This window comes from Loxodonta africana, chromosome 9 (genome assembly GCF_030014295.1).
Source record: "Loxodonta africana isolate mLoxAfr1 chromosome 9, mLoxAfr1.hap2, whole genome shotgun sequence".
In the NCBI taxonomy this organism is placed as follows: domain Eukaryota; kingdom Metazoa; phylum Chordata; class Mammalia; order Proboscidea; family Elephantidae; genus Loxodonta; species Loxodonta africana.
Window position 1 is genome coordinate 79,158,046 of NC_087350.1, and position 144,179 is coordinate 79,302,224.

The following is a 144,179-nucleotide window of genomic DNA, read 5'->3' on the forward strand; positions in this document are numbered from 1 at the left end:
CCTGAGGGGGGCCTTTCAAACAGAAGCTGAGGACCCTGGGCAGTGGTGCGCGCAGGAAGGCAGGACACCTTCTCGGAGATGGATGCTAAGGGGCTGCGTGAAGCTCGGAAAAGCGTCCTGGACTAGGAGGCTAGAGGCCTGGCAGCTAGTCCTAGCTTAGTCCAGAGTGGCCTTAAGACAAACTGCGTCTCTCTGGGACTCGTTTCCCTCTCTAAAATTGGGGGATGGGTGTATCTCTGGAAGATTGACTTATTACATCTTCCAGAGATACATCCATCCCCCCAAAATCCAAACCTGTTGCCACTGAGTCAATCTGACTCATGGCGACCCCATTTGTTACATACAAGGCAGAACTGTGCTCCACAGGATTTTCTTGGCTGTAATCTTTAAAAAAAAAAAAAAAAAAAAAAATTTTTTTTTTAATCTTTATGGAAACAGATCTCCAAGTCTTTCATTGGTGGAACTGCCAGGTGGTTTCCAACCACCAGCCTTTAGGTTAGCAAGCAGCCTATAGCAAATTGCTTTTGCCACCCAGGTTCCAACTGATTACCAGGGGCCTCCTAAGTCATAAAATTCTAAATCTAACTAGAGAAGAACCCAGAATTGCAAGGAAAGACAACACGACTAGAAAGGGAAACTTTTCATTTTAAGATCATAATGCCTAGAAATTACGAGGGAGCCAGTTTTTACACTGATAAACATTTTTATTCTAATATTACAGTAATAATTCAAGAGCAATTTTCTTTGAAAAGCCAACTCTGTTAAAACAAAACTTGTTATTAAATATCTTTCATTAAACATAAGCATATTCTCTTCAATCCCCCACAAACAAGCATCAGAGCCATACAGCGGAGATAAGATTTTTTTTAAGCCTACTACATTTCGTTATTGCTAAAAAAATCTGAATTAGTTGTTAAGCTCTCAGAAAGCAGCGCTTAATTAACTTTTGAAAGCTCTACCAGATACTCTGACATGAAGTCGTGAATCCAGATATCAGTGTCTGGCAGCGATGTGTCCACTAAATAGACCACGACTTTCCGGTCCCAAGGGTTAGTGTTTTCAATAACCGTCTGCACCAGTGCCACCAGAGGTTTCTTCTCCACGTGATTTCGAAATACCATCGAAGCCTCCTCAGACCACTGGCTGCACTTCACTCCTGAGAGAAAGACAGGGAGTACAAGAGAGGGGTCAGACAAGCCTTTCTCAGATCTGTTATGCTGGAAAACTACTTGTGTTAATTGCTAAACAATCTTCCAACAGTCCAGCTTGTAGTTTATCTACTCTGAATGGAGTCGCTTCTGTAAACATTTACCTACAGATACAAGTTTCATTTGAGATTTAATGCTGTGTTATAAAATGGAAATAAAATTTCCATTATGGTCAGGATGATTTCTGTGGTGTGGGGAGGGGGGAAGAATTCTTAACAGATCAATGGTTCAGCACTGGCTTAGCATCCAGGACAGCATGACAGCGTGAGTTCAGACTCCACAGAAATTACCTGCGAGCTGAGCTGTGACTGCTTGGAAGGGCAGCTTTCGGAATATGTCCACTAGGGGCTGTACTTTTCTTATGTTGACTAATTCGTGCTTGCCGTAGTCCAGCTCATAAACGGATACCAGTCCATTGGTCAAGACTCCTTTTAAAAGCACTCTGTGCCACCTAGATGTGTATTGAATTAAAAAGGAAAACAAAACACACACAGTTAATACCTGCCTTAAGGCTAAGTAACATTTTATGATAAAAAGAATAGTTAATGCGAATGATGATTATCAAAACATAAAACTATACTGTTAGAGAAGTTTTTAATGAGATTGCTACTTCTTTTTTTCAAAGGTTACTACTCTCTCCTTTGCCGCTGGTTCATTTGATGGGATTTGTTCACTCAATAGACTTTCATGGGTCTCATGGAGCTAGTGAAGGAGTCTGACACATAAACTACCAAACACACAGTAAAGAGAATGAAACATGTCATTGAAGACAATCAGGACAAAGCCAGGAGACTTGACCTGGGAGACAGAAAATGGCTACGTGTTTGGCACATGGCTCATGTTGGAAGATGGAAAGAGGTGGGCAAACAGGACCAGGCCAGACTGAAGAACTACATGAGAAAAAAAGCACGTAAGACTGGAAAGGCTTGGCGTTTTAGAACCCAGCAAACACTCCGGGACACCTGAAAGGCAGAATGTATGGAGGAATGGAAGAGAAAGCCAGACTGGGAAAGCAGACTGGGGAGAGATTACAAAAGGTTGTGAACGCAAAGTTGACCATTTTAATTATGCCAAGGACATCAGAAAGCAAAATAAAGTGCAAAATCTAACCCACCACCTAAAATAAAGAACGTGGAAAGGGTAGAGGAATATGGGGGAAAGGCGAGTAGGGGGAGAGAAAGGAGCATGATTTCAGATCCAGAGCTCAAGATGCCACAAAGAAATTCACACGAATATAATTTTCCCCTCGGGGCCTACATCAACATCATCAAAATAAGAAAAGCCTAGACTTCAAAGGTAAGATATGAAGGGCTATTTTAAAGTCCTACAGCCTTGATTACATTGTTAAAGAATGTTATCACACTAAGGCAAGAAGATTGTTCACACTGTCTGAAAGCAATGTGGCTATGGAGGCAGTGTCTGCTCCTGAATGGTGGGAGTCCAGCTCTACCACAGTGGCAGGCCCAGCTACCTTGAAACAGGTTTATCAGCCCCAAGCCCAGCGCCATACTAAACAGCAGGCCTCTTACTGCAACACGTCATTGGGTGAAGGTTGCCCAGACTGGACCAATTCTGCAGCCAGCGCACACCTAGCAGAGAACGGGTACAGGAAACTCGCACAGCTGCTGTAGGGTGAACCCAGTGAGAAATCTACCAAGAGGCTAACTTTAAAAGTTGTATGTGATTGGGGGCTTCTGGGGAACTCCAGAAGCCTTCAAATATGCCACAGGTGCAGCAAGCAATTAGCTATGAAGATACAGCAACAAACCCACTGCCGTCGAGTAGATTCCGACTCATAGCGACCCTGTAGGACTGAGTAGAACTGCCCCATAGAGTTTCCAAGGAGCACCTGGTGGATTCAAACTGCCAACCATTTGGTTAGCAGCTGTAGCTCTTAACCACTATGCAACCAGGGTTTCCAAAGACACAGCAAGGCACATAAAAAGTATATGAGCTTTTCGGGTCAAGAGTCCCACCTGAGCCATTTTTCAGCTGTGTCACCCTAGGCTCTTTATTTAACCTCTCTGTGCCTCAGGTACCTTGTGTGTAATATTTAATATTAATTTACCCGCTGAAATAATGTAGAAAAGTGCCTAGCACATTACTTGGCATGTAACAGGCACTTGGCAAATGGGAGCTATTATTATTAGTATTAAAATGAAGATAAGCTGTGCAAATAAGAACTTCAGACCAAACTGAAGAGAAATTTTCCTATGTGAAAATGCCAGTTTGGTGCAAGTTGCTAATTTGTGTAAGTGCGAAAGGAGATGAAAACCTTTGGTTTCCACTGATAGCGTCACCATTAAACTGTACAGGGCAAAACAATGGTAGTCTGTGCTTTTAGTCCATACATAAGAGGCACAGATCAACGAGGAGACAGCCATCAGAGGACTTATGTGTTGTACTTCAATGTTGCTTTCAACTTTCAAAAATAATAGCTTAAATAAAGTCTTTAGTTTTGACTTAATTATAATTTCAGTGGAAAGCTGCCTGTGAATCACCTGGTGAGTGTTAAAAACAGTTTCCAGGGCTCTACCCAGAGATCCAGCCTCAGGATGTCCAAGTGAAGACTGGGAATCTGTATTTGTAGTAGGTTTTCCAGGTTAGTCTTATGCTAAGATAGGGCTGGAAACCACTGTAATAAAAAATGCATCTGAAATTCCTAAATCTTAATTTATCATACTGGGGGACAAGGTTTATGTAAAGTTTAGGAAATACTCCTGAGTCTTAAGCAAGACAGAAGCTCTAAACACTTATATTGATTCAGCTCATGAACTTTAAAAAAAGAAAAAAAGAACAAACCATTCTTAGTATATAAGACATCCCTCGATTATCTGGGTACAAATTAACTGGGGCGGAGCTGTTCAAGTCCATGGAGGGTGGAGCAGGAGTCTGAAGCTCCAGACTCCAGGCCTCTAGTTTATGGGTTTTCTTTCCAAACATAACTTCTCCCTGCTTCCTCCAGGTATGACTTCCCCAGGCCCTGCTGGATTAATCTCATTTATCTGCCCCCAGATAATAAAGTTAACTTTAGTTTGGTTTTAACTGATTAAATTATCCTACAAATAGCTCTGATTGAGGCAAATTTAATACAAATAATGTTCCCATATTGAATTAAAACTATGCCTAAGGTTGTAAATAACATGACATAGCAAAAAAAAAATTTTTTTTTAATGAGACGCTTACAACATACAAGTTGAATGTTTTGCAAAATGAGAAAGTTATACTATACTTTCCATATTTCAGAGTTAAAAGTTAGATATTTTCTCCCATGAAACTGACAAAATTTTTAAGTGCCTGTTTGCTATCTGAAGCAAGAATTAAAACATTTTATATACAAATAAGCAGTTTTACCCTTTAAACTGAGATTGGGAGGGAGAGAGGGAGGGAAGAAGGGAGGGAGAGAGAGGGAGAGAAAGGGAGGGAGGGAGAGAGGGAGGGAAGAAGGAAAGGAGGGAGGGAGGGAAGGAAGGAGGGATGGAGAGAGGGAAGGAGGGAGAGAAGGAGAAAGAGAGAGAGGGAGAGACAGTGTGTGTGGGGCGGGGGGAGAGGACAGAGAGGGACAATTCTTTGTGTTCAGCATCAACGAAATAAGCCTGTTCATTTCCCCTAAGAAAGCTGGCAAAAAGGACAGGATGGGGAAAGTTGTGCCATCTTTTGAGTTTTCGTGGCCTGAGTGTAGAGCGGATTGCTGAGGGCTTGGCTTCCCTGGGATGGAAACACCACACACTGAGAGGGGCTCTAGGGAGCAGAGGCGGGGGATCCAAAAGTGAAAAAATGAAAAACAGGCTCATGTGCTAAACAGATGTAAGGAATACGGTCCTCCCTGTCCAGAGGCCAAAGGGCAGTGACATATGCATTGTTGCACCTTATAAATGGTAACACAAGTGCTCAGGGAGGCAACTGACAACATGTATCATGAATTGTGTAACCTTAAACAAGTACTTTCTCTCCTTGGAATCTATCCCATAAGTAAATAATCAGAGGTGCAAATATTTATGTTCAACATTATTTATAATAGTGAAAAATGTGGGGAAAAAACCCTAAAGAACAAGAGAGAATGATATGTAAGTTATGATTTCTCCATATGATGGAATATTAGGCATTAAAAATGCTTATGAAGAAATTTTATCGCTGGAAAAATGTTCACAGTATAACATTACGTGAAAAAAGCAGGTACAAAATTATATATAATAATTATATCCCAATTATATAAATATGCACAGAAAAAACTGAAATACATTTAACAAGTTATGTCTGACTGCTGATTTTAATTTTCTTTCTTATACTTTTCTGTACTTTCTATTTTCTACAATAAACATCTTATTTTTAAAACAAAGTCATTAAAAAATTTTAAAAGCCTGATTATTTTCTGAATAAAAATATTTTTCTAATATTTTCTAATAGAGAAGTAGAAAAAATTTAAAACTTCAGTTTAGGTAAAATTAGGTTTTCACAGGGTAATTACTAGATTTTTAGATAAATGACATAATTTTAAAAATTAAGAAAACTGGACAATTCATTGGTCAGTTTCACATTGAAAATTCCCATGTGTGTAGTTCAAAGTCCCCCTGCGAGGATTAAGGACTCTTGGTATCATCATTCTACACATTTTTCTTAGGAGTAGAATAAAATGCTTTCTCCGAGGACCTACTTATTTTCCACTTTGGCAGCATACACTTGGTCTTTTTCCAGGGCTACGTGGCGTTCTTCAGACACACTGTAATATAGAATCATCTCCTCCATCAGAACTTCCAACTTATGTATCTCTTGCCAAGGCTGGATGACAAAGTACCCTGGGTGACAGGCCACAGGCACGTACACATCCATGTGTTCCCCTGGTTTCGACAACTGGACAGGAGGTGGCAGTTCTTCCTCGGAGGAAGGGCTGGGCTGGTCCACCACGGACTTTTTGATGGTATCACTGAGGCTCTTTCTGAAACCCTCTCCAGTACTGCCTGACACAGGGGTGTTGCCATTTTTGCTGTTGGGAGAGCCCGCTCCACTGGATATGGCACTCAGAAACACATCCTTCTGATGCTTCCACAAGTCTGCGTTCGTAATCTGGCGATTAATACTGCGGTGAGGATCAGGGAAATTCTTAGGGGTAAATAAATAAATATATGTAATCCCTTTGATTTCATCCACTTTTGTAACCTTTGGAAAACAAAAACAATTTAAGAAATCCAAGTTATAAAATTAATCTTACATATAAATCTTCACTATTAAAATACAGTAATTTGAAGAAAGCCTAAAATTCATTTAAGGTAAGATGAATTATCAACCATAGCTTTAGGCAATGAATAAGTTTTTAAGTCAAAGTAGTCTAGAAAACAGCAGCAACCTTACAGAAATGAAACAAGTACTAACCTTTAAAACTCTGAGAATACCTAGTAACTGTCTCTTGTTAGAGGCCATTATCACTGAGAAAATGATTCTATGTATCAGGATTAAAAAAAACACTGATGACATTTTAAACCTCAAGGTAAAAGAAGAGTATAATGAACACCCATGTGCTTATCACCCAACCTCAACAATGAAAAATAATCATAGTAATGGCAGAATGTGTGTCAACAGTTCTGTTTAGGGCTGGTGTGCCCACAGACTGGGAAGGAAAGTAAAAAGCCTTGACATCCACCACATGGTTGGGACCTCTGGTCCAATTTCCCTGTTCAGTCCTAGTATCTCTCCTCACCCCACACCTCCCCTTCCCAATTTCACAGGGGAAGAGAGGCCTGGGGAGAAAAAAGAGAAAGAGAGCTCCTTTACAGCTCTGCCCCCTTTACCCAGGAGACCTTTTGACTACCTAGCTACCTCTGCTGTTTCTACAGAGGGGTGAGTGTTTGTATGAGAAGACCATACATTGAATAAAGGAAGATACGGGCAATTAGGATTGCACTTTAGAACTGCTGTGTCCCAAGGGGTTAGGTGACTTAATTCTTCTCATCAGCTCTTCTGGTTTATCTTAGGAATGTCAAAAGTGAGACACTTCTAGCCACATCTTTTATCATATAGGGCTAGAAGTGAAAGGCAGGAACACAGGCATGAAGAGGGGGAGACACCAGCAAGGCAACCCATCCGCAATCATTTACTTCATTTCTTCCCAGTAAGATGAATCTATTCAAACTTATCCTTCGAATTGGCAATGAAATACTGTTGTTGTTGTTAGATGCCGTCAAGTCGGTTCGAACTCATAGCGGCCCTATGCACAACAGAAGAAAGTGCTGCCCAGTCCTGTGCCATCCTCACAATCATTGTTATGCTTGAGCCCACTGTTGCAGCCACTGTGTCAATCCATCTCATCGAAGGTCTTCCTCTCTTTCACTGACCCTCTACCTTACCAAGTATGAAATCCTTCTCCAAGGACTGATCCCTCGAAAGTATGTGAAATGTAGTCCCTGCCATCCTTGCTTCTAAGGAGCATTCTGGCTATACTTCTTCCAAGACAGATTTGTTTGTTCTTTTGGCAGTCCATAGTATATTCAATATTCTTCACCAACACCATAATTCAAAGGCATCGATTCTTCTTTGGTCCTCCGTATTCACTGGCCAGCTTTCACATGCATATGAGGAATTGAAAATACCATGGCCTAGATCAGGCGCACCTTAGTCTTCAAGGTGACATCTTTGCTTTTCAACACTTTAAAGAGGTCTTTTGCAGCAGATTTGCCCAATGCAACACATCTTTTGAAATACTGGCCGTTAATTTTGATATTTATGATACAGGAGTACGATTTAAAAAATCAACCAGTTAAAAAGTATTTTTATTGAGAACCCAATACCCTGGCTTTAGGAGCTTAAAAAGTAGGTGAGAAAACAATATTATCATAGGACAATGGAACAATAATATAAAATGGTACATATAATTAAGTGTGTAATTATACATGATAAACTCTAGAAGAGAATGAAGACAGGAAAATCAATGTGAACTTGAATAATTTAAAGATCCTCAGGAAGATCCTTCTCAAGGATATCTCATTGTTAAAAGCTTATATAAAGTGGTAACACCATTTGCATCTGTTAACAACAGACAAAACAGCTTGTTACATTCTATTCTTGAAAATATGAACGTCTTTGAGATGAAGATGCAGAAATGCAGAAAAAGAAACAGAATCCAGCAAAATAAGTAAAGCAGTTTAAATAAACTTAAAAAAAAACAAGCAAAAGCCAAGATCAGAAACTCACTAGTTTACAATCCATTCTACTTCAGAAAAAAAAAAAAAAAAAATAGAGGGGTTATTTAAATAATTTTTAAAAATATTTATCAGGAGATATGTGACCCCTCTGTACAGACAGGAGTAGAAGACATTTCTGCTTCCTTTTAATAATGGAAAAAAAAATACACATATAAAGGGATTAAAGATAATACTGGAGAAACAAGATAACTTCTTAAATAAAAAACAATTAAGCCATGAAATATAACTATACATCTATCCAATCTCTTGACTATAAAAACGTTACAGATGTGAAAGCCTCAGTTTATAACAGGAAAAAATTCTTTCACAAAAACCAAATGAGCCCTTCTGGCTGCCAGCTCCCGTTCTACATGTATCAGAATCAGTAAAATAACTAACCTTTATGCTACAGTCCGAGCAATTCAAAACAGAGTCTCTTAGCCAAAGCACAGCATCTGGTGTCCACATGCCAATAGACTGTGGAAGATCTGCTAAACAGCACTTTATAGCCTGAAAAGAAAACATAATGGAAGGCAAAAACATACCATCTTAAAATAAGTACTTATGAGTAATGTCAACATTATTTTTTTTTCCAAGTTGGATGTTGCCAAGACAGAGAACAAACAAGAGAAGTAGCTAATAACAACAATCACAGCCCTCAGATTTGAGCATCTGCTGTGTTCCTGGCCCTATTTATATTACTGCTATTATCTTTACTTCACATAGTTCATACTATTATGAACTAGGACTTGTACCAGGTACTTCATGTACTTCTTGCCCTACAACACTTTTGCAAGACGGTGTTCTAATCCCATTTTATGGATGGTGAAACAGACTCAGACTAACTGATGTAAGATCACAGAGTTGCAAAGTGACAGGGCTGAGCTGAGTTCTGGGTCTCCCCTCTAAGCCAAACTCAAAACAATGAAATGTCATTTGGATCACACTTGACTCCTGCTGTAAAAATCTTGTTGGAGGCTTAATCAGCATTTCCTGAGCACCCTGTGGGTATCAGGCATCATGCTCACATTTGGAAGGAGGCTGTAATGAATTAAGAAAGGTAAACCAAAAAACCCATCACTGTCGAACTGATTCTGACTCACTGTGACCTTATAAGACAGGGCTGAACTGCTCCATAGGGTTTCCAAGGCTGTAAATCTTTAGGGAAGCTGACCGCCAAATCTTTCTCCCAAGGAGTGGCTGGTGGGTTCAAACTGCCAACCTTTCAGTTAGCAGTCTACTGCTTTAACCACTGTGCCACCAGCGCTCCAAGAAAGGTAAGAAAAACTAAAATCCACAGATACCCAAAAACCCGATTTTCTCCCATCCAACCATCACTGCACAAGCTCTTGGTGGAATGGCGAGAGCAGAGACTGAAAGATGACCTCAGGGACTCCCCTCACCCTCACGTTAGCCTTTATAATTGATGGAGGCAATTTTGTGAAGGAGATAAAATCTACTTCCAGGATTCCTCCTTTCCCCTCTGAGCCCCTTCTGTGAACTCCCTCTGTGAACTCTCCTCCTTCAGGGGCTCCAGGTCTCCACTACGATCCCTGGATATGGCACCTTTCTCGGTGGGAAAGAGGTCACTTAGAAAAGAGAGAGCCCACTAATACCTGCAGGGGCCAGGCAGGCAATACCTCAGAGGCCAGGAAGGTAATGGACGGAGTGAGGTGGGCCAGATGGGGCCAGCACACTGGAGTGTATAGGCCCTGTAGACAGCCATTTCCAAAGCTCCTGTGGAGCGGTCTTTGCCCATTGGAAGAGTACTACATAAGATCACATCTTCTAATTTGTCAAGAGAAGCTAGAAGTAGGAATTTTGGTGTGAAGTTTTCTGATTTTTAAATTTTGGCAACTAATTCACATTTTTAAAACACTGTGAGAACCAAAAACCAATACCTATGAGTCAGTTTGAGTCTATGGCCCATCACTTTGATACTTCTGACTTAGACCTCTTGGCAGGGAGGTTGTCAGCCAAAGGACTGGGCTAGCTGGCTGTTAGGGTTCCCCAAGAGTCCTCGCATCTATCAAGTAACAAATCTAGATGAGATTAATAATTTCTTCATGGCTTTTTATGCCGTAGCACAAGGAAGGTACTATTCGGTGAATTTCAGGCAGTCCGAAGCAGCGGAAAAGGTCCCCTCTTCCTCCCCGGCCCAGAGAGCCCTTTCTAGGCACGGCTGGCCTGGGTAGGTGTTCTAACAAGGGGACACAAAGGCCAACGGTGTAATTCAGTCTGAGTGACACATGGGGTCACCACGAGTCAGAGACAACTCAACAGCAACTGACAACAACAACAGCACTTAAGGGTCTATCCATTCTCAGTGTTGTGGCTGATCAACAACGAAGTAAGGATGACTTTAAAAATGTGCTTGAGCACAAGTTAAACAGCTGTTCTGTGACAGTCACTGTTTGAAAAGGCAAGCGGAAACGGAGTGAGAGAAATTATAAAAGCCACGGTAATTATGATCAACTACTTTTTTTCTCACTGACTTTTAATGGCATAAAATGCCTTCTGGCAAATATAAGCCAGGGGGCCTCTTGAAACTAAAGAATAATAAGCAATTTTATTTTTTTAAAAAGGTATTAATTTCTGTACAAAATCTACTTCTCCTAAACATGGGAAGCAGGTCTTACAATTCTGATTGACTCAAAATAATTCAAAGTTACTAAAATCAGAGAAAAAAAAAACCCAGTGCTGTCGAGCCCACTAAATCTGCAATTAGTATTGCAGGCATACTGAATTTTTTTTTACTATCTTTTATCTGTGGGGATAGAATCATAAAAGAAAATGATTAAATAAAAACAGATTTCCAAAGGGATGGTTACCTAATTGAAATAAGAACTCTGGAAGTAAATATTTACATACAATACATTGGAACTGTGTAGGAATCAGTATTGTCATCTAATTATTAAAACAGAACCTCTAGCTAAAACATAGTGTAACTGCTTGAAAACAAACATTTATCAAACAATATTCTGTACTCTTGGCTGTCTTACTACATCAGCCAACTTCCACTTCTGAAAACCAGTGAACAACCGCATTTAGACAGTTTCTGATTTTCTTAAAAACTAGGATTCCAATCACTAATGAGAACAAAACTCCGGGGGCATCTCACAAAACGATTACAGATGCATCCAAATCTCTCCCAGCAGATCTGCTAACCTAGCCTTGTGCCATTAAGTACCTGCGGTGGTATGGCAATCATTTCTTGGAGGAACCGCGGTGGGATTTCCCGGAGCTCTGACACCTTCACAGATGTTACGGTACCAGAGTCCAGGAACTGAACATCGAGAGCCCGGCTACTGTGAACGTTTGTGATCTGAAACAAGACAAGCGCTGGCTAATTTATTAGCATCTCCAAAAGACCAAACACTTCTGTGCAATTACATTTTGTACAACTCTAAATTGCATATAAAGAGTAACAAAGACTATTAGCGTTAAGGTTTCCCTAATTTTAAGATAGATTTGTTTACTGGAAAGATATTCTTTTAAGAGTAGAACTGATTTCAACATCTAGTTGTTAATTCACTTAATCAGTAATAATCAGTAATAAACTAATAACAATAATAAATAAAACTCATATATATAGCAGTACTATTTCCTTAACTCTAGAATACTATTAGTAAAAAATTAACACGTTTTTACATATTCCTGATTAGAAGATAAAGCTTGTTCTTCAAAATATTAAAATGTGAGAAAAAACTATTGTCTTAGCAATGAGGAGATAAAGAACAGAGGTAATTTAGAGACAGATTTTACTTGTAGATAGATACTGCATTTTGGTATGCTATAGCTTCATTAGAAAACCTAATGATAATTTCATCGCTTGTCTTAATTGAAAGAAACGAAACTCAGAAAGTTATACGGAGGTAAAATAAGTCCAAATTAACAGTCTGAAAATGGGAAACTGACACACTGAGTCAGAGCAGTAATTACCTACCTGTAATAAAATGATTTACATCCATGATGACAACATCACAATACAAGACTCTAGGTGTACGTTTAAGTGTCCATAACTTCCCTTAATGAGTCACTGTGATATCTGCCATCACTGAATGTGATTACACTGGCCAAATACAGCCCCATCGAATCGGTCATTTGTAAGAGGGTTTTAAACCTACAACTGCATTAAATGCCACCACAAGAACGGTGGTGTCTTCAAGACAGGGACTGTCAAGATGGACTGGGTCAGTCTAGGCACGGAAGTCATATACAGCAAAAAAAAAAAAAGCCACTTCCTACTGCCCCATGGAGCCCTGGTGGCAAAGTGGTTAAGAGCTACAGCTGCTAACCAAAAGGTCAGCAGTTCAAATCCACCAGCCGCTCCTTGGAAACCCTATGGGGCACTTTTACGTATATTCATTTATCTATTTATTCCTTTACTATATGTCATTATATGCATATTAGTAGTTCTCTTAGGGGTTGGTGGCAGAAGAAAGGAGATGCAAGCAGGGAGCCTCAACCATATGAGTCATGTTTTATTTCTTAAACCAGTGATGAGCATGTGGGGACTTATTCCATTTTTTAAAAACCTTGTATGTTTGTCTGAAATATTTTATAATAAGTTTAAAAAAATAAAGTTAAATGATTTATTTTACCTCTACTCGTGACCATTTTCCTTTGCAATGGAAGAGGCAGATTTTCCCACAGAAGGGTAATGAAATGAAGTATTCGGAGGTCATGTGCTACAACACAGAAATGCATGATATTTTTATTACTCTTAGCAAAGAGCGTATTGCTAGACCATTAAAAAACACACAGGTAGCTGTAGCACAAGCAGACTGTTTAAGCAGAATGTTACAGAACTTCCAGGCAAGCCTCTTCCCTCCAAGAAGAGCGCCAACAAATGGCGGCTGTAGGTCTTCATCCTCTTCTGCTGGGGACCTGCTCATGGTTGCACAAGTGCAGGGTGAGGAGCACTACTCTCCCCACAGGCCACAGCTCAACGCGGGTTACCTGCACCAGGAAATATCAAGAGGCTTTTCACCACCACAGGCTGTAAGGACATCCATGCAAATGAGTCACTGGAGTCAGCCTCTCTTGGACATCTCAGATTTCTCCAAGATAAATAAATTAGACTTAAGTAATGACCGTGGAACACATATATGACATCTGTAATGCAGACAGCGGCAAAGCCATAGATCCAATGCCTCAACTCCAGACGATGGTCTGTCTGAATACAGAATTAACTTGATTTGCCCAATAAATTTAAATACTCTTTCTATGTAACACACTAGATTAGGTACTGTAAGAGATATAAAAATTGGTAAGACACAGTTCCTGCCCTCACGAAGCCTACACTCTAGTGAGGGAAGTATCCAAACAGCTAAAGTACAAAGCTGAACAGCAATGCCAAGAGGTGCCAATGTACTTTGTAGGTTAAAGGGAAAATCTCACTTCCAAGGATGAGAGGGTGGGGGTTGAAGGAGCATTAGACTTTCGCCACTGGGGGAAATCAAGATATATTCTAGATTACGACTGTAATGTCCTAACGGAGGTAAAGGAAACCACCTTAGAATTTAAAATAAAGCAAACCCTTACAGATACCGATTCAGAAAATAATAGTAGAATTAAGGGGTAAAGAAATTATTAATTCAATGTAAACTGCAGAAGCACATTTACCAAGGTGGCAGGTTTTCAGGGACCATAAAGAACTTGGGGAGTGAAGCCTGAGAAGATGAGGGCAGAATTAAGAATGGCTTTCTCCTTCTCGTAAGTTCCAGGGTTTCTCCTTTGCTGAGGCAGAAGGGCCAGCTGGCTTGCAGGCTCATCAGATGCTTGCAGATTTACCAATTGCTGAGCACTTACTTTGTGCCAGGCACTGGGCTAAGCAATCTTACAACAAACCCTCACAATCACCGTATGAGTACACACTATTATTATCCTCCTTTTACAGTGCAAAAACCGAGGCCACAGAGCTAGTAAGACTCAGAGCTCAAAGAAGGATTTTTTTTTTCCTTAAGCTTTGACGTTTGATGTTCTTACCTGGTATTCCAGAAAGGCTACCTCAAACTATATAAAAATTACTCATATTTATGCAATTTAGTGAACCACTCTAGTTTGCAATCTTAGAGCTAATGTTAGAGGTAGATGATGCCCCGTCACACCTTACAATGGAAGTAGTCCTCTATCTTATGTAGAAGGTCGTTGAGTTTGTTCAGACCCTTACAAGGCACCTGGCAGTACAGTGTTCCATCAGAGCAAATATTGGTCACTTTGACACTTGTGTACATGGCATCCACCTGGAACAAACAAGGGATACACTGGTAAAGTTAAAGACAGCGAAAATGTTTGGGAAGAGAATGGAGTGCTCACCTACCTAAGATATTTTAAGAGGAATGGCCACATTTTTTTTTTAACCTTGAATGACTACGTCCTCCCATTTCTCTCAAAATATCTTACCAGGTAGATCTCAATATATTTTACTTCAAAATCTCTCACCCTTCCAAAAAGTCCAATGAGGTTCTTTTCATTACAAGATTTGCATTTTAACACATGCAAGTTGGAGGATAAAAATCAGCTACCATCGAGTTGATTCCAACTTAGGGCACACCCACGTGTATCAGAGTAGAACTGCGCTTCTCAGGGATTTCAACGGCTGATCTGTCAGAAGTAGACTGCCAGGCCTTTCTTCTGAATGAGTTCAAACTGCCAACCTTGTCAGTTAGCAGCTTAACGAGTTAACTATTTACAGCACCCAGGAACTCATTGTTGGAGGACAGATAAGATAGAATGAAATTCATAACTTAAATCTAAAGAACTGATCTGGATCCCTCTCTTTCCAAAAGGAATATCTGCTATTATCTGTCAGGCACAAAACAGACATGTTGCATGTATTAATGTATTACCATATCCCCATTATCTGAAAGGCTAAGAGCAGCTTTAACTTTGGTTTATTTTTTCTCCACTTATTAAAATACATTATTATGTAAACCATATCTTTGCAGCATTAACAGAATCAATCGGTCTATTATAGGTCCATAAGCCACATGAGTTTTAGTAATTTTTTAAAAATTGTAACCACAGTAAATGTTTAATTTTAGCCATTCTGGTTCAAATCGTAATATAAAGACAACTCAGCGTTGTTCTACTTATTAAAGAAAATATTTTCTCAGTGTTGTGTAAGTCTTTAAAATGATCATTTTCATGTTTCATCCTCTTCTGTAGAGTGCACGCTCTGTAATTTATTCAAAGGTTTCCCTCTTTGGGGGCATCTGTATTCTTGATACTTAAAAATTTTTAAGCTAATACAGTATAAACATCTTTATGGATTTAATTTTCCTATTTTTTATATTACCCTCTCCTATTATTCTTGCAGCTCTCGTGGCACAGTGGTTAAGCGCTCGGCTGCTAACCAAAAGGTCAGTGGTTGGAACCCTCCAACCGCTCCACAGCAGAGACGACCTGGGGACCTACTCCTGTAAAGATTACAGCCTAGGAAACCCTCTGGGGCAGTCCTACCCTGTCCTATAAGGTTGCTATGAGTCGGAATTGACTCAGCGACACACAACAGCAGCAACATTGTCCTTGCAAAGAAATTCCACATAAAATGAATATATGCTTAATGTAGGGCATATACCAGGAATTCTTAATAAATAATTCCTAATAATTTCCTAATAAACAATTACTATTAATGTTTTGGTGTTTTTTCCCTTCCTAGCCTCCCCCCCACCCCCGCTTTTTTTCTCAATACAAAAGCAATCCATCTAAAATGTTTAGCATACACATTTTTTTTCCACATTTCTATTTCCTTGGGAAAGATGCCTAGCAAAGACATTGCTGGGTAAAAGATAAAGCGCATTTTAAAGCTGCTTCATCCGTACTGCCACACTGTCTACCAGAAAGATCTGCATTAACTTATACCTCCACTGCGGAGCCCTGGTGGTGCAGCCGGTAAGTGTTCAGCTGTTAACCAAAAACTCGGCTGCCGGAACCTACGAGCTGCTCCACTGGAGAGACGTGGTAGTCTGTTTCTGTAAAGACTTACGGCCTTGGAAACCCTGTGGTACAGTTCTACGCAGTCCTACAGGGTTGCTATCAGTTGGAATCAGCTCGACAGCAATGAGTTTGGTTTTGGTTATACTTTCACTAGTAATGCTCCCTTATTAGGACAGATTACCATATTATAAACCTTGGCTAATTTGGTGGGCAAAAAGGTATATCACATTTCCTCAATGACTAATGAGGTTGGAATGTTTTTCCATATACTAATTACCAATTTATGATTGATTGCTTGCTTAGTTCTTTTGCAATTTTTTAAATTAAGGTTTTTAGTGCTTATATATGTCATTTATAACGTATCATGATTGAGTACATTTTCATACACATTTCACATATTTACTGGCTATCTGTACCATATTCTTTTGTGAGCTGCCTCTTTATATCCTTTGCTCATTTTTCTATTACAGTCGTTCTCAAACATCTTAGGACCCCTTTACATTCTTAAAAATTATTAAGAAACCTGGAGAGCTTTTGTTTATGTGAAATATGTCTATCAATACTTACCACATTTGAAATTAAGAGAAAAATTTTAAATATTTATAAATTTATTTAAAATAAAAATAAACCTATTACATGTTAACAGTCTATTGTTTAAAATAACTTTAAAAAAAAGTGAGAAGAGTGTCATTGTTTTACATTTTTGGAAATATCTTTAATGCCTAACTTAATAGAAGGCAAGTAGATTCTCATATCTGCTTCTGCAGATATTCAGTCTGTTGCGATGTCATATGTCACGCAGCCTCTGGAAACCGCCCTTGTACACTCATGAGACAGTGAGAAAAGGCAAATAATGTGGCCCCTGGACTACACTTGGAGAACCACTGTCCCGCTGACCTATTCACAGTTTTATTATTGAGCTGAAAGAACTCTTTACATATTAAGGAAAACCATCCTCTGTTATATGTGTTACAAATCTTTTTCAAAACAACAGCTTTGAATTTTTTGCTTATGGTGTTCTTTGCTTTGCTTTAGACAAGGTGCACTTCCATACAATCAAATATATCGCTTTCCCTTTACGTCTTTTTGATTCCAGGTCATACTCAGAACACTCTTTGCGTGCCTAAGAATATAATGCTCTACACCTATGCTTTCTTTGATAGTTTCATATTTAAGTATTTGATCCACCTAGAATTTATTCTTGGTATAAATAAAAATTATTTTTCCCAAATGGCTAGCCAGTTGTTCTAACACTATTTGTTGAAAAAAATTTGTTGAATAACCCCTAAATTCTCTACTTAACCTGTTACACCATCTTTAGCATACACTATGCTCACTCCTTACTTATTGACACAGTTAGGTTCCAAAGACCTGGCCATTGTGTGAAAATCAGTGTTATGTAAAAATGGAGTTTTTTTTTTTTTTTTTTCTGTTTTGAGACCATCCATTTGTCTGCTTTTTTTTACTTAGAAAATATGATTACAGAAATAATAACAGCTAAGATTTACTGATGTGCTTGTCACTGTGATGAGTCATCCAGTTATGGATTATTTTTCTGCAGAAAAGGAGGCTTGGAGAAGACAAAGCTGGATATAGCTGGGCTGTGTGACTGGAGGGCCCACGGCTCAACCACTTTACCTTCCTCCTGTGCTGGGCCAGAGCTTCCCTTGAGGAGCCACCTCCAGGGCTCCACTCCTACCCCTGCTAGCTCTGCGTTCACGATCCAGGACCCTGCTCTGCCCTCCCAGACTGATCAGTCACTGAGGCTTGGGGCTTCCTATGAGGGTGAGGGTGCTGGGAGCCAGGTCCGGTTTGGCTCACTTTAGGATGTCATTAAGTTTGCACACATTTCTTCCAAACACCCTCTCTGGTGCCTCTTTCCTTCCTTCCTTCTACCCTACAGCAATTTTGAGCTGCAGGACCTCAGGCTACATAGGAGCTGGGAACCCAGAACAGGTGTGGCCTGCATGTCTGCCCAGAGGCCATGGCCACAGGGAGGGCAGGTGGACGTGGCACCCCCACTGGCAGGATGGAGTGGAGGACACAGGGCAGTGTGGCCTAGCTTCCCAGAGGCCCCCAGAGACCCTCCTCAAGGAACGGGACACTTTGCAGCCATCGTGGCCATGTCTGCCGCCTCATTAGTGTGCAAATTATAGTCAGATAGTAAATTTTTTACTGCTGTCTGAAATGGGCAATGTTGGATAATGAGACAGTCGATAAGTGAAGAGTGCGTGTATATGTTCTACATCTGAAACATTTCTAAACTATTCTGTTTCATTAATACCTCTTTCTATTCCTGGGCTTCTTCCATATTGTTTTAACTACTGATGCTTTATTCCATATTTTAATTTTTAGTTAAGACTGGTTTCCTTTCAATACTTTAGTTTTTCAAAGTTTTTCGGCAGCCTTTGTATACTTACATTGTTCTTTCAGAAGAATTTTAGAATCATTTCGTCAAATTCCAAAAAAAACCCCCAAAATTCGGAGTTTCATGATCATAATTAAATTGATTGATTAATTTGGGAAAGAATTTGTATTTGTATTCAGCTGAAAACTAGATGTTTTTCTATTTATTCAAATTTGTTTTGGTGTGTCTAAGTTTTAAAATTTTCTAAGTACATTCTTATTTCTAGATATTTTATGTTTGCAATTATTGCCCATGAGATTTTTTTCCTCAAGTGTATGTTCTAATTGGTTACTATCTGCATAAAAAAAAATTGTTGTTTTATGAATATTAGTTTTGTAACCTCACTGTCTTTTAAGTTCAGAATTTATTATAAATATAAGGATAACTTCAAACCCAATAACATAAGATATACATTTTTTAGTTAAGACACTGTACAATTGTTAGTCTAAGGTTTATAACATTCTTTTCTGATGGCTATCCTTCATACAATATGTGCAACAGATGCTGATAATGATCACGGTGGTACCTGAAGGTGAACTTCTAGCGACTTGTCACATATGGCCTTTAGGCAGGTGGCATTGATATTGATATCATCTTCTCCTGAGGTATCATACAGAACAACAAGTGGAATGTCACCTTTGTCGAGTATTTCCACTGCAAAGATCTTTCCACAAGTTAAAGATTCAACCACCTTCACTAAGTCAGGGTCATCACTTAGAACTTCCAATCCTGAAAAATATTAAGTATTTTAATTTCTAAAGAAATCATTTTCAGATGGATAAACTGATTTTTCTGTTTTGACTCTTCATTATACAATTAGGAATCGACTACAAAAGTTTTCGATTTGAAATGGAAGCTTTGTTTCATAATCTTCCTTACATTGTCTACCCTTCCCCAAACCAAACCCACTGCTGTTGATTCCCACTCACAGCAACCCTACAGGACAGAGTAGAGCTGCCCCACAGAGTTTCCAAGGCTGTAAATCGTTATGGAAGCAGACTGCTACGTCTTCTTCCCATGGAGCAGCTGGTAGGTTCAAACCACCGACCTTTCAGTTAGCAGTTGGGCACTTTAACCACTGTACCACCAGGGCTCCCTTAGGTTTAAAAAAAACTTTTTGAATGACTGCACTAAAGCAGGTGATTCCAAACAAGAAGAAAAGTTGGTGATCAATCAGAAATTCCACCCCAGGAGAAGCAGCCTTTATTTTATATACACACATACATATTTAAAACAAAAGACTAATATGTATAAAAAGCTATCAATCAGTTATATCTGCCAGTCACATATTTGTCTTTTTCTTCCTAAAATCCAAGAGCCTATCCTTGACTTTTTTCATTTTCCAATATCTACAACTGTGTTTTTCTTATAAAATGAACATTTATTGGAAATTGAGATATACACTTTTTTCTTTCTTTCCTTTTTTAAAAGTACAGAATGATGACCTTGAGGACACCAAATAACGTTCCAATTTATCAAAGAAAGATTAAATGTTTAACGTGATACAAGTATTAAATGAATTTTATTCTAGTTCAAGTACTATTTAAAATTCTTTGAAAATTACTCTGTTAATCTACTAAGCTGATTAGAACTAGTTCATCATTTCCCCAATGGTACTAAAATGCCTGTTTCTGTATTTTTCTCCTTTAAATCCACAAGCTAAAATTCACACTTTGTAAGCTACTCTTCTCTTGTTCTGTTCTCCAGACATGCAACTTTATAGCTTTTCTCAAACCTTTCGTTTCAACCCCCTAAATCTCATCCTGTGCTCTTGATATGTTCTTTTCAAAACCAACTCCTATGCGTTCCTAAAAGGCTTATAAAATTACTTGAGATTTATCTTACAGATGGAGACAAACCCAGCTCCTCCAACATAAGGACTCATCATCCTTGCTGGGAAGGAGGAATTCCTTCACAGGGCTACTTTTCAAGAAAGAATGATGGCCATTTGCTGAGTTTAGCTCAAGCTCTCCTGGTATGATGCATATTCCAATGCCTTTTCTCATTAACAAGACCACTGTGTCCCGTTATCCCTATAATGTCATTCTCACACATGTGCATTCCTCTATTCTTCCTTAAGGAAGAAAAAAAAAGAACGGTGATATATCAACTGTGGCAGAAACTGCACATGACCTACAGCTGAACTTGAGCTTGGGTGCATCAGGTATGCTACTTGTAAGCACTGCCCACAGAGTCCATCTCAGTAGAAAGGCAGCTGAGAGCCACCTCACGACACAATCAAACAAATGATTCAAACTGGTCAAATCCCATGATACAGGGCCTTTATCAGCCAGAACTAAGAAAAACTTTTAAGATGTCCAATAGGACCACGTTTTTATAATAATGACATTTTGTAATTCATTAAACATGTATTTATACCTAGTTCATTTTAGTATTTAGCCATCCAAAGTACAATGCTCATAACTTATCAAGGCAGAGAAAGCTTTAAAAAAATTCCTCTTACCTGCTAGCTTGCACTTTGTAGCCTGAAATGGGAGTGAACAGAACTTAGGATTCAATCTGTATGCTTTGCTCTTTTCAATATTTTCACTAAAACCATAGTCAACATAGCATACCTAATGATAAAAAAACAATGTTTAGGTTCAAATAAATTTTTCTATCTTCACTTCTTTATAAAAAATACTATTTGATATATTTAATTGATTCCATTGTATTCCATAATCAGCATTTTAAAGTGGGACCACTGCTTTTTTCCCAAGTGTAGGGCACCACAGCTCCCTGGAAAATGCCAAGAGAGGTGAACCCTACTTAACCCAGAAATGAAAGGCTGGGGCTGGGTCACAGGAAACCAGGACCCTTGACTTGTGGGGTCCATTCCTCTACTGCATCCCTTTGCCCATAGGAAGAACAAGGGTAAGACTGTGCTCAACTGTGATGCCCTGTCAATGCCAGTTTCTCACAGGCACACTGTTTGGTTCTGCCAGCCCTGACCACCCCACCTTCATTAATATCACGCCTGCATCATTTTACTCTTTCTTGGTTTCACGCTTCCAGCCATTCCTTGCGCAGCAGTATTTGTTTCTGGAGGAGGCATCACTCTGGTGGTATTTATCAGATTCTAAATCCCCCAAAGCAGCATTTGTGATGGCCTCCTCTAAGCTAGGCCAAGGGTCTGGTACTAAACACACAAACAAAAACTCTAAGGACACAAGAAGAGACAGAGAGACCATCAACTGCCTTTGTGAACAGAGCATTAGTCTAAAAAGAAGGCACATTTGATAAGAGGGTCTGTGAGGCCTGCATATCCATGTTGGAAAAGACCATTTCCTACAGTTCACACCTTGACTCAAGACTCCTGCAGGGCCCGGGTCCTCATGCCAGGCAGCCAGCCATTCAAGCACACAAGCCCATTTCTCTCTCCCAAATTGACACCTGCTGTTTTCACAGGCCTCAAGAGTCAGGCAGCTTTTGTTTCCTTTAATAGCTATCACCACCTGCAGCTCGGATTCTACTCTTCCCAAACACAAAATGCGGATACATGGTTTGATAAAGGACATAATATGTGGAACCATGACTCCCGGGAAATTCAGAAGGTATTCTTAGCATAACAAGGACTAAAGAATAACTGCTCCAAAATCCTCAAAGGGTTTCTGTAATGTTTGTCGCTTTTTTCCCTTTTCTTTCCTTCTTTTTAATCACTGCATCACATATTTGTTAGGCAGCTAAACACTTCCAGGTGGATTTCCCAGTGTGACTCTCATCACACTCCACCCTGTGCCTTTCACTCTGTGAGGACTCAGTACAGCTTCTCTCACTAATGCTGAGATCAGCACAAGCTGACTCACAACCTAGCGGCTGGTCCCAGTCCATTCCTGGTTCTCTGGTGCCATCAAGTGGCCGTAAGTCTCCCAGTACCATCTGAGAATACCCAGCAGACATCCCTAGGATACAGAGCTGGGTCAGGCCAACAGGCACCAACATCAGGGAATGACAACATGTTTGTCAGGGATCCTTTTCCTGTTTCCCATACTCACCGAGGATCTGACAAGTAGAAAACAGGGTGGAAATCTTTTACTTTTGCCAGGCATAGCACAATTCAAGAGAAACTAAACCATTGCTAAGAGGCTGGGGTTTCTCCAAATAAAGGGAGGAATAATCTGTCAGCTTCATGGGTTACTTCAAGATCAAGGCCAGAAGAACTGCTACAGATACTGTTGTCTTACAAGCTCACTACCATACAAGATACCGAGCTATCTTCTTAATTTCTAATAACCACCCTACAACTCTCTGCAGCAATGACACAGCGGTCTGCTCCCTCCTGTGTGAGACATTGCTTCTGGGTTCCCTGACATCACCCACTTGGCTTTCCTTCTTCTTCAGCCACTCTTGCAGTCTGCTTTGCTCCTCCTTTGCCCAAGACATAAATGCTGAAGTGTTCCAGGGCTTCATCCTGGGCCCTCTTCTCTTCTCCATCTGTATTTTTTTCCCTAGGTGATCATATCTAGTCCCATGATTTCAAACAGCACCTATATGCTGATACCTCCCAGCCCGATGTATCCCCAGTACTGACTTCTTCCTGAGCTCCAAACTCATCATGTGGAATCTGATATTCTCCAACCTAACAGGTTCTACTAAATTCGATTCACTCCCATACCTATTCTTCTCAACTTCCTAATTTCAACACTCAGTTGTTCAAGCCCAAATCCAGCAGCCATTTTGAGTCTTCTCTTTTGCTTACCCCCCACATCCAATGTATATCCTGGATCTACCCCATTATCTCCATATCCTGAATCTGCCCCCATTAGCTCCATCTCCACTACTGACACCCTGATTCAGTCTACAGGAAACCGGCTATTGCAATAGCCAACTAACTGATCTTACTTTCCTTCTTTGCCCTACTATAATCCATTCTGCACACAGCTACTAGACTGATCTTTAAAACATATAAAGGCGATGACATTGCCTTGCCGGCTCCTTCCTTCCAAGGTATTTGCTATCACAACACCCTGGTTATTTCCTTTTTTGTACATAAGTTGTCTGTTTATTGGTCACTAGTTTATTACCTGTCTCTTCTCACTAGAATATAAGCATCTTGAGAACAATGACTTGTCTGTCTTGTCCTCTGCCCTAGAACAGTGAAAAATGAAGACAGAAACCATTTCCACCATCCCAGAATGTTCCCTCTTGCCCCTCTGTAATTAACCCCCCTCCAGCTCCTGTCCCAGGCAACCACTGATCTGATTACTATTACTACAGATGAATTTTTGCCTGTTCTTAAGATGTCATTTAAATGGAAGGACACAGTATGCTGGCTTCTTTCACTCCACATAGTCTGTGAGATTTATCCATGTCATTACATATATCAGCAGTTCTTTTTTTTTTTGCTGAACAGTATTCCATTATGTAGAGAAACCATAATTTCTTCATATTTTTACCTGTTGGTGAACATCTGGGTTGTTTCCAGTTTGAGCAATTAATAAGGCTGCTACAAACACATGTGTACAAGTCTTTTTTGTGGACAGTCTTCATTTGCCAGGGTAACTACTTAGGGGTCATATGACAAGGGTTTAAATTTATAAACTACCAAACTCTTTGCAAGTTTTTGATTTTTAAAGTCCTGTCAAATTGCTTACAAGTTGTATCTCTATACATTTGGTTAATGAATTTCTGAAATTCCTTTGTGAATGGCTAAGGGCAGCTGGGTAGATGAGGTGGGCTCACTTCTTGGCAGGGCAGGGGGAGTAGTCAAGGCCTCTCCTACAGAAAAAACTGGTTAAGGAACAGCAGCATTGCATCCTTTTTTGATCTCCCTAAATTGTGCTTGAGGGCAGGGGTTTCAATGGACCGTAACTGATGAAGTTAAGCCTGGGCTCAGGGACTAGTTAGTTTGGCTAGGGGCTGAGGCTGGCACATTGAATAGAATAGGGTTTAGTCCTACAGAACAGAGGCTGCAGAAATAGAAGTGGATTTCCCTGCAGGCAAAATCTAGAGGAAACGCCAAGACATGTTTCCCTTCTGTGTAAGTGGGGAGAGACTAAAACTGGGCAACGAGGGACACCCTTCTCCTATACAGTGTCTTTCCTATCAAGACGGGTGGAAATGAGCCAAACTCTTGTAGCACATTTTCCTTTGGGGAAGGGCAGACATCTTCATCAAGACACCTTCCCCTGCAAAATCCTCCATGTAGCAGCCTCTCTGCTGTGAAGGGGTAAACAGGGAAGATTCAAGAGGCGGCCTCATGATTCAGAAATGAAAATTCCAGATAAACACACAGCTTTCACCAAGAAAGGAAGAAGCGACACATTAAAAAGAGACAGAGCTAATGTGAACCTCCTGTGTTGTTATCTGGGGAGCTCCAAAGCCCTAAGGCACCACTGATCTCAGGAAGACTGTGCCTTGTGGGCAAGAGAGTCTGGTTCTCATCCTCTGCACTGAGAGAAAGAAGAGGCAACAGCGCAGAGGCTGATCCCCCGGGATGTGGTCAAGTATGGAACTCTTAGAGTCCGCTGATGGAGAAAATGGCGAAAAAGCCCTCTGACCTTTTGAAGAGGACTGAGAGGGCAACACTCAGCAGGAGCTCTTAGACACAGACCTAAGTCCTACTCAGGTTTCTCGTCAGCTGGCTGCAGGAGAGAAAGAATGTCTTCTCTGATCTGAATTGCTTCTCTCACTCCATAGTACCAACCTTGATGAGAGGCCCACAGAGCTCTGAGCAATATTTATCATTTATCCCTCAGGAATGAGAAGAAATACCTTCTCCTGATCAGATCGTGGGTTATGGCAACTCCCATGGAGAAAAAAATTTTTTTTCTAAAACTCTGAGACAATATGACCATCCATGACTTAAAAGCTGACAGGGACAAGTTTATACAGCTATTATCTTTTCTATTTCCAGAGAAAATTACAGTTTAAAAGGACACAATATTAAAAGCAACATTTACATTTAAAAACCTGTACGGTGTTTGCCTTGTTTATGCTATGACAAGGTAAGCAGTGCTTGCCTTTATTTTGTTGTCCTCTGCTGAGATGATCTGTGCCCGTAACCAAGCGTCTTCTTCGGCATTTACTGCCAGCAAATGCCCAATGTGTACAGCCTGAACTGGTGCAACCTTAGGGTTCTTACTGTAGTATTCCTTCATCTCATCTTCCATTAATTCTTGAGCAGCAGAATAGTCTTTTCCCACATACCTGAATTGGTTAAGGGAAGAGAACACAAATGAAGGAACCCAGAAGGAGGAAAACTATAGGGATTCATTGGTGTAACTCCATTTTCTCTACTGCCATCTTTGGCGCCAGCCCCAGACTTCCTTGTATCGACAGGGAAGACAGCATGTATTCAGTAAACATATGTTGACTAAGAAAGAGTATTGTGGAGATCATGCAAAACACGACAGAGGTCCACCACACCACACAATAGAGTAAACGTTCGACCGTGAACCAGAGAACTAGAAGGCGTAACACAGCAGTCATCGTGACTGTCTTCAGCAAGAACTAGGCTGAGAAAGGACTCAAGGAAAGGGAAGAGAGGAAGACATGATGGAAAAAGGACGCATCAACGGAGGCCAGATTGGCAAAGCTCAAACTAAATTTTGACTAAGGCTGCTGGAAATCCTTGTAGATTACTAAAAGAATCTAGCGGATAGTTTTGCCCTAAAGCTGGTCTGAACAAGGATCAAACTTTGAAAAGTACTGAAATTTTACTAGAGAAAAACAAAGCCTTTAAACACACTCTAAAACAACCATGTGGCAACTCTCCCAACTTATTGTACAAATTAGAACAAGTTACAGCAAAATGTTGTGTTCTGACACCCTTAAAAGACATTAACTCAGGCTCTAGGCAAATGCCTCTAAAACTGCATGTTTTCTGAGAAGTGTTTTTTTTTTTTTTTTCCAATTTGCTCCTATCCCTGTCTATAACTTTCTACTGTTGACAACTGCAGCCACCTTGTCCCAGCTCATGCTACCAAAACATACCATTTTCCTTCCTGCCACAAAAAAGCTACTGTTTTTTTTTGCCCTTCAGTCCTCACAGACATTTCCATCAAGCACCTCCTTCCAGATGTAAGGCTGTGCAAATCAAGTAGGGGGCTCATAAAATGACAGCTCTTTAGCTAGAAGCCTGTGCTCTAACAGCACTGGCACCACCTGGACAGGGAGATGGGTACGGGAGGGAGGCTGCAGAGATTACAACAACGTTCTTTGCATTGTTCTGGTTTCTACCCAAGGCCCCAGGTGGCCATACAGACCTTTAAGAAACTATTTTTTAAGAGCATTTTCATGCACTCTTGGTAACTACCAGCAGGGCAGAAGATGCCACAGCCAATCTGATTACTAGAAAAAAATTCTTTAAAAAGACTAAAAAGGCTTTAAAAAGTCCTTCACAAAAGGGAAAGGGGATCTCTTTTGAGGCAATAGCTCTTTTAAAACCAAATATTACACTCATATTATTCACTCCAGAAACAGCTGTAGAGGCTGTCATAAGCTATCATTTAAGTGTACTGGGCCTCACAAATGCTAAAGCACTGCTTGGAATGCAGCTGTACTCTTGGCTCTGAAGTCTCCAAGAGGCCTACAACTCTGCCCAAATGCCCATCTCCTGGGACCCAGAGTCCCACGGGCTCCCTATGCATTCCCTCACAAGCGCTGCTGCAGCCCTGGGAGCTCAGCTGGTGGAGGGTGGGCTGCAGCTGCCATCTGGCAGTATGCCTAGCACAGGCTCCTGCCAGGGAAGGAGGAAGGTGGCGAGAAGCAGCCTAGGATCGGCAGGCAGCTTCTGCTCGCTGCAGCGACAAGTAGAAAAGGATGGCTACACAGCTTGGGTAAGGCCACAGTTGGTGTGATAGTGGGGAGTGGCAAGAACGAGGTCATACACTGTCCCCAAATTATCTGAGCAAAGCAAAGAATGTGTAGGCTAATACAGGAATGTCATTAACCAAAGTTCTACACAGTTAATTTTTGAGACCAGAGATAACAGATTCCCATAATGCTTGACATGAGGGTTCTGCCCAGGGCTTTGAACCAGTTTGAACCAGTTCTGTCATGGCTGACGAAGTGAAACTGGAACAGACCCAAATTTTTACAATTTGGGTGATCCGGAACGATAACTAGAAAGGGAAAAATTACGGGTTGAAGTCCTGGAATGGGAGACTCGGAAGAGGCATAGTGAGCCCTTTCAGAAACCTGATGTGTGAGACTGGATTATTGGCAGGCCTGTGCAGAGTGTCACACATTCAAAGTGGTGTGTTGGCCGCCATCTTTGAGCAGGGCATCCCTATCTTTGAGTGAGGCGCTGCTATTTCTGACTTTGCTCAAAATCCAACAGGCAGGAGATTTGGTTGCATGCAATGCCTACGATGCCCTTGTTTTCTAGGAGGGAGATTAAGTTTGTAGCAGGGTTTCGATACATAATTTTTCCTGTTCTGGTTCAACCACATTTTAAAAATTCAGGTCTGACTGGTGTCACTTCCTTGGCTATGAGTGAACCAGGAAGAATGGTTCAAAGCCCTGGTTCTGCCACAACACCTCTCCAGGTCCTTCACACGGCACCCACGGCACAGCTTCCAGAGCCTAGTGCCTGCCTGAAGATGTAGGAACAGAACAGGCCTCAGCCTGGAAGGGATTTGCCAAATCTTCGGAGGAAAAGCTACCTGGGGCCAATCTAATGGCACACACGTTACACATCATGCTTGCTGGATTCCAGCCACCCTCCTGAACATGTAGAATGCTGACTCGGGATTCAAATTCACACTGGAAAAAGGCATCTAAGTATCTGAGGATTCTCGACCTTATTGAACTCTGGTAGCACAGTGGCTAAGCCCACAGCTGCTAACCACAAGGTTGGTGGTTTGAACCCACCAGCTGCTCCACAGGAGAAAGATGTGGCAGTCTGTTTCCATAAAGATTACAGCTTTGGAAATCCTATGGGGCAGTTCTACTAGGTCCTTCCTACAGGGTCACTAAGAGTCAGAATCAACTTGACGGCAACAGGCTTTGGGACCTTATTACCCTGGAATAGACTGGAACCCCCACTGAAACGCTAAAACTGATTCAGATTCCTGCCAACCCTTGGTAAGTACATCAGAAATCACATTACCAATCCAGCCCAGTGCTTGGTCCCTGGCAATGGCATCAAGGAATATTGGTAACAGATACCAAAGAATCCTGCCATTGGGGTTGACTTAAGTTTTCGTTACAGTGTCAAATTGTAAAAGTAATGTGCCCCTTGACATCCTTTGTTTACTTCAATATATTAGTGAACCATAATGGGACCCCTAACCCTCAGCCACCTATTTATATCTTCAGGCCATACCACATCACAGAAGAAAAGCTTTATACATTTATAACTCCCGTATAAAACAAGACCTCTTTCTAAAGCTTCCGCAGGTTCTTCCAGCATTCCAAGATATTATGTTCAATCCACTGTGCACTGAAATAGAAAAGCGTTAATATTTTTGTTCTATCCTTTCATTGAAGGTCTTTGAGTATTTTTTGTGGTCTTTTTTTTTTCACAGTTCAGCTGTGAGTCTTTGGGGGGGGGGTGACAGCCCAAACAACAGGAATATTTTGGTTGAAGGAACCTGGATTCTGTTTTGCTTCAGCCTTTTTCTGATCTGTCCAGTCACAGCCACACCCTGGGCTGGCACCTCCAGAGATGCAGCTACACAGGTTTCCACTCTTTTTCCTGAGTTGGAAACCACAAACGATAGTCTTTAGATGTATTCCACATTTTCCCTAAAAGTCCACATCAAGGGCCTAGAGCTGAACTGTCTTTAGTAATTTCAGTTATCGTTAGCCACTTAAGCAATGGCTCCTCCTCCCAGGCATTGATATTGAAAGGCTTAGGTAACCAGGACACCTTTGGGTCCAAGGGCTAACCTGATGTGTAGACTAGGAAGGCAGTGCTTTGCTATACTGACTTTTAGGAAATGCTACATGTTCCAGATTAAATAATATTACCTAGTGTGTGGGGGACTTGCTCTTCTACGGACCGGGTATTGCTTCTCATATATATCATTATCATCCTGCCTTCACACAGATGTTTTTCAAGTTAAGTCCATATTATCGTTCCAATTTTCAAAGATGTTAGTAAGCATTTTTCTCACAAGAATAACTTTACTTTTTGAACATCGAGCATAAGCATATTATAAAAAAAAAAAGAGCATTAGCATATTATACTTTACTCTAATTCTATAGAACTAAGAACATACTATTCTTTCTTCAAACCCCAGCACTCATGTGAACAAAAGTGAAGTGATAATATACACCAGAATCCTAAGAATTAGAAAACAGAACTTGCCTGATAACCACTTCATTTGTGTTGCTCAGTTCCACCACCAGCACAGATGGGGATGCCTCGGTTGGAATGATTAAAGGAGGAACTGTTACATACTCCATTAAGGTATCACCTCTTTCAGCAATGCTTCCTTCTATCTGCAAATATTCTTGTTCAATCATAGACTTGATATCACAATCACCCTGTGCTTGCACTGCGTCATTGAGGATTTTATCAGCGGGCACTGGAAGTTTAGCATAGAGAATGGCTTTCTGGGGATTTGCAGAAATGTAGTCTATGGTGCATACATCAGAAAGTGACGCAAGATTTTTTAAGGCATCCTTAGGGAATTTCATTTTATACATATCCTCAAATGCTTTCGGGAGTGCACTGGCCCAAAGCCCATTTGAGTATTTCTCCAGCAGCTCTGCAACTTTCTCTTTGAAGTCTTCTGGCATAACTGCTGGACACCCTTTTAATGTTGGTGTTTGTTTTGGAGCAGGTAGTGAGGATGGAGGCACTTTTTCATTGTCCAGTTCACTTCCTGAAAGCTGTGTTCTCTTAGCTGGATAAAGAAGTAAATCTTGACCACCACTGCATGGTTTTTCCACCTAAAATTTTTAAATACAGTAGGCAAATGATAGATATTTCAATGGCAACCTGAAAACACATTAATGCATTTTTAAATCTGAGAGCAACACAGTTTTCAAATTAATCAAGAGAATGCAAAAGTATAGATTTTACTACTTTCAATTTTACTATCCTCAATTACTAAGACTTTAATGCATTGCCTTCACTTGGAAATAACATCATGAGCCACACTTCAGAAATAAGCAGGGTAATAAAACAGTATTAATTTCACGTGCGAGGCATCTACCCTTCAATAAACCTAGGAAATCATGAGTGCATCCGCCCTGTAAACTGCATATTTAATTCTCTCTGCCACGTCCAAAGCAACAGATTACAAAACTGACTGACTACAAGGTAAAAAGGTTATCAAAACAGTAAGGAATAAACCAATGGGAAGAAAGCAAGAAAATGTTTAGACAGAACGGGAATGTCATCTCTTTCTTCTTCCTGCTATTTACTCAGTTTTCCATAATTTAGGAAAACAACATTCCAGAGTTAGGGTACATATTTTTACAACCACCACAGCATAAGGTTAGCTGAAAGTGTTGCCTCTTCAATGAACAAGAGTAAAAAACACCTGGCATTTGTATATCATCCAGTCTCTAATTTTATTTGCGTAGCATTCCTGAGGGGGTACAGCTTGATGGCATCTCTTTATATAAAGAAAAATTGATGTACGCCACTATTTCTCTCAAGTTCTAAGCCCTTCTAGTACTAGACCAGAGGTCAGCAAACTACGGCTCACAAACTAAATCCAGCTCACCACCTGTTTTTGCATGGCCCATGAGCTAAGAATGATTTTTGTATTTTTAAAAGATTAAAAAAAAAATCAAAATAGTAATATTTCATGACATGTGAAAATTACATGAAATTCAGTAGCCATAAACCAAGTTTTATTGGAACACATTCATTTATGTATTGTCTGTGGCTGCTTTTGTGTTGCAATGGCAGAGCTGAGTAGTTGTGACAGAGACTGTGTGGTTGTCTCAGTGCCCTTGGCTCACAAAGCCTAACACATTTATTGCCCGGCCATTTACAGAAGAAATTTTCTGACCCTGTACTAGACCACTGGACTAAAGAAATATTCACGGCCTTCTGAAATGTTCCTATTTTGTCAGATCCTATTTAGCAATTTCTTAGTTGCAATTAAGCCCTTAGGAAGGTATTCCAGATGCTAGGGTAATAATACAGACTAACAAGAAGCCACTCGCCCAGGAGAACAAAATACTAAAGTATGCTGGGTGGGAGGCTTATTAGTAAAGAACACTGACGCCCTTTATTTCACTCTCCACATAATGCTTAGGAAGAAGGAACATAAAACGTGTCTGTATAAGAAAGAAGGTATTATCTTATTCCCAGAGAAGAGCTTTAACAACAACAACAAAAAAGACACGGTTAATATGATTTAAAAATAGATTAACCTTTTAGTCTAACTATGTATTCTGGATGATACATAAGAGATGAATGGTTGTTAATATATTTATATCTGTAAGTATAAGGTTACATTTGGTTTCTCTCCTCATATTCTTCTGCCAACGTGCGCTTGAGTAGAGAACTGGGGGGAAATTCCACGCTGGAAAAACCGGAATCATCACTGAAAGCGGATGTATGTGATGGAGTCTGTGTGTGGCAGCTGCAGGCATTCCTTATCATCAGTGGCGTATTGCTGTCAGCACCTTGTGATACTCTAAAGGGCGTATTAAATGATTTTCCCAATTTATATCCCTAATTTTAAACCACAGGGAGAAGAATGAGTATTTGGAGCGCATCTCATTCTGCTCTCGATGGTTACTTCGCTTCTCTAGAGACCCGTGTTGTAAAGCCTGGAACCATAAAATGTCAATCCTCACTGTGCTTTAAGACACTTGGTAAGATACAAGAATACAGACTGGGTGTTCAGAAAAGGGCTGAGAAACGTATTTTGGGAATACATGGAAAAAGAAAATAGAATTCTATGTGATGATTCACTTGTCACATAGAATCCACATTAACGAAATTTCAGATTAGACATGGCAGTCCTCCATACCCAAAGCCTGGCGAGCCTGCAGGGCCTGTCTTAAAACCCTTCTTCAGTTTTCACCTACCAACCTCTTCTCAACCTTTATGACCTTTATGACCCCTTCCCTGACGCAGATTGTAGAGGCTAATTTCAGGAGAGGATATTCAGTCCCTTTTTTTTTAATTTATTTTGTTGTTGAGAATATACATAGCAGAAGATACACCAATTCAACAGTTTCTACATGTACAATTCAGATATACTGATTATATTATTCCAGTTGTACAACCTTTCTCACCCTCCTTCTCTGAGTTGTTCCTTACCCATTAACATAAGCTCACTGCCCCCTACGGTTCCAATCTAATCTTTCTAGTTGCTGTTGTCACTTTCATCCCATATAGATAGTTCTTAAAAGAGCATAATGCTCAAGGCAGACATTTTTTTACTAGGTTAGCTAAGCTATTGTTTGGTTTAAGTTTTAAAGATTATCTCAGGGCAATAGTTTCAGAGATTCATCCAGCCTCCATGATTCCAGAAAGTCTGGAGGCCATGAGAATTTGAAATTCTGTTCTGCATTTTCTCCCTTTTGATCAGGATTGTTCTATAGTATCTTTGATCAAAATATTCAGTAAGGGTAGCCAGGCACCATCCAGTTCTTCTGGTCGCATGGCAAAGGAAGCAGTTGTTCATAGAGGCAATTAGCCAAACATTCCATATCCTACTCCTATTCCTGACTCTCCTCCTTCCTCCGTTACTCCAGGGTGAAGAGAGACCAATTATCATGCTCTGGATAGCCACTTACAAGCTTTTAAGACCCCAAGCACTACACATCAAACTATGAGGTAGAAGAGAAGCACTAAACATGTCATTAGGCCAATTAACTTGGATGTCCCATGAAACCATGATCCTAAACCTCCAAACTGAGGAACCAAATCCCAGGAGGTTTTTTATATAAGTGAGATCATACAATATTTGTCCTTTTGTGATTGACTTATTTCACTCAGCATAATGTTTTCCAGCTCTATCCATATTGTAGACTGTATCAAGACTTCATTTCTTCTACTGGCTGAGCAGTATTCCATTGTATGTTTGTACCACATTTTGTTTATCCATTCATCTGTTGATGGGCATTTAGGGTATTTCCACCTTTTGGCTATGGTTTTAGTTCTTTTGGCTGTTATGAATGGTGCTGCAATGAACACTGGTGTACAAGTCTCTGTTTGAGTCTCTTCTTTCAAGTCTTTTGGGTATATACCTAGGAGTGGAATTGCTCGGCCATATGGTAGTTTTCAGTTTTTTGAGGAACTGCCACATTGTTTTCCACAATGGCTGTACCATTTTTTATTCCCACCAGCAACGGGTAAGGGTTCCAATTTACTTACATCCTCGCCAACATTCGTTATTTTCTGTTTTTCGTATCTTAGCCATTCTAGTAGGAGCGAAATGGTAACTCATTATGGTTTTGATTTGCATTCAATATTGTATTAGAAGTTCTAGCCAGAGCAATAAGACAAGAAAAAGAAATAAAAGATATCCAGATTGGAAAAGAAGAAGTAACTTATCTCAATTCACAGATATGATCCTATATACAGAAAACTCCAAAAAGGCTACAAAACTTCTAAAGCTAACAGAGGAATTTAGCAAAAAGTTGCAGGGTACAAGGTCAACAAACAAAAATCAGGTGCATTTCTAGTCAACAGCAATGAGAAATCTGAAATGGAAATTAGGGAAACAATTCCATTTACAATAGCATCTAAGAGAATAAAATACCTAGGAATAAATCTAACCAGGGATGTGAAGGATTTATACAATGAAAATTATAAAAACACTACTGAAAGACATTAAAGAAGACTTAAATAAATGGAAAGATGTTCCGTATAAAGACTTAATTTGTTAAGATGTCAATACTACCCAAAGCAATCTATAGATTCAATGCAATCCCAATCAAAACTCCAACAGCCTTCTTTACAGAAACAGAAAAAACAATCCTCAACTTTATGTGGAATGACATGAAGCCTTGAATAGCTAAAGCAATGTTGAAAGAGAAGAACAAAGTAGGAGTACTCACACTTCTTGATGTCAAAACATATACAGGCCACAGTAATCAAAACGGCCTGGTATCGGTATAAGGATAGACACACAGACCAATGGAATAGAATTGAGAGTCCAGAAATAAACCCACACATCCATGATCAACTGATTTTTGACAAGGGTGCTAAGTCCATTCGATGGGGAAAGAAGACTCTCTTCGATAAATGGTGTTGGGAAAACTGAATTTCCACATGCAGAACAATGGAACAAGATCTATTCCTCACATCATAAACAAAAACAACTCAAAATGGATTAAAGACCTAAATGTGTGATCTAAAACCATAAAATTCTTAGAAGAAAATGCAGGGGCAATGTTGTCAGGTCTAGCTTTTAACAATGGATTAACTAATATAATAACAAAAGCACAAATAGCAAAAGACAAAATAAACAAATGGGACCTCATAAAAATTAAACTTTTGTTCATCAAAAGACTTTACAAAAAAAGCGAAAAGACAAGCTACTGACTGGAAAATATCTTCAGAAACCATATGTCAGTTAAGAATTTAATAACCATATATGAAACTATATATGTTTTATATATGTTAAATATATATAAAACTTCGACAACAGCAAAAAGACAATCATAAAATGGGCAAAGAACTTGAAAAGATATTTCACCAAAGAGGACATTCAAACGGCCACCAAGCACATGAAAAGGATATTCAGTCTTAATTATCTAAAATAACTGTCACAAGCTTCATTCCCCAACTGTCCACAGGGTTTCTTCTAACCGAAATGAGGATAAGAGGGGCTCCTCAGCTTTATAATCCTTTTCTTTCCAATGAAGGAAGTGGAAATATGGCATACCTCAACGCTGATTTAGTCTCCCCACTCCCAGTCCCAAACCTTACATTCTCATCTGTGCCTGAGATGCAATGAATCACCTAACAACTTTAACATGACCAGCACGATGAGTTCCAAAAAGGAGTTCAGTACAGACTACACCTCAACATAAAGAAAACAAAAATCCTCACAACTGGACCAATAAGCTACATCATGATAAAGGGAGAAAAAATTGAAGTTGTCAAGGATTTCATTTTACTTGGATCCACAATCAATGCCCATGACAGCAGCAGCCAAGAAATCAAACCATGTGTTGTGGTTAGGCAAATGTGCTGCAGAAGATCCTATTTTTAAAGTGCTAAAAAGCAAAGATGTCACTTTGAGGACTAAGGTGAGCCTGACCCAAGCCATTGTATTTCTGATTGCCTCATATGCATGCAAAAGCTGGACAATGAATAAGGAAGACTCAAGAAGAATTGATGCCTTTGAATTATGGTGTGGGTGAAGAATTTGAATACAACATGGACTGCCAGAAGAACAAACAAATCTGTCCTGAAGAAGCACAGCCAGAATGCTCCTTAGAAGCAAAGATGCCGAGACTTTCTCTCACGTACGTGGACATTTTATCAGGAGGAAGCAGTCCCTGGGGAAGAACATCATGCTTGGTAAAGGAGGTAGGAAAAAGAAGACCCTCAACAAGATGGACTGACACAATGGCCGCAACAATGGACTCAAGCCTAACAATTGTGAGAATGGCACAGGACCGGGCAGCGTTTCGTTCTGTTGTGCATGAGGTTGCTATGAGTCAGAATCGACTCAACAGCCCCTAAACAACAACACAGTTAAGACCTGGTGTGCCTCCTGCTGCCTGGCAGCTGCCTCCCAGTGCTTCAGTGCCAAGTCTTAGAGGGTACTGGCAGTAACTCTTCTCAGCTGAATGTATCTAGGTCCATCTGGCTCCAAAAAATGTTTTTGTTGTCTGAGAGATCCAAAAGATTAAAAACGACAGAGTCAAAGCCTTCTTCTGCCTGTATCAAAATGTCATCCAACATCCCAGTAAAGTGGCTACTAGCATATACCTGATTAGAACCTTCACGGAGGGAAAATTTCAGAGTGGCTATTTGGTCCCTGAAATTGATGCTGCCCATTCTGATATTCAAATAGAAATCCCTGCAAGTGGCTATCTCTGACTGGTAGGACTATGAGTGATTTTTATTTCTTTTATAACTTTGTTTTTCAATCTTTTTTACATAAAGTGTTCTATTTGATTAGGGAGAGAAGCACATTCAAAAGAAGAAGAAATACAACGTTGCACTTAATTTCTTCTCCAATTGTACGACAAACCATTACCAAGTTTTTTCTTATCCTAAATTTCATACATTGTGTTTGAGACTGTCTGGCTTTACTTGCAATAGTATCAGCCCTGGGTGTGCTATCAGTGTTTCTGCTTTTCAGCAAAGTGAAAACAAGTCAGATAAAAGAGAAAATACCCTGGTATAATTGTTCAAAAGCAGATTATACTGATAGGCTGTTAAAAAATATTCAGAGTTTTAAAAAAAATTTTCACACCATGCACAAAAACTAACTCAAAATGGATCAAAGACCTAAATATAATATCTAAAACAATAAAGATCATGGAAGAAAAAAATAGGAGCAATGTTAGGAGCCCTAATACATGGCAAAACAGTATACTAAACATTACTAACAATACAGAAGAGAAACTTGATTACTGGTAGCTCCTAAAAATCAAACACCTATGCTCATCCAAAGACTTCACCAAAAGACTAGAAAGATTACCTACAGACTGGGAAAAAGTTTTTAGCTATGACATTTCTGACCAGCACCTGATCTCTAAAATCTACATGATACTGCAAAAACTCAACTACAAAAGGACAAATAACCCAATTAAAAAATGGGCAAAGGATATGAGCAGGTACTTCACTAAAGAACAGATTCAGGCTGCGAACAAATACAGAGAAATGCAAATCAAAACTACAATGATTTTCCATCTCACTCCAAGAAGGCTGGCATTAATCCAGAAAACACAAAATAATAAATGTTGGAGAGGTTGTGGAGGGACTGAACACTTACACATTGCAGGTGGGGATGTAAAATGGTACAACCACCTTGGAAATCGATTTGGCGCTTTCTTAAAAAACTAGAAGTAGAATTACCATACGATCTAGCAATCCCACCCCTTGGAATATATCCTAGAGAAATAAGAGCCTTTACACGAACAGCTATATGCACACATCTTCATCACAGCACTGCTTACAATCGCAAAAAGATGGAAGCAACCAAAGTGCCCATCCTCGGATGAATGGATAAATAATGGTATATTCACACAATGGAATACTACACATCCATGAAGAACAATGATGAATCCATGAAACATTTCATAACATGGAGGAATCTGGAAGGCATTATGCTGAGTGAAATTAGTTGCAAAAGGACAAATATTGTATGAGACCACTATTTTAAGAACTCAAGAAATAATTTAAACAGAGAAGAAAATATTCTCTGATGGTTACAAGAGCGAGGAGGGAGGGAGAGGGGTTTTCACTAATTAGATAGTAGATAAGAATTTATGTGAAGGGAAAGACAACACACAATACAGGGGAGGTCAGCACAACTGGACTAAACCAAAAGCAAAGAAGTCTCCTGAACAAACGGACCACTTTGAAAGCCAATGTAGCAGGGGCGAGGGTTTGGGGACCATGGCTTCAGGGGACTTCTAAGTCAACTGGCATAATGAAATCTATTAAGAGAATATTCTGCATCCTACTTTGGAGAGTGGCATCTGGGGTCTTAAATGCTAGCAAGCGGCTGTCTAAGTTGCATCAATTGGTCTCAAACCACCTGGAACAAAGGAGAATGAAGAATACCAAAGACGCCAGGTAATTATGAGCCCAACAGACGGAAAGAGCCACATAAACCAGAAACTACATCAGCCTGAGACCAGAAGAACTAGATGGTGCCCGGCTACAACCGATGACTGCCCTGACAGGGAACACAACAGAGAACCCCTGAGGGAGCAGGAGAGAAGTGGGATGCAGACCTCAAAGTCTTGTAAAAAGACCAGACTTAATGATCTAACTGAGACTAGAAGGACCCTGGCAGTCATGGTCCCCAGGCCTTCTGTTAGCCCAAGACAGGAACCATTCTCAAAGCCAACTCTTCAGACAGGAGTTGGACTGGACTACGGGATAGAAAATGATATGGGTGAAGAGTGAGTTTCTTGGCTCAAGTAGACACAAGAGACTATGTTGGCATCTCCTGTCTGGAGGGGAGATGGGAGGGTGGAGGGGGTCAGAAGCTGGCCAAATGGACTAGAAAAGAGAGAGTGGAGGGAATAAGTGTACTGTCTCATTAGGGGGAGAGCAATTAGGAGTACATAGCAAGACGTGTATAAATTTTTGTATGAGAGACTGACTTGATTTGTAAACTTTCACTTAAGGCACAATAAAAATTTTTTAAAAGAAGAGTTTTGAAAAATATTAATGGTTGTCAATATGACTGGCCATTTTCGGCATCCACAGTGCTTCACTAAGCAAATTCTAACCACCTAATAATTGATAGTGACTGCATCTAAACAGTCCTACTCAAATATGAAAGACACAACAAATAGCTAGGCAAGGTGTCTTACATTTCTGCTTCAGGTTCTACCCTCACTGCCTGCACAAAAAATTACGATGAAAGAAAAATGAATTCAAGTATTGAAAAAGCAACAAAAAATCAGTTGTTTTAGCACAAGCAGTTGAGTAGGAAATCATTCATTTTAGGTAAAATTTTAACATCAGAAAGGTAGATGCTCTCACCTATAATTCTAGCAGGAGAAATTCTGGGGTTCTGTAGACATGCAGAGTAGCAAAGATGGAAATCTCAAAAAATGCCATAAATTCAACTACACAAATACTAGTAATTATGATGGAGTATAAAATAACTAGAAATGTAATATATTAATCAGAACCTGTGAAGTTTAATTTTTAAAAATTTTACTGCAAGGATGGCTTCTCTATCAAAGTTTAATAGTGAGTTATACAAATATCATGACAATAAAAAAGGCTCTAAGTTCACTGAGGACATGCTGTAAATTTCAGGATCGTCTATGGATTTAAAAAATAAAAGAATCATGTATATTCCACAAAGCGCTTCATGCTCTGAACCTTCAAACACAGCAGTCTGGTGAAAGCGTCCTCAAAAGTCCCCTCCACAACAGGGAAGTTTGAGGGGATACGTCAATGTGCTAACCCCGCACCCAGTGAGAAAATCCTTCCCAGAAAATAGTAAAACTGGAATGAACTGAATAGTAACCTTTGAAAATCCCATTACAGGAACAAACTCCACATTCCATATAAATCGGAGGCAACATCCTCATAAAGATGAAATGTTTTTGACTAAAAGTAGAGAAACAGCCATATTTTCAGAGTTTGAGATTTCTTATTTTCCCACCTTAGGCTATGTTTTAATATAAAACTTGTCACAATGCCATTATTTGTTTTTATGTCTACCTCCCTCACTAGACTCTAAGTGTCTTAGTCACCGGTGGTCTCAGAAAAGGCCGTGACTGGCACATTCAAGTGCAGTCAATGCTGTACGAAAAAACAGGATGGATGGAAGGATGGATGAGTGGGTGGATGGATAAGTGGGTGGGTGGATGGGTGGATGGATGGATGTGTGGGTGGATGGATGGATGTGTGTGGGTGAATGGATGGATGTTTGTGGGTGGATGAATGGATGGATGGATGATTCTTGCCCAGAAGTGGATATGGGACTCAAGCCTGTGATAGTGGCCTACAGGATGAAGTGGTTAAAAAAAATAATAATAATACATACTGTCTTTAGGCCAGCTGCTTATAAAGAGGGAGTGTTGTATACTTTGTCCAACAATAGTTGGGGGCTAAAATATATATTTAAATTTTAAAATTTAAATCTATCAAAACACACGATATTCATGCGTATTTAATTCTACAAGGTCACAAGTACCGAGTAACTGCTAATGTTACCACTTAAAACAGTTACACCGTTGATTATAGTTCACGTAAATAAGACATTAAGAATCACCTAAGCAAAGGCAATCCTGCAGCAACAGTATTAACAAACGCTATTTTACAAACGGATACAAAGGTAGATAGGTATGTCAAGAAGTGTGGGAAGGTCTAAGGGAACACACCTACCTGCAGATATAGGTTTGGTGGTGGATAGTTCTACATACATAACTATAGGTGCTGCTCATATATTAATACAAACAATTGAGCACAAAAGGGCCACAGTTAGAGCAACTTCTTAAGACATGACCAAACACCTCACGGGAAGAAGTTTCTAGGCTCAAAGGCAAAAGACCATAAACTCGGTACTTCGGTGAGTATTTGTCTGGGGTCTTAAAAGCTTGCAAGCAGCCATCTAAGATACAGCTATTGGTCTTTTACCATCCAGAGCAAAGGAGGGTAAAGAAAACCAAAGACTCAAGGGCACAATTAGTCCAAAGGTCTAATGGACCACATGAACCACAGCCTACACCACCCGAGACCAAAAGAACTAGATGGTGCCTAGCTAGCACTACCGACTGCTCTGACTGGGATCACAACAGAGTGTCTCAGAGCGAGCAGCAGAAAAATTGTAGAACAAAAATTCAAATTCACAAAAAAGACCAGGCCTACTGGTCTGACAGAAACTGGAGGAAACCCTGAGACTATGGCCCTAAGACGCCCTTCTGAACTGGAACTGAAGCCATTCCCAGAAAACACCTTTCAGCCAAACCACAGGCAGACCCATGAAATGAACACCTGAGAGGAATGTGCTCCTTAGAACAATCAATTACTTAAGATCAAAAGGGCAACATTTGCCCAAAAGCAAAGATGAGAAGGCAGGAAAGGGTAGAAAATCAGGAAGAAAGGAACGGGGAACCTAGAATGGAAATGGGGAGATTGCTAGCACATTGTAGGGACTGAAAGCAATGTCATCAAACACTTTATATACAAACTACAGAACGGGAAACTAACTTGCTCCGTAAACTTTCACCTAATGTGCAATAAACGCAATTTTAAAAAAAAGAAAAAGAAACACCTAAAGGTAACCTATTTTGGTTTAAGAATCTAGCTACCTATCTTTAGCCAAACTATTCTGATCTATCATCTTATTATAATAACAGACTCCTAAGTAGTAGAAGCCCTGGTGGCACAGTGGTTAAGAGCTACGACTGCTAACCAAAAAGTTGCCAGTTGGAATCCACCACCCACACCTTGGAACCGCTACTGGGTGGTTCAACTCTGTCCTATAGTGTTGCTATGAGCTGGAATCGACTCGCGGCAATGGGTTTTGGTTTTTGGAAGCAGGAATAGGTATGGAAATTGATAAATCAGATCACTTCTTAATTTTTTTTTCCAAAGGCAGTTTGTAAAACTTTTAAATCTGAATCCTATATTAATTTTTAAATAAAATAAAGGTATTCTATAAATAATTAGCTAAAAGAGTAGCTTAACGAAAATTTGTTCAACTTAAAGTCTTTTAAAATGACCAAGAAGCATACAAAATTTGAGGTTGATTAAAAAAATTCTTATTACCAGCAAGTTCAAGTTATTAAAATGGAAAAGCTATTAGTGGCTTTTAGTAGTATTAAATACAAAATGGTATACATACTATTATATATTAAATGCATTTTAAAAATAATATAAAATAAAAAAACAAAAGCAATTGTTATACACAGGGCCCTGAACTTTGTCATACTTCTCCTATAAACGAGAACCAGTATTTGTCAATCTTAGAGACAAAGCTTACTAAGATGATGTATGTCAAGTGCCTTGCCCTCCCTAGATAAAAGTTGATATGGCTAATAACACAAGGGGGACAGGGAGCAAAGATGAGGAGGAGGGAGGAAAAGGAAAACGTACCGTGCAAATATGAGGCCAGTGTTCAAATTGTTGTAAAATTCCTTGATTAAGTTCTTCTTTATATAACTCTTTGTAAAAATGTGGAAGCTTAGATATCCAAATGCCATTGTTATGCTTGTCTAGTATTTCCTTTATGCGATTTTGAACCTCATCCAGTTTATAAATGTAAGAGGCAGGAGGCGTGACATTTGGTTTTTCAACAGTCTGATTTAAATTATCTTTAAATTAAAAAAATCATAGAATTAACCAAAATGTTTAACATTTTAGATTACCCCCATCACCTAGTACTTTACCTGTCTTTAGGCTCTGCTATATTGTAGGCTTGTAGGGGTCAAGGGACTTAGAAGGGATCAGGATTAAGCAAGGCAGCTCCTGAAAAACCACATTCTAAGTTTTAACTCTGAAATAACTAGCAGGGTCAACAGTCACCCACAGAGGGATGTATAGTAGCCCCCTTTATTCTGCATGGGTGCTTCATAGTTTGAACATCAGGATGGCTTGCTATAAAAAGCATAATGAAATTGATTTAAGCAACCATTTTCTACATGCAACTAAGTTAATTTTTAGACAATGCTGGGATATATGCAACGCTGAATACAACTATATCCACAAAGCCTAAGAAGTATGTCTTAATATAAAGACTGAAGATTTGGTAGAAGATAAAAAATTGTCCACACTTAAGAGAGCATGGATTTTCCCCTTTAGCAGAATAATTTAGCAATACACAAAAACCAAACAAAAAAACCAAAACCCAGTGCAATACACAGAGGCCCAAAAATTGTTCCACCTACAGTAATCATCCTAGTCTCAGTGTCTAAACATAAATAAAATGTTTGGAGCCCACAAATAATTGTTAATAATATTCATAAGGGAATATTTATGAGGTTTTATAAATATTTATAAGGTTTTGGTTAGCCCTCTTACATTTACTTTCTATTTAATGGCTGAATTAACATGCTAAGAGAATAAATGAATTTGAGGGTTCACTATAGCTGACAGCTCTGGTATTTTAAGAACTATGGAATCCATTCCAAACCTCTTCTAAGTTTCACTGAGATATAGATCAGAATATATTAAATGTTATCACCTAAAAGTAAAAGATATTATTTTAATCAGACAGTATTTCTGCTGGGATTTAATAATTTTTATTTTACTTCTTTATTGGCCTGTGGAGACATACACGTTGGTTTGAGGATGCTGGCCTTGGGGGATGTGAGGATGCCAAAGGCTATGCTATTCCTCCAGGACGTCCAGACGCTGACTCTACTTTTCCCACCACAGTGCAGGAGAACCTGCAGGCTTTGCTGAGACTGAGTCTGGCTCAGCGAAAGCAGGGTCCTGGCTGTTCATAAATATTTCCTATATAAGGCCATATTCCCAAACAATGATATAAAAGGACTAGGGAGAGGGAAAAGATGAGTCTTGCAGAACGGGCCAGACCCTCCCTTACTGAGAGGGAGTCAACAGCTGATCTGGAGTCTTTGTAAATGTGGCTGTTCGCTGGGGCCACCAGAGTCAGCTAAGCTGCTGTATCTTTTGTTAAACAAATCAGGGAAGCAATCTATCCTGCCAGAATGAAGGAGAGGTTGTGTGGACGCATGCATACTATGTCTACCAGGTAATTCGCAACCGTCCTAAACAAATCTGCTTGGTTCTGCAGGAAAAGTTTATAGGAATTTAACCCTCCAAAAGGATTTCAGATAATGCATATGTAAAAGTAATTCATATAAACAAAAATCACACTGTTAACTAATTTTCATAAGAAATACTGACTTTACTGACGAGTCATGCTTCAGATAATACATGTGTAAAAATAATTCATATAAGCAAAAATCATACGGGAGATGTGCTCTGCTACAAAATTAATGAGTTTCAACTTGGTAAGAATCACACTTGAAGCAGCAAATCATTTAACATCACATTTGAATTTCCTGGAGTGTAGGTACTGGATCTGAAAAAGCTGTTTCTCGGGGTAGGTCTATGAGCAGGGGATTCACAGACTGGTAAGAGGATAAGACAAGTGAGTATATTTCTCTTCTTCAGATTCCTTGACTTTATTATGTGTCCTACTGTTGCCTTTTTTTTTTTTTTTAGTTGCCTTACTGAAAAGCCCTTTGGGATTTTATAACCTGAGTAGTCATTTATATTTATGATTAGTGGTCACTGCACTCAGTTCAGGGTGGCAGCTTTTAAACGGATATTAAGTTCTTGAATTTAAGTCCCATATTTACATATTTTAAATCCAAAGCTGGGAGCTTCCTTTAAGTGAGGCCTCTAATTGATGAGTGCCAGGCTAAGGAGGGCCACAGTGTCTCTCTGCAGGTAACTTGTTGAAGTGAAACAGAGGTCTGTTAAGAGAAAGGCCTCAAGTCAAAATAGGAGTGATACCCTCGGACGTATTATTTTCTCTTTAGATCACTTCAATTCATGATTAAAAAACTGGGGAAAAGGGAAGGAGAGAGATAGAGTAAGATAGGGTGAGAACCAATGGAAAAGGCCACCATCCAGTATTCTCCTTGGGCCTCTGAGGTTCCAGACGCCAACATGCATCACGAAGATAATGTTTGGAAAACATACCGTTCATTTCCTTACTACTGGGTCTTGATAGATGCATCTGAAAAGCTGGTGGAAGAGATGCCTTTGGACTAAACCTAAGATGCAAAAAACAAACAAAATAACAATTTGAATAGCAAAGTCTGTATCAAGTTTTAAACACTGTGCTTTGAATTTAAAGTCTCTGGCATTGAACAGCAAAACAAGTCATCAGACTACTTCCAACTCAGCATGGCCTCATATCGTTCACATTTCACATATATCCAGTGAATGTTCGCATTCATTTTAGGTAAAACTAAATTTAAACTAGGTCTTTAAAGTTATTACTTAAAAGCTTCTTTCAGAACTTGGACATCAGAATTCCAGTTAATCACCTTTAAGGGACTAGCAAAACAAAACAATGAAAACCATCCAAAGAATAAATTGAAAATAAAGACTATTTTGAAAGATAACCAAAAATAGAAGGATTTGCATCACCAGATATTGAAATGCACTATAAAGTTACAATATTTAAAACAGTTGGACAGGTGAGTAAAATAGTAGAAAGCTTAGAGGCGCTCAACTTTCATTATATCTTAGCTCATGACAAAAGTGGCATTTAAACCAGAGAAGGGAGTGATTGCTCAAATAACTGTTTGGGAAAGAAGAAACACGGATCCCTACCTGGTACCCTCACCAAAAGAATGTTTATACAGATTATATCTAAGATTTGTGTGAGGAACATTTTTCTAAATATAAGGACAAATAAATAAAGCACACAAAAAAAGGAATCATTTGTGTTCATGTATGTCTCCCTCACTAGACCCTACGTGTTTTAATTACTTGCATTCCCAGTACCTAGGGCAGTGCTTGGTATACGGAAGGGAAAATGAACACTGTAAGAATGAACAGCATGAATGAATCAATGACTATATCTTGCCCAGAAGTGGGCGTAAGGCTAGAGTGGGTGATTATGACACAGTACATATTTTCCCAATTTTTAAATAGTGTGGAGTACTCTAAAAATCAGATCAATTCTTTAAAATGAAGCATATTTCCTCACAATATTTTAATCCTAAAAGAAATGATTAGGTTGCAGGCCACCAGTAAAGCTTATTCCATATGTGATGCTATGCAATTATAAGAGCATCATATTGGTAGATAAATGCATTTGAGTAATAACAGAAGATGCCAAAAACATATCCAACTCCTACCTTTACAGAACTGGTAGGAAGACAGCACTCCTTTCCCCTGCCTCAGCCCTAAAAATGTAAACTGAAACCTTCCCCTGCTTTGAGTCAGCATCGAGGGCTCCAATTGAAAACTGAAAAACCAAACCTGTTGCCTTCGAGTAGATTCCGACTCATAGCAACCCTACAGGACACAGTACAACTGCCGCATAGAGTTTCCAAGGATTGCCTGGTCGATTCGAACTGCCGACCTTTTGGTTAGCAGCCGTAGCATTTAGCCATTATGCCACCAGGGTTTCTGGCTCTAATGGAAGGCAGAGGGATATGAGCAAAAAAGTGAAGATACAGAGAGACTACAGAAGAGACTGCTATAGTTCAAGCATTGCTAGGTCTAGTAGAAAGCAAAGAAAACAGTCCACATAGCAAAAGTTTCAAGGGAAACTGTAGAGCTACATGAAAACCAGACATAATAAAATAAGATGAAAGAGATCCAACAAATTTTATAACAATAAATATAAAAGATTAAACTCACCTCTTAAAAGACTAAGACTTAGACTGGTCTAAAAACAAATCTAAACATATACTGTTCATTAGAGACATGTTCTTATCTCACAAACGTTTAAGCACTTACTATATGTCAAGCAGTGTGCCAGACAGTAATGATAAATCATAAGCAAGAATGACATGTCCCTCTTCTCATGGACTATACGGTATAGCTGAGAAAACTGACTGTGGTAAATAGCTACTAAGATAGTCCCGAATGATCTTGCCTTCTGGTACTCAAGGCCTTGTGTAATTCAATTTCCTTGAGTAATTTGTTTCCAACCAATAGAATACTTCAACGCTGAGGAGGATGACAACTCATGAGATTACAAAAGATCCTAACTTCCATCTTGCTAGAATAATGTCTTCCTTGCTGGCTTTGATGAAGCAAATTGACTTGTTGGGGAGGCCTGTGTAACAAGGAGCTGAAGGCAGCCTTTGGCCAACAGCCAGCTAGGACCTCAGGAACAACCTAAAAGGACCTTAATTGTGCCAGTAATCATGTGAGCAAGCTTGGAAGCAGATCCGTCTTCAGTTGAGCATTCAGCTAAGACCCCAGCCATGGCTGACACCTCGATTCCAGCCTCGTGAGAGACCCTGAAGCAGAGGACCTAACTGGATTCCTGACTCACGGATAATACGACGTAATAAAAGTGTTGTTTTAAACTGCTAAATTTGTGGTAATGTGTTTGTTACACGACAATAGGTAACAAATGCACCAACAAATCTAAATATCAGAACAAAGTCCACTAGCTGCTGTGATGGGGCAACAGGTGTGAAAGCACACAACTGAAGCAACAAACCAAGTTAGAAGACGGAGAGAGGAGGAAGTAGAGAGGCAGTTATTGGCATTTATTACAAAACTATAATAATATGAATAGTTTGGTACTGCAAAAGGATAATCAATGATGCCACATAGAGCCCAGAAACTGCTTCATATATTTACAAGAATTTAGAACTGGTAAAGATAGCATTTCAAACCAGCAGGGAAAGAAAGGACTATGTAATAACTAATTTTAGGACATTTGGCTAACAGAGGAAAAAAAAAAAAAAAAGATCCTACTCATACTATATAGCAAAATAAATTCTGGACGAATTCAAGATTTAAACGTAAAAAATGAAACCATAAAAATCCTAAAGGAAAACAGAAGGCATGTTACATTACATTGCGATGGAAATGTTTTTCTGCGAAAATACTGTCAACATATTACAGACAAAGGGATGTCCTTAATTTATAAACCACTTCTACAAGTTAGGAAGAAAAAGCCAATAGAAAAATTATGCAAAGGACAAAGATAAGTAATTCATAAAAGACCTACAAAGGGGCTAATAAGTATATGATGAAATATATAACTTCTTTAAGAATCAAAATCAAAGAAATGAAAATTAAAGCACAGATACATTTCGTCACCTTTCAAAATAGCAAATTAAAAACAGAAGCCCAATGTTGGCAAGGATATAAGAAATAACTACTTCCAATTCATTTCTAGAAGAATATAAACTGGTATAAACTGTTTGGAGCACAAATCAGTAAGAACAGCCTTAATGTGTACTCCCTTTTACCCATAAATTCTATTCCCACCAATTTATTCTAAGGAGCTAGGCGTGAATATACTCAAGGATTTTTCTATAAATATGTTTATTGCAGAATTATTTATAATAGTGAAAATCATTTATATTCAACCATAAGAGACTGAACAATGGACTACGCTGACATTAAAAATGATAATATAGAAGTATATTTAATAACATGGAAAATGTTCACAAGTTATAAAACAGTAATGAATAGCATGATTCAATTTGTATTTAAAAAAACTTACATACACATAAATTTTTTTAAGAAGTTTTTGTTTTTTTTTTAATGATGTCTGGACTAAAGGCGATTTTTTTCTTCTTTTTACCTTCTTGTACTTTACAAATTTTTCACACCATGTGTATAATTGTTTTGTAATTAGAACAAAGCAATAAATATAATTTTTAGAATGCTTTCTACACATATTTAGTAAATAAGTTATAAACATTCAAGGGTTCAGAAATAATAAATTTACATTCATTTACTTTATCTTAATACTTGAAAGACAGCTTTTTAATCATGTGCCTGTTAGTTAGTGACAGTCATTTATTCCTATCCAAAGTCCAAGCTCTTACCACAATATACATACAGCCATCTCTTGTCTCCTTCTAAACTAATGGGAACCTCAGCCTTCAGCACCATACGTATTCAAGTTTTAGCCATACTGTAACTTTAATAGAATACAATGATCACAAACTGTATTATTTTGGAGATAAACATTTCCTCCCCTCATATGAGGAGTCTGGTGGTGCAGCGGTTAAAGCGCTTGGCTGCTAACCAAAATGTCAGCAGTTAGAACCCACCTGTGGCTCCATGGGAGAAAGATTTGGCAGTTGGCTTCTGTAAAGATTTACTGCCTTGGAAACCCTATGGGGTAGTTCTACTCTGTCCTATAAGGTCGCTATGAGTCGAAATTGACTTGATGGCAGTAGGTTTGGTTTTTTGTTTTTGTTTTCCCTCATATATATATATATATACCAGAGAGACCACAAATCAATCATATAGTCATACTTCTGACCCCTCTCTTTCTATTTTACTGGAGAAGACACATGGTAAACTCAGAGTCAAATTTACAATGATGAATATCAGATACGTTATTTTCTAGAACCTTCTAGCTCATTAAGTGGCAGGCATGAGTTCTTAACTAGAGTTCTTAATAGTGGGCTTCACGGCTCTCCAATCTCCTGAATTTGTGTACAAAGATACATGTACATGTTCAAAAATATATGTATATGTGCATGCTTTTTTTTTTTTTCCCTGAGAAAAGCATTCACAACTTTAATCAGCTTTTCAAAAGGTTTGGTGACCCTAAGTTTAAGTACCTGTCACGACAGGTTTAACTGTTTCTACTACATTGATCTAGAAGTGGAAATTAAAAAAAAAAAACAAAAACTTCTGCTATGGTTGTATTTTGCTAAGAGTAACTTTTTTCATTTTAAAACTAAAAAGGTTGCCCATAACATGTGCTACCAGGTAGTATTTCGATTTCTCTAAAAGTTTTCTTTCTATTTGTATTAGGCTCTTTTTTCAAAAAAAAAAAAAAGATTTGATAAACATGTTTTACAACATCTTGGTCTGTAATTAAAATAGTCTGTAGCATAGTCCATATGAGAGCATTTTAACAGTTGAAGGCAGCAAGGTACACAATTCTACAAACCCTTAAAACTAAAAGCATATAGAAGGCTTCTGAAGTGATTTTTTTAAACTTTTCTATTTTTAAATAATTACAGATTCATGGGAAGTTGGTAAACAACTTACAGGGCAATATCAAAGCCAGGAAACTGAAACCACAGAGTTTATTCACATTTCACCACTTTTATATATACCCTTTTATCTGTGTGTGTGTGTAGTTCCGGAAACCCTGGTGGTGTAGTGGTTAAGTGCTACAGCTGCTAACCAAAGGGTCAGCACTTCGAATCCACCAGGCACTCCTTGGAAACTCTATGGGGCGGTTCTACCCTGTCCTATAGCATCACTATGAGTCAGAATCGGCTCCACGGCACTGGGTTTGGTTTGGTGTGTAGTTCTGTGTAGTTTTATCACATGTATAGATTCATGTAACTACCACCACAATCAACATACAGAACTGTCCCATCACTACACGGCTCTCTCTTACTACCCCTTTATAGTCACAATCACCATATTCCAGGCTTTACAGGTCATACAGTCTCTGCTGCAACCACTCAACTCTACAGGTGTAGCTTGAAAGTAGCCACAGTTAATACGTAAATGAAGGGACATGTATATGTTCTGATGAAGTTTTATTCACGAAAACAAGAAGAGAGCTGGATTTGGCCCATGGGTCTTAGTGTGTCCACTCCTGAGCTACCATATAAAAATCATAAAATTTTTAGATCATATAGCTTAACATTTTCATTGGACAAATGAGGAAACCACAGTTCCAAAAGATTAAATACTTTAACTCATTTAACCTGGTTAGTAAATGGCAGCATCAAAACTCAGACTTTCAGGCTGTCTTCTTACTGCCAGCCCAGTATTCTGAAGCATGGCTGTATGATGCTAGTGTGTAACTGTGGATTACTGGAACACAGTGGAGTATGCAACTCAAGCAGACTTTACTTACTTAAAAAGATTTCCAGAGAAAGTTTTAAGTTATGCTAAAATATAATCTTAAAACAATTATAAGCATTTTTAAAATGAATCTTACAGGGAGCGATTACCAAGGATACAGAGAAAATACAGAATGGAGATAAACTCAGAGAATGACGTTCATGTAGCCAGGAAAAGTGGATCTACTAGTCATGATGCATTCCTCAACTTCATGTGAATTTATATTAGACACAACAGAAAGCATAGCTCTTACCCTGAACATACATTTTTAACATTTATTATCTTAGGTTCACCAAACTTTTCCTTATAGCCCAAGACTAAATACCTGCTGTTGGGAGACAAGGTCACGTGTCTCTGCGTGGGAACATTTTTCACTACTTCGCTTCCAAGAGTCGTGTGTACTGTATAAGGTGGCATTTCGGCACCAGACTTAACTCCAAGAGAGTTTCCTTTATCTCTTAACAGTGCTGGAGGAGGCTTCTTGTTGACAGAAAAATCTGAAGAAAATCCTGGTTGTCTGAGCGTTGCTTTTGGTTTTCCTATGAAGTTACGCATATATAATGGAATCAATTAGCTTCCCAAAACCCTGGTTTTATTACGTGATTCCCCTGACCAGATGTTTTCAGTATCTATCTCAGAACAGTTTGTAAGGACATGAGGAGGTTGCCACTAGAAGAGAAGATTGGCAAGCACTCAGCAGATGAAGTTCCCCAAAATGTGTCACCATCTGCTAGACTAACCGGTTACTTTCCTTCTACTCACCAATTTAACAATTTGGTGGCTGCCACCCCATGTCCTTTCCAAGCCATCACACTCAGTCATACTTCAGCCCTCCCATGTCTTCTCCATCAATCCAGATTCCACCCATCTTTTGAGATCTAAGTTCAAGTCTCCCCTGTGCCAAGAAGCCTTCCACAGCCACTCTCATTCACAGCAATCACTCCCTTGTCTAAAACGTTCATTGTGGCATTCAGTCCTCTACTGTTTTGTATTATCATTGAGCTGTTGTCTTGAGAATTTAAGTGCTCAAGAAACACAGGGTGAGTTGCCTGTTAACACTGAAAAACTCATTGCCGTCAATTCTGACTCATGGCCACCCTATAGGACAGAGGAGAACTGTCCCATAGAGTTTCCAAGGAATGCCTGGTGGATTTGAACTGCCGACCTTTGGGTTAGCAGCTATAGCTCTTAACCACTATGCCAACAAGGTTTCCATAATGCTTGTGTGTACTATATAATTCACAGTTTTCTGGAAACAGAGGTTTTGTACTAAAAGATATGATTTGCTAAAGACAATACTAAATCATTAAGTTCTTGGTTAGTCGAACATCTAGATGAGGCTTTCCCCCAAATAACCTAAAAGAATAAAGCCAAACTTGGTTATAGTAAGTTTCATTAAAATCTGCTTCGAGTTGTTTCACAATGAGTAATTACTTCATTTGGTAATTCATGTTCATCTCATTCACTCAATAATTTCAAATGAAATATGAGGTTTCAGATTTTTCTCTTGACATGAATGTTAACACATATAAGATGTTCATCATGAACACAAGCAACATTTCCACCATTCTTTTTAGCAGGTATTCATACCAAAACCAAACCAAGCCAGGGCCATTGAGTCGATGCCAACTCATAGCGACCCTATAGGACAGAGTAGAACTGCCCCATAGAGTTTCCAAGGAGCGCCTGGTGGATTCGAACTGCCGACCCTTATGGTTAGCAGCCGTAGTACTTAACCACTACACCACCAGGGTTTCCACAGGCGGCAGGCTTAAAGATTTTTGCATGAAAGAAACCCTTACCTTCTAGAAAAAACGGCATGGTTTTCTTCACTCTCATCTGGCAATTAACTTGCCTCCCCACTTTCCTTTTAGAACTCCTCTGGCGAGCCACAAGTTGGGCAATTCTCGCAGTTTCTGTGCACGCCACAGCATAGCAGGTTATCTATTCATGACAGGCAGGGTGAGGGGAGAGACATTTTTTAGTTCATTGCTGCCCAGAAGTCAATTTGGGACAGCGTACCTGTCCCAAATCAAGCTATATACAAATCATCATGTCTCTCTTTCCTTGATAATGTTAGAGCAAACTTGCATTTTCTACCAGGGTTGAATCAAGCATAATTGAGAGTACATTTAATCATCTTCTTTCCCCAAGTTAAAATTTTCATTCATTCCTTAAACAAGTATTTATTAAGTATCTACAATGTGCTGGGTACTATGGGATTAACAAGTGAATCCGAAGAAACCTGTTTTTCATTTCAAGAGTGATAATTCATGGAATACTAAGTGTCCTGCATACATTACCTTATATTGTCCGTGAGATATATTTTATTCCCATTTTACATATGGAAAAGTAGAGGCTTAGGCAAGTTAAGCAACCTTCTCAGGTCACACAGCTACGTTCTCTCGGATCCATTATTAACTTATTTATTCATTCAGACATTTGAACATTCTTGTGTTCACCACGTTTATTAAGTATCAACTATTAGGGGTAAAAAAGTCTCTCATCCTCAAAAAACTTGTGAAGGCAAAAGAGAAAGGCGAAGAGACTAAATACAAAACGCTGATACTCCTGAGTCTTAGGCAGCTGTATTACAAGATGCCAAGGAGACAGAAAGGAGGGCTTCCACTGGGGAGGGTCAGGGAAGGAGATTCTCTGACACTGCAGCAATTTTATTACTAATATTTAATAAATTACATTAATGTATACCTTTTCTTTGTAAAAACCATTGTAGACAAGGCTAACTTCCCCTCTGACAACTCCCCTGATCCTGGCTTCTTTTTGCCTCCTCCACCCTTCCCTTCCTATTACCAGTTTTGGTGAGAAATACTCCAGACCTATCCTACGTACCTACATACACAGAAGTGTACCCAGGAAAAATGCTGTCATTTGGGGTAGGTGTGTTTTTATTTTTCTTTTGGGTGGTGGTTTGTCTACATTCTATCATACTGTCCACTGAGTAAATACCAAGAACTGAAACTGCTGGCTCACAGAGTATATGCAATAAAAGATCTCTCTACTACCACCAAATTGCCCATATTATATATAAAACATTTTCATCCAGAGAAACCAAAGGATTTAAAATTGTTGAATAATTTGATCATACTCGACAGCACTGGGTTGGGTGGCATGAAGGACAGACCAGGCCAGAGAGGGAAGGGACTAAGACAGACGAACTGCAGGGAGGCTCTTGCAATCATCAAGTGAGGAATGATCAATTAGGAGTTGAACTGGGATCCAGACAGGATACGCAAGGCTGAGGTCAAACGGTGAGAATTTCGAAGTGCCTGTTAGATTGGGTACGCATTAGAGACCTTGGCAAAAACAGTGGTAACAGGTTTGTATGTGGATGGGTGTGGCATTTAGGCAGGTAAGGCCTCCAGAACAGCTATTTTGTCTGAATGGTGAGACTGGGTAAATTTCAACTTTAAAAAGTTTTATTTAATGTGGTTAAAAACCTATTTTTACAATGCAAAGAATCTGGGGGTAAAATAAAAGACATCAGAGTTCTAGGCTGTGCTCTGGATGCTGCACTATCACTACCCATCTCAAACCCCTTAGCTAGTACTTTTCGGTTCAACTTCTAGTTATGAAGTTATATGTGCTGAACAAGCAATTAAAAATGGGTTTGACTGAAGAAAAAACATTCTTTTGTGGTTATAAGAGGGGGGAGGGAGGGGGTGGGAGAGGGGTATTCACTAATTAGACAGTAGATAAGAACTACTTTGGGTGAAGGGGCAGACAGCACACAATACAGGGGAGGTCGGCACAACTGGACTAAACCAAAAGCAAAGAAGTTTCCTGAATAAACTGAATGCTTCAAAGGCCAGTGTAGCAGGGGCAGGGGTTTGGGGACCATGGTTTCAGGGGACATCTAAGTAATTGGCATAATAAAATCTATTAAGAAAAAATTCTGCATCCCACTTTGAAGAGTGGCATCTGGAGTCTTAAACGCTAGCAAGCAGCCATTTAAGATGCAACAATTGGTCTCAACCCGCCCAGATCAAAGAAGAATGAAGAACACCAAGGACACAAGGCAATTACGAGCCCAAGAGACAGAAAGGGCCACATGAACCAAAGACCACATCATCCTGAGACCAGAAGAACTACATGGTGCCAGGCTACAACCAATGGCTGCCCTGACAGGGAACACAACAGAAGACCCCTGAGGGGGCAGGAAAGCAGTGGGATGCAGACCCCAAATTCTCATAAAAAGACTAGACTTAATGGTCTGACTGAGACTAGAAGGACCCCGGTGGTCATGGCCCCCAGACCCTCTGTTGGCCCAGGACAGGAACCATTCCCGAAGCCAACTCCTCAGACGTGGATTGGGCTGGACAGTGGGTTGGAAAGGGATGCTGGTGAGGAGTGAGCTTCTTGGATCAGGTGGACACTTGAGACTATGCTGGCATCTCCTGCCCGGAGGGGAGATGAGAGGGTACAGGGGGTTAGAAGCTGGCGAAATGGACACGAAAAGTGAGAGTGGAGGGAGAGAGCGGGCTGTCTCATTACAGGGAGAGTAACTGGGAGTATGTAGCAAGGTGTTTTTTAGCAAGGTGTATATAAGTTTTTGTGTGAGAGACTGACTTGATTTGTAAACTTTCACTTAAAGCGCAATAAAAATTATTAAAAAAAAAAAAATCACCCACACAAAAAAAGAATGGGTTTGAGCCTTCTGACATGTAAAATTAACTTCTTACCTCTCCAGATCTACTAATCTCTATCCTGACAACTGCTGGCACACTTCTCAGGTAGGCTTCTAGCGTAGGGTAACCCAGCTGCTTGAACGGGATCCAGTCTCCAGTCAAGGATCTGTACTCTCCTTGGAGCCGGGGGAGTGCGATTCCATTCTTATGAGACTGCAGAACAGCCCGCAGCATCTTCGAAACCAGATCTGCTTCCAGCATCTTCACCTGTACGGATGCAGCAGCAGGTTACTATAATCAGGTTTGTTAGTCTATGAATTCAAATAGATTCTCAGACCTGAAACTCGTTAGGTTATTCCATAAATCATTACCGAATATTTTCTGTGTTATTACGATACAGGGAAATAACCACTATGATAAGAAGAGTAGAGAATATCATGAGCACACAGGGGAAAGTCAAAAGTCACAAAGTCAACCCTGGGGAGGGACTGTATCAGGGAACGTTTCCCAGCTGAAGGGAGGCCTGAATGGAGTCCTGAAGGACAAGATGGAATCAGCCAGGCAACGAGGAAAAGGGTGGAGAGATGAGGAATGGTTATCAGCCCCAAGTAAAGGGGACAGGATGTGCAAAAGCACAGAGATGAGAGAGAAGTACATGGTATGCTCTGGAAATCCCACACAGTTAAGTGGCTGGCGTGGGGCCTTGGTGGTTCAGCGACAGAACTCGCGCTTTCCATGAGGGAGACCGGGGTTCAGTTTCCAGCCAGTGCAACTCATGCACAACCACCAGCCACCTGTCAGAGCAGGCCTGCAGGTTGCTGTCACGCTGAACAAGAACAGGTTTCACTGTAGGTTCCGGACTTATACAGACTAGGAAGAAAGGCCTGGCAATCTACTTCTGAAAATCAGCCAATGGAAATCATGTGATCATAACAGTCCCATCTGCAACCGATCATGGGGATGGCACAGGACCGGGCAGTGCTTCGTTCTGCTGTGCATGGGGTCACCAGAAGTCGGGCCAACTTGATGGCAACAACAAGTGGCTGAACAAGACTGAATAAGGACGCCAAGCTGAGGACTTAGAGATGGGGTTGGGAGACGCAGGAAAGGACAGACTCTGAAGAAACTACTATGTTATGCTAATGTGCTTGCATTTTTGCCAAAAGTAACACGGGGCCTTAGATGTTAAATAGGGGAATAAAATGATCAGCTCTGTATTTTAGAAAGTGGGGAAGATAAATTGGAAAAGAGTAAGACAAACAAATTATAAGAATTCTTGGAAACATGGAGGACCTGAAAACGGGACCTTGGGAATAAATGAAAATTAATTTGAGAGCTAATTAGGTGGTGGAATCAACAGGAATTGATTAACCAGATCTGGATGATGTACTACACACCAAAAATGATGACTTTTACTGTACAGAAAGCACACTTCAATAAACCTGAAAACAAATAAAACCAAGCTCCTTGCAACTGTGCCCCTTTGCAGTCAATCAATTTTCCCCTGCCCCCCTCCCCCAGAGCCCCAGCTCCCGGCAACCACTAATCTGCTTTCTGTCACTACAGATTAGTTTTGCCTGGTGTTTTTGAATTTCATCCATGTTACCGCCTTTGTCAGCAATTCATTCCTTTTTATTGGTGGATAGCGTTCCACTGGAAAGCTGGGGGCGTAGTGGTTAAGAGCTACATACAACCCCTAACCAAAAAGTAGGCGGTTTGAATCCACCAGGCACTCCTTGGAAACCCTAGGGGGCAGTTCAACTCTGTCCTATAGGGTCTCTTTGAGTCAGAATTGACTCGATGGCAATGGGTTTGTTTGTTTTTTTTAGTGTTCCACTATATGGATATACCACAATTTGTTTATTCATTGAAAAGTTGATAGACTTTTGGGTTGCTTCCAATTTGAGGTATTATAAATAAAGCCACTCTGAACATTCATATACAAGTCTTTGGCAAGACTTGCTTTTATTTCTCTTGTATAAACTCTGAGATGTAGATTCTCTAAAAATTTAAAACCCATTAATACTTGGAGGAAAGTATTATTCTTATTCCATAGAGGAAATAACTAAGGCTGAGAGAAGTTAAATAACTTAACCAAGATATCACAGGAGGTAGGGATGCCAGGATTTTGGGCCCTGTTCTGTTTGATGCCAAAGACCACATTCTTCCCATTTTATCAGCCTGCCTACTGCTACTGAAAAAAAAACCTTGAGGGATTAACAACAAATGGGGACCAAGAAAGACAGTAAGCATAGAGAAGAGGGGGGAAAAAAAGGTGATGTGAAATCAATAGTGGACTTGACCTAGTCATAGGGGCGGTGTGGATTCTGAGTCAGTGGGACAGCTAGAGGCAGGCACGGTAAGGAGCAGACAGAAAATTCAAAGAGAAGACGGCTGCGTAGTCTGAGCACCTCCCTGCCCTTAAAGTGCCTACTTTGAATGAGTGTGCTAGGGAGCAGGAAAGGGAGGGGGACTTTAGGACTTACAGTTAAAGGTTGCCATATGTTAAGTATGAAGTAGAAATTCTGGCTATTATATAGTAAACTCCTGATTACAGGGGAAATACTTTGATTCACGACGGTTCATGACTCAACAGTCAAAGATCACCGAGTTTTTATTCTACAGTTACTTCCTCAAATAGTAAAAATAGCGGAAGCTGAGGAAGTTTTAATTTGTGAGAGCAGAAACTAAAAGATCACTTGCTAACTTCCCCATGCCAGGTGTCTCAACTTTCTCTCTTTGATCTCTACCTTTCCCACCTATCTACTCTCTCCTTCACTTCAAAACCAATCCATCCCACCTACTCATCCAGAGCTCTTCTGAGTAAAATGGAGCTTTTTCATTGTTGCATATCTGCATATCTAAGTGGGCCTTGGATACTAATTACATACACATATGTGTAGACATCTACCACCCGCCTGTCAGTCCGCTGTACTGTGGTGGCTGTGTGTTGCTATGATGCTGGAAGCTATGCCACTGGTATTTCAAATACCAGCAGGGTCCCCCACAGTGGACAGGTTTCAGCAGAGCTCCCAGACTAATAGGCCAGAAAGAAAGGCCTAATAATCTACTCCCTGAAATTAGTCAATGAAAACCCTAAGGATCACAACAGAATACTGTCCGATACAGCACTGGAAGAGGAGTCTCCTAGGTTGGAAGGCACTACACAAAGTCTACAGTAAGAGCTCAATAAATAATTACTAAATGAATGAATGAGAAATTCTCTATCTACCTAACACCACTGCTTTTCCTTCCTACTCACTGCAATATAATGAATAGCTACTAAAGGAAAAACCTTGAGTCCAATTTATTAAAAAACTATTTGTAAATTTTAATGATTGTTATAAACTGATTGAGACAGTCAATTGTGTCATTTAACTGTGGCTGAGAACTGTCAGGTAGATTATTTCAGGGCCTTTCCACTCTGAGCCAGTTTTCTCAAGGAGCAGACCCAGGTCAAGACCACAGTGTTACTGTAAGGCACCTACGCATTCTGATGGGCAGGAAGCATTGCTTGAGTACTGGTGAATGTTTCATATATATTATATATATTCTTGCTTTTCACAAGCACACAGATGCTGCTGGGATTCGTGAAACAACTGCTATTGAATTCACAATAGCGTTTGGTAGCTATACATTTATCGACCAATGGATATTAAAAGTATATCTACTAGTATGTGAGGTTTCATAAATGTTTTTCAAAAGCTTAAAAAAAAAAAAAGAAGGACCTTGCACTTGAGAAGGCTGGGAAGCTCTGCTTGACCACCAGGCTGCAATTTGTAAATTAAGTGTCCTCCTCCTCCTTTTTTTTTAAAAAATTTTTATTGTGCTTTAAGTGAAAGTTTACAAGTCAGTCTCTCATATAAAAATTTATACACACTTTGCTATATGCTCCTAGTTGCTCTCCCTCCAATAAGACAGTACACTCCTTCTTTCTACTCTTTATTTTCGTGTCCATTTGGTCAGCTTCTGACTCCCTCTGCCCTCTCATCTCCCCTCCAGACAGGAGCTGCCCCCAAGTCTCATGTGCCTACTTGATCCAAGAAGTTCACTCCTCGCCAGTATCATTTTCTATCACATAGTCCAGTCCAATCCCTGTCTGAAGAGTTGGCTTTGGGAATGGTTCCTGTTTTCGGCTAACCCAAGGTCTGGGGACCATGACCTCTGGGGTCCTTCTAGTATCAGTGAGGCCATTAAGTCTGGTCTTCTACGAGAATTTGAGGTCTGCATCCCACTGCTCTCCTGTTCCCTCAGGGGTTTCCTGTCAGGGCAGTCATCAGTTGTAGCCGGGCACCATCTAGTTCTTATGGATTCAGGCTGAAGTAGTCTCTGGTTTACGTGGCCTTTTCTGTCTCTTGGGCTCATAACTACCTTGTGTCTTTGGTGTTCTTCATTCTCCTTTGCTCCAGGTGGGTTGAGACCAATTGATGCATCTTAGATGGCCGCTTATTAGCGTTTAAGACCTCAGATGCCACTCTCCAAAGTCTCCCCTTTTTAAAAGTATGCTATCTTTCATGAAATACTGTAACTCTCTATTTGCAAACAACTTTTTGGAGGGTAGGGTAGTCTCTTGGGCTGTAAGCTGAGAATCCCAGAGCTGGTGAGAAGGAGTAGGAAGCTGCGAGACCTGGAAGGGTAACTGCTGTTGTCATCAGATGTGTGCCTTGTTCTAATCCTTCTCAATTTCTTCAGTCCCGTTTGCAATTCCTACATTATTAGCAATAGAATTCTACGCACTGAACCAAAAAAGTTAAATTTAAAGCTTTAAAAAAGTTACCATTTTCTAATATGCTATATTACCTTAAAATGCTCTAATTTTCATTAAATCCTTGGCCATCATGGAATTTTTTGAGATTTTGTGAAGATGGCAATTACACTTCCAAGAGCTTTTTAAAAAGGTACCTGAAAAGACTTTCCTTTAAGTATAAAAATCAAGTTTATCTTGGATGTCATCCATTAAGAGGAAAATTATCATTGGAATTGCAACTATTAGGGTCCCCAAAGCAAATTTTTAGGCATTCCCCCAAAAAATCAAGTTTGGAATTTTCTCTAAAGTGGCTTCCCAGATTTTTAAGCTGTAATTTTCACCTTTCAACTCTCTTCTCCCCATCTTTTTATCCTCTAAAAGTATTACGATACATGTAATTTTGAGTTTAAAAGAATTCAAATTAGTTTTATTTTGAGAACCTGAGACTGTCAGGCAGGCCCTGGTAACCATAAGTTAGACTAGGGTGGGAAAAGTAAGTCTGGCCTTCACTGTTTTAGAACACAGGTTCTCAATTTAAAATCCCTAAGGGTTTCCCTAGATCATATGGGAGGTTGCTTGAGTTGAATATTGAGTCCCTGGGTGGTACAACCTGTTAACATGCTGGGCTGCTAACTGAAAGGATGGAGGTTTGAGTTCACCAGAGGCACCTTGGAAGAAAGGCCCGGTGATCTACTTCTGAAAAAATCAGCCATTAAAAACCCTACAGAGCACAGTTCTACTCTGACACACATGAGGTTGCAATAAGTCAGAGTCAACTCAAAGGTGACTGGTATGGTATGAGTTGAATAAGAATCCTGAAAAGCTGAGTAAAGTGAAGGTGGGTCTGAGGAATTATTTAATCAGAGCACCTTTGATTTCAAAGTCTGACCAAGGTCAGCTAGCAAAGACTTTACTTAGTTGAGGGGAAAGAAAATGACCACAACAGATCGCACTTGACATTCTGGCCTCACTTCCTTCTTCTCACTCTCTTTTTCTTTCTCCTTTTCTTGCCTCTTTCTGATTGACAAGCATCAAAAGTACAGTTTTATGTGCTTTAGCACAATACTTGGCATTCAGAAGTTCCTTAGTAAAAAAATTTTTCCTTGAAGCAGGGTGTGGATGGGTAGCTACCCGTGAATAGAATTAAATGGCTAAGTGTGCCATGACATAAGCAATGGTATATTGGAGAAACTTTCAGTACAGCATTAAATCTAAAATATCAGAAACTTCCCAGATTTTTGAACTTGCTTCATGAGCATACTTACAAATTGGTAAGCTTGGTAAGAAAGCCGTTGGGTCTTCTTCAAGATTTCTCCTCTAACTAGTGGGCAACAAGTCACTTCACTGCTTTGGCAAAGGGTCTTGAAGCAGAGATCCCCTGCCAGGTGTACAATTCCAGACTGCCCAGGGATACTGCCTGGCTTCAGAACATAGCACAGCATGGTGGGCCCAACTTCAGAATAGAGACCTGGGAGAGTCATGCCATATTAGTGGGCACCTTAACACTATCTCCTCCAAACTCAGGAAGCTGAGGCCCAGGGTAATTGTTCCAAATCTCACATATTTTTACAGCTATAACCAAAGTAAGAATCCAGGTCTCCTGGCTCCCAAGCTAGGGCTTCCTTTCAGACCACTGTTCCTGAAAGGGCTGGCTTCTGAAAGTAAATTCTGATTCAGAGATCCTGTGGCTTTCTTAGGGATTATCTCTTAATGTGGCATAAAACAGGGACCTTCCACATTCCAATTTAAAGGTGTGACACCCAAATAAAAAAATTGTGCTGGCTTGCCAAAAAAAATCAATGGTATCACTTGCTATCTCCTTTTATTATTTCATTCTGTCCCTTTCCTCTTTGCTACACAATTAATTATGAGTACTCCAAGACACTAATAATGTATAAGAAGTGGGGACGGTGAATAGGAGAAAGTAATGACCTTTACTTTCCTTTAGGGAAAGCAAGATTTAAACAATTTAAAATAGCGTAAACTACTTCTTTCAATCAAAACTGTATTTTTAAAATTCATAGCTTTTCTCTTTAATACTTCTGAAAATGGCCCCAAGAAAGTCTTTACCATTGATCCCACCTCCCTCATAGTTTACATGTTATCTGCTTCCTAGCCAAACCTACTGCCTTCAAGTCCATTCCAACTCACAGCGACCCTATAGGGCAGAGAACTGCCCTATAGGGTTTCCAAGGCTGTAATCTTTATGGAAGCAGACTGCCACACCTTTCTCCCACAGAGCAGCTGGTGGGTTCAAACTGCCAACCTTTCGGTTAGCAGCTGAGTGCTTAAGCACTGTGCCATCAAGGGTCCTCTGCTTCCTATGGCTAGAGTTCAGTCACTAGTAATTCCCAAAGACCTTTAGCCAAGCTACTCTGGCTCTCATTTATGCTCTTCTTCCTAAATTCCTCTTTTCTCAATTATTTCCAACTGTTCTATTTGACTCAGCTTCTTCATCACATTGTTCATGTCCTGAATTTGATTGTAGAGTGGCACACAATTCCAAAATAAATCTGAAGAATTATTAAGAGTATACTGAAATCACCAAGCAACCTCTCTTACCTTCTCTGTTCAGAGCAGGGCTTTGAACTAGTGGATAGAACCAATTCTGAGAACCACTAGCAGAACAGTGGTTCTCAAAATTTATTATACATAAGAATAATCTGGGGATCTTATCAAAATGTAGATTCTGATTCAGTATATCTGAGGTGAAAATGCAAATTCTTAGCAGGGGTTTGAACCAGAATGAGGTCCAAAGCCCTGGTTCAGGGTATTTGAGTATCTCCTTAGCATGTATGCTTCTGGTAACTACTACCCCTCTCTTTGAAGACACTATTTTATCAATGTCAGGCCCCTAAAGTCTCAGAAAGACTTTAGACGTTATCTAGTGTGACCCAAACCCCTCATTTTACAAATCAATAAACTGAGCCTCCGAAAGGTATGGCTTTCATCAAAGACCTTTCAGGCTGACTTCTACTTGTTACCACCTGAACTACTCCTTCACTGAACTTTCCTAAAGGCAAGATAATAATTAATGTACTCAGGTATACTTCCTTAGGGTTTCTTTAGGAAGCGTGTTTCTTTTTTATTCTTGTCTTCAAGCCCCAAAGTATGCATGCACATTTAACTATATAGCAAAGAATGTGTAAGTAAGGGTTTTCCATAAATCTACATACTGGAGAACCCTGAGATGATAAAGTGGCTTAGTCAGGAATGTGGATCTTAATCCTAGTTCTGCTACTAATTAGCTGTGTTCCTTTGAGCAAGTCATTTCAAATCTCTTTCTTTACATGGAAGACAAAGAGAGTGGGCAGGATTCATGATTTTCAACTTTGCTTGAAGTCCTTCAAAGCAAAACTGAGGTCCAAGGACCTAATGGAAACCATGGGTTTGCTTACTCATGACAAAGCTGCAAAAGCTAAGTTTGCTTTGGGGCCACCTGGGGTTTCTTATGCTTATCAGATGCTCTGACTGGCAGATATACACATCTTCTACTAAAAATCGCAAAATACATGAAAAAAATACATGAGTTACTTTTAAATAGTTTGAAAGACAAAAAAAAAAAAAAAAAAAAAAGGCCCATGAATAAATAATAAAAAGAACAAAACTTTCGAAAGTACGAAGGTGGGAGAGAGGAGAAGGTAGGTTTCACTCAAAAAAAAAAAAAAAAAAATCACATAAATATAAAATTAGATTTCACTCCAAGGACCAAGGAGCTTCTGTCTTGTATTTATCTGCTGAGCTTCAAAGTGCCCAGATGCAATGCACTCACTCTGTGTCAAATCTCAGTTCTTGGAAAGACCAACTGCTCAAGCACAGATTTGGGTTAGAGTAGGATTATAAAGCATTTTTTCCCTTTATATTCATATTAAGTTCCCAACTAGATTATACTGCACACAGAACTTAAAGAGAGGTCCTTCAAGGAGTTTACATTTCCTGGTGCAGAATACAATAGTTCATTCAGGCAAATTCAACCAATACACTTAAAAGGGCATTAGCAGGGATTACATTTCATTTCCAATCTACAGGGACTGAAGTCAGAAGGCACTGCCAAGTGCTGCATCACAGCCTCACTGTGTTTAACTAGCAAAGAAAAGGCTGTGGAGGGAGGCCAAAGGGCCTTGGACTGGTGTTCAGGAGATACAGGTTCTAATCCAGAGGCCCCAGGAACAATTCCCTGCACCTAGCACAGCACTTTGGAGCTCTGGTGGCACAGTGGTTAAGAGCTACAGCTATTAACCAAAAGGTCGGCAGTTTGAATCCACGGCTCATTGGAAACTCTATGGGGCAATTCTACTCTGTCCTATAGGGTCGCTATGAGTCGGAACTGACTCAATGGCTAAGGGTTTTTTTTTGAGGGGGGTGTTTAGCACAGTGCCTTGCATGTAACTGATGCTCAGTGAATGTCTGTTGAGGGAAACTGCAAACATCTCCAACGTGTGCCAATTTATATTCATATAAAAATAGAGAACTTAAAAATATGTTCTTGCCCAACTGAAGCCCAAGTATGTAAAATATGGGAAGTTAGAGGGAAGAAAGTTAACCTTTCTTTATTATCATGAGCCAAAGAGCTTACAGTAATATCACAAAAGCCTTGCAAAATAAGTTAAATATTTCCATTTGATACATATGAAAACCAGGCTCAGAGAAGTATGCAGTTTGTTCAAGATTACACAATTAGCAAATGGAGGAGCTGGGATTCCAACCCAGGTCTGCAAACCCAGGCCCTTTTTATTATGTAAGATTTATACATCAAGGCAGTTCGGGGAGAGGCTAGGGATTGGGGTCTAAATTACACCTCTGCCAGGAAGCTGTTACATATCCACAGGTAGAGCCCCTCTCTTTTCTGCAGTTCTTCCACTTGTATGATGGGGGTAATGAGAGAGATCAGTGGTGTTTTGGTTTTGTTACATTTTGTAGGGGCAGTTATCAGAATCCTTTCCTGCAGGGACTTTTTCTATTATACATATTCTCCTTCCTGGCTCTTGGAAAATTATTTGAGTGGTACCCATGGCTATTAATGGATCTGAGCAGAAAAGCTGGGATGGCTCCAAGCCCCCTTCCCAGCAAGTTGAGGCCGAGAACCTGACCCTGCTGGAGGATCCTGGTGCAAGTTAAGGGACCGCTTACTCGTGGATTTCTGTTTCCCACTTATTTTGGTGCTTTGTACCCACCAGGTGCACACGGGTTGACAGGAATGTATTTGTGTCCTCTCTTTTTATTACTTTAGCGGCCTGCGCGGGCGGGTCTCGATAGTATAGAGTCTGTAAAGAGAAGTCCGTGCCTTTAAGAAATTTAAAGCCTATGGTGTACAACACAAGCGTTCAAACAGCCGCGGTTCGGCTCGCCCTTGCTCCGGCGGCTCTCAGCCGTGGTCCGCCGCGCCGGTACCGGGAACCACTTCCTGGTCAGCATCTCCCGCCCCTGTCCACACCCCCATTGCTGCATTCAGCCCTCTGCACCGAGTTTCCCAGGCGGCAGGAAGGTCTGTCCGACTCCCCGGTGAATGCGCAGCACGGCCCCAAGCGGCCGGGGGAGGGCTCCCATCAGAAATTTACAACACAACGCTCTGGAACTCCAACTCCTCCGGCCCCCAGTCCGGCTTCCAGGGCTGGGGATCGGCGCATCCCCTGCGGCTGCAGGAAAGACGCCCTGAGCCAGTTCGAGCCCCGCCAGGGCCAATGCCCCGCTGGTGACCCGGGCGCGCCGCGCCCGCCCGAGACCTCGCTCTGCACCTGTCGCGCCCGGAGCCCGCAGGACCTGCGCTCACCTAGTTCCGGGGGCCGATGGCCCGTCCCCGCGCTCCTGGGTCCAGCTCCCGCCGCCGTCTCAGCCAGGGCCACAGCCGCGGGCGCCGCCCACTTTCGGTTTCCCCGCACTGACCCAGCGGCCGCTGCCGCGGCTGGGGCATCACCTCAAGCCCCCGCCCCGCCCCCTCGGCCCCGCCCCGCTCCGCCCCGCCCCGAGGGCTGCCCGGCCTCGTCTCTGCGCACGCGCGGGCGCCGTGGCCGCGTCGGCCCACGCCGGCGTCCCCGCGTGGGAAGAGAAACCGACACCGCCTAGCGGTTTCTGCGCGTGCCCACGCACGGGCGGACGGCGGAAGGCGACCCAGGACGGGCATCGGCGCGCCTCCTCGTGGGCGACGCAAGTACCGGCGGGTCGGGAGGGCCCGGGACGTCCAGGGAGCGTGGGCAGCTTCTCGCCGGCAATCGGCGCGCTGCTTCTACGTGTTGTGCTCACCTGCTCTTTCGGACATTTCCTTCAGCTCTTGCTCATTCTTTTCTTCAGCATCTGGAGAACATGCTTTTTATTCTTCAACTCATTTCCTTAAGGACTTCTCTCAAAAGTCACCCTTTCAGAGACGGTGGCCATACTCTGAAATTTCACCCCACTTCCCTGACGTTGTCTAGCTCCCTTCTCAGCTTTGTTTTTCTTCTTAGTACCTGTTTAACACACGGTATATGTTTTACTTATCTTTTTATTGTCTATTGCCTCCTAAGGGAGCGTTGATGGTTCAGTCGTAGAATTCTTGCCTTCCAAGTGAGAGACCCATTTTAGATTTTGGCCAGTGAACCTCAGGGCACCCACCACCTGTCTGCCAGTGGAGGCTTGTGTGTTGTTAGGATGCTGAACAGGTTTCAGTGGAGCTTCCAGACTGAGACAGACTAGGAGGAAAGGCCTGGCAATCAGCTTCTGAACATCAGCCAGAGAAAACCCTATGGATCATAAGAGTCTGACCCACGACCTGGCAGTGTGCGTCAGGTCACCATGAGTAGGGGCCTAACTCCATGGCAGCTAACAAAACATCCTCCCAAATTAAAGCTCTATGAGCACAGGGATCTTTGGTCTGTTCCCTAATCCATTCCCAGAGCGTGGGTTAGTGCCCTGGCATGTGATCAGCCTTAAATAACTATTTGTCAAATTCACTCATTAATTATAAAATTATTGAACATCTAGTATCTATTTACTTATTTCTACTGAATAATTAGTTCAACTTTTTTTTTTATTGTACTTCAGACAAAGGGTTACTGAACAAACTAGCTTCTTATTAAACAATGTACATAATGTTTGTGACATTGGCTGTCAACACACACTCCATCTTGACCTTGGGTTCCCCATTACCAGCTTTCCTATCCCCCGCTGCTTTGTCATCCTTGCCCCCGAGCTGGTGTGCCCATTTAGTCTCGTTTTGTTTTATGGGCCTGTCCAATCTTTGGCTAAAGGGTGAACCTCAGGAGTGACTTCAGTACTGAGTTAAAAGTGTATCCGGGGGCCATACTCTCAGGGTTTCTCCAGTCTCTGTCAGGCCATATAAGCCTGGTCTTTTTTTGTCAGTTAGAATTTTGTTGTACATTTTTCTCCAGCCCTGTCCGGGACCCTCTATTGTGAAACCTGTCAGAGCAGTCTGGGGTGGTAGCCGGGCACCATCTACTTGTGCTGGACTCAGACTGGTGGAGGCTGTGGTAGATCTTGTATCTTTAGTTTTCTTCATTCTTCCTTGCTTCCGAAGGGGTGAGCCCAGTGGAGTATATCTTAGATGGCCACTCACAGGCTTTTGAGACCCCAAATGCTACTCATCAGATTAGAACATAGAACATCTTCTTTATAAACTATGTTATGCCAGTTGAGCTAGATGTTCCCCGAGACCATGGTCCTCACAGCCCCCAGTCCCTCAGGGAGTTTGGATGTGTCTGCGGAGCTTCCATGACCTTGCCTTGTACCAGTAGTGCTGGATTCCCCATTATTGTGTACTGTCTTACCCTTCACCAAAGTTTCTACTTATCTATTGTCTAGTTAATGTTTTTCCCTCCCCACCCCTGCCCTCCCTGCTAACCATCAAAGATTGTTTCTTTCTGTGTGTAAACCTTTCCGTGAGTTTTTATAATAGTGTTCTCATACATTATTTGTCTTTTTGTGATCGACTTACTTCACTCAGCATAATGCCCTCCAGATTCATCCATGTTGCGAGATGTTTTGCAGAGTCATCGTGTATTAGTTCAGCATTTACTGAGCACCACATTGAACATTGCTATGCATTCATTCTATGTGCGCTTACTGTGGGCCTGAGTGTTCAACCAGAGTTGTTTTTTTATAGCTTTATTGAGGTATAAGTGACACATAATAAACTGCACATGTGTAAAGTGTACAGTCTGATGTTTTGACATATGTATACACCTGTGAAACCATCAGTGCAATCAAAATAATGAACATATCTAGCACCTTAAAAAGTATTCTCATGCCCCTTTGTAATCTCTATTTCCTGTCCTTCCCTGTTCCCTGAACCACTAACCTGCTTTCTGTCACTATAGATTAGTTTGCGCTTCTAGAGTTTTATGTATAAAATGGAATGATACTTTCTGTACTCTTTTTTTTTTTTTTTTGGACTGATTTTTTCACTTAGCTTAATTATTTTGAGAGTTATCTGTTATGTATAGCAATAGTTCATTTCTTTTTATTGCTCAGTAGATGCCTGCAATGCAGTGAATTACTTAATATGGCCCTTCTAGCCACAGTCTTTGTAACTTCCACCAAATGCCTGGGTGGGACTATACAAATAAGGTGCTTGTGGGCCCACCAAGGGCATTGGATAGCTTGCTAATAATGTAAATAAGGTGCATGGCACCCTTGTTGGTGTGGGACCATGCATATAAGGTGTATGGAACTCTAGTGAGGGGATTAGTCAGTTTTGCCATCCTACTAGGCTTAAAATGAGCCATCCTAGAGGCAGGAAGGGGAGATATCACCACCACCAAAAAAGAAAAGCCAGGAGTGGAGCATATCCTCTGGACCTGGTGGCCCTCCTAGATCCAGGAGACAGAGAGAGAGAGAGATGTAACACTGGAGATGGCAAGAGATGGTGAGAAGCAGCAGTAAAGAAATTGTGGCAGCAAAGGCAGCAGACCTAGGAGACTGGCAGGAGACAGTGCAGTGGCCTTCCTGGCCACGGAGTGAGAAAGCTGAGCGCCTTCAAGCAGGAGGCTTCCTGGCAGAGTGAGGTGCCTCCGGGCACTTGATGGCAGAGCTAGGCTCACCACTGACCCGTGGAATGGAGGGAGGGAGAGAGCTGAACACCTTCACACTGAGGTCTACTGGCAGAGTAGGGTGCCTCCAAGCATTTATAAGCAGAGCTAAAAGAGCTTTGTAACACCTGCCTGAGCAGAGCAGAGGCCAAGGGGCCAGAGAGGGGCATCCCTGTGGGCGCAGCTGATAAAAGGCTGTCTTGAGCAAAGAACTGTATCCTGAGTGTTCCTGAACCTGAATCGTACGTAACCTGTTACTTCCCTAATAAACTCCATAATTGTGAATATTATCTGTGAGTTCTGTGTGGCCATTGAAAAAATTATTGAACCCAGCAAAGAAGTAGAGAGTGCCGTGGGAGGGACAGTTGGTAACAGAATTGGTAAAAAGGTTGGAGAGTGGAGGCATGTCTGACTTCCACCTCATAGGAATCAGCCTTGGGCTGTTGATCTCTTTCTTCCAAGTGAAGTTAGAGGAGGTCAGAAGCAGCCCACAGGTTATTTCTATAATACCATTATATGGATATATCATAATTTGTTTATCCATTCACCAGTTGATGCATATTTGTGTTGTTTCCAGTTTGGGCCTATTATGAATAAAACTTCTGTAAGCACAGACAGATCTTTGTGTGGTCATATTTTTTCTAGCAGAAATACTTAGAAGTAGTATTGCTAGTTCTACTGGTATATTTTTAACTTTATAAGAAACCAACTCTTTTCTAAAGTGTTTGCACACTTTTGGACTCCCCCCAGCAATGCTCCAGTTGTTGCAGTTCCTTTCCAGTACTTGGTATTGCCAGTCTTTTTACTTTCATCCATTCCAGTGGATGTTCAGGAATATCACATTGAGGTTCTCATTTGCATTTCCCCGATGACTAATGAATGATGTTGAGCATCTTTTTATGTGTTTATTGTCTTTTATGTATGTCCTTTGGTACAGTGTCCATCCTGCAGGTAGGTTTTTGGCCAAGGCATATCAGGAGGTTTCTCAGAAGTCCCTGTTGGCTGACATAGCAAGGACAGGTTAGGAAGTTGTGTTTATTTTCTGTGCAAAGTAGTCCAAGGCCCAGGAAGTTCAAGAATTCACTCCCATGCCCTGGATATAATTGAATTTCAGGAGAATTAAGGAATATCAGAGATGACATCGATTGTTATCTCTTTAGGCACAATGGTTTTTACTTTTTTGAGGGGGAAGGGACCAGACTATGTGAAAGTAACACATAGATACAACTTTTAAGAGTATGATTTCAGAGGTTTTGGAGTCCCTGAAGCCCCACTATGAACCCATGTTAAATTCCACCTTAAAACTAAAACCAAACCAGTTGCCAGTGAATCAGTTCTGACTCATGGCAACCCCATGTGTTTCAGAGTAGAACTGTGTACAGGGTTTTCAATGTCTGTGACCTTCTGGAAGTAGATTGCCAGGCTTTTCTCCTGAGGCATATCTGGGTGGATTAGAACCACCAACCTTCATTTAGTAGCCAAGTGCTTAACCATTTGTACCACTCAGGGACTCCATAAATCCTGCCTTAGAGGAAGGCATATATCACGAGGCCGAAGATCAGAGTTTTCAGAATGGATGAGACTCAGACAAAAGGCATTATCCCAGCAAAAGTCCAAGCTCATCTTTGGACCAGAGGGGCAGGGCCAGGAGCATCTTTTGGGAGAGGCAGGCGTGCTCCCAAGGGCTACGGAGAGGTCCTCAGGGCTCTGCTCAGGTGGCTTTTGGGGGTAGACAAGGTGGATAGGAGGGAGATCAGTACAGCCCTGCCTGGCTGTAGGCAGCAGCCTGGCAGGTAATCTGTGGCTTTCCAGATACTTCACAAGAGGGAGATTCTCATGCAGAGAGAGTGTAAATCAAGGCCCAGATATGAGGAAGGAAGATGGGTTTGTTGCCAGCTTATCCTAGACTGAGAAAAGTGGAAATGGTTCCAGTGTGAAGCTTCCATCTAAACCCTTTCATGCATTTTTGTCCATACCACCTATGCAAGGCAGACAGGGCCAGTGCTATTGTTTAAGATGAATCTCCTTCCCTATCTCCTGCCCTCCCTTCAGTTCAGCAAGCACCATTTAGAATGAGGGGGAGACAGCAACTATGCTCCAAGAACATATCCATAGCTCATTTGGGGTTTTTCTCACCTGATAGACTTTTGAGTCTTTGAAATACAGCCCAAGAAAGATAGACTGCCTCGCCTTCCTCTCAGAGCCTTGTGGATTTCACAGTTACCACAGGTAGCTTTACAAACATCTCTTTTCACCCTCCACAAATTTTTTTTTTAATAATAGTTTATTGTGTTTTAGGTGAAAGTTTACACAGCAAATTATTCCCATTTAACAACTTTTATACAAATTGTTCCCTGACATCGGTTACATCTTTCACAACGTGCCAGCATTTTCATGATTTCCATTCCGTTTGTTCTGTTTCCATGCATCTAGCTTCCCGTCCCCTCCTTACCTTCTCATCTTTGCTTTAGGATAAATGTTGACTGCTTGGTCTCATAGCTGATTATTTAAGGGAGCACAGTACTCACATCTCCCTCCAAATTTTAGAGCGGCAATTTTAGAGACCTCTGGTTGCTCTCATCTTACTTCCTGTCGGAACATTTTTCTTTATATCGTAGCCCCCTCCCCCCCACACACAACCTCTCATTTCTGTCACGTTATGTACTGCAGTGACTCAGCTGTGCCATCATTCCCTGTCTCACATAGTTCCTCTCCAGGGAAGCCTTCCTTGAAGCTCCCACCAGGAAGTGGCTGCTCATTTACCTCAGCTTCTAGAATACCTCTCACTTCAGTTATAGTGAAGGAGAGCACAGGAAATAATTCTGTCACATCTCCCTTTTTTTTTTTTTTTTCTAATTTTTATTATGCTTTAAGTGAAAGTTTACAAATCAAGTCAGTCTCTCATACAAAAATTTATACACACCTTGCTATATACTCCTAATTGCTCTCCCCCTAATGAGACGGTACACTCATTCCCTCCAGTCCACATCTCCCTTTTGAACGACTGAAAAGAGTTTATATTTTATTCATCCCTGAGTTATTTATTCACGAATAATTTTAGCAATACTCCTTTTTGAAGCTAAACAACATATTCAAAGCGCTGTCTGTGGATGGAACTCAGGCTCCTGGGGACTTCTACTTACACAAGGTCTGTAAATATGGACCACTGGCAAGAGGAGTCTTTGGGTAGATCTACTTTTGGTTAATCATTCACATCATAATCGCTCTCTTGCCAGCTATTCCCTCATGAACAAATGCAGAGAAATTTCTAGACAACTGGATTTGTTTTAACTGAGTAAGCAGAAAAAATAGAACAAAACAAAAAACAAAAGGAAGAGATTGCCCACACCCTGCTAACACCCAGGCCCTGGCGAAGCTAAGGATGTGCTGATTAAGCAAAACCCCCTAATCTGCCCACAAAGGCCTCCAAGGTGAGTCAGCTGAAAGGGGCTAATCCCCAGAAGGGGTTGATCCGAAAGCTGTAGAGCCCACACGGCCACAGAACACTGGAGAACAGGAGATAATGGAGGCTTAAAGAGATTTTGTTTAGAGAGAGGTCACAGAACCAACAGGGGAGGGCCTTGACTATCCAAGAAGTCACCTTTGCCCTCTTGTGAGGTAAGGGTCACACAGTTCAGCCTTGGACAGGGCCCAGAAATAAGAATGATTCCAAGGGTGCAGATGTTAAGAGCTGTCAGCCGGCTTAGGCCCCAGTCGTAGGGTGGGAGATGGAGGTGGGGGAACTAATACTTGAAGCAAGGGAATCAAGTATTACTGATTCTGGGATGGCCAATGAATCAGCTGGTACAAAAATTATACTGCAGTAGATGCTAGGGTGAATGAGTGAATGAATCCCCAGAAGCTGAGTTCATACAAAGTGAGCCTTTATTTGGGGTTGGGGTGGCCCAGCCTCTGGGGCCGGAGGGCATCACAAGTACAGGCCCTGGATGGTGCACACGGAACGCTTCCAGCTGTCCTTCCAGCGCTGAGCCTCCTTCACCTGCGACATGCTGTCCTTCTGGATCTTCTTCATCTCCTCCTCAAATAAGGCTAAATATTTCTGGGAGCAAGGCAGCAGGAGGAAGCCTCATGAGAAGAGACTTCTCTGACCTGTGCTCTAGAGGAACGCTGTGCTGGCTGGCAGGGAACTCTTAGCCTGCTCCAGGCCCCTGGAAAGATCTTCACAAGTTATTTCTCACAAATTCCTCCCAACAACTGATCAGGCAGGCCCAGTTATTTTCACCATTTTACAGATGGGGAAATTGAGGCTTTGAGCCTTGCTTGGGGCCAAGCATGGACTAGTTGTTGTTGTTAGTTGCCACTGAGTCGATTCCAACTCATGGGGACTCCATGTGTGCAGAGTAGAATTGCACTCCATAGGGTTTTCAAGGCTGTGAATTTTTGAAAGCAGATTGCCAGGCCTGTCTGCTGAGATGCCTCTGTGTGGGACTGAACGACCAAACTTTTGGCTACTGGTTGAGTGCTTAACCATAAGGAGGTACTAGAACCCCTACCTGTCTGACCTTGGACACTGCACTGCTGGCCTCCCTGAAGTTCAGGAGTCCTGGCTTCCTCCGGAGACTGCTCCCTCCAAGCCTGGAGCCCTCACTAAGCCTGGTGAGCAGAGCTGCTCCCTTTACTTGGGGCTTGGTGTGGTGGATGGGCAATCCAGGCTCTCCCAGTACTCGGACCAGCCGATCTCCAGGCAGGACAAAGTTTCTGTCTGGGCACCAGGACCTATGGTCCACAGAACTTTAGAGCGGAGATGTCCCTCATGTAGTATTTGGCTGCAACCTCCTTGTCAGGCGGACCCCATGGGGGTTCACCAGACCCTGGGTTCAAATCCTAGCTCTGCAACTATGTCAGGGCATCAAAGGGTTCAAGTTTCTTTAAGCCTCAGGTTGCTCATCCTTAAAATGGAAATGATAATCCTTCTCCTTTCATGAAGTTGTTAGGAAGATTCAATGAGATAACTCGTGTCAAGAATAGAAGGCCCCAGTGAGTACTCATACCTGTTACTTGTCACTACTGCTGTGGCCCCTCTGTGAACCCATTATTCCCATTACTTCCACACCTCTACCCACTCTGCTTTCTCTGCCTGGCATGCCTGACTAGCTGTGACTCCACTGTTCCTCTGGAAAGCCTTTCTTCACCCGGCACTCTGGGTGGGGTGTCCCTCAGCTGGGCTCCTGCAACACTGGGGCTCACAGGGTCTGCGCTGGAACTGTACGTGGGCCGCAGCTCATGTCCTCATGCCTGTGAACATCAGTGTACTAAGTGTTGAGACCTGCAGCTCTGGGGGGCCCTGACCTGTGACCTCTGTTCTACAAGTCAAATGTTGGGGTATCCAGTGGCAGGGAGCTCTCTACCTCCTTCCTAAGGCAGCTAGACTGTGCCAAACTGTGCTGCCATGGGGTCCCTGGGACACACCCACCCACCCATCATCTCTGTTCACCAGGTAAACAGCATCTCGGGCTTCCACGGCTGCCAGGTGGCCCAGGGTTGTTTTGGTGGTGGTTGTGGATGTCGTTTTCCGGAAGAGAATCTTGTTTTGGATGGAGCTTTCAGTGGGTTTGATTCCTGGCCACTTTCTACAAAAAAACATTCAAGAAAACATCCCGTGGGCCTGGCTTCATCACTCACAGGCCACCCGCCTGCCCTGGTGGCAAAGCTCAGCATTCTATATAAGTTAAGTATCATGACTTTAAACATCTTAATTAGAAGAAAAACCCTGCTAAACATTTCACTGTACACTTCTTCACGTTCTCTGCCCCGTATTTCCACACAGTTTTAATTGGTGTGTACAGACAGTCTGGGTTCTGGGTGGGAATGGGGCTGCCACACCTGTGGATTCAGCCAGAGACAGTGTTTTCCCGGCCTTGGATTCCCCATCTGTAAAATGCGGATGATGACAGGACCTTTATCATGGATAAAGTTATTTTGCCAAACGCCCGGCATGCTGTCTGGCACAGAAGAAGAGCTCAAAAAAGGGAGTTATGACCATCATTGCATCATCATCCACCTTCTAGTGCCCCGACAGGCCTTTACCAGCTAAGGTCAGACTCCCTTCTGACTCCAAGGGCAGTCTGCGGGACAGACAGTGGTCACCAGCCCCTGGCCTGCTTTCTTCCTGTGCTATAAGCACCGCTGCCGAGAGCACAGTGTTGGGCAACTCACTGCTTTGCTGCTTCTTCCAGAGTCACATTCTTGGGGCACAGGGGACAGCTACTTTGATAGTTCTTGTCACATATGACTAACAGCTAGAGGGGCTCACACTGCCACTATTGACCTGAGAATGTTCTACCTGCTGGAACAGGCCTCCCGTTTTCTGTGAGCCCCTTTGTTGGGTCCTTATCAAGTGAGCTAATAGCTTTTAAGCTCTACGTATGTGCCAGGGGCACTCCAAGTACAATCTCATTTAACTTACTCTGCATAATGCCAAGTAAGGCAGGCTGCTATCTCCCATATCACAGGTGAGGAAACCTGAGGCTCTGATCATAATACCTTTCCAAGGTCACCAGGTCTGCCTGACTTCAGAGCCCTAACCCTTACATGGCCCTGTCCCCTAGCAAATTGCAGCCATTTGTAGTATTCCTCACTGTTCTCTGCTCTTACCTGCTCCCTCGTTCAATCAGGGGTTTCTCTCGCTCTTCCTCCAGGGAGAGCCCAGCGAGTTTCCTCCTTATGAGGATTGATGTATTCTGCTTGGGAGGCTCCATCCCTGGGTAGGCAAGGAACAGGTTACTGATTGTGCCTTGCTCAACAGCCTCAGATCAAGGGGACTTCTACCTGACCATAATTTTAGGGAAGTGAGGGCTCTCTTCCCTCTTTCCCACTTGGAGTCTTGGATGGGAGACAGAGCCCCCTGCCACACAGAGGTTTGTTGTGTCACTTACGTGGAACTTGGACATCATCGATGGTGATCACCTCATCCAACTGCAGCAGGAATTTCTCAGTGAAGTTGGCTAGGTTGGCTATGAAAAACCGGCCATATTTCCTGGCGAATTCCTGTGGGAAACATGGTGAACCCAGAGCTTCAGGGAGAGGAACTTTCCTCAGAAGGCAGGCTGAGAAAGGGGCTGAGTGTTCTCTGGCGAGAGGTTTTGTGGAGGCAGCTGGCGAGACAAGACCAAAGCCATTGTGTCATCTGTGTTCCAGTTAACTTGGCACCTGGACCTCTACCAGGAAGCATCCTCCAAGAGATGATTTGGGTTGAAGATAAAAAATGACTCAAAAGTGGTCAAGAGAATCACACAGGCATTTTACAGACAAGGAAATACAGCAGCAGTGGATTTTGGAATAAAAATATTCCCCTCATTCTGTGAACCTAAAAGTTTAAAAAAAGCTCTCCTCATTAGTAATTTTGTAATTAACTAATTTTGAAATCAAGGAAATGCAAGTTAAAAGAGCTAGTAGTGACCATTTTCACCTATAAAAGTCACCGCTCTGGTGAGAGTGCCGGCAGAGGGCATGTTCAGCACTGTCAGTGGCTGTCAATGGGGGCAATGTTTTGAGAGGTCAGTGTGGTCTCCAGAACTTGGACTTGGCAAGTAGATGGCACTACTGACCTCCAGCTTCTCCTTGTTTGCCTCAATCACTCTATCCAGCTCTTCCTGCCTTCTCTCTTCCAGTTGGCATAGAGACTCCATTTCTTGGAAATTTGTTGGGTGTCCAAGATTTGGATGGAGCTTCTGGGCATTTTCATCCTTCAAACAAGCCAGAAATTAATGGGCATTTTAACCACGTCTTGAGGTCAGGACTACCTCAAAACAAACTCAGTAGCTTACATTGTCTGCCAATTATGGCCACAGCCAGACTGATATGTCCTCTGACCTAGTTGGTGTGAAGGGTCAGGGATGGGCAGAGGAGTAGCAGAGAAGCCAAGATGGGAGCATGGCTGAAGCCAACTCTGAAGATCAGAAAGAGGGGAAACTCAGCACAATTAGGGTTTTAGTCCAGTAAGATTTGCAGCATTCATGTCCCATGGGCTCCAAGGATCCATGTGGAAAATCACTGTTGATCTCAATGACCATAGCCCCAAGAAACCCAGCAGACCCATCCATTAAATTCAAGGCATTTACTGAAGGCCTTCTGTAAAGAAGCTGTTGTCTCAGCTCTCACTTCTCCAGTGCCTTGTGTCCCTCAACCCACATCCAACAATCTCAAGCCGAAACCATCTCCTTCTCTGGGACTTTGCCCTGCCCATGTCCTGCCTCCATTTCTATACTCCCAAAACCGGTGGTCCTGGATTGGAAATGCCTGGTCCGAAGACCCTCACCTTAGCTTTCTCTAGCTGTTTCAATTGCTCCTGGAACTGCCCCCAAATCTCATTCATGGAGGAGGAAAACCTTCTCCAGTAGTACTCCTTGAAATTCTCTGTCACCAGCCAACACACCTGGGGCAGCAGCTCCTCAAATCTTCTCAGCTGAACTCGTAATTCTGCAGGAATTGAGGGTTGGGCACAGAGGACAGGGAAGAACTAAGTTGCTAAGCTGATCTCTCCAACAAAGGTCCAAAGCAGTTTCCTAAAGGAAAAAAACTTGATCTACAGTGTGGTAATAGCTATTCCATCAGAAAGGGTTCCGATGATCAAATCAGTATAGAAAATACTGGGTTAAGCAGGTTCAAAGAGCTTTCCTTCCCCTATATTCTGAAGGACTTCTCAGCTCATTTAAAATGCATTGTGTCTTTCATCAGCTCCAGAAAGCTTTCATCCCTCATCTCTTTAGATACTGCCTTGACCCTAGCCTCATTCCTTTCTTTCTGGACCTGCAAATGTTACATCTTCTCTTTTACCCACATCTCTTCTCCTCTCTTCCAGATTTTCATCTTTTTGCCTTTCTATGCTGTATTCCAGATATTTTCTTCAGATTTATCTTCCAAGTTCACCAACTCTACCTTCAGTTGTGTATAACCTGGTAGAAAACCCATCCATAATTTTAAAATTTCAATTATTCTGTCCTTACTACATAGAAATTCTATTTGGTTCTTTTTCATATCTACTTAGTCACTTTGATATTCTCTTGTTCCTTACTCACATTTTCAATTCCCTTTTTAATTTAAATAAGTACATTATTTTATATCCTGTGTCTGTCTGATACTGTGAATATCTGAAGTCTTTGCTGGTCTGTTTCTGATGCCTCTTGATCAAGGTGTCTTGTTTCCTTGTGTTTGTGTTTTTTTTACTGTGAGCTCTTATTCTTGGCATTTTATTTGTGGAACCCTTAGAGGCCTTAGTTGAAGGTGGGCTTCTCTAGAGAGGATTGCATGTGTCCCTACCAAGCATCTGGGGCACTGACATCTCAAGATCATTTTAAGCTGGTCTCAACTTGAGGTTTTTGGATAAGGCACGAAATGTGAATTCAGGTTTAGAAACCACACACGGGGTAGCTTATAGTTAGGGAATCTCATTAGTGTTTTTTTTTGCCCCTAATTATTCACTCAGTAACAAGGTTTTCCTTCCAGCCTATGGAGAAAAGAACAAAGGGACTTGGTTTATGTTTTATTCTCCTTATTCTGTAGTAGGGTCCCAGCTTTATGTGGTTTATATTTAAAACTGTATGCTGAGCAAATAAATCCGAGAAGCTGAACTATATGAAGAAGAACACAGCATCAGGATTGAAGGAAGACTCATTAACAACCTGAGATAGGCAGATGACACAATCTTGCTTGCTGAAAGTGAAGAGGACTTGAAGCACTTACCGATGAAGATCAAATACTACAGCCTTCAGTATGGATTGCACCTCAGCATAAAGAAAACAAAAATTCTTACGACTGAATCAATAAGCAACATCATGGTAAATGGAGAAAAGATTGACATTGTCAAGGATTTCATTTTCCTCAAATCCACATTTAATGCCCACGGAAGCAGCAGTCAAGAAACCAAATGGTGTATTTTATTGGGCAAATCTGCTTCAAAAGACCTCTTTAAAGTGGTAAAAAAAACAAAGATGTCACTTTGAGGACTGTTGTTGACTTAATTATGTCCCCTAAAATTGTATGTCAACCTGGTTAGTCCATGGTTCTCTGTATTGTGTGATTGCCACCATTTTGTCATCTGATGTGATTTTCCTATGTGTTGAAAATTCTACTTCTATGATGTTAATGAAGTCAGATTGGCCCTCCTCAGGCCTCAGGAGTTGTGTCAATGAGGCAGGACTCAATCTACAGGATTAGGTTGTGTCTTGAGTCAATCTTTTTTGAGACATAAAAGAGAGAGGCGTGCACAGAGACATGGAGACCTCATTACCACCAAGCAAAAAGAGCCAGGAGCTTGCATCCTTTGGACCCGGGATCCCTTGTGCTCAGAAGCTCCTAGAGCACGGGAAGATTGATGACAAAGACATTCCCCCAGAGGCGACAAAGAGAGAAAGCCTTCTCTTGGAGCTGGCATTCTGAATTCGGACTTCTAGCCTCCTAGACTGGATTCTGCATGGAAAATACTAAACAATGCAGGAAGCATCAAAAGAAGATGGGAGAGGCGGGGCCAGGATGGCTGAATAGCCAGATACTTCTGGTAATCTGTCTTACAACAAAGACCCGAAAAATCAAGTGAAACAATTATATTTATGACAACCTAGGAGCCCTGAACATCAAAGGCAAAGTTAGAAAATGGACTCAGTGGCAGGGGTAGAGTGAGACCATTCAGAAGCAGAGAGGAGTTGCCAGACCTGAATCACTGAGATCCCTCAGGCACCATTCCCGGAAGTGGCTGCAGTGGGCTGGTGGTAAAGTTCGGCTGCAGTTTTCTCAGGGAGAAGCAGCCAAGCTGCACAGCCTACTCATGTCTCTGGAACTAGAGAAGAACAGCACTCTCGGCAAAAGCTAAGTACTTGCATATACTTTACTGCACCCCCCACCCCCAAGCTGGCTTCAGTGGCTGATTTCCCTAGGCCTGTGATAGACCCATCTGAGCGCCCTGAGCCATGCTCCCGGACTTGGAGAAGGAATAAATTCACAACAGGGGTTAAAAGATAATTTGCCAGCTCCACTAACCTGGGGATCTCAGGAGAGAAGTGGCTCCTGGCCAGGCATAAATGGTCCGTGAACTTTGAATACCTTTCCCTTCTGCTTGGACTGTATGGGCCTATTCCAGGGAAATAGGCCCTTGCTGGCAGACTGTGACTGTTTAAGCTGTGCGATGGAGAAGTGGGTGTTTGATATTTGACACGGCTTTGCCTATTAAACAGGGTCCTCACCTACCCACATCAGGGGCCTAAGGACTGGTGGCTCCTCTCAGGTCACCCAGCCCCCACAACAGGGGTCCAAGGATAACTGGTACCTCCCAGTCCTTACAACCAAAAGCAGTGGGTGCCCATGGTCTGTCTGTAGAACCCACCCACCTCTAGGGAAGATGGATGCGCTTTCCTCAGAGACACTTGGGGGACGGTTCTCAGCCCCCTGCCTTGTTCAGAGCATGACCCACTGCTGCAACCAGATACCAATACCTACACCAAACACTCCTGCCCCTCTAAGACTGTAGGACAGAGCCTGTACCACACACTTGATGACCAGCTACCTGGACACCTGAGCTGAATCCACACAAGAAAAGTGAATGGACTCATAAGATCATATACCTGATAACAGCTCTAGCCATCTGGTGACAGGATGTCAGAGCTCGAGAGGCGAAAAAAAACAAGCTAGCTCACTCAAGCAATCCATTTGGGCATATCAAAACAAAACAAAGCAAGAAACTAGGATACAGTAAGCAAACATAAAATAAACAAATACAATAACTTATAGATGGCTCGGAGACAACAGTCAGTATCAAACCACATAAAGAAACAGACCATGATCGCTTCAACAAGCTCTCAAAACAGAGAATCAAAGGATCTTCTGGATGAAGGTGCTTTCCTGGAATTACCAGATGCAGAATTCAAAAAGATGAATATACAGAACTCTTCAAGACATAAGGAAGGAGAGATCAGGCAATACACAGAACAAGCCAAGGAACACACAGATAGAACAGCTGAAGAAATTAAAAAGGTTCTTCAAGAACATAATGAAAAATTTAATAAGCTACAAGAATCCATAGAGAGACATCAATCAGAAATTTGGAAGATTAACAATAAAATTACTGAATTAGACAACTCGATAGAAAGTCAGAGGAGCAGAATCGAGCAAGTGGAAGGCAGAATTGGGGACTTTGAAGATAAAGCACTTGGTACCAATATATTTGAAGAAAAATCAAATAAAAGAATTAAAAAAATGAAGAAACCTTAAGAATCATGTGGGACTCTATCAAGAGAAATAACCTACAAGTGATTGGAGTACCAGAACAGGGAGGGATAACAGAAAATACAGACAGAATTATTGAAGATTTGTTGGCAGAAAACTTCCCTGATATCATGAAAGATGAGAAGATATCAATCCAAGATGCTCATCGAACTCCACGAGGTAGATTTTAAAAGAAAGTCACAAAGACATTTTATAATCAAACTTGCCAAAACCAAAGATAAAGAGAGAATTTTAAGAGCAGCTAGGCATAAACAAAAAGTCACCCACAAAGAACAGTCAATAAGAATAGGCTCAGACTACTCAGCAGAAACCATGCAGGCAAGAAGGCAATGGGATGACTTATATAAAGTTTTGAAGGAAAAAAATTGCCAGCCAAGAATCATATATCCAGCAAAACTGTCTCTCGAATATGAAGGTGAAATTAGGACATTTCCAAATAAATAGAAGTTTAGGGAACTCATAAAAACCAAAGCAAAACTATAAGAAATACTAAAGGGAGATCTCTGGTTAGTAAATCAATAATATCAGATATCAACCCAAGACTAGAACACTGGACAGAGCAATCAGATGTTAACCCAGACAGGGAAATCACAAAAATAAATCAATACCAAAAAAAAAAAAAAAACCCTCAAAATGGGGAAACAGCAATGTCATTCTGTAAAAGAAGACCACATTAAAATAATAAAGAGGGACTAAGCAATGTAGACATAGATCTTTCATATGGAAGGGAAGACAAGGCGATATAAGGAAATAAAAGTTAGGTTTAAACTTAGAAAAATAGGGGGAAATATTAAGGTAACCACAAAGGAGACTATCCTACTCATCAAAATAAAATACAAGAAAAAAATAGAGACTCAGCAGAAACGAAATCAACAAAAACGAATAAGAGGAAAAGACAATAGATAAAGATAAACTACTGAGCACAAAAAATTAAGTGGGAAAAAGAAACTTTCAACAACAACAACAAAAAAAGACATCAAAATGACAGCACTAAACTCATACCTATCCATAATTATGCTGAATGTTAATGGACTAAATGCACCCATAAAGAGACAGACAGTGGCAGAATGGATTAAAAAAAACATGATCTGTATGCCGCCTACAAGAGACACACCTTAGACTTAGAAACACAAATAAACTAAAACTCAAAGGATGGAAAAAAAAATATATCCAGCAAACAACAATCCAAAAAGAGCAGGAGTGGCAAAATTAATTTCTGACAAAATAGACTTCAAAGTTAAACCCCCTACAAAAGATAAGGAAGGACACTACATATTGATTAAAGGGACAGTATACCAGGAGGATATAATCATATTAAATATTTATGCACTCAGTGACAGGGCTGCAAGATACATCAAACAAACTCTAACATCACTGAAAAGTGAGATAGACAGCTCCACAGTTATAGTAGGAGACTTCAACACACTACTTTCGGTGAAGGACAGGACATCCAGAAAGAAGCTCAACAAAGACACGGAAGATCTAAATGCCACAGTCAACCAGCTTGACCTTATAGACATATACAGAACACTCCACCCAACAGCAGCCAAGTATACTTTCTTTTCTAGTGCACATGGAACATTCTCTAGAATAGGCCACATATTAGCTCATAAAGCAAGCCTTAGCAGAATCCAAAACATCAAAATATTACAAAGCATCTTCTCTGACCATAAGACCATAAAAGTAGAAATCAATGACAGAAAAACCAGGGAAAAGAAATCAAACACTTGGAAACTGAACAATACCCTGCTCAAAATAGACTGGGTTATAGAAGACATTAAGGATGGAATAAAGAAATTCATAGAATCCAATAAGAATGAAAACACTTCCTATCAGAACCTTTGGAACATAGCGAAAGCAGTGCTCAGAGGTCAATTTATGTCAATAAATGCACACATACAAAAAGAAAGGCCAAAATCAAAGAATTATCCCTACAACTTGAACAAATAGAAAGAGAGCAACAAAAGAAGCCATCAGACAGTAGAAGAAAGGAAATAATAAAAATTAGAGCAGAACTAAATGAAATAGAAAACAGAAAAACAACTGAAAGAGTTAACAAGACCAAAAGCTGGTTCTTTGAAAAAATGAACAAAATTCATAAACCATTGGTCAAACTGACAAAAGAAAAAAAAGGAGAGGAAGCAAATAACCTGACTAAGAAATGAGATGGGCGATATTACAACAGACCCAACTGAAATTAAAAAAATCATACCAGATTACTATGAAAAATTGTACTCTTGACAAATTTGAAAACCTAGAAGAAATGGATGAATTCCTAGAAACACACTGCCTACCTAACCTAACACAAACAGAGGTAGAACAACTAAATAGACCCATAACAAAAGAAGAGATTGAAAAGGTAATCAAAAAACTCCCAACAAAAAAAAGTCCTGGCCCAGATGGCTTCACTGCAGAGTTCTACCAAACTTTCAGAGAATTAACACCACTACTACTAAAGGTATTTCAGAGCATAGAAAAGGACGGAATACTCCCAAACTCATTCTGTGAAGCCAGCATATCCCTGATACCAAAACCAGGTGAAGACACTACAGAAAAAGAAAATTACAGACCTATATCCCTTATGAACTTACATGCAAAAATCCTCAACAAAATCCTAGCCAATAGAATTCAATAACATATCAAAACAATAATTCACCATGACCAAGTGGGATTCATACCAGGTATGCAGAGATGGTTCAACATTAGAAAAACAATGAATGTACTCCACCATACAAATAAAACAAAAGACAAGAACCACATGATTTTTTCAATCGATGTAGAAAAGGCATTTGACAAAGTTCGACACCCATTCATGATAAAAACTCTCAGCAAAATAGGAATAGAAGGAAAATTCCTCAACATAATAAAGGGCATTTATACAAAGCAAACATCATCCTAAATGGAGAGAGTCTGGAAGCATTCCCCTTGAGATCGGGAACCAGACAAGGATGCCCTTTATCAACCACTCTTATTCAACACTGTGCTGGAGGTCCTAGCCAGGGCAATTAGGCTAGATAAAGAAATTAAGGGCATCCAGATTGGTAAGGAAGAAGTAAAAGTATCTCTATTTCTAAATGACATGATTTTATACACAGAAAGCCCTAAAGAATCCTCAAGAAAACTACCGAAACTAATACAAGAGTTCAGCAGAGTATAAGGATACAAGATAAACATACAAAAATCAGTTGGATTCCTCTACACCAACAAAAAGAACATTGATGAGGACATCACCAAATCAATGCCACTTACAGTAGCCCCAATACTTAGGAATAAATCTTACCAGAGATGTAAAAGACCTATACAAAGAAAACTACGTGACGCTACTGCAAGAAACCAAAAGAGACCTACATAAGTGGAAAAACATACCTTGCTCATGGATAGGAAGGGTTAACATTGTAAAAATGTCTATTCTACCAAAAGCCATCTATAGATACAATATAATTCTGATGCAAATTCCAATGACATTTTTTAACGAGATGGAGAAACAAATCACCAACTTCATATGGAAGGGAAAGAGGCCCGAGATAAGTAAAGCATTATTGAAAAAGAAGAACAAAGTGGGAGGCCTCACTCTACCTGATTTTAGAACCTATTATACCACCACAGTAGTCAAAACAGCCTGGTACTGGTACAACAACAGATACATAGACCAATGGAACAGAATTAAGAATCCAGACATAAATTCATCCACATTTGAACAGCTGATATTTGACAAAGGCCCAAAGTCAGTGAAATGGGGAAAAGACAGTCTTTTTAACAAACTGGGTATCCATCTGCAAAAAAATGAAACAAGATCCATACCTCACACCATGCACAAAAACTAACTCAAAATGGTTCAAAGTCCTAAATATAAAATCTAAAACAATAAAGATCATGGAAGAAAAAATAGGGACAATGGTAGGAGCCCTAATGCATGGCATAAACAGTACACAAAACATTACTAACAATGCAGAAGAGAAACCAGATAACTGGGAGCTCCTAAAAATCAAACACCTATGCTCATCCAAAGACTTCACCAAAAGAGTAAAAAGATTACCTACAGACTGGGAAAAAGTTTTTAGCTATGACATTTCCAATCAGCATCAGATCTCTCAAATCTACATGATACTGCAAAAACTCAACTACAAAAAGACAAATAACCCAATTAAAAAATGGGCAAAGGATATGAATAGACACTTCACTAAAGAAGACATTCAGGTGGCTAACAGATACATGAAATGCTCACGATCATTAGCCATTAGAGAAATGCAAATCAAAACTACAATGAGGTTCCATCTCACTCCAGCAAGGCTGGCATTAATCCAAAAAACAATAAATGTTGGAGAGGCTGTGGAGAGACTGGAACACTTATACACTGCAAGTGTGAATGTAAAATGGTACAGCCACTTTGGAAATCGATTTGGCGCTTCTTTAAAAAACTAGAAATAGAACTACCGTACGATCCGGCAATCCCACCCCCTGAAATATATCCTAGAGAAATAAGAGCCTTTACACGAACAGATATATGCACACCCATGTCCACTGCAGCACTGTTTACAATAGCAAAAAGTTGGAAGCAACCAAGGTGCCCATCAACGGATGAATGGGTAAATAAATTGTGGTATGTTCACACAATGGAATACTATGCATCCATAAAGAACAATGAGGAATCCTGGAAACACTTCCTAACATGGAGGAATCTGGAAGGTGTTATGCTGAGTGAAATTAGTCAGCTGCAAAAGGACAAATATTGTATAAGACCACTATTATAAGAACTCGAGAAATAGTTTAAACAGAGAAGAGAATATTCTTTGGTGGTTACGGGTGGGGGAGGGAGGGAAAGCAGTTTTCACTAATTAGATAGTAGATAAGAACTACTTTAGGTGAAGGGAAAGACAACACACAATACAGGGGAGGTCAGCACAACTGGACTAAACCAAAAGCAAAGAAGTTTCCTGAATACACTGAATACTTTGAAGGCCAGCGTAGCAGGGGCAGGGGTTTGGGGACCATGGTTTCAGGGGACATCTAAGTCAACTGGCATAATAAAATCTATTAAGAAAACATTCTGCATCCCACTTTGGAGAGTGGCGTCTGGGGTCTTAAATGCTAGCAAGCGGCCATCTAAGATGCATCAATTGGTCTCAAACCACCTGGAGCAAAGAAGAATGAAGAACACCAAAGACACAGGGTAATTACGATTCCAAAAGACAGAAAGGGCCACATAAACCAGAGGCTACATCAGCCTGAGACCAGAAGAACTAGATGGTGCCCAGCTACAACTGATGACTGCCCTGACAGGGAACACAAAAAAGAACCCCTGAGGGAACAGGAGAGCAGTGGGATGCAGACCCCAAATTCTTGTAAAAAGACCAGACTTAATGGTCTGAGACTAGAATGACCCTGGAGGTCATGGTCCCCAGACCTTCTGTTAGCCCAAGACAGGAGCCATTCCTAAAGCTAACTCTTCAGACAGGGATTGGACTAGACTATGGGATAGACAATGATACTGGTGAAGAATGAGCTCCTTGGATCAAGTAGACACATGAGACTATGTTGCTATCTCCCGTCTGAAGGGGAGATGAGAGGGTAGGGAGGGTCAGAAGCTGGCCAAATGGACTTGAAAAGAAATAGAGGAGGGAATGACTTTGCTGTCTCATTATGGGGAGGGCGATGAGGAATATATAGCAAGGTGTTTATAAATTTTTGTATGAGATTCCGACTTGGTTTGTAAACTTTCACTTAAAGCACAATAAAAATTAAAAAAAAAAAAAAAAAGAAGGAAGATGGGAATACATAGTCACCAAACCAAAAAGGATTGATTGACATTCAACCATTTCAGGAGGTAGCATATGATCAGGAACCAGTGGTACTAAAGGAAGAAGTCCAAGCTGCACTGAAGGTACCAACGAAAAACACGGCTCCAGGAATTGATGAAATACCAATTGAGATGTTTCAACAAACAGATGCAGCACTGGAAGTGCTCACTCATCCGTGGCAAGAAATTTGGAAGACAGCTACCAACTGACGAGAAGAGATCCATACTTATGCCTGTTCCCAAGAAAGGTGATCCAACCGAATGTGGAAATTATTGAATAATATCATTAATATCACATTCAAGTAAAATTTGCTGAAAATCATTCAAAAGTGGCTGCCGCAGTATATTGACAGGGAACTGCCAGAAATTCAAGCTGGATTCAGAAGAGGATGTGGAACCAGGGGTATCATTGCTGATGTCAGATGGATCCTGGCTGAAAGCAGAGAATACCAGAAAGATGTTTACCTGCATTTTATTGACTATGCAAAGGCATTTGACTATGTGGATCATAACAAATTATGGATAATATTGTGAAGAATGGAAATTCCAGAACACTTAATTGTGATCATGTGGAACCTGTACATAGATCAAGAGGCAGTCATTCTAACAGAACAAGGGGGTACTGCATGGTTTAAAGTCAGGAAAGGTGTGTGTCAGGGTTGTATCATTTCATCATACCTCTTCATTCTGTATGCAGAGCAAATAATCCGAGAAGGTGGACTATATGAAGAAGAATGGGCATCAGAATTGGAGGAAGACTCATTAACAACCTGTGATATGTGGATGACACAACCTTGCTTGCTGAAGGTGAAAATGACTTGAAGCACTTACTAATGAAGATCAAAGGCCGCAGCCTTCAGTATGGATTACACATCAACATAAAACAAAAATCCTCACAACTGGACCAGTAAGCAACATCATGATAAATGGAAAAAGACGGAAATTGTCAAGGATTTCATTTTACTTGGATCTACAATCAATGCCCATGGAAGCAGCAGTCAAGAAATCAAAAGAAGCATTGCATTGAGCAAATCTGCTGCAAAAGACCTCATTAAAGTGTTGAAAAGCAAAGATGTCACCTTGAAGACTAAGGTGCGCCTGACCCAAGCCATGGTGTTTTCAGTCGCCTCATATGCATGCGAAAGGTGGACGATGAATAAGGAAGACGAGAGAAGAACTGATGCCTTTGAGTTGTGGTGTTGGTAAAGAACATTGAATATACCATAGACTGCTAAAACAATGAATATGACCAGAATGCTCCTTAGATGCAAGGATGGTAAGACTATGTCTCACATACTTTGGACATGTTATCAGGAAGGATCAGTCCCTGGACAAGGACATTACGCCTGGTCAAGTAGAGGGTCAGTGAAAAAGAAGAAGACCCTCAACGAGAGGGACTGACACAGTGGCTGTAACAATGGACTTAAGCATAATAATTGTGAGGATGGCGCAGGACTGGGCAGTGTTTTGTTCTGTTGTACATAGGGTCGAGATGAGTTGGAACCGACTCAACGGCACCTAACAACAGACTATAAGAGAACAAATTTCTCTTCGTTAAAGCCATCCACTTGAGGTATTTCTGTTATAGCAGCACTAGATAACTAAGACAAGGATTAAGTGTGCCTGACCCAAGCCATGGTTATTTGCAATCTCCTCATATGCATGCCTTTGAATTACGGCGTTGGTGAAGAATATTGACTATACCATGGACTGCCAAAAGAATGAACAAGTCTGATTTGGAAAAAGTATAGCCAGAATGCTCCTTAGAAGCAAGGATGGTTGAGACTTCGTCTCACGTACTTTGTTATCAGGAGGGACCAATCCCTGGAGAAGGACATCATGCTTGGTCAAGGATTTTACCGTATCCAAGATTTCTTCTCTTCATAGGGAGGGCTCTCTGGCTTCCCTCTGTGCCCTCCTGATGAGGAGGGTCTTATGCAGGCATCAGGCCCTGGTCTAGCTCAATCTGGACCCTGGCTTCATGCCACACCACCCTCCCGTGGCACCCACCGATGAGGCAGGAGTTGTGGTACTCATCTGTCTGGCTCTGGTACTCCAGGATCTTCTTTCCGATGCTCTCTGCACACTGGTCGAAGGTTTCATACATGCAGTCAGGCCTGGTGACTGGGCGCCTCTCCTTGCGGTAAAACTCCTACAGGAGAAGGTTGGATGTTCACTGTGGGAGCCTGGCCCGTACTCCTGGCATGCCCCACTCTGCTCTGGTCTCCATACCTCCTTGCCTTTGCTCATGTTCCCAGGAGCTGGCTCCCATAGCCCACCTGCCTGTCTCCCTGTGCCCCACTGTGCCTGTCTGCTCCCCTGCTGGGCACAAAGCTCCTGGGGCCAGAAGCTGGGCTTCTTCCTCTTGGCACACTCAGTATGTAACATGCAGTTGGTGTACAGGAAATGTGTGGTGACTGAATAAACCGATGAGTGAATGAAGTTTCTGGGAGGAAAAACACCACACACAGAATGACAGAAGCTGGGTAGCTGTGGTGGTCGGGGGTGGGATCCCCTTTTCTCATTTTTCCTGCTCAGCCTCTCTCAGCAGAGTGCAGGAGGCAGAGGCAGCTGGGGAAGTGTGGCCAGCAGCAGGCAGAGGGGTGGGCGGCCGGCCCTCACCTCGATGACAGTCAACAGCAGCTCTTTGCTCTCCCAGAGGAGGGTCAGGATGATCCCTTTAAAATGCCTGCAACACATGTGAGGGAGACCTGAGGGGCCTGGACACACCAACACACACAGAACCAAAGGGGTCCCTTGCAAACACTCAGCTGCCTAGTCAGAATCAGAGTTGCCCAAGGTGTTCCTACCCAGCGTTTCTATTTCTCAAGTTTAATGTCTCTAACCTTATGTAACAAGCTGGGTTTGAGCCCTTAAAAGCTTCTCTGCTGTTTCAGCTTCCCTTTGGCCTGTCTGATCCTCAGCACTTCAGCCTCATCACTCCCAGTCATTACTCTCACCCCGGGGCTGTTGCATAAGCTAGTCCCTCTCTAGAGAACACTGCTCACTTTCCTCTTAGTCTCTGCCACTCTTTCTCACATCCTGGCAGTGTCATTTCCTGCCCTCAGTTCTGATGCTCTCAGAGTACACCTCTGCCCTACAGCGTCCCCACAGCAGATTTGGGACCGATTGTGTGTCTAGCTAACTGCCACCCAACTCTCCCAGCTGACTGTAAAGTCCAGAAGGACACCCCAGGGCAGCCCCTGCACCTGTCAGGGCCTCAGTGTTTATTGAAAGAAGACAGAATGTTTCATATAAATATTAATCAAATGAACAGGACTTCTCGGAGAACCAAACATCCGCCTTCTGGAAACCCTGTCTCTTAGGCCGACTGCATGCGCACCGGAGCCTCATTTAGCACATCTGCACAGGCCCAGTGGATATTCTGGTCCGTCAGGTCAACCACTTCCAAAGTAAGAACGAAAAGTGGAACGGACGCCTTAGACCTGCACGTGGCTCCAGGACATGGGCTTTTTCACCACCTCTGACGATAAAGGGACGCAGTGACTGCTGTGCACCCGCATCCCTGTCGGCCACATTTCTACAGTCTACATCTACCAGTTATTTGATCTTTTCATTTTAAAATTTACTCACTGTAATTTGAGAGAATTAGAAATGTACTGAAAGTCAAGGAGGAAAAACTAATACCAGACAAGCTAATTATCTAGAGACAATCACAGTTAACATTTTATATGTGTATTGCCACCTGTGTGTAAAAGGCACCCTACTGTGCATGGTTCACAAAATCCCACAGGTAAACCCCAAGGGGTAAAAGGGCTGACAGGCAAGGGGTGCTGTGACCGTGGGTTCCTTTAATTACAGGCGGGGGGTCCCTTTGTAGGTCTTGATAGCTTCCTAATAGTTCTCATTTTCTGAACTTGAAATTTTACTTGTTTGCTTGAAATGAAGCCATACTAAGTGAACCAGATTTTGTTTTAACCACTGAACTTTAAATAGAGGAAAGGAGAAGTATGTATGTGGAGTGGTGGGGAGATTGAAAAATTTACGAAAACAAACATCAAAGGGGTGTGCCACCCTCCTAGGACCTATGAAACGCTTACCTTAGAAAATGTGAAATTTCATGAATGTGTCTGTCACTCAACAAATTTAGGTGAAATGGCCTGAGACAAACTGACTTTGACCCTTAACTGTCTCCCCTTCCCCTCCCCCTCTCCTTCTACTTTTGTGCTCCATCCCTCCTTATTTTTCCCCTTAGCCAGGCCTGGTTTAGGCACCCCTTGACTGAAACAACAGGTTAAATGGAGCAAAAGGAAAAGCGCCTGGACACTTACTGGGCTGGAGGAGGCGACTTCTCCCCAAGTATCTGGTACTTCTTGTCCATTCGGTTGTGCTTGGAGTACCGGCTAAAGCTGTGCGACAAAGGCAGATCAGTGCCCTGGGGACTGAGGATAGGCAACAAGCAGATGGGGCCTCAAGGCCCGCGCTGGGTCACTGGAGGGATGGGCTCACCCATGGGGCAACCTAACTCCCTTCTGGGACCAACCACTTCCGGATACCTCCACACTCCTCAGCGCCTCTGAAGATACTGTTGGTAAAGAAGCCATAAACTGATAAAACCAAACTTACGCCACTGAGAGACGGCAGAAGGGCAGAAGTGCACAGGCCCAGAAATGTGCAAAGAGAAGCAGGTTGAGCAACATGTAGGGTTGCCAAGTTTAGCAAATAAAAATGGAATGCCTAGTTTGAATTTCAGATAAGCAACAGATACTTTTTTGAGTATAAGTTTGTCCCAAATGAGAAGTCCCTAAGTGGCACAAGCGCTTGACTACTAGCTGAAAGGTTGGCAGTTCGAAACCACCCAGAGGCATCCCGGAAGACAGTCCTGGCGATCTGCTTCTGAAAGGTCACACAGCCTGGAAAACCCTACGTGGAGCGTTCTACTCTGCACACGTGGGGTCGCTAACAACTGGTTAGCTAGCAACTAACACCAACAACAATGTTTCCTGTGTTGCATGGGAGAAGGCCTCTATTTTATTGGACACCCAAACATTTTCTAACCGAGCAGTGGTTTCTCTCACTGCCACTTTCGCAAAACTGCATATTAAACCATGCTAACCATGGTGTATAGAAGACCAAGATAGTTTGTTCAGCCATGTGTCTTCTGTCACCCGCCTTCTATAAAATCCTCGTGCGTGGGTCAGCCAGCTGGAGGCCTGACAGTGTGTGGGACAGCTTAGAGAACACAGCACACCACCAGAACACCAAGGCACAGGACTTCTACAGTTCCTTCATGACACCCAAGGAAAACCACCTGTTCTGTGGCTCAGCTGTCCCTCTTTCTAACCATGAGGATGTGTGTGTTTGACAGGGATTTGGATCACCAGGTGTCACCACCGAAAATCACTAAGCCCCCAGGCATGTTCTCAAGATGGAAGGTCTGTGTGAAAGACCTCACACAGCAGGAATAAGCTCAAGCCTAACTAATGTCGTGTCAGAGTCTCGGAGCCAGAGCCCCAGTGCTGCATGCTGAGGACAAAGTCTGGTAAAGCAACGAGGTCCTCTCTGGCCTCCGTTTACTGGGGACAGGGTGAGGGTCTGAGAGGGAAGATTCCAGGACAGCTTTGGCTGGGAGAAGGGGCCTGTCCTACCCCAGTGTCCCTACCTCCCTACGGAGATGGCACTGGCAACGGACAAGGCCTTCTTCAGGGAGTTCTCCCCCTGGCGCCCAGGTCGCTTGAAGCCTTTGGGGATGAGTGCCCAGGACAAGAGCAGAAGACAGGAGGTGAGGATGGATCACGTGGCACTGTACTTCCCCACCGCCGGCTGCCCAGAGACCAACAGCCCTATTCGCTTTTACCTGTCTGAGACCGATCTTTTTCACACAAATGGCCTGAGGATTTTGTGTCAGGAAGTCTGAAAGCGAACGAAAGGATGTGAGCTTTTCCGAAATGACTGTGAGGACAACACAGGCACTGGACACCATCGTGTCCTCATGGGGAAACTGAGGCTTCAGGAGGTCAAGCCGCTTGCCTGAGGACAAAGGCTGTCAGGGTGGGGCTCACACAGAAACTCAGGCATGGGCCTCCAAAGCCACCCCTTGAAGGCTCAGGGCTGTAGGCCACAATGCAGGGCCCCACTATGTGCCCAGGACCACTCACTGCAGGATCCTTTTGACCACCTCCACGACTGGGTCCTCAATCATGGACTTCCCCATGCGGCTCGGCTGGGCGAAGGACTCCGGGGTGACCACGTCCACCTTGGCATCTTCTTCAAGGACTTCTGATGACACCAAGATGTCACTCTCCACCTCTGGTTCAGTCATGATGTGGTCCTGCAGGCCAGAGAGGAGAGGCACAGTATGTGAGGACCGATCCAGGTGCTGGGGAGACTGGCAGGCCTGGGTCCACTTCCTAGACCCATCACCACTACCCACCCTCTCTGAGCCTCCTTTTCTTTTCTATGAAATGGCGATGATCATCTCTCCCTTAGAGGGTTGTTCATTCATCCATTCAAATATGAATGCATGCATGAGCAGCTCCAAAAATGTTTCCTGAGTGTTTGCTCTCTGCAAGACTCTGTCCTGGCTCCTGAGGACACAGTGGGGAAGAAGTCACACATGACCCTTGTCCTCATGGAGCTTAGACTCTAGCCAGGGGAAGGTACTTAACATACACTAATCCAAATAAATATTTGGTCAAAATTGGGATCGGTGCTATGAAGGAAAAGTTCCAGCACCTTCTGTGAGATTAAAGTGAGACTGAAGGTCGCAGGTCTGTGAGGCCAACCCCACAGATGTGCCCAAGCAGTGTTTTTGACCAAATAGATGACTGACTGAATGAATGAATGAATGCTTGGATGAATGAGTGGCCAACTTCCCCATGAATTGCGTCTCAGAGAAAGGGTCGAATTGGTGGCCGACAATTAGTGTTTAGTTAAACCGTTCCCTATTTTATTCTGTGTCTGGTCTCAGCGATAAGCTGTAAGCCCCTCGAGGGAAGGACCCAGGCTAGACTCAGTAATGGACGTGCAGTGGACCCTTAGTGTTGGCTGCATGGTGGAAAGTGCATCCCCATAGCAGGGCTGCTTCAAAACATGACTGTGAGAGACAAGGATTGGAGGTGGCTAGCGCAGAACTTGAGGGGCATTCTCTTATGCATGTCACTGGCTCTGTGACCCTCCCCAGGAATCAACTGAGCACCTCCTGTGTGCAAAGCCTGGGTGAGATGTGGGTGTGGAGTGAGGGCAATGTGGGCTCTGCCCTCTTGGAGTTCACAGTCTTGAGGGACACAGCCTGTTAAATGGGGACAGCCTGTGTCAGGTAAAAGGGCTTAAACTTGACCCTGAGGGTAGAGGAGTGACACAGTCAGACTGGCCTTTTCTAATTTTTGGCCTGACTCCAGTTTGGAGAATGGGCCATGGGGTGGTGGTGATGGTGAGAGGACACAGGAAGCCCAGTGGGGCAGGGATGGGGGGCTTGGATGAGGTGGTGAGGGAAAGTCAGTGGCTGCTCATGGGTGCTGGTGGGAAGGAAGAGACAGTGGGGCCAGCCTGAGACTCAAGCAGGTGAGGTGAGCTGAGGGTCCTGATGGACATAAGGCGGTAGTGGCAGGAGGTAAGGGGCTTCCTCAGAGCCCCATGCAGGTAAGTGGCCTATCTGGGATTTAAATCCAAGTCTGACTCCAGGCTGTGACCGTTCCAAGACCTCCCAGTAGGTCTGATATCCAACAGGGGCCCAGAAATCCTCTCTTCCCCCTCAGCTCTGCTGAGCCCTGCAGATCTCCTTAGAACCCAGACTCAGCAGCTCAAGTCCCCCTTCTCCCTTGCCCCTTCCCGTTCCTTACAGTAAAGACCACCTGAGTCACGGTCACCAGGTCCGGGCTGCAGTTGAGGTATTGAATCCTCTTGCTCACTTTTGTGATCCAGCTTCGGACAAAGCTGAGGACATCATCTGTGGTCACTGTCTAGAGAGAACACAGAGGAGAAGCCACAAGGAAGCAGCCTGAGGGAGGGCGAGGGAAGCCCCATGAACCTGGGCGAGTCTGGGCTTCAAGCCCTAGCTGGTTCCCCCAGCACTGCAGGACAGGGGCTGAACTGGAGAGGATGCCTCTTGGCTCCATGGAGGCCTCTCACTTGCTGGGGCCTGGGGAATCGGGGCGCCGGGCTGGCTCTCTCAGACGCTGCACAGGGGAAACAGATCCAACACTGATGTGGGCATCGGGCATTCTATTCCTGGCTCTACAAGTTCGTTTCTGGGCAAATGATTTAAACTTGCTGGACTCAGCCTCTCCATCTACGAATTGGATTCACATGATGTTGCCTAGGGTCTCTTCCAGCTCTAACACAGTGTATGTTTATTCCTTTAGAAGGAAACATTTGGCCCAAGGCTGGTAAGGGTGTGTAGGAATGACACCACCACAGTCTTTCTGGAAGGCGATGTGGCCATTTCCTTTACAAGGTCTAATACGCTCCCTACCCCTCCTTGGAGCAGTGACTTCACAGACCATGCCCCACAGATACACAGGGGGATACCCCAAGTATCTTCACCTTCACCAAGTATCCAACACATCACTAGCATCTCCTAACCTCTTAGTTTTAATCACTACTCTGTGGAACTGTCAAACCGGTCCCCCCATCAGCACAGGCAGGCCAGCACACATGAGCTCACGCCCTCCCCACCGGGCTCCCTTGTGCTCCACATACACTCTGGTACTATCTGGAGAGGGCAGGGCAGGGAGGTAGGTGGTGAGGAAATCTGAGACAGGAAACATTTCGATTTGGTGAGGCAGAGCTTTCTCTAAAGAGCTGTTTAAAAGATCACATCAGATTAACCATTTGTCATCTGCTGCCCAGTAGGTGGCAGTTCCTAATGGAGCCCAGGAAAGTTATGGGCAAAGAATAGACACCCGTCTTCCCTGCACATCTCCACTGTAGGGCAAACAACCGGTGAAGCTGTAGACACGCACACACGAGATATGGGATGTGGTTCATTCGACATTGCTTTCTGCAGACACGAGAATAATAACATCAGGACTGCTCGTTGTCCACTCTATACTTTGTGGGTCATTTGAACTTTTTTTAAAGAAGCATGCATTACTTTGCAGGAAAAAGCAATAAAGAGAAAAACAAATGTGCTTTCAGTCACAATAACAATAAAACCACAACTCAGAGTCACTGAAATGGAAGAGGAGAGAGCGGTGAGGAAGAAGCATGTGGGGTTGGGGCCCCGGCTCTTGGAGTGCCCAGCTGAGCTGCTCAGGGTGATCAGGGCCGGTGGAGCAGGTCAGTGACGAGCAGGAGTGGCAGAAAGACAAGCACACAAACATCCAGAGACCCAGGGTGCTAGTTAGGCACTTACTTACAAAGTACCTCACTTCTCCCAAACTTTGTTCCAATTTGGACTTTTCACAGTTTATGCGTAGAAAACAGAAGTAACCAGTTTATGTGCTAAGATCTAAAGGATCAAATGAAAAATCAGACAGAAAATGGATGTTCCAAAAACCTGTTGCCGTGGAGTCGATTCCGACTCATAACAACCCTATAGGGTAGAGTATAACTGCCCCATAGGGTTTCCAAGGAGTGGCTGGTGGATTCCAACTGCTGACCTTTTGGTTAGCAGCTGAACACTTAACCACTGCGCCACCAGGGCTCCAGCAGCCGTTCAGGACAGAATTTATGCAGGGCTGGATTCCGATTAAAGCCAGGGATGTCCGGTCACATGGGGAGGGGGGACGGTGAGGTCAAAGGAAGCCACACTCAAACCCTCACACTCACTGGACTCCACATGCCTTCTGGTGGCTGTGGGCTGGGGGGCAGCTGTTTCTCTTCTCTTCCTTAATTCCAAGCAAGGCTCCCAGGGCTCCCTGGTGCCGAAGAAATCCTGAATACATCTTGAACACAGATGTAAGTTGAATCTCAAGTTTATGGTTCTAGCATGAGGCATCCTTGCTATTCACTGTTCGGTATCTACTGAGCACTTACAGTTTTATCTCTTGAGTTTCGACAGGTCTCTATCTTGCTTTGAAGTTGCTCCAGAGAAGAATTTAATTCATCTGCTTGCAAATTAGATTTTGCCACCTAGAAAACCAGAGGTTCCAGACTTTGTTTCTAGTATACTTGTTTTGATCAGGAAAATGTTCAGCAAACATGTTATCTGGGAAATGGATTAAGCACTGAAAAATGAAATCAGGGGAAAAGAAAAATAATCCATACCCCATACAACCTACTAGAAACTAGATCAGTGCCAAAAAGGAGAAAAAAAAAAAAAGCTTTTTTTTTTTTTTTTTGTTACTATTGTAAAAGAATTTCTGGGAATGGAAACAAAGTTAAAAATATTACTAGAGGTTTATTTTTCAATCAACAATTCCCCGAGATGCCCAGAGCAGGGAACATACAGCCTCAACAGTGTGTTCCAAAGAAGTGTGGCAGCATCAGGGTTAATACAGTCAAAGAGGAACAAAGAATCTGAGATGTCTGGGTGGTTTTAGCCTGTTTTTCAGAGGTTCAGGAAAATGTCCTTCAAAGTCCTTTCTTCTCTGAAACATCAGTTTGCTTAAAAAGACAAATGTTGCAGTTTTTCTGGGGCAGGGTCTGTGCCTGCTGAGTGAGGCAGATAACCAGGCAGGAGTTAAATGCAGGAATGCAGGAGTTAAAGAGCAGGAACTGTTGATTATCTACATAAATCTACAGAAACAAGCTAATTACTATTTCTAAAAGTTAGGTTACTTATTATCTTAAACTTTTGCCTTATGAAACCAGGTAGCAGCTATGCTCTTCTGGACTGGGCATAAGTAGCTCCATCTTCGTTTTTAGCTTCCAGGGCCACACTATCAAATAGTTGAAGTTTAAAAATAAAATTGGCAACCCACAGTTTTGAGAAGGGTGCGCCCAGGTACTGCTGGGAACAGACAAGTCTATAGAAGTCACCTAGAAAGTGGCTTGGTTGTGTGCAAAAAGAGCCTTAAAAGGTTCCTACTCTGACCCAGCAATTCTAATTGTTGCAGGTTAGCCTAAGGACATAATCAAGTTCCTGTGCAAGTATACACGCCATAATGCAAAAGGGAAATCAACCTAACGGTTCCTCCAAAAAACCATGGTTAAGTAAAACTGCAACACATCTGGGAGAGGGAAGCCATCAAAATGGTGTTAAAGGTGATGGAAAATTTAGAAATGGATGGTGGTGATGGTTGCACGATGTGGTGAAGGTAATTAATGTCATTGAATTACACAGGTAAAAAAAGTACTGAAATGGCAAATGCTTTGTTATACATATACTCATCACAATTAAAAAGATGGTGTTTTAGAAGAATTTTTTCAAGATTATACAGCTTAGAAAATTGTATGCATAGCAAGAGGCCAATTTTCTGGGTTTTTTTCCCCAATTTATATATATATATATATATATATATATATATATATATATATATATATATATATAAATTAGCAGGAGTTACTACCAGCTGATAGAAATATGGATTATTTTCTACCTTTTGTATGTGTTCAATATTTTCCATAATGAAAATGTATTTTGTTTAGCATGGTTTTATGAGTTAAAAGATGAAACCACTGTATACTACACATTCCCCAAATACCAGCCCAGGGAGGCTCAGAAAAAGGAATCTGTGACAGCTTCAGCTGGAGGACAGTTAGGAACACGCTCCTTAGACAAGGGGTAGGGGTCATGTGCTGGGACCCTTGGCCCAGCTCCATGAAGCTGGCCCTCCTTTCCCCCATCTTGGGGTGACTTAAGGGTTCCACTGTGAGACACTCTGCTCACACCTCCATAAAAGTCTCCATTTACTGAGGATTCACTATGCACCAGGGACTGTACCAAGAGCTTGACATATATTAGCTCACTTATTTGTGCCATAATCTTACCAGATGATTTCCACTTCACAGATGAGGAAACGGAGGCCCCTCAGGGAATGAAGAGGCTTGCCTTGAGGCCACAGTGCACACCTAGACTAGAATCTACACCTATTTGACCCCAAAACCTGAGATCTCAGCAAACCCTTTCATTTGACACTGCAAGCGCTTGGAGGACAGGACCGATCACTTCATCTCTGCTTGTTCCAGCACCCAGAAGGTCCTCAACACTGTTCCCTAGAAGAGCCAGGCCTGGGATTCACCTTGGCCTCTTTCTGCTCCCCCCTCTCCAATGCACCCCAAGTCCTATTTGTCTCACCATCACTCAGCTCTGGAACTGGAGCTTTCTCTGCCAGCACCCTTGTCCAGATCACTATTCTCTCCATCTCAGCCTCCTCACCTTGTTGCCTCCACTCCCACCCACCTCCCATCCATTCTACACCCAGCAGCCTGACTGCTCTCCCCAAATGCAGCCCTGAGCAAATGGCCCCACTGCCCCCATGTCATTGCCAGCACTGAAGACTGCGCACAAGGCTCTGCTGGGCAGCCTGGCCCCCTCCAGCCTCATGGCTCTTCACCTTCTCGCTTCTTGGCTCCAGCCCCTCTGAATTTCCTTCATGATTTCTCCAGGACATTCTGCTCCTCTCCCCCCTGCCTGGCTAGCTGCCACTTCTTCCTCAAGCCTCCCTCAAAAGGTTTAAGCACCACTTTTCTGGCCCAGGAGCCCTGGTGGTGCAGTGGTTAAGAGCTCAAATGCTAACCAAAAGGTCGGCAGTTTGAATCCACCTGCCACTCCTTGGAAACCCTGTAGGGGTAGTTCGACTCTGTCCTATAGGGTCACTATGAGTTGGCATCAACTCAACAGCAACAGGCTTGACTTTTTCAGGTTTTCCTGGCCCAGGTTTGATCCTGTCCTCTGGCCCCACGACCCACTCTTCCCCTTTTGTGGCACAGATGGCATGTCCACGGTAAAGGCCATGATCTTTGGCCTCAGTTAGACCTGGGTTCAAATTCTAGCTCCACTATTTAAGAGCTCTGTTTTCCTGCCCAAATCAGTTAATGACTCTTGCCTCAGTTTATTTCTAAAACGGGGATAAATCACAGTACTTGCCTCATACAGTTTCTGTGAGGACTAAAATAGCTAGTCAAAATACGCTCCTTAGCATGATGCATGGTGCACAGTAACTCAATGAATGTTAGTGGCTGTTGTGGTTTAATTTCTGTCTTTCCCAGCTGGTGTGCAAGTGCCTTGGGGCAGAGAGCATGCCTATATTCCCAGCACCTGGGGCAGTGCTTGCTATACAGGTGGTGTCGAATAAATATTCACGGTTGAAGAATGAATCCATCCTACCTCGCACTTGATATTCACTTGCAGATTTGTCAGCAATCGCTGGATTTTCTCTATGAAAATGAGGTCCACAGACAGATTATGGAATTTACTTTCAAACTTATTAATGACATCATTGGCCTGTAGAGAAAGAACAAAAGTAAAAGAGGGGCGCTTAATTTAGATTTTTTTGGACTCTGGAAGTAGAAACGAAAGGCTTAATTAATGGTTGAAAAGGCGGCTTGACCCTCCCATCTGGCACTGAAAAAGGTGACCATGTTGTAGCCCAGTGTCCTGGCTGAGGGCTTGGGGCAGGGCTCACCCACCTGGTCCAGGTACTCGCTCTCCATCTTCTCCATGTTGATCATTATTAAACTTTCAACAAACTCTATCCGGGAGGCTTCTTTCTCCAGCCTACTACACAGTGAGTCGATTTCTTCAGCAGAGAAGTTGCCTCCCTCCGAAAACAATCTGAAAATTATTTGAAAGACATACAAGTCACTGATCAGACTGTAACTTCCCGCCTATCCCAAATGCTGTGGTTTCCAAGGCTTTAGACTAAAAGTACAAAATCATGGGCAAATCAGTGCAGGCAGCTCAACCTACAGGAGCAGGGATACATAAATGATGTAGAGTTTCCATTGCTGCCAATTTGTCAGATCAGATACCCTGTCAGACCTTACTAAAACAAATACAATGCTGGGTAAAATTTAAAATAAAGCCACTTTGCTCTGGGCTGCATAAAGGCAAGAATTCTACAGAGTCCCCCCATGAGCAAGAGGTCCGTTGGAATGTGAGTGATTGCCAAGCTGGCTTTTGCCTTGGAGATTTTGAGTGTCAGCCTTGATGGCAGCACAGGGAGAGAGACAGCATGAGGCTGAAGCCCAGAGGACTACACTTTCAGTATAAGGTGAATTAGACATGAGCCCCACCAGATACCAGGACACTGGACTTTCTAGATCTGAAGACAAGGAGGGACAGAAATTTCTCCCCTGAGAATTCATAACCACAAACTGTCCTTCGTACACACTGCAAACTGAATTCATATTCCCTTGGGTGATCTGAAAAACCAAGAATTTTAGATGATTGTGGGTAGTTAGTGCTGCCACCTGCCTGGCACAAGCAAATAAGAATTCTCTGTGGGGGAACGCAACGTCAGCCCAAGCCTCAAAGAACGCCACAAATAAAATTCCAAGGAAAACATGAAGCTCAAGGGGGAAAAAAAATCACAAGGAAACAAAATATCATGAGCGTGAATCAGCGCAATAGAGAGCAGAAACAGACCACAAATACCTTAGATATTGGAATTATCAAACATAGACTATACAATAACTAAGATGAACATGTTCAAAGAAGTAAAAGTGAAGCCCGAAAATATGAGCAGGAAGTGAGCAGTTTTGAAAAACAATCAACATAACCAGAAATGAAATCTGTAATAATTAAAATTGAAAACTCAAGGAATGAACTCAGCAAGAGATTAAACACAGTTAAAGAGCTAATCTATGAATAGGAAGGACAATCTGAGAAAGATAGCCAGAATGAGGCTAAAATATGAGAGCATCGTGCTGCAGTATGGAAGACAGAGATGCCTAACATACGTCAAATTACAGTTCTTGTTTTCATTATTTTCCAAATTTTCTACAAAAACCACATACTAGTTTTATAACTAGAAAAATCTGAACAAACGCAAGATTTGCAGATACCAACATAAAAGGTGCCAGCGGTGGTGGTCACATGTTTACTAGGATTCCATTTCTGTACAAAACTAATGTGCTTTTCTTTACGTATTCGTACATATGGGCGCACAGAACGTGTATACTTGGAGAGCGCATTTTGCTTTTTTTATATAATTTTGATTGATTATGCTACATTGAACATAAGCTTTCTGATTTAAAAAATATAAGATTTTAAAAAACAAATCTAGCCTATCACAAATGTCAAAGACTAAATCCAGGATTTTTTTTTAATTTAGGAGTGAGCTAAGATTAAAAAAAAAAAAAAGATTACAGGGCAAAAAATAAGGAAGATACAAGACCATGTCCCCATCCAGAACCCTGGTGGCTCACAGAGGCCCCGGGATGATGCTGGTTCCCACCTGCAGTGCCTGACAAACTCGATGTTGGTATAGCGGAGCTTTCCCAGACTTTCCTCCAAGTACTGCCGGAAGCTGCGCAGGGACACCTGGATGACGTCTACGTAGCTAAGCAGCTCCCTGTGCAGTGTGCTGCTGAGAATGACCAACCTGCAGGACACAGGAGGGACAGGGTGGTAACCTGGGTCTGGGAGCCTCTCCCAGGCCACATGAGTTCCACATGCTCAGCTCAAGCGTGGGGCCACCAGAACCACTGCCTGGCAGAAGTTCAAAGGACCAGTGTGTGCTGGACACATTCTGTAACTTCATTGTGCTGGATCAGAGGGCACCCCTCTCCCCATTCTGGCCCCTGCCACCCTCAAGTCCCCAGGTCCTCCTGAATCTCTGTCCTCCTTCAATACATGCTCTCTCTTCAACCCCTGCACTATGGTGCCTGTGTACCCAGTGCTCTCGTGGAAGAGCGTCCTGCCAGCTCCCATTCTACAACCAAGTCCCCCCTGACCAGATGCTCCGTGTGTAGCTGACTGCTGTGGAGGCACCTGGGATGGCTCCTCACTTGTTACCTGCCAAATCCCTAAGTGACCCCCCCTGGAGTCCCTTGCTTTCCCCTGAGCACACCCCCACCTAGAGCCGGACCAGTGCCGCTTCTCTAATGGGAGAATTCTGCTCCCTCCCCACTTATCTCCATCCCCACACCCAGTGACCTTTGAGTTCATCTCAAATGCCACCTCCTGCAGGAAGCTCTTCCAGATTTCCTGATAGAAATGGTCTTTCCCATTCCCTTTCAGAGTATGCCATTTGCACCCTTGCACTATGGTTATTTGTATCCTTTTCTCCTCCTGGGCAGCTCCCCTACCCAGCTACCCCCAGTCTCTGAAAGGCAGAGGTTGTATAGAATTCCCTTTTGTCTCCCCAGAGATCCTTCTAGAAAGCTTATTGCAGACAGAACCCTAGGGAAACACAGATTTCTCACACAGGAGTTTTACCCTTTTAGTCTTTTGATGAGGTTAACTCAAAAGAGAAGGCTTCTAGGGTGCCTGGAAAGCCGCTCCTTTATCCATTAGAGGGGGTCCATTAATGGCTAAAGCTGCTAACCAAAAGGTCAGCAGTTCGAATCCACCAGGTGCTCCTTGGAAACCCTATGGGACAGTTCTACTCTGTCCTATAGGGTTGCTATGAGTTGGAATCGACTTGCCCCCAATGGATTTTCTAGGTACAAATGGTTAATGTTCTCAGCTGCTAACCAAAAGCCTGGCAGTTCAAGTCTACCCAGTTGCATCTCAGAAGAAAGGCCAGGTGATCTACTTCCCTGAAATCAGCCACTGAAAATCCTGTGGAGGTTCTGTTCTGTCACACATGGGGTCCCCAGGAGTCGGAATCGACTCACCACAGCTAGTCTGCTGTTTTTAACCATCAGGGAGGGACTGCCCGTTGGAAAGTGGCAGACTGGTTAGGCTCCTGGAGCCACAGTGCTGACTGAGACTCCCAGGGCCCCTTACTTGTGGCTCCTCGAAGCATTCAAGAAGATGTGCTCCATGTCATAAATCTTGCGGCGGAAGTTTTTGCTCCGCGTGTTTTGCTCCTCTTGGAACTGGCAGAACATCAGCCTCTCCTTCTTCAGCGCCTCGACTACCCCGGCACAGTGACTGTTCAACCGCTCTTGGTGAAGCAAGAGCTCAGCTGAAAGAGGACAGGGGAGCTGGGGCCCTCTCTGAGTCCAGAGTCCCCTCAGGACACTCATTTCCTGGGACAATGACCAGCAGCTGCAGAACAGTGTCTATTCAGGTTAAGCTCCCTTATGTTGCCCCTGCCACTCTTGCCAGGGCTTGGCCTGGGAATGGGGGCAGATCCCAGAGAGGCCGATCACAGCACTACCCCAGGGTCTCTAGCTGGAAGGGGCATCTGCTGTGAGTTTGGAGCTCCCGGCTGGTGCAGAAACCCTGCCTGCAGCAGAACAAAGGAGAGCAAAGCCAGGGAGATGGAGAGTACAGGGGGAGCTAGAGGGGAGCAGATGGGAAGGAGGGGCGATACAGGTAAGGGGTGGCCCATGCTCTGCCAAAAATGACTGGTGTAAAGATCCCTGGGTGGCACAAATGGTTTGCACTTGGCTAGCAACCAAAAGGTTGGAGGTTCGAACCCACCCAGTGGCACTAAAGAAGAAACAGGCCTGGTGATCTGCTTCCACAAAGATTACAGCCAGGAAAACCCTATGGAGCAGTTCTACTCTGTAACACAAAAGGTCTCCTAAGTCATAAATCAACAACAAAAACAAAATCATCAAAAAAAAAAAAAAAAAAAGAGTGATGTGACTCTGTGACTTTGTTTCTCTAGCTTCAGTTTCCTCGTTTACCCTGGGCCAGGGCACCAGCAAAGGCGAAGCCACGGAAGGAGCTCCCCATCATTAGGGACCATCTACTCAGTGTACGAGGGGTCCTTTTCATATCTCAGCATTTTAATGTGCACATTGTCCAGATGACGACAATGAGGTTCCAGAAGCCAAGCAACTTGCCCAAGAGCTAGTTGCAAGGGGAGGTGGGAGGAGTGGTTAGTGGTGTTGGGATTTGAAGCCAAGTTGTTGGATTCCACAGCACTTCCATGGCTCCAGGCAGTAGGGAGGTCAGATGCGGGGGACAAGAGGGTCTCTGCTAGCTCTAAAGGTCTATGATGGAGCATGACGTATGATGAGAGTGAAAATCAACACCAGGCACTGAAGGTTCCACACGTTAATGAAGCCCACTGCCTCAGAAAGAAACGACGTTTTTTTTCTTTAAGTATCACGAACTATAAAGTGAAAATAACAGCTACCATTTGTGGAGGCTGTACCTTGTACCCGGTATTCACAGATTTCTCACTGTGCCATCTTAAGGAGGGTTAAATTATCCCCAGCACCCCTCTTTGGTAGGTGAGAGGGGAGGTCAGAGAGGTTAGGTAATTTGCCCAGAGTCACACAGCTGGAGAGGTTGAGCCTGAGGGCTCTAATCCCTGAGCTACAGGCTCTCCTCTAGAGCAACCGCCACATAGGTGTGTATCTGATGGATTTGTGAGCAGATCTGGGTTCCACAGAGCTAAACCAGGGAGATACCCTCCATTTCAGCATATGAAAACAAACAAACTCACTGCAGTCACCTGGGTGGTTCCCACCCATGGCAAACCCATGTGTTACAGAGTAGAAATGAGCTCCATAGGGTTTTCTTGGCTGTAGTTTTACAGAAGCAGATAGCCAGGGCTTTCTTCCGTGGCTCCAACAGGTGGGTTGGAACCACCAATCCTTAAGTTAGCAGTCGAGCCACCCAGGGACCTTCAGCATATAGTTGCTTCTTATTTCTTTTCAAATGTTTTCAGCCACCTTTTTCTGGGAGCCTGGGGGTCATGACACCTCACACGCATCTTTCACAGCTTGGTAACGATGTGCTAAATGCCACGGTGGTGTTGAGGCACGTGATACAGGAGGATTTGGGCAGGGAGGGGGAGGGGGCCTTCCCAGGTGGAATCTCTACCTGCCCTGACGTTATGGATGTCTCTTTCAATGTGCTGGGCTCTGGGCTGGTGCAGGTGCAGACGCAGCTCCAGCTCCGACTCCAGCTCCTCAAGCTTGGTGGCCACAATGACCCGGACGTTGATGGCACACTGGTCAAACCATTTCTCAAGGTGCTCAAAAAAGCCAAGTCGCAGCCTAGGGGAGAGACCGGCAAGGGTCAACCCTGACCTCAGTCAGGACCAGCAAGGGACTTTTCCACATTGGCACACTCTGAGCCTTTTTTCCCCCCAACTATCGCGTATTTCATTATGTGGATGGACCATAATTCATGTAATCAAACCCCTCCCTCAGGAAGGTGGATTGTTCCCTGTCTTTTGGTCTTACAAAAAAGGCTGCAGTGAATAACCTCGTACATACGTCCAGTGTAGAGGCATTCCTAGTAGATTCCTTGAACTGGGAGTGCTGAATCAAAATGTAAATACACTTGTAATTTTGATAGATGTAGCCCAGCAGCCTCCTTTGGACAGGAGGGCGGGGGAAGCTCTGTGAACCTGGGAGGGGCACAGAGTGTCACCCACACATTGGATACTGCCAACTGCAAAGACTAATTCCTGGACATTAGCTATTTTTTACTGTGTTCCTCACCCCTCCCCGTAGTTACACCTTTGCTTTTCCCAGCTGAAACTAGTCCAATGTTACAATATTCCACTTAGTTAATGAAACCCAGGACAAAAGAAGGAAAATAAAAAGTTCTTCTACTCACTTCTTCTTAATTTCTGAAAGTAGGCTGGATGGAATGATCACATGTTGTAAGAATTTGGCATCGCAAGCGTCCTTGGAGAGCGTGGCCGAGTGGTAGGAATGGGGCCTCCTGCAACACTCTTTTTCTTCCAGGGGCAGGAAGACGAAATATGTGTTCCCACTGGAAGTCGTGAAGGACTCCATGTCCTCCTTGGCGCTGGCCTAAGCAGATAACAAGCCTTTAGACTTGGCATCCTTAAATATATTTTAGGATCCCAACCACACTTTCCTTGACTAGTGACCTATGGGCCAAATCTGCCTACAGCCCCTCTCCCAGGTTGTTGTTGTTGTTTGTTGCCACCAGGTTGGCCCCTAACTCAGGGTGACCCCATGCACAGTGGAACAAAACCTGTGCCATCCCTACGATCAGTTGCAGATCAGTCTATTGTGATCCACAGGGTTTTCATTGTTTGGGTTTCTGAAGTAGAACGCCAGGCCTTTCTTTCTAGTCCTTCTTGGTCTGGAAGCTCTGCTGAAACCTGTTCAGCATCACAGCAGCACATAAACCTCCACTGAGAGATGCGTGGTGGCTGCTTATGACGTGCACTGGCCAGAAATTGAACTGAGGTCTCTGACACACAAGATAAAAACTCTACCACTGAACCACCGATCCCCCTCGCCACCCCGGCTCATGTAGTGCTTTTTAGAATTGAGAGCCCCCACGTAAAAAATCTGGATTCTGATTTCTCTCAGGAAATCTGGCAAATCTGAGTCTGCATTCCCATAGGGCATCACTGTCTGGGGCTGAGTGAGGACTGCAGTCTCCACCACTCCTCACTATCTTACGCTTGGTCTCCAGACCCCTTTTCTATTACATGCCTGTGGGCATTTGAGTTTGGGATCCCTGCTCAAAAAGAATTCTCATGTGCCAATGCCCACAAAGCAATAGAGGAAAAAGTATCATTTGCAATTCTATGGTTATGGGCTTCCAGTTGTTGTTCTGTGAATTTGAATATGTTTTGAGGAAAAGATTTATTAATATGAGTCCCTTCCCTGTTCTCTAAGCAGAGTTCTGTCTGCCAGTATGGCGATGGCTCTTTTGTGTTACGCAGTCAGAGAATGGGAAGAGAGAAGGAGTGGCGAGACTGGGGTAAGCCAGGGTTCTCTCACCCAAGGAGGCTAAGTTGACTTACACAATTAAAAAAACAAAAAACAGTTGCTGAGTTGATTCCAACTCATGGTGAGCCCGCGTGTTTCAGAGCAGAACTGCTCCATACGGTTTTCAAAGGCCGTGATCTTTTGGAAGAGGGTCGCCAAGGCTTTCTTTTGAGGTGCCTATGGGCAGATTCCAACCACCAACCTTTCAGTTAGTAGCCACGCGCTTAACCATTTGTGCTACCCAGGGACTCCATTACACAATAAAGAGGGGCTGATAAAGGGAGAGGGTTGGAGAGAGATGAGGGTGACCCCAGAGTTGAGGGTGACCCCAGAGCAGGTTGCAGGATGCGACATGAGGAGAGCAAGAGGAATCTGTAGAAAGTATTGCCGTGAGTTAAGAGTTGGATTCCAGCTGACAAAAAGAGAAAGGGCATGAATGCCTTTGTAATTCTTTGTCATGTCCCTCCACGGAGGCTGGGCCACGGAGGACCTCAGCTTGTTTTAGGGACACACACAGAAGAACATGGCAAAATTTCTCAGACCAAAGAGCAAATCCGTTGCTAGCCTACCTCGTCTGCGGATGCACTCTCATCTTCTTTCTTTTCTTTTTCCTCCTCCTCCTCCTCCTCTTCCTCCTCCTGGTTTTCCTCCTCCTCCTCCTCCTTCTCCTCCTCTTCCTTTTCCTTCTCCTCCTTCTCCTCCTCCTCCTTCTCCTCCTCCTCCTCCTCTAGGCCCTCTTCCTCCTCTTCCTGAGCCATGATGTTTTCCTCAGTCAGGAATGGTTTTGAGGTGTTCTCTCTGTGAACCTGTGTCTCCTCTAACCCTTGAATAGAGCCCTCTCTGGACTCAGCCCTCTTGTCAAACAGAACAGATTTTTCTGGCTGGCTCAGCATCTCTTCATTTACGAAGGGGTTGGTTTCTTGATATTTTTCTCTTTCCATCTCTTCCATCTCTTCTTCTGGCCTGGGGGAACTTGCCCCTCTACTTAGGCTTTCCTCGTTTTTGCTTCTTTCACCGGTAGCGCTTTGTTTTCTCCTCAGGTTTCGCTCTCTCTCCTGAAAGCGCTTTTCGTTGGTTTCTGTTGACAACAAACACCAGGGCACAGGGAAAAACAGGTTAGCAATGCAACCCAGGTTAGGCTTCCACACCCCAGAAACATCCACGAGCAAGGTCAGCAAGAGCCAGACCTGAACTGTGAAAGTGTTACCTGGTTCCCTGAGTCTGAAAAAGACTTCCCCATCCAGGTTCTACAAGGAAAAGAACAGGACACATAGTGACCAGAGGGCCACTTCCAAATGCTTCTTTTTTTCTTAAGTAGAAGGGCCTGTCCCTCTCCTTCAACACTGGATACAGGCCTTGGCCAATTTATTTCAGCATGGTCCCAACCCAAGGGTGTGTTTTTCTTAATCCCAAACAGACTAGAAAACTCAGTCAGCACCTTGGGCATTAAAGGAATTATACCTCTTCTGATACATTTTTGGTAGCGATCTGGGACAAAGAGCAAGAAATTATAAACTCATATTTGGCCCTCCACCTTGAAATATTATAATAAAAAAGTGTTCAGTATAGTAATATTCAACCTATAACCAAAAAAACCAATTGCTGTTGAGTCAATTTCAACTCATGGAGGCCCCATGTGTTGCAAAGTAGAACTGCGCTCCATAGGGTTTTCAAGGTCATGATCTTTCAAAAGCAGATCACCAGGCCTTTCCTCTGAGGTACCTCCAGGTGGGTTCAAACTGCCAACCTTCCCATTAGTATCACAGGGAGCGTGTATAAGCAATAGGAACAGGGAGAGGAGAGGGATTCTCTAAGAAGGAATTGGGTATCCCATGCATATAGGAAACCTATGGACAGGTCTGGTGCCAGCCACAAGCATGTCAGCTCTCTGGCCATGCAGGACTCTGGCTGATCTATGGGGAAACAGCCAAACTCTGGATATCCCAGGTATTCACACATTCACCAAAGGGAGCATTTGCTGAGTCAGAATTACATGCAAGGCTGTGCTAAGGGCAAAAGAAGTGAAATAAAACTAATAAGACATACCTGCCCTTCAGGAAACACATTCTAGTTGGATGCTCTGAATTGAATTTGACATCAACCAGCAACATACAAGCACATTCAGAGAGGGGAGAGGTGTTGGCAGGGCAGGATGGAGGTGAAATGAGGGGTCAAGGAGGGTGGCTGCTGGAAGTGGGCTGGCAGTATGGGTGGGTTGGGGACATGTGGTGGCACAAGGAAAGGATCCCAGAAGAGGCAGCCACATGAGGAAGGGTTGACCAGCAGGAGGCACATGCAGGAAGGGGGATGAGTTTGCAAACTAGGGAGAGTAAAGGTGGGAGAGTAAAGGTGGGAGAGTGTGGCGGCCTATATGGCCACTGAAGTACTGTGGGTAGGGTTTGGTAGGGGGTGTAGAGTTGATGAGGGACATTGAGCAACACAGTAGGTCAGAGCTGTATTTTAGGATTATTGGCCATGATGCACGGGATGAACGAAACTTAAAGTGTCATATAAATAACCCTTGTCATTACAATCCCATTCAAGCCACGAGCCCTGCATTCTGAGCCCTTCGACCTCCTTTACACTGACAAAGAAATGGTCTCTTTTAGAGACACGTTCATCTTCTTACTCCTTGAGGCCCAAAGTGCAGTTAATCTCAGCAGAGGAGAACAAAAAGTCATCTCCTCCCTTTTGCGTCTTGGGAGCAGCCAGGTGTATTCTCCATACCTGTTCAAAGATCTCGCGAACGAAGAAGTGTTGGCTGAGGGCGGAGCTGTAGGAATTGAGCTCTTTCAGTATCATTCCTGGATATTCCATCACTTCTTTTGTCAGGATGCAGTGAAAACTTTCATACCTGCAACGTGGGTAGTGAGACCACTGTCTAAGGAGGAGGGTGGTCAGCTGTGTGGAAGAGACCCAGGGCCAGGAGCAGTGCTGCTGACTCCAAAGAGGCAGGGCCAAATTTGGTCTTTCGAGCTGCGGAGAGCTAGGGCCTGGGTTTCTCTTCAACAGTAACAATTCCTGGTTTTGTTTTGCTATTCTTCTGATTATACAAGAAATACATGCTCTCTGTAGAAAACTTCGAAAACATACAGGGGAGAAGTTCTCTGCTCGTTGTGATTGTTGCTGTTGCTGTTAGCTGACGTTGAGTTGGCCCCCGACTCATGACAGCCCCATACACAGTGGAATGAAACTCTGCCTGGTCCTGCACCATCCGCATGACCAGTTGCAGATCCATAAGGTTTTCACTGGCAGATTTTGAGAAGTAGGTCACCAGGCCTTTCTTCCTAGTCCATCTTAATCTGGAAGCGCCACTGAAACCTGTCCAGCATAATAACAACATGCAAGCCTCCACCGACAGATGGGTGGTGGCTAAGTTTGAGATGCATTGGCCGGGAATTGAACCTGGGTCTCCCATATGGAAGGAAAAGAATTCTACTACTGAACCATCACTACCTCGTCTTTTTGTGATAGGAGCTCTCATTCATTTCCTGCTCACTGTCCTAGCCATCCTGGGGCTTTGCCTGCATCAACCCTCCAAACCCTCAAAGTGTCCAAGGCCCAGGCTTTTATTTTTGTTTTTCAGGTAAGGAACCAAGGCTCAGGGGTTCCTTATTTACCTGAAGTTATGCTTCTAAATCTAAACACTGCAATCAGTTTGGCAGTGCAATTCCTTTCCTGCGAATGCAGCATAATGAATGAGTTGTACAAGGGCACAAAGACACAAGGAAGTTCACACAGAACTGTGTGTAAAATTGAGAAACTGAAACCAATCTAAAAAAAGCTAATCAACTGGAGGATGATTAAATCATTAAGAAGCATCCACATTAAACAATGTTAAGGAATTCTATACGGTCATTTAAAAGTTGAAATATATTTACACCTACAGAACAATGTGTATAGTATAATCCAACTTGTATTTAAAGAATACTTGTGTGTAAATATTTATACGTAGCCCTGGTGGTCCAGTGGTTAAGAGCTTGTCTGCTAATCAAAAGGCTGGCAGTTCAAATCCACCAGCCACTCCTTGGAAACTCTATGGGGCAGTTCTATTCTGTTCTACAGAGTTGCTATGGGTCAGGACCCACTCGACGGCAATGTGCCTGAGGTTATATATATGTATATTCTCACGTATTTGGGCAGGAATGTGGAGAAAGTTTCCACATGTTTGCACTGGCTGGCTTTTGTTTTCTTTAACAGAGAGCTTATATGTTACACATTTTTAAAGTAGGAGAGGAGCCCATGCTCCTGATCTTCAGTTTGCATTGCCTTAAAACTTCTCCATCAACTTTTCAGATCAGTGTAACACTTTCTCCCTGAAGCTACTGCACTAGCTGATAGCAGAGCTGCAAAGGACCACAACATTCTCCAAAGTTACAGGCAAACATTTTAAACTCCACCCTGCTGAGCACACCCTTGGACCATCATGTCCATGAGCTTGGACATGAACTCCAGGCCATCTTCTTCTGGTTTCGGGGGGCCTCGTCTACCTACCTTAATTTCATGTTCTTCAGGAATTCTTTGACCCTTTCCAGCTGATTCCTCAGTGTTTGCTCATGGCTTTGTTGCCTCAGTTGGTCCAAAAGCTTATCTAGGTTGGCTTCCTGGGCCTGGTAGCAGTCCACAAAACAAGAAGAAGCAGATGTGTGTTGGGGGGCTGCAGGTTGGCTACCAGAGCAGAAACCAAACTCATAGCATTTTATTGCCTTGCAGAGGCCCTGCCCAAACTGAGGGCCACTCTCCTGGGGCAAGCCCAGGACTTTCTTTTCTACAAAAGGGACATCAGGTTCACCTTCATCCCCACTCTCTCCACTCTGGTCCCCTGGGCCTTCTCTCCCTTCTACCACCTCCACACTCTTCTCTCTGTCTAGAATGCTCTTCCTTCCCCAGCTCAGATGTGCATCCTCATGGACATGTCCATGACCCCACCCTGCCTGCTCAGGCCCCTCCACACCTTCTCATGGCACCTGCTCATTCTCACAGTCACACTTGAAATTAGGTGCTGGATGGAGGCAGGATCGGGGGGGTACCACGGTTCTCCTGGGAAGAAGAGGCACTGGTCAGGAGCAGATGCTCCATAGCCTCCAATCTGTCTGTCTGTCCTTCACATACTCTCTAACAGATACTCTGAGATCCAGGGACCCACTACACAGGCTCGGGGAGATTTCTTCTGCTCTCTACCCAGCCTCATGGCCAAGCAGAGCCTCAACAACCCCATCTGTACAAGTTTCATAGCTTGCGGTTTTACATTTGGGACTAGGATCTTTTTTTTTTCCTTCATCTCAATATCCTCAATTTTACCATCTTTAAAAGGGGGAACCCTGCACTCTATTGCTAAACTATAATCTTTCCTTATGCCTCTCCATGATGCCAAGAATGATTTCTCTTGAGCAATCTGGATATAGTGGAAGAAAGCAATTCCGTGGACTCTCAGAAGTCATGAAATACCCAACAAGCGTGCTCGGCTCCCTCTAACCCTCACCTGGCTTCCCGGGGGTCCCCACCAGAAGGAGACTGCTGGCCACAGACCTGAGCCTCCTGTTCTGGTGGGTAATCACTGCCTTTTGTCCCGCATGCCCAACCCCTGTTAACCTCCACTGTGAGGACGAGGCTGACGGGTCCAGGCACTCTGGCACTCACTCACCTGCTCCTCTGGAGTCTGATGGCTCTTTGCCTACTGGGGGCTAGGGCTGCCCTGTTCATCCCCGAACCCCACTGAACCACTGGGCCCTTAGCCTGGCCCACGCTTTCTGGAGGAAATGGGCAGTTTTAACTCTGGGGCTTAGGAGCTTAATGGAAATGCTGGTTTTGCCATCCAGGATTTTGTATCTACTGGGAAGAATGCTGCTGTGGGCTCTTATACCTGAAGGAAACAGAAGACTGCCACAGCCACTGGACCCTGGCCACTGGGTCCAGGGATGGCCCTCCCAGGATGGCTCAGCCTAGACCGTGATGCCACTTTCACTCACAAAGGCCTTAGAGAGACCCTCCTGGACGTGCCACTGGGCCTCACTGTCATACATGGGGCCTGGGCCATAGGTCAGTCAGGCCCTCACCTTCTCCCCTCCCTCACCCCATTCCAGGCCCTCTCCACCCACCAATACCCTCCAGCTATGGCCCTCCAAAGTCCTGGACTCTTTCCCAGGAGGTGTCTAGTGTCTACCCTCTCTGCTGGCCAGGAGTTCGTAGTGGGAGAGGCAGGGTGGGTGTAGCCCCTCTTTTGATGACCATTGTATCCTTAGTCCTGGCACGTAGCAGGTGCTTGGTAAGTGCACACTGAATGAATGAATGAAGCTGGCCAAGTTTCTAGGCTGACCATCTCAGGGGTATAGCTGGCCATGGGGTGGCAGTGGCTGCACCTGGTTCTCCTGGCTCTGCTTCTGCCGATGCTGCTCCATTCTCTTCTCAAGCTCCAGCTCCTGCACCGACAGCACGCTCCAGTGGGCCTCCCACAGCTGTACAGCATCCTGGAAGTACCTAAAGAGATCCAGGCTCTGCCGCTCCGTCTGCTTTGCCAGGACCTCGAAGGAGTTCTGTCGTGACAGAACCCAGAGAAGGGAGTTGAGAGGCCAAGGCCCCAGTCAAGAAGGAGGGTCTCATCCACAGGGGTCCCCTGGCTTGTCAGAGGAGGCCCCATGTCTCTGAGGACTGGCCATCCCTGCCTGGGCATCGTCCCCCAAGCTCAATTTCTGGGCTACACCTATGCCACCACCCTCCTTCCTCAGGGGCATGTCACCGCTGGTCTTCTCCAATGTCACCCCTCGGCCCACTGACCCTGAAGTCAGATCTAGACCTGTCCTATGTCCCACTGTAGCCATTGACAGGCAGAAGATGGCATTTGGGGCCTAGGAGATGGAAGAATCAACGCTAGACACTCCTGGACATGCAGGCAGGCAACAATGAAATTGGCCTGAGAGGGTTTCCTTCTTTGGAATTCTCGACTCGAGTCTGGGCTAAATCCTCCCTCTGCTGTTAAACACCATCACTCTTCACCTTTTTTTTGTTGTTGTTATGGGCTGTTGTTTTTTAAATATGTGTCTCATATCCTCATCTGAACCAGGGGTTGGCAACTTTGGCCCTCCATCTGTTTTTGAAGAGCCCTGTGAGCTAAGCATAGGTTTTACGTTTTTTAATGGTTGAAAAAAATCAAAAGAATAGTATTTTGTGACACATGAAAATGATATGAAATTCAAAGTTCAGTGTCCATAGATAAATCTGATTGAGACACAGCCACACCCACTCACTTTCATATTGTCTATGGCTACTTCTGTGCAACAGTGGCAGAGTTGAGAAGTTACAGAGAAACCCCATGACCCGCAGAGTCTAAAATATTCACTACTTGGCCCTTTACAGAAACTATTTGCCAACCCCTGCTCCAGATTATGGAGCCCTGGTGACACAGTGGTTAAGAGCTTAGCTGCTAACCAAAAGGTCAGCAGTTCGAATCCACCAGCTGTTCCTTAAAACCCTATGAGGCAGTTCTACTCTGTCCTATAGCATCGCTATGAGTCGGAATTGACTCGACGGCAATGGGTTTGGTTCTGGGGTTTTTCGGCTCAAGATTATAAACGTCTTATGGGTGGGGGCTTATTGTTCCTTTGTAGCTCTTCAGTGTCCAGAGTCAGGAATGGCTGCTGGGAAGCTCTCAGGGTCTAGAGCTCCCGGTGTGGAGGACCTGGTCCTAGAGGAGCTACTGATGACAACGGTGAATGGACACACAAGACATACTGTGTCAGAGGCCCCAGACTAGCCCTCTCCTCACACCCCGGTGACCTGAGGTGCCCATGCCCGCTGCCCTGCTCCCAGCTGGCGGGTTCCCAGCTACTCACATCCATGAACTCCAGCTCCTCCTCCACCTTGCTCTGCAGCACACCCACCATCTGGAAGAAGGACGGGCTCACCAGGTTCCCTGCCTCCTCCTCGGTGAAAGCTTTCCAGTCCAGCAGCTGATTCTGGAAAAGACCGAGGCAGAGCCTAGCTGAAGGCACAAGTAGGCTTGGCCCTCACCTCAGAGCCTGCTCCTTCTCCTAGTCCCCCACCCCCACCCCATCTCTAGGACCCTCTGGGAAGCCCTAGTCATGATAGACCAGCCCATTTTCATGCACTGTGCACTGTGTCCAGGTGCTGGGAGCATGCTGCACCATGTGGTACAGCCAGGTCCCCATGGCGGGGTACTCAGCAGCCCTGGGTAACAGGCGAGGACACCGATGCTCAGAGAAGTGAAGTAACATGCTGGAGGCCACGCCTCAGACTACAGACCCAACAGGCATAAACAGCCATCCTACACAGCCTCGGTGTGGCTGCAAGCCGGACATGGGCTCACATTTTCTGTAGCCTTGAATGATGCCATGTGAAAAGCAACCTCTCAGTATATCAAAGTATGCACAAAATTCACAATGAGACCTCCCCCAAATTCAAATTTTCTCTAGTTGCATACTTCCAAAGTGGATGAACAGAAATACCAGGCACCCTCGGTCAGTCTTGGTGGACTTTTGGGGGAGTACAGGCATTCCTCCCCTATATGCGCCCCACAGAGGGAACCCAAGGAGTCAGCAAAGCTGAGCACCCTTCTCTCCCTGCAGCTTTTACTTCTGAGGTGACTGAGAGGCTGCACGGCTGCCCTAAGGCCACAGAGGAAATGGGCAGCCCTGGACCTTTCACAAACTCGGTCTTCTCGTCCCGGCACCTGCACCCCAGGACCTTGTAGGGTTTGGTGAGTATAGGTGCTGGAGGGTGCACGGCTCCCTGGCTAGCAGCGGAGCCGAAAGCAGCTTCTCTGGGGGCAGCAGACTGGGCCCTCATTGCTTGGGGCCTTCTACTGCCACCCCCCAGGAGTTTAGACCATCTTCAACCCCATTATATCTTTGTTGAGTTTTTCATCTAAAAGGTTTTACTAAGGTGGGGTAGGGGTGGAGGTGGGGGGCAGGAGGGGACATTTTGGCAAAATATTTCCCACTCCAGAATACCAGTCATCATCATTGAAGGGGTTTGCAGCAGAGTGCACTGTCTCACCCTATTACAGAGGCGGGCAGAGTGGAGAGAAAAGCTGGGCTTGACAGGAGCAGCTGCACTATTCATAAAAACAAAAAATTGGAAATAACCCCATGATACCTCCTCTATTAAATAAAGAACATCAACTGTGACAAGTGATTTGGAGGGTGAGGTCTGGGGTGATCAGAGATCACATAACGTCATCTGTGGGGTCAGGCAAGCCTTCCTGGAAGAGGTAATGTGAGGCGAAAACACAAGGGAAGGGTGGAAATAGCTGGGGTGTGCAGGGAGGGAAGAACATCCCAGGTGGAGGGAACAGAGCACCAGAAGGCCCAGAGGCCAGTGACAGCCTGGGGCGTGTGAGGAAGGAAAAGTAGGGAGTGGGGGCTGCAGGGTGAAGGGGTGTGTGTGGTGGGGGGATGAGGCTGCAGAAGGAATGATGACAGAGCCAGGGAGGAGAACATTGGTGCTCCATCCCCTTAGTTCACTGTCTCAGGGCCCAGGGCAGGGGGAGCCCACCTTGCACTTCTGCACCTGGGCCAGGCACTCCTGCCAGGTTTTCTCGTACTGCTGGCGGATTCGCATCATGCAGTCCACGTGGTAGGTGTCTCCGGGGGAGGAAGGTATGGAAACAAAACATGTCAGCTCTCTCTTCCAGAAGAGGGGAAGTCAGAAAAAGGAGTTGCTCTTTGGCAAAGGGAAGCAGCTTTCCCCCAGCAAAGTGCCTCCATAGCTATACTGATGGAATCCAAGACCAGTAGTCCCTACTCAGATCCAGTGATGGGCTCTCCCCCACAGTCTCTGACACCCAAAGACAAGGGCCTCAGATGAGGAGCTTGTCTTTATCTTTTCTGAATTCATTTCGGTCCCATTCTGGCTCCGACTCTTAACTCAGTTTCAAGGCTAGCGAATTTTTTTGGCGGGGGGGAATCCCGTCAAGCCATACAACAGGAACTTGGGTGCAAATTAATGCAAGTTCACAGATCATGTCTGTGCTTGATTCCTTAAGATGCGGTGGACTAGCAGAATGCTTGGAAACTTATTTTCTTATTTCTTTTCTACTCTCCCTCCTCGCTATTGCTTCCCAGTTTATAATAAACTCAGTGTGACTCCTGGTGTCTAAGATAAGCAAAGCCACAAGCCAGTCATGGTTCTGAAGTTCAGTGCTCCTGGCAGTTTCTAGAAACTGAAAGACAACACAAAGATGCTACAGTGGTTGTTCTTTGACAAAGGCTGTGGAGGAGGGGAAGGGTGGGCGGTGCTTGGGTGTAGATTTAGTACACTAGGAAGAGGAGATACACACTGGACCCGGAGAGGAGATGCTCTCCAGGTCACTTGCTCCCATCTGGAGGGTCGCTTCCCAGATCAGAGCATCCCCACCCTTCCCGAGAAGTCTCTGTGACAGACCCCTGCTAGGTCCTCCTGCTTCCACTCCTGCCACTGTCTGATCCATTCGCAACTTGTGACCAAGTTCAAAACCCTCCAATGGGCTCCTAGTGCCCTCAGGATGAAATCAGGCTCCTTCACATGGCTGATGGCCTACACAGCCTGGCCCTCTACGTCTTCCAGCCTCCCTGCCTCCTTCTCTTTTTCCCAAAGGCTCAGCTCTGTGAGCCTCAGCTCACTCTGCCCTCCACACCCACTTCCCTCCTGCTCCAGGATGAACTTGCCCCCTACTTCCTGAGTTCATAACAGAATCTCAAATAAATGGTCACTGAATGCTTCGAGTTACTACAAAGCTACTACTTGAGCAGAGCCCTGGAGAGACCCGGGTGGAATCCTGTAAACATCACTCACCCAGCTGCTTATTCAGGGCGACAAGAGAAGAATACCATTCAGTCAGCCGATCTTGGCTGTAAGCAGGGGGCAGAAGCTCACTGGAGAAGGAAGATATGGCGAGTAAGCTACACTTGAGTAAAACGTGTACTTTAAAAAATCAGTAGCATCTTTAAGGAACATAGCTCCAGAGTATTATCTAACTAAAGTCTGAAGAACAGAGTGACCTCCTGGGGATTTCCTGGTGCCAAAAAAAAAATCTCCTGAAAGTATCTCTTGGCAAAAGAAAACTGAAATTTCTTAATGGGAAAAAGTAAGCTATTTGTATCATTTGGCCAAGGAATTCTACTTCCAGGAACCTAATCTGAGGTAATATAAAATCCAGATAAAATTTTATGCATTAAGATGTTCACTAACAGTATTCCTTATAAACACAAGAAATCATAACCTTCATATACAACGATAGCAAAATGTCTAAATAAACAACATTAAATCATAATCTGAAGTCATTAAGTAATAGTATGGCAGATAGAAAAGTGGTCAAAATATCAAGGACTCCTCCCATAAAGAGATGGACTCTAATCTCCATCCCTTGAATCTGGGCTTGGCCATGTGACTTGCTTTGGCTGACAGAACATTAGTGAATGTGACACCTCAAAGGACTTGTGCATTGGGGCTTGCCCTGTCTTGCTGCAGGGGACTCTTCTGCCATTTGGTAAATGAGCCTGAGCCAGCCTCTTGGAAGCTGAGAGACCACGTGGACAGAGGTCACAGGTGTTCTAGCCAAGGCCCCAGATCAAAAAAGTATTTAAAAATTATATGCACATATACTTATTGGGGCCAGAACAATCCATGAGGAATCTCGGCAAGACTCCCAACCCCTTTGTCATCACCACTCACATGCCTGCAGGCCTGCATGTGAGCAGAAAGCTAGGCTCTCTGCCAGGTACAAGGAGTCCTGAAGTTTCTAGAGGAAGGGCCTGGAGCTGAGAATCAGGATAGGCTGTGGGTCACCCCCTGCTGCCAAACAAGGCAGTTCCTCGGGACAGCTCCTCTGGCATGATTAGAAGGTTGCTTAAGCTACCTGAGAAGTCAAGTAGGAATGGTGTCACCTACAAGGTGTGCTCTGCAAGCACTGTAAAGGCCTCCTGGCACAAACCACAAACCCGAACGTTCCCTCTTGAAGTTCGCTGGAATTCCATGATCAAGCCTTCGCACTTTTACCTTAGCCTGCGTCCACAAGCCTTGTATTCATGGCACACACTTCTGGACACTAGAATTGTGTCTTGACTTCACCTCTTTATGTACTCCCACTGCAAAGGAGCTATTGTTCTCTTGCCTCTAATTTGCATGGTGTTGGCTATCCCTCGCCCCCCAGGCCAGGTCAAATCCCCCACCCAGCTCCATGCTCCTCCTGCAGACACTGCCATTACATCATGTATCTCCCGCTATAGCCAAAGGCATGCGTTTTCCTCCATGTGTCATGGGTCAGGCCCTTTCTCTCCCCTCCATTCAGGCAGGGAGCCAGGCAGCCCCACTTTTTAAGGCCTGTGAGGGGAATGTGGCAGAGCAGAAAGGGGAGCAACCCAGGAGGCTTTCAGGCTTTTGCTTCTAAAGCCTAATCTCTTAGGAGGGCCTGGAGCACTAATGAGATAAAAGAAAGAGAAGGCATTTGTGGGAGTGAAATGACAGACCTGGAGAGCAGGGGCCAGTGCTGAGGACCTGAGTCTCCCTTTAAGCCCTCTAGAACTGGGGGGCGGGGGGGGGGGCCTGTGGTGGACAGAGGAGAGCAGTGACAGCCTGGCTCCTGTTTCCTTGCAGCATGATCATAGAAGCAGGCAGACTCAGGGCCCTGGAGGGAAATGGCTGCTTGGGTCTGAGGGCTGCTGGGGCTCAGAGCAGCATCCTTGAGATTCCCGAGTCCACCTGTCTGGGAGCATCAGGCAGTCCCCATCTGGGAGGACAAATTGTGAAGGACCAGATCTTGCCCCCAGTCCTGGCATTGTGTGAGACTCCAGAAGTTTGCCTCACTGGAGGGGGCCCCAAGAAAGACTAGATTTTGCCCAGGCTGAAGAATGGGACCTCAGAGTCAGAATTAAGCTGAGTTATACAAAACAAAAGCACTCCGTCTTGCACTGAGATTTTTAACCACTCTGTTAATCTCACACCTGGATCAAAACGTGGCTGCAGAACAGGCAGGGGGTGCCCTGCTAGAGATTCCCTGGCTCAAGTCATGTGGGGTCCTAACGATCATTTACATCTTAGGAGAGCCCAGGCTCTGAGGTGGGGAGAGGGGAAGAGCCTGTGACTCAAGGCTACCAGGGTAGAAGGAGTGAGGGCGGTGCATGGAAAGAGGAGGGCCGTTGTGCCAACACATGAAGTACCACATAGGCTCCATCCTGCCGCTGGGGGTAGACACTATTCACTAAAGGACAATGGGTTTTTGTTGTCTAGAACATTCAGGGTGCAACCTAAGGAACAGCTTTACGATGGGCTCAGGGTCACACTGCCTTCCGTCTGAAGGGAGCGTCCACAGCCTCTATCAGGTCCCCTGTTCCATGGCAGCAGCTCCTCACCAACCTGCTGGCCTCCAACCTCGGACGCCTCCAACCCACCCTCCCAAGCAGCAAAGCTGATGGAGCCACTTGGTTTCCTGTTGGCCTCAGGAAAAAGTCCAAACACCTTAACAAGGCCTACGGGCCCTGCATATTCTGGTCCTGTCCTGCTACCCCCACTATTGCTTTTTTCAAGCTCTTTGCCACAGTCACACTCAACTTCTTTCTGCAGCAAGTGTGCCAAGTTCTCTCATCAATGGGGCTGGAAGGCCCAAGAACATGGGCCCAGAGGACCAGCCATAACTAGAGAACCAGGAAATAGCCTAGTCTGCAGGATGACTGAGGAGTGAGGTCTCTGTTGATGGTAAAGCCACCTCCCCACTGGACCCCAAAATGTGCCCCTCCCTCAGGACTCCTGTGGTACCAGAACATGTAGAGGTGCTCCAGTCGTTTCCACTGCATGGCTTTCTGGGTTTTCAGCATGGCCTCCAGCTCCTTCTTCACGGCTGGAGGAGACTGGATCCTCTCACTGGCCATGAACTCACTGGGCAGCCAGACATATTTGCACCATGGAAAGGAGAGAAGGGGTAGGGTATGTGGGAGAGAGAGGGAGAGACCCGTGGGAAAACATTCAGAGCCCTGGGCACCCCCTTCCCTTACACAGGCCCCTTCCTGCCCTCCTTGGCCTCTGGCATACAGGAAAGGAGGGGAGGGACAGAGGGAGAAGCAGGGAGAAAGACAAAAAGGAGGGAAGAAGGAAGTAGGAGGACTGAGGGCAGAAGGAAGGAAGAAGACAGGACGGGAGAGAAGAAGGAAAACAGGAAGGGAAGGAGGTCGAGGGAGAAGGGAGGCCAGAGTCCCTAGTGACGTTCAGGGGCTAAGAGGGGAGACCTACAGGCACAGATCTAGTGGAGGTCTGTTACATAAGTGAGTCAAAGATAGCCTTCCTGTATTGGCACCAAGTTGTTTACTTCTTCATAGCAAGCTGAGGCCAGTTAGCCCAAAAAAGTCCGTGGGCGCCAAACTCAAATTTGTACACATCGAATTCTTTTTTTAAATAGCCCACATAAGCAGATTTTTAGCCACATAGAGCCTGCCAGTTTTACGTACTTTGTGAAACTGCGGTCAACACCTGACAGCACTAGATAAAACTCTGTAGTTATAAGGGCACTAAGGTGCTTCTGGGAGCCCTGGTGGCGCAGTGGTTAAGAGCTTGGCTGCTAACCAAAAAAGGTCGGCAGTTGGAATCCACCAACCACTCCTTGGAAACTCTATGGGGGAGTTCTACCCTGTCCTACAAGATCGAGATCGCTGTAAGTCGGAATCCACTCGATAGCAATGGGTTTGGTTTTGGCTTCCCCTTCTGGTGGTTCCTTGCACTGCTTGCCTCTGGCAGGCCTCCTGCTGTGGAGGATTGCCCCCTGGAGGCGGCTGCCAATGCTGCCTGCTGTTATGCAACCCTAGTTCATGGTCATATCTCTTTCTTGATCAGCCCCAAATTTCCTGGAACTCACTACAGGGTCCTGACTGCCACTTGCCAGCTCTGTGACCTTGGGCAAGTCACCACCCCCCAGCCTCTGTTGCCTCTTCTCTAAAGTGGAGCTAATGATGGTATGTTCCTCACACCATACTTGTGAGGACTCAATAACGTAAGCAAAGCCCTGAGCACCGTGCCTGGTACATGGGAACTGCCAGGAGGTGTCAGCTACTGCAACCACTGCTGACCTTCACTGATGTTTGTAACAGCTTCCCAGTCCCAGGCCCAGAACCAGGACTTTCCATACAGTATCTTCTCAGATCACCTGAAACCCTAACCACCAGGTCCATTATTATGCCCATTTTGTACAGAAAAAGACAGGCTCATGTTCAAGTGGCTTGATCAAGGTCACAGGGAAAGTAATGGTGGAGCCACGCCTTGGTATACTTTTCCTTTATCCTCCACTTCAGACTCTGGTGAAAGTCTCGTGCTTTCTACCGTCTACTCGGGAAGATGTGCACACAGGTCTTCCACCTCCTGACCCCAGTAGGACCGGCAGTGCGGAGGGACACTTCTTTGATGTTCTTCAGGCATCTGGGCCCAAAACGTCCTTTTTGGCTGAAAGCTCCAGGATTTTTGTGTGGGTATTAACCAAAGTATCACTTGGAGGGGTGGGGTGGAGATGGCCCTCTCTTCACCCTCCTCCCATGGGTGAAACTTGCTAACCAAGGGTGAGATGTATGCAAAGCCCAGGGATGGATTACCCAACAAGCAAGGTACGCCTGGGCTTACTTGTGCTTACTTACTAATCTGCAGTGCACAATTTCACCTGTTTTTCTCTGATGTGGAGAAACCTATGTGAAGCTGTGCACTACAGATTAGTAAGTAAACACAATTAAGCCTGTGCATACCTTATTTACTGTAAGCCCATGCACACCTTGCTTACTGGTTAGTCCACCTTGCCAAAGCCTGAAGGACATCCACTCTTTTTGACCCAGGGTAATGGGAAGCAGTAAAAAGTGGCAATTACGCAGATATTCACAATGATGTTTTTAAACAATTTGTACCACACTACGAAAAAGCATGTGAAATAATGTTAATGAAGAAAATAAGATAAAAAATTGCATACATACTTAAAAAAAAAAAAAAAACCATTGCCATTGAGTCAATTTCAACTTATAGCGACCCTATTGGACAGAGCAGAACTACCCCATAGGGTTTCCAAGGAGCAGCTGAGGGATTCAAGCTACTGACATTTTGGTTAGCATCGGAGCTCTTAACCACTGCATCACCAGGGCTCCACATATACACTAAGGGCCTAAAAAGTCTTTGAGAAAATACCGTACAGTGCTTTTCACTGTGTGGAGGGATTAGTGGTGATTATTAATTTCTTTATACCTTAATCTATTTCTAGGTTTTTTTTTTTTTTTTTTAAAGATCACATATTACCTTTACCACCAGAAAAACAGGGTAAGAATAAAAAAGGATAAAGAATACCCTCCCAGCGAGTGCTGGCCCCCAGGTGGGTTGGAGGGAAGACCACACCCCCCACACTCTCCAAGGGTGGGTGGCCTGTGGGCAGCACAGGCAACTGCTGACCTGAAACTCTGCACCAGAACCTCCTTCTTGAGAGCCTTCCAGGTGTCCACTAGGTCCTGCCAGCGGTGGTGGTTGCTGACCTCCTGCTGCAGGGTGGCCTCCATCAGGTTGAGGAACAGCTGAGCAATGGCCCTCCGGTTGCCCAGCAGGGCCTGGTTTATGATCTGTAGTCACAGGCAGGCAGGGCTCTAGATGCGGCAGGGCTCTCATGGGTCAGACAAAAGCTCAGTTAGAGAGAGGCGGTGGGAGGCTGGAGAGGTGCCAGGTGAACCGCAGCCCAAGGGCCTGAGGCTGAGCTGGGCGGTGGCCAAGGGGGCGATGGTCAAGTGTGGTGGTGACAGGGTCTGAGAGATGCTAGGCACACCAAGGGGTCAGTGGGCACTCCAAGGAAGGTGCCTGGGATGGAGCAGCCACAGTGGAGATGGGGGCGTTTCTGGAGGACTTATCCATGGACAGGATCGTTTGTTAGGGAAGGTGAAAGGCATTAGGCATTCCTGTGAGGCTAAGTATTTAACTGTTTTGTATGCTTTTGTTCCAAAAGTAGAGTGCTCACATCACCAGGGACCAGTCACCTATGGTTGTTACAAGCACCTTCTTTTTTCCTCAATGACCAAATAAGGCTAGAAGTGGAATATTCTTCAGCCATCCTCCTGGTGGTTCTCACATGGGCACTCTTGGTGTGGGGGTGGGGGCTAGAGATACTTCCTCATTGTGTGGTGCTGTGTTTCTGTTTAGCATCTCTGATCCCCCTTAAATATGAGTAGTCACCCCAAACCCACACCAGTCACGAAACAATCCAAAACGCCTCCATAAATTTCTCAAAGCGCTCAAGAAACATGGTTCTGCCTAGGGACAAGATCAACTGGAAAAACTAGACAAACAGAGCAGCTGTGGTCACCTAAGAGGGTGCAAACAACCCTGAGATCACAGTAGCCCCTGAGACGATGACTCCGTATCACAGCACCCAACCCAGGGCACAAGATAACTGAGACACAGCCCCTCACACTGTATTGTGATCATTTCCCAACATGCCTGGTTCACCACTGGACCAGGAACTTAGTCTCCCTGTATCCTGTGTGTCCAGCTTAATGCCCAACCCACAGCAGGCACTCGATAAAATGTTCAAAACCATAACACTAGATTAGGTACACCTGGTTTAAGATGGCAGGGAAATATGAGACGTACTTTAGAAAGATTCCTATTGAAAATGCTTAAAATAACAAAGGCACTGACTCTAAAACTTAAGAGGCCAACTTGAGTTACTCTGAAATGTTACATATAAGAAGCAGGCCATTCCTGAGACACCAAGCTCTGGGGCGTCATGGGGTCCTGTTCCTTCTCCCATGGGCTAGCTCCCTGTAGATGAACGCCCCTCACCATGGCTTCTTTATTTATCAGTCTATATACATCAGGTTGCATCAGGTAGGAAGTTTTCTCAATGATTTCCACATACTTCTTCAACACATCTTTAAGCTAGAAATGAATGACAAGGCATCATAGTTAATACTATCTCTTCCTCTGAAGAACTCAAAGGAAACAGACACCGCTGAACACACCCAGCAAGTAAAAGCCAGTGAGGTGTCCGTCTGCACGCCGACTCACTTTATCAGCTCTCGAGAACTCAAGCGAGTGCAGAGTTTCATCCAGCTCCTTAACCCACTGCTTCCGGAGCAGGCACTTCTCAGCCACCTTATCCCGCAGCTCCCACAGAGTCTAAACACAGAGTAGATGGGAAGGAGAGAAGGGAAGGAGCAGGATCTGGCAGGAAAGGGTGTGGAGGCCCAGCCAAGAGGGGAGCCCTACTTGGATGGTATACTCCTGGAGGTCGGAGTCGTTTTCCACCTTTGTGAAGAGATGATCAATGTCTTCATCACACTCAGCCAGCTTTCTCAAAAAAAGGGTTCCCGACTCCAAGATGAGAGGTTCCATTTCCTAAAATAGGCCAGGTGGATGATGGGGAAGTACCAGGCATGGTCTTGTCTTCAAGAAGAGTAATTATTACCTAGTCCTCAGGAGTGATGTGTTCCTGATACTTAACTCACTACAGTACAGATGGCAGCCACCATTTGGGGCACACACCATATGCTGGACGCTCTGCGCTGAGCTGAGCCCTCATCCTTCATCTCACTTGATTCCCATCACAATTCTAAGACATAGGTGCTGACATTGGGCCATGGATGACAAATAGTTACCAAAGAACTGGCTAAATTAAAGAATTCCAAGTTTACTTTAGACAAGGAAACTGAGGCTCAGCTGTACGACCAAGGCTACAGAGTTTGTGGGTTATAGAACAGCTGGTGTCTAGTTGAGATCTGCAGATGAAAGCGGTAACCAAGAGCGTGCTCTTGGTGCTCTGTTACAGAGCCAGCTCCAGGAATCTAGGACTAGGTGACGCAGGTAAGGAAAACTAGGGGAAAAGGCCGCAAGTGATGTCTGGGTGTTGGAGAGGATCAGGAAGGGAAGAGGCTCAGAGGCAGGACAGCTGGTTTTCTTTAGGGAACATTCTAGAGACCAGGATGGCTAGGGATGAGGTCTCTGGAGAGAAAAAGGAAAAGCCAAGTATGGGGAGGTGCTAAGGGTCAGGAAGCATCAGGCCATCAATGGCAGGCCAAGTCCTTTGGCTGCTCATCAGTAGGACTGAGCAGGGAGATCAAAAGCTGGGCTTTGGCATCAGACCTGGGGTCCAGTTCTGACTTGGCCCCTATGTACTGTGTGACGTCAGGCAAGACTCTGTGGATCTCATCTGCAGAATGGTGGTAATAGCCGTATCTAACATCCAGGGCTGTTCCAAATATTAGAGGGAGCTAAGCTTAGCACTTAGCCTAGCAGGCACTAAGCACTCACACATGGCTACTATGATTCTATCCACTCCGTGGTATGCCACTGAGGACCTCTCAGCTGGGGTGGAAGGGAGGGCGTGTGTAAGAAGGAACCCACCTCTGGAATGGCACAGGAATGGAAGAGGAAAGAGGGAAGGCTCACCATCCCAATCTGCTCGATCTCCTCCTGAAAGTTCACCAAAGCGTTCTCGTAGCTCTTCCTTTTGTAGTCTCCTCGCCCTTGAAGGGTGATGGTGCTTATCTTCTCAGGAACTAGGGGAGAAACAACAGAAGTGATGAGGCTGCTCTCAGGACTACAAGGTGATCTGAGAGTTCTCAGGAAGACAGCATAGGCAGAGAGCACCTGCACACCAGGGTGTTTGTTCAGAACCCAGATTACAAAGCCAGGCAAGCAGTAACAGAGGCTTTAGGGAAAAGAAAAAGGATGGAGGTGATCCTTAAGTGCAACAGGGAACAGGTTTCAGAGATACAGTTAAATGCAGAAGATAAGTTCCAGGATGGTATGTATAGAATGGTACCATTTATTTATTTATTAAGTTCTTTTTTTTTTATAGATGAAAATACAGGTACTATAATAATAGCCAATACTCATATAGCAATACCACCTGCTGGTATTGTTGTTCCTCAATGACTCATAGCAAGGCCAAGAGCCAGGTTCTATTATTATCCCCAGTTTACAAGCGGGGGAACTTAGGTATGGGGGCTAAAGAACACTGTGGCAGTGAAGAACCACTTTACTCAAAGAACTTGGTCTTTGGTCCTGGTTCCTGGAAGATAACCTCTAAACCCTTGGAATTTTCCAAGTAATAGTAGTGTCTTTATTATTCATGGTGGGTCCCTGAGGCTACAATTGTTAGTTTACTCAGGATAGGGGCTGGCTACACCAAAAAGACCAACCATGTGATAATCAGCCTGACCTCTGAGAGGAAGGAGGCTGAAGACTGAGTCCAACCAGGTGGGCAATGATTTAATTGATCACGTCTAAGTAATCCAAGGAAACCCTGGTGGCATAGTGGTTAAGAGCTACAGCTGCTAACCAAAAGGTCAGCAGTTCAAATTCACCAGGCGCTCCTTGGAAACCCTACTACTCTGTTCTATTGAGTTGCTATAAGTCAGAACCGATTCAACGGCAACGGGTTTGTTTTTTTTTTTTTTAAAGTAATGCAACCGTAATAAAAATGCTAGATATTGAAGTTTGGGTGGGCTTCCTGGTTGGTGATAGACATTGATGCACAGGAGGGTAACGTATCCCTTGGGGAATGGAAGATCCGTATTGGAGACCCTGCCAGACCTCACCCTATGTGTCTTTTCTTTTGTATCCTTTTTGCTATAATAAGACTTTAATCATAAGTATAACACTTTCTTGAATTCTGTGAGTCGTTATATTGAATTATTGAACCTGAGGGAGCAGTGGGAAGCCCTGAATTTGGAGCCAGCAACTCAGAAGCATGGGTGTCCTGGGAACCCTAAATGTGCTCTGGTGACTGCAGGCTTGGGCAGACTTGGCAGTCTGGAGGACTGTGCCCTTTAGCATGTGAAGTTTGGACCTAACTCTGGATGGTGAGGCCAAAACTTCATTTGCACTTGGTGTCAGAGAAAACACGTAGAGTTGGTGTTACAAGTCACAAATCTTATTGTTGTTCGGTGCTGCCGAGTCGGTTCTGACTCACAGCGACGCTAGTACAACAAAATGAAATGCTGCCCAGTTCCTGCTCCACCCTCACAATCGTTGCTATGTTTGAGTCCATTGTTGTAGCCAAATGATCTATCTTGTTGAGGGTCTTCTTTTTTCACTGACCCTGTACCAGTATGATGTCCTTCTCTAGGGACTGACCTTGCCTGGTGACATGTCCAAAGTATGTGAGATGAAGTCTTGCCATCCTCATTTCTAAGGAGCATTCTGAGTGTACTTCTTCCAAGACAGATTTGTTCATTCTTTTGGCAGTCCATGGTATATTCAATATTCTTTGTCAATACTATAATTCAAAGGCATAAATTCTTCTTCGGTCTTCCTTATTTATTGTCCAGCTTTCACATGCATATGATGTGATTGAAAATACCACAGCTTGGGTCAGGGGCACCTTAGTCTTCAAGGTTACATCTTTACTTTTCAACACTTTAAAGAGGTCCTTTGAGGCAGATTTGCACAATGTAATACGTCGTTTGATTTCTTGACTGCTGCTTCCGTGGGCATTGATTGTGGATTCAAGGAAAATGAAATCTTTGAAACTCCTCTTCTCCATTTATCACGATGTTGCTTATTGGTCCAGTTGTGAGGATTTCTGTTTTCTTTATGTTGAGCTGCAATTCATACTGAAAGCTGTAGTTTTTGATCTTCATCAGTAAGTGCTTCAAGTCCTCTTCACTTTCAATAAGCAAGGTTGTATCATCTGCATAACACTGGTTGCTAATGCATCTTTCTCCACTCCTGATGCTATGTTCTTCTTCATATAGTCCAGCTTCTCAGATTATCTGCTCAGCATACAGATTGAATAAATATGGTGAAAGGATACAACCCTAACACACAACTTTCCTGGTTTTAAACCATGCAGTATCCCCTTGTTTTGTTAGAATGACTGCCTCTTGGCCTAGGTACAAGTTCCACATGAGCACAATTAAGTGTTCTTTGCAATGTTTTCGTAATTTATTATGACCCATATAGTCGGACGCCTTTGCATAGTCAATAAGACACAGGTAAACATCTTTCTGGTATTCTCTGCTTTCAGCCAGGATCCATCTAATATCAGCAATGATATCCCTCATTCCATGTCTGCTTCGGAATCTGGCTTGAATTTCTAGCAGTTCCCTGTCAATATACTGCTGCAACCATTTTTGAATTATCCTCAGGCACCATCAGATAGGACAGACTCTTTTATGTCAACAAATACATTTAAAAAGCATCTCAGATCCATATTAGCTAATGAAGTCAACCAAGAAGTCTTTCGAATCACAAATTCTGAACCCAGTCATTCAAGGGAAATGTAGCCATCTTCTTAAATTTCAAGTAACTAGTTCAGATGAGATGTGGAAAGCTAAAAATCCTTTAAATTCCATTTGAGGGGGTGGAGCAACTCTGCCCCAAACAATCAAACAAAAACGATGCCAATGTTCACAGCCACCTGATGTGGAAAGCAAGCCCGACCTGTTAAGGCAGCCAAGAACAAAGGCCTGAGGAGCACTCCGGCCCTGCCTCCACCATCACAGCACCCCCTGGACCCACAAGGGGGAGTGGGGTCTAACACACAGGCAAGGTCAGGGCTTCTGTCCCCACTGAAAGTATAAGGCGACCACACCTCCCCAACACCTGAAAGCCCAAGGCGAGAGCCCCACTAAATGATGGAGCAGAAGGAACACAGTGGGCGCTGCCATTGCTTCCTCACAAGGTTCCTGGTTGATCTGCCCCTGCAGGGCTCTTCTTGCCCTAGCCAGGCCTGCCCCCAGGGCAGGACCAGAGGCTCACCAATGGTGTCCCTGAGGCCCCGGACTTCCCGGGCAGCGACTGTGCTCTCGCTCTCGCAGGACTTTTCCCTCTTGGCTGCTTTCTTTTCCCTGTAGCACAAGCAGAGGGGAACAGTTAAGGCCTGGGCCCCACAGCTGCTCTCTGACACGTAGGTGAGTCTCCAGGGTGCCTGTGGGCAGCAGCAATAGCTGGACCCCACCTGACTCCAGAAAACCCCAAGGCAGTGCCCAGTCTCCCAACCAGCACTGCTCGGTGTCTCCTGCAACCAGACACTGGGGTGCCAGTTGAGAAGACGAGGTCCCTGCCCTTAGGGAGCATGCTTGGGCTGTGGCTGCAAACCAAGTGTGGGGGGCAGGCGGGAGCTATTTTTCACATGGGGAAACAGGGTCAGAGGGGGCGAGGACGAGCCTGATAAAGCAAGGCCAGGGCTAAGTGTTTGGCATGTGTCCTCATTCGCTCCTTCAGCAGTCCAGAATCTCAAGCTCTGTGAGGGTAGGATACCCATGCCTAGCGCCTGGTTCTAGGCACTCAATAACTACTGGGGAGAAGAAGAGAGGGAGGGAGGGAGGGAAGGAGAAACAAAGAATCCTGCAAGATAGGTGTTATCACTGCCCTCCTTCAGGAAAAGTACCTAAGCCTTCATTCCCCTCTGGGACTCACCTTGTATGAGTTCTCTTTGACTTTTTGAAGACTCTGAGGGACACATATGTGGGGTGTGGCCTGGATGGCAGGGCGTACCTGTAGAGCACAGGGTTTTCTGTGACCCAGTCGTTGGGCAGGCTGTGCACCCATTTCTGCTGCCGAGGAGACAGCATCTCTCCTTCGGGCACCTCCACCTTCTTCATCAAGGGCGTCTTGCCGCTCTTCGGGCCCATAGAATGCTCCACAGCCCGCTTCCTGCTGGCTGCCAGGGAGCGGACCAGCTGCACCTGAATCCATGGGAGATGGGAGTCAGGGCTACAGACTTCCCTATACCCTCAGGCTGACTTTGCTGGACTTTGAGGGTCATGTGGGAGCTGCCACCAGGAAGGCACCTCCAGCCCAGGCCTTCAACCCCACACCACCGGTGCCCTGGAGGAGGGCTCCAAACCCCCCTGACAGTCATTCAGCCACTTCTGGGAAGGCTTCTTCTAAGAAATTTAAATGAGGACCAAGATGTTCATCCCAGTCTTATTTATTTACTTTTTTATATTGTAGTGAAAATACATACACACAAAAAAATGCCATTTCAACAATTTCTACATGTATAATTCAATGACACTGATTACATTCTTCAAGTTGTGCAACCGTTCTTGGATCCTTTTTCAAATTATTTCACCACCATCAACGTAAACTCAAAGCTCTCTAAGCAAAAACTTCCCATCTTATTTTCATAATCACTAGGAATTGGAAAAATGTAACTGTCCAATAACAGGGGATTGGTTGGGTAAAGGGGGTATGTTTATCCAACAGAATGTTAGACAGTCATTTAAAAAAAAGAATTACACAAAGAATTATATATGGTGTGGGGAAATGCTTTGGTGGTGATATGATGTGAAAATACAAAAGTATAAATTAAAAATTATAAACAAAATCATACAGCATGATCTCAAAATTTAAAATGCACAGAAAAATGAGCAGAAGAAAATACCCCAAAACATTAAGAACAGTATATTGCCCATAGGGATCAGGATGGTGTGAGTAATGAGTGCCATTGCTTCTTTGACTTTATACCTTGTTACAGTTGCCAAACCTTCTTCAGAGAGCATTTTTAGGGCTCAAATTAGGAACGAAAAACTCTTAAATAGGTAGTGCAAAACTTCAAAGGTGGGATTCAGAGGTGTTTGCTCCTTTTAAGATCCTTGCTTTGTCTGCACAGTACTTTGCAGATCACAAGGCAATTTTGGCAACCAAAATGGTCACTAAGCAACCATAACATTACTTCAACACACTATGGAAGGCTCTGAGATGAACAACTAGGCAGCGGCTAGACATAGATGAACGCACATGCCTGGGAAAGGGCCTGCGAGATACTGTTAAGGAGGAAAATCAGGTTCTGAAACCCTAGGAAGAATCAGGAGATTTTGGGTAGTGCAAACATTTAGCATGCGAAAGCTTGGAGGTTCAGGTGCACCCAGAGGCACCTCAGAAGAAGGGCTTGGTGATCTACATCAGAAAAATGCACAGTTCTACAGTGACATACATCGGTTTGGCATGAGTTGGAATGGACTCCATAGTAACTGATTTAGTAAGAAGCAAATCTATGTTTTTTTAAAGAAAAATCAGAAATGCATGGCAAAAAGACCTAGAGCACTGAAAAGCTAATTCTGGCTATCTCTAAGTAATTTAAATTTTAAGTTAAATTTTCTAATTGTCGGAAATAGGCATTAGTTTTCTAGCCATACATTTTAAGAACCAATAAGAATTCATTTAAAATCAAAGCAATTTCAAAGCCATTATTTCACTGGATTGCCAGTCAGGGAAGTTGGCGGCTCTAAGGGAAGGTGGCAGAAGGAAGAAGGTGAAGTGGAAGGAGAGGAAAGAGGGGCGACGGAGGGAAGCTGGGGTTGCTGAGAGAAGACGGCTGAAGGAAGGAGCCTACCTGGGCCTCGAAGATCTGCTGGTAGACTTTCCCGTTCTGAACCTGGGTCACTCGCCCCACCGAAGGCATCTTGGCGGCCAGTCAGTCGCACCTGCCAGGAAGCCATTATCCAGAAACTTGTCGGAGGTTTAGCCTCAATTCTTACCCTGCTTGTCGGAATCGACTCGACAGCACTGGGGTTTTTTTTTTTTATGTTGGGAAACCAGCTCTGCCCCTTCCCCAAAAGCAAATCCGCGGGAGAGTTAGAGGGTGGCCTGAGAGGCAGCCCAGCCCGGGTGGGACCCACCGAGGTCGGGCCGTGAACCCCTCTGCTAAGGGAAGAAGACTTCAGGGCTCCTTCTTCCCACCCCCAAGCGCAGGTTGAAAACTAAAAAACAAAACCCAAGAAAGGGAGGAGGAGAGGAAGAAGCAAACCTTTGGCAGGAACAGAACTCGCGGAGTTGGCCGGCTCTCTCCTCTAAGCAGCGCGCAACGCGCAAGTCCGAGACGAGCTTTGCAGGGAGGGGGGGAATAATAATAACTGATTATTGTTTTGTGCTTCCCTCTCCCAATCTCTCCCGGGAAAAGTTAAGGCGCTCAAGGAGTCAGTTGGGATTTGAACCCGGCCTAACCTCGACCTGACGCTGAACTCCGAGCCGAGCACACAGGTAGGTACACGGAGCAGGAGAGTAGAGTGGAGAGAGGGAGCGAGTAGCTGGATTTCGGTGACGCTAATTAGGCGCCGGCTGTAGGCAGAAGGGACACACCAACTGGAGGCAACAATCTCTTCCCTCCTGCCCCCAGTCCCTGCCGCAGCGAGCACCTCGGGCAGCTCTGGGGTGTCCTGAGGGAAACAGGGTCTGGGGGCCTATCGAATGGGAGGGTTCAGCGCCCAGGGGTCTGGCCGGGACCACACCTTCCTGAAGAGGCCCTGAAGTTTACCTTTCGTGGGTCGAGCCACAACCGCCAAAAGAAGCTTGTCTGTTGTCTCCAAGACAACGCCGAAGGAATGTTGCCGCGCTAGCCCCGCCCTCTCTCCGCCTCTCAAGGGAAAGGGGTTAGTCCTTAGCAATGAGGGCGCCCCACGTGGTAGCTGACCTCTTAGCCAGCCCGCTCGCCCCAGGCCTGGTTTCCGTAGAAAGAGATACGCTAAAAAAAACATTCTAGCTAAATCAAAATGGAATTTTAAAAATTGTTCAAGTAACCCACAGGAAGGCAGGCAAAAGAAAACAAAGAAGTGAACAGAGGGAACAAACAAAAAATAAAGTGGCAGTCTTAAACCCTAAATATCAATAATTACATCAGTGGTCTAAACACACCACTTAAAAGACAGAGTGGAAGAGTAGATTAAAGAACATGCTGTCTTTAAGAGAGTTCAAATATAATGCTACAGATAGGTTGCAAGAAAAGGATTACTTTTACTACACGAACATTAATCAAAAGAAAGCAGGAGTGGCTGCATTATTATCAGATAAAATATACTTCAGAGTGAAGAAAATTATCAGGGACAGAGAGGGACATTACATAAAGACAAAAGGCTCAATCCACCAAGAAGCCATAGAAATCCTAAATGCGTATGTACCAAACAACAACCAAAAAACCCAACCCATTGCCGTGGAGTTGATTATGACTCACAGTGACTCTATAGGACAGACTAGAACTGCCCCATAGAGTTTCCAAGGAGCACCTGGTGGATTCAAACTGCTGATCTTTTGCTTAGCAGCCATGGTACTTAACCACTACACCACCAGGGTTTCCACCAAACAACAAACAGAGCTATAAAATTCAGGAAGCAAGACTGATAGAACTGAAAGGACAAATATACAATCATAGTTGGAAACTTCAACACCCTTAACAACCGATATAGGGCAACAAGACAGAAAATCAGCAAGGATGTAGAAAAACTCCACACCTTCAACCAACAGGATCTAATCAACATTTACAGAACACTCTGCCCACAACAGCAGAACACACATTCTTTTCAAGCACCCACGAAACATTTACCAACATAGAATATATCCTGGGCTGTAGAACAAACCTCAACAAACTTACGAGAATTGAAATCATACAGTGTGTTCTCTGACAACAATGGAATCAGACTGGAAAGCAATAACAAAAAGGTAATTAGAAAATCACCAAAAGGAAGGAAACTAAACACACTTCTAAATACTATATGGGTCAAAGATGAAGTCTCAAGGAAAATTTAAAAAGTACACTGAACTAAATGGAATTCCAGAGTTTGACCTTGAAGACTATAAATTCCTAATTGCCAGTCAAAAGAAACCTTACATAACAGAAGCAGAAAATGTTCTGTCGTCCCCCGAGGCTGTAGAAAGGCAGTCATCATCCTGGGTAAGGAAATGGTCCTTGCAAAGGTTATTTTAAACACTCGCACACTTCAGAGGTTGTTGCTTTGCCTTATGACAGTACCTTCATCCTCTAAGTCCCAGGAGTTCTAATGGGCTGTCTCAGGACCTTGCCCAATTTGACACTAAAATGGACATGTGCGCTGTGAAAGGTAGACTGAGGTGCTTACTTCAGGAAGCCAAAGAAGGATGGCTGCCCTTCTTCTTCCACATAAAATAAACTGACGACCCTGCAAGATTTCTTATTTCAGTGAGGAATGTGAGTGTCTGTATCTCATTTAAATTAACATAGGAAATGAAAGGACAAAATCTTTCAAGTCCCAGGTTGCAGTGGAAACAGCATTTTAATACAATGTTCAAGGTTAGCATTTGCTATTTTCAACAGATAAATATTGCCCTCCCCCAATCGGTAAACATTTTTTGCTGTTGTTTTTTATACCGAGATCCAATCCCCCTCCTCCTCCAGACTCCTCCCTCCCCGCTAACCCCCAACTCCTGTGGTCTCATAAAGCCCAGGGAGCAGTGAGGCAGGGACCTGGCACTTGCCGTGACATCAACAGGAGTTGGTGGGAGGCCCCCTCCCACTCACAGGGTGCAGAGTACAGTCTGTGAAGAGGGGCTCTCTGTGCTCCTCCGGGGGAGGGTTGGCATGGGGGGCGGGCAGAGACTCCCTCACATTCAGTTGGGTGTGCCACCTGAGAAAGGCTAGGGTGATGGGAGGTAGGGCCTGGCCCCTGGGAAGGTCACCGCTGGTTTAAAACACCTTGGTGTCATCAGGGATCTCCACTGTGGTGGAGGAGGAGGAGGAGCAGTGTTCCCGGGGAATGCCATGGGACACCCCCCAGACCCTGACCCCTGCCACTTGAGAGTTCCCAGGAGGGCAGGGCTGTGACGGAGGTGATTTGACACCCCCAATCCAGTTCCAGGACCGCCAAAAAAAAAAAAAAAAAAATTTTTTTTTTTTCCCCCAAGGATCCCTTTAAATGACAGCTTCTGGAAGGCAAGCCCCTGCAGAGCCACTGACTAAACCTAACAACTCTTATTTATGAAGCAGCTCTGGCTCCAAAGCTCCCGGCCTCAGACTGGAGTTGTCAAAGGGTCATTCCACCCCCTCACCTGAGACCACCCCTACTGCTGCCTGCATGACTTGGGATCTCAGAGCTGGAACAGGCTTTCTAGAATCCAGACTATCTCCCCCAAATCCCACATTACTCAGTACGAGGCCCCTGAGGCCCCATCAAAGTTCCACGGCCCCTTGGGCACCTAGCACCCCAGTTTCCCCATTGCAGTGCAGTTGATTCCGACTCATAGTGACCCTATACCCAGTAAGCACTTTTTGCTATTTTCTACCTGTTTCCCCTGGCCTAGAACCTGCCGGAAATAAATGCAGGACTGGAACTCATGTTTCTCCCTCAATCATGTGGTTCTATTTCCTTGACTTCTCTAAGACCTCAGTCTTTTCTGTAAGACAGGGGTCCCACCTACCCTGCTTCACTCACCAAAATGGTGCAGAAAGATCAGAGAGAGTTTAGAAAACAACTTCTAGGGATCACGGGAGTCACTATGAACTGTGTGGGGTAATGGCTGGAAAAGAGTGATAAGCTCACCAAAAAGAAAATACACTAATACTTACAGTTCCCCTTTATGGCAAGTACACATACACTATGTGCTCATGGACATATACATGTGGATCCACCCCTCATCACTGCCCCAGCGACCTCTCCTCCTGTCACCACTCTCATGGTCTCCATGTGAAGTCAGTGTGTGTGTGTGTGTGTGTGTGTCCACCCGTGTGCGTGTGGGGATGCTGAGAAAAAAACGGCCTCACACGTGGTACGGATGGGCAGGGGTCCCCCAGGTAAGGGCTCTCATTCCCAAAGTAACCCCATGGGAGGGGCTGATCAGTAGTACAAGAGGCTGCGCCCTTTGTGTGCTCTTATGCCAGTCCCTGCTTCCCTCTCGGCCTTGGTTTTCCAATTGTACCGTGGGCGGAGAGGGGAAGGGGGCGGTTTCCAGAATTGCGAAAACGTGCTCTCAGAACACGGTGCCCAGGCTCCCTCCACACTGGATGAGGTGTGGATGGAGCATGATGCTGGATGCGCACGGGCACACGATCTCGCTAACCCAACAGGACAAGGGTGTACAGTGACCATGGCGGGCGCGCACTCTGGGTCCACGAACAGCACGCGGAAGTGACCGCGCCTCGCCACATGCGCAAGCGCGATGCACCAACGTCTCTCCTTGAGCCGTTGGTCTCACGCAATCCCTCGGTCCGCAACCGCTGCCCTCTCCGTGGCTGGTACTGTACACAGGGCTGTGGCATTGGAGAGCCTGGAGAAGCAGGGTACACAAACTATCCCTCCATCGCCACGGCCTTGGTGTCCAGATGCCACCCACAGGGGCCAGTTCTGTGGAGGGTCAGGCGGTGGATGGTGAGTCTGGGCAGGGGAGAAAATCAGGTCATCCCCTCTCCTCCTCCTCTATGCCCACTCCCCAAGCCCTATCCTGCTTGGCAGGACCCTGGGAACCTGAGGTCCAGCCTGTCCCAGGCTGGCATGAGAGGGGGCGGAGGAGCCCAGTAAAGAGGCAGGCACAACCACCAAGCACCAGGGTGAGTATGTGCTGGGCTGTTACTGTTGTTAGGGAGCCCCTCCTGGGCTTTCAGTGATTTCCCCCTACAGCTCTAAGGAACAAGGCAGCCCTTGATGAGGGACTCAGAATCATTGCTCTTAACCCTGACTGACACCCATGCTGGTCGTCAGAGGCCTTGTCCTGGGTTGAGTGCTCACTGGGCCACGTGGGCTCCTGAAATCCAAACACTTTAGGTACGTTCATCTTCCCTGCTTTAATCCCCAACATACCCTTATGAGATTAAGTAACTGATCCCATTTACATTCGGGGAAACAGCCTCCAAAGCCACAGCATGTGCTTGCCTGTCACGCAGCTGCAATGTGGCCCAGCTGTGGGTTTGAACCTAGGTCAGTCTGACCCCACAGGCTGTGACTTGCACAAGAGCCCCAAGGAGGTGACCTCTAAGCCCAGCCTTGAAGGTGAGTCCACTATGTACGGTGGGCTACAGGGAAGAGCTCTGCAGGCAGGAAGTCTCTGAGGTGGGCAAGGGCTTGCTGTGGTTGCAGGGAGAAGAAGGTTCTCTGAGCATATTGTCCACCTCCACTGAGGCATGAACCCTCAAGCATCAGCCAGGGATGAGTAGACCTACTTCCATTCCCTCTGTGCACAGTGGGGGTGCTCTGACAGCCATCTGCCTCCTCCCAGGGGTGGGCATGTAGCCAGAAGGCCCAGAGCTGATGTCTTGTCAAAATAGTTTTTCAGGACAAGTCAGTCCCCAGAGAGGTTTGACTGAGGGGACCACTCTTGTTCACATTGCTGTTGTCCATGCCCAGGCTGACACAGATGATGCAGGAGTCACCCACGTCTGGTTGTAGAGCTGCAACAGACCCCTAAGACAGAGCTTGCTTGCGTGCACATGGAGGCCATGGCCGTGGTGGAGGCCGAGAAGTAGAAGGTGCTGCTGGAGGCTGAGCTGACACTGCATGTCTTCAGGGACAACGGGAAGGTCCATTTCCTGAACTGTGGGGGACAGCAAGATCCAGACCCTGCAGGGCACCCGAGTCCAATGTCCAGAGCTCCAGGGGACTTCTATAAGCTCTGGTCTGGAGCCAGGGTTTCTAGGCCCCTTTTGTGGGTATGGAGTGGGAAACCCTGGCACCATCAAGAGAGGGGCTGGGGAAGGACTGTCAGAAGAAGGGACAAGGAGGTCACCTTCTTCTCCTGGCCTTCTGGGGACTCCAGGAGAAGGCTCACATTGATCCCTTCCAAGTTGGAGCTGGAGGACCTGGCCAAGTTCAAGCTGAGTGTGTCAGCTGAGCTCTGCTGCTGAGATACTGTCTGCATTTGAGCTGGACATAGGACTTGGAGTGAGAGATGCAACTGGTGCTGGGCTCTGCTGGAGGCTGGATGGGAGGGCCAGCTTACCTCAGAATTCTCTACCCTTTACTCGCTATCACTGAACTGTATGTGTCAGGCACTGTGTGAAGTGCTCAGTCAACAGTACCCCCATTTACTCAGGCCATCTGAGAGACCTTTTAGCATCAATCCACTTTACAGAGGAGGAAACCAAGGCCCAGAGAGGCGAAGTGCCTCATCCTATTCACAGGGCTGGTCAGCAGAGGAGCTGGGATCCCAGCACCAGGCTGGCTAACTCCCCAAGCCCATGCTTAGCCCTGAAGCTTCTCTGAGACCCAAGGTAGCATGCCTCTGCCTGCCCAAGTCCTGGCACTCATTTGTGCCAGTGCTTAATGGTGGCCTTGTTCACTTGGCCTTGGTGTTGCTCACCAACTTGGACCAGAGATCTAGTGCACATGATGGGTTGTGGCTACAGAACAGAGCAGCAGCCCTATGGCTACCCTGTGTTCACTTTCTCCTGGCAAATGGCCACCTCATGGTCTGCCTCCCAGTGCCAGCCCAGAAGCGGGAGTCCGGGTTCCCCAGGCAAAAAGGTCCATGGCCACAGGCTCTCTGGAATTGTCCCCTGCCAATGCCCTGTTGCTGTCCAGGCCTTAGCTCTCTGTCTCACTGAGATGCTGTGTTGTCTGAAGCCAGGCTCCACATTGTGCCTGGGGTGCCATGTTAGAGTTGTTGCAGGCTGATCTCCTGTAATACATTGAATTCCTGGGGTCAGAGGGAAGGACAGGATGCTGACTGAGCTTGGGTAGGGGGTGCTGGGTGGGACAGGGAGCCACATTCCAGGTCTTTGCTCTGGTGAGGCCCCTCCGCACGTCCACTTCCATCCAGGCCCCTACCTGTTCTCAGATATGGGTTCACACAGTCCCTCAAGGAAGTTGTCCTTGATCCATCCCTCTACCCCCACCCTCCACTGGGACTGGTCTCTCCCTTATCTGTGCATCAGACTTCCCTCTTTCATCTAAAAGGAAGGGGAATGGAGACAAGGTGCCTGCTTCCCAGGTGGGTCTCTAATTTCCACCCCCCACCCCCCACACATACCTTGCAGTGATTGCCAAAGACACTTAACCTTTGATAAGAATGCCCTGGAAGGCACGCAGCCAGTGTCCCTCAGAAGGGGTCCCCTAGTCCATTACCTGTTCCCCACCCCTTCTCATGCTTTACTACTGCAAGGGCCCGCCAGGGGCCAGGCACCCACAGAAACCAGGACTTGGGCCTGGGCCAGGGATTGGGGGAACACTGGAGTAGAGGCTCAGAGACCTTCTATCCCCCTAGCTTTTGCCTGGGGGGCCACGTGGGAGATGGGAGTATGAGGCTACCCAGGCAGGATCACAGTGGTGGTCTGTTCTCAATTGGCCTGACCTGGGCTGCCCTGTGTTACCTCTCGATTCTAACTGGCAAATGGTCAGAGGCTTCAAGGGTGATGGCTCAGAAGATGCCTGAACTTTTGGGAAAGGCCTCACTCTGGGATTTCCTGAGGCTAGAAGCTCAGGAATCAGGGACACAGAAGAGTTTACTTTCTTGAGTATCTCTGGCCAAGTGTGCTGGGTAGGAGACTGTCTCTATAATGTGGGTACCTGGTTACAAGGGTTTCAAGTTAAGTTGGACTTCATTGCCGAGGAAGTGAGGAAGTGAGGTCACTTCCTGGGGTGCCTTTTCTGAAGCTCTACTTCTACCTGTGCCTCCTCTCTAATAAGACGTCCCCAAAAGCCCGACTGTTTACCCTCCCCCATGCCATCATCTCAACTGTATACAGTTACACCAACACAGACTTCCCTATAGCCCCTGGGAAAGGCCTGGGTGCAGCCAGGGTGCTAGCTTTGAGAGGCAGACAACTTATCCCTCTTGCCAGTTCTGTGACCATAGACAAGTCATTGTGCTTCTCAGGGTGTCCCCAGTCTCCCCGCCTGCAGTGGGGATCATTTTATAGACTTCCTAAGGACATCAGGTGTAAGATAATACCTATGAAACCTATGAACTGGTGTCACTCATAGCTAGTGCACAAACTTAGAGATGAAAGATTATAAGAAAGGGCGGTGAGCAGCATGGAGTACACCTCAAAGCAGACCAGGGTTCTAACGCTGTGATCTTGGCTAAGTCACTTCCCCTGTTGGCCTCCTCTACCGATCTGTATTGAAATTAAAGATGTCATTACCAGGGCCAGATTAAGGCATGTGAGGGCCCTAAACATTGATAATCTGTGGTGTCACTTCTGCTTACACATTTGAACAGGATATATGTGTGTCTTAGCTATCCATGATATAACTCCATTTTAAATGGGACGACACTGTTAGTGATTGAACACAAAAGTGGTGTATGCCTTTTAGTGAAATGAGATGAACTGGATTATAAATTTTTTGGTGGGTGAATGTAGTAGGATTTAGACTCAACAGCCCACTCCCACCTATTTATTTGAAAGAAATAATATACTCTCAAGAGACCCTCCAAGATAAGGCGTTTCAGTTACACGGGAGGGGACCATAGGAGATAGATGTCAATGAAGGTGTTGAAGTGGTGGGGGCCTCATAGCTTAAACAACTTTGTACAAGGGCACCCTCATGACCCTGTGTGAACTTTATGTCTGGCTGGTACATCCTCATGCACTAGAACTGGTGCCAGTTCCATTTAGTGCCCTGCCAGTTCCACTGTGGCACTCGCTTTTCCTTGTGTCCTGTCTGCTTGGCATTTATGGGTATTTGGTTTGGACAACTGGTGTCCCTGTTTTGTTGCTGCCCTATGCATGTCCTTACCTTGCTTATTGGGTAATCTGTCCCTGGTCATTACTCTCTGGCATAAAACCCTCCAGTGGCTTCCATTATAATTAGAATCAGACCCAAGTGCCTTGTCTTGGCCTAAGTGATGGGCCTCCTGCTCAATGGCTCCCAATGCTCCCTGACTTCTGGTGTACACATCCTTATGTAATCTCCTAGAGTGCAGACTGGACTTAGCAACTCACTTCTAACCAATAGAATATGACAAACATGATAGGATGTTACTTCCAAGATTTGGTTATAATAAGTCTGACTTCCATCTCGTGTTCTGTCTCTTGCGTCCCTTCCCCTCTCTCCCTGGACCCCTTGCTCTGGGGAAGCAAGGTGTAATGTTATGAGCTGCTCTGTGGAGAGGCCCATGTGGCAGAGAACCAAGGGAGGGCCTGGGCATTGGGAACTGAAGCTGCTGCAGGGCAAGGCTTCCCAGCTTGGAAATAAGCCCTGCCTAGGTTCTTACCTTCTTCTGACCAAGAATGACCAGGAGAGGCTCAGAGGTTCCACACAAAGGTTTATTAAGGACGGAAAGTAAGGGCTCGCGCAAGAGAGGGGGAGAAGGGTTTCTACCTATGCTAGCCTCCAGTCTCTCGCCAGACATAGGGTTTCCTAGGGCTTATAAAAGTTTTTAGGCAGGAAAAAGCATTATCTTTACTCATTAGATGGGTGGAGATTGCCAGGAGAAGGGGCGGGATTATAAAAATCAAATGCATGCACGGTTAGAATTCAGGATGGATTTTCTTGCCGAGGTTGCTGGAACTAAGATGGAGTCTGTCCCAAAGGCTGCCAGGATGTTCAACAGGACTTATTCTGGGATGTTGTGCATGCGTGATGCCTCTGGACCTTGGTTCAAGTCCCGGTGAGGGGTCCCTGCTCATGTTTGTCTCATGTGGAAGGTCATTCATAGGCCATGTTGATCTTTACTGCACACGCTCTGCACCTGGTGAGGCCTTGAAAAACAACTCAGGAGGATTATCAGTAATTTATAGCTGGTCGAGCTCACAGGGCCTTTAAGTGTAGCCCCTTGTCTAAGCACCTAGTTTGTTAATCACAAGTAGTTTTCGGGTGCCAGCAGCAAAAGTTATGTGGTTGTCTGCACTTAGGTTTAAATTCCAAGAATACTGTGAGTCAGAGGCTATTTAATTCAGCCAGCCCGATCTCTTGCCTGTCTCAAAGCCCTCAGTCCAACAGCTCACAAGAAACCGAATCCTGCCGATTATACATGAGTCATCTCGGAAGCAGAACCTCCCCCAGTCAAGCCTCAGTTGAGACTGCAGCCCCCACCTCCTGAGAGACTTTGAGGCAGACGCACGCAGCTAGGCCATCTCCAGATTCCTGGTCCGCAGAAACATAGAAATATTAATTTTTGTTGTTTTGTTTTCGGTAATATTTTTGTTGCTCTTGTTGAGAATATGCACAACAGAACATACACCAACACCACATTTTCTGCATGTACAATTCAGTGACATTGATTACATTCTCCAAGCAAGTAAGTGTTTTAATCTGTTAAATTTTGAGGTAATGTCACAGAACACGGAAACCCTGGTGGCGTAGTGCTTAAGTGCTACAGCTGCTAACCAAGAGGTTGGCGGTTCGAATCCACCAGATACTCCTTGGAAACTCTACTGGGCAAGTTCTACTCTGTCCTGTAGGGTCGCTATGAGTCGGAATCAACTTGACGGCAGTGGGTTTGGTTTTGGGTTTGGTCACAGAACAATAGATGATTGATACGGGCCCCAGGATCTGCCCTCCTCCCTCCGTCCTCTCATCTCCTAATCTCACTCCAGCGCCACGGGCTGCCTTTCTACCCTCCTCTCTGAACAAACTCACTTCTGCCTCTGAGTCTCTGCAGTGCCTTCTCTGGCACACACAGACTTGTGCTGTGCTGGGCCTTCTGGCCATTCTGCTCACAGCATAAATGTCACCTCGGTGAGGCCTTTTGGACCCTCCCACCTACTGGCCATTCAGCCTTCC

The 144,179-nt window shown here is 44.0% G+C and overlaps 2 protein-coding genes across 2 annotated transcripts; both read right to left on the reverse strand.

The window, feature by feature from the left end:
- Positions 1–671: 671 nt before the first annotated feature.
- Positions 672–66,051, reverse strand: TDRD7 (tudor domain containing 7). Its single transcript, XM_003407847.3, has 17 exons — positions 65,930–66,051; positions 55,467–55,679; positions 52,569–52,710; positions 51,092–51,305; positions 44,935–45,008; positions 42,358–42,575; positions 29,992–30,578; positions 25,697–25,883; positions 21,199–21,310; positions 19,261–19,463; positions 14,497–14,631; positions 12,988–13,074; positions 11,574–11,708; positions 8,783–8,893; positions 5,863–6,365; positions 1,499–1,659; positions 672–1,156 (listed from the first exon to the last, which is right to left on the reverse strand). The coding sequence occupies exons 2-17, from the start codon at positions 55,671–55,673 to the stop codon at positions 936–938; spliced, it is 3,297 nt and encodes a 1,098-aa protein (XP_003407895.1). The 5' UTR covers positions 55,674–55,679; positions 65,930–66,051; the 3' UTR covers positions 672–935.
- Positions 66,052–70,930: 4,879 nt separating this feature from the next.
- On the reverse strand, positions 70,931–134,274 carry CCDC180 (coiled-coil domain containing 180). The gene is made up of 39 exons (XM_064291705.1): positions 134,033–134,274; positions 133,526–133,602; positions 133,112–133,202; positions 131,269–131,459; positions 130,531–130,619; positions 127,213–127,322; positions 126,034–126,162; positions 125,833–125,943; positions 125,608–125,703; positions 124,231–124,394; positions 121,579–121,698; positions 118,621–118,700; positions 117,343–117,431; positions 115,662–115,784; positions 114,192–114,365; positions 112,327–112,442; positions 110,560–110,686; positions 109,040–109,079; positions 108,402–108,910; positions 106,697–106,896; positions 105,953–106,128; positions 103,955–104,135; positions 102,459–102,605; positions 100,690–100,834; positions 100,388–100,504; positions 97,153–97,248; positions 95,016–95,135; positions 93,333–93,505; positions 93,032–93,087; positions 92,837–92,915; positions 91,506–91,583; positions 89,836–89,902; positions 89,224–89,365; positions 77,458–77,618; positions 76,748–76,885; positions 76,076–76,187; positions 75,795–75,900; positions 74,635–74,770; positions 70,931–73,239 (listed from the first exon to the last, which is right to left on the reverse strand). Exons 3-39 carry the CDS (start codon positions 133,178–133,180, stop codon positions 73,108–73,110), a joined length of 4,899 nt encoding a protein of 1,632 aa, XP_064147775.1. The 5' UTR covers positions 133,181–133,202; positions 133,526–133,602; positions 134,033–134,274; the 3' UTR covers positions 70,931–73,107.
- Positions 134,275–144,179: the final 9,905 nt, after the last annotated feature.

Excerpts from the sequence above, each read along its gene's own strand:
- TDRD7 (XM_003407847.3), bottom strand. The coding sequence starts at position 55,673 with ATGCTGGAAGCAGATCTGGTTTCGAAGATGCTGCGGGCTGTTCTGCAG. Across the intron at positions 30,579-42,357 it reads ACTGGCCTCATATTTGCACG|GTGGAAAAACCATGCAGTGG; the intron begins GTACGTTTTCCT and ends TAAAAATTTTAG. Across the intron at positions 19,464-21,198 it reads TACAAAGTGCAAGCTAGCAG|GATTGGAAGTTCTAAGTGAT; the intron begins GTAAGAGGAATT and ends AATATTTTTCAG.
- CCDC180 (XM_064291705.1), bottom strand. The coding sequence starts at position 133,180 with ATGCCTTCGGTGGGGCGAGTGACCCAGGTTCAGAACGGGAAAGTCTAC. Across the intron at positions 110,687-112,326 it reads CTGAAGAACATGAAATTAAG|GTATGAAAGTTTTCACTGCA; the intron begins GTAGGTAGACGA and ends CCCACGTTGCAG. Across the intron at positions 76,188-76,747 it reads CAAACAAGGAGAAGCTGGAG|GAATTCGCCAGGAAATATGG; the intron begins GTCAGTAGTGCC and ends TGTTTCCCACAG.